The following is a 114,703-nucleotide window of genomic DNA, read 5'->3' as shown; positions in this document are numbered from 1 at the left end:
ACTCTTCTTAAATACTAGTTGTAACAGGTAATATGTTGAATTTTTTCCATTTCTTTATTACTACTACTTCTTTGTTAATATTTATATTATTCATATTACTACTACTAATATCACAATAAGTTATGACCTATTCAATTCTATTACTGTTACTAATACTATTATAAGTGTTAACAATTTTTACTAGATCAGTACTTCTAACGCTTATTATTATTGCTATAATGTTTAATGCCGGCTTTAATACTGTATTATCGATTTCTACTAGCACTAATAGTAGAGTCAGTATGCTTCGTCTCGTTGGGATCTGGCCGGGTTCTAGTTATCCTTTAAAATATTTTTTTAAGTTCATGATACAGAATATTTATTTCTGTTTGGTACTGCAAAGCAATTTGTCTTCCTTAAGATTTTGGGAATCCTCAAGCTTATCAATTTTTTTAATTTTTAAAGTTAGCTATAGCCTTGCTTGCCCTCTAATTGTGCGTTAAGTTCTCGATTATAGCTAGCAGTTTTATTACCGTATTTGTAGGGGTGTTATGTATTCATTATGTACATATTTCTAAAAAATAGATTTATATATATGTATCTAAGCAAATAAATATATATAGTTAAAGTTAGCAAGTAAGCGGTTGTGATTATTAAACAGTATAGAACTTTTTAAACTCCTTAAAGGGGTTGGGTTGAACTTTATTATTTTTTAATATTACTAGCTCTTATATGCTCAATTAATTTAAGTGCAAAACGCTTGGCAAGGTTTTTAATTAATAATTTGTTTATTGAATAGAACATAATAAAAAATTTTAGGGGTTGTTTTTGTAGAAAACTATGATAATAATAGGAGATAAGAGTAGTTAACGTTATTTAAATGCACAAGGGACTTATATAAATGAAAAATTTGGGTGAGTTAGCAACTTTATACAATATTTTTTTGACTGTACGTTGAAAAATATTGCTAGAATTTTACGTACAAGGCGTGATGTAGTATAAAGCTTGAAAAAAATGATGGCGTACCCTAAATAGTAGAGAGTTTTGATGGCCGAATATGACTAGAGCGCAATAAGTCCAAGCTTAAGTTAAAACTCTAGCATCATATCCAATATAATTGTAATAGGATGGGCTGTTGCCAACAATGATGCCAAAATCTTATACGTTAGGGTAATGAGAAACTGGGATATCATTGATAATGATACGTTAAACCAGTTCTTCATATCTTGAATAGATAATAATGGCTGCGCTTTCAGAGGGACTAAAAAAGGGTGCAACTGAGCAATTCAGAGCTGGATCTAATATCCCCCACATGTTTAATAGAGAACGGAACAGTTTTAAAAATGCCAACGTTAATTGTTTGTCCCTCAGTCCGGGGTTCACCGATCTCGGGTGCCCCAACGTTTAGCCCATGGCAGAGCGCGTGCTTATAACGTACAAAAAAAGAAAGTCGCGTCGGTGGTAATCATACCCAAGGCCTTGGATATGACCGTCAATGCTCTCAATCGCTCTACCACGCCGATAAATTTCAATGCAGGTATGATGGATTTACATATTTAACCAGCCAAATGACATATCCGTTTATTGTTTGAGCCTACGTCTATCCGGCAGAAACTTCTTTACGTCAAGCGAGTTCAATAAGCAGCTACGCCTTTGGTAGCGCCGTAGTTTGTTTAAAATTACTGAGTCCTGATTGCCAGGCCGGAAAGGCTTACTAAGCAGTACTAGAGGAGAATTCAGTTGAGCCCGTTATCGTGGCTCGCGCTTCGCTTATTAAATTTTGTTATTTATAATAGGGGTTAGGGCTTAAAGTAAATAGATAGATATACATATATATAATAATGTTTTTTTAACAAGCTTAAATCTTATTAGTACCACTATCACTTTTTTAAAAGTTCAAATTCTCGGAATTTCTGTCCCTATTGGGCTCTCAAAAAAAATACTAAATATAAATAAATAAATTTCAGTAATGTTACGTTATTATTTTCAATTAATAATAAATTAATATTTATTAATGGAGCGAGCGATTCGAGCGTAGGAAAGACATACGAAAACCATTTAAAAGAATAATTTAACTTGTTATATTATTATCTTATTTAGTCAGCAGCTCAAAAGTATTTCGCTGTCCTCAAAATATTATAACAGCAAAGTTACAATTAGATACGAGCCCAGTAATTTTTTTTTAAATAAAGTCGAATTTTAAGTTCTTAAAACATTAGAGGAGGTTTTGATAAAGTGCATTGTACTTTTTTTAAGTAACTACTCAGTCTTCCTCAGTCGGAACGGAAGATGAAGGAAAACTATGTTTTAAGGTTTCCAGCGAATTCAGAACTTCATCTCTTTTTGATAAAAGGTAAGACAAATCAGTTCTATTTTCAATATTGTAAATATCGGGGAGATATTCAATAACTCGGGAATGACAGTTGATGGCTGTTTCTTTATCGCTTGTATAAATATTACTGCTATCAGTACCATATAAATTTTCCACAATGGAAGTATCAGTAGTGTTAGCGGGTGGTATTGCAGTAGTTGCTGAAGATTTGTTATTAGGCGAAAGTGAAAAGTTATTTGAAGAAAAAGGTGGTTCTTGTGAAGAGTCGCTCTTGGTTGTCTCCAAAAAGTAAGACTGCTTTAATAAAGGTTGTTCACTTTGCTTCAGTGAATTGTTCAGTATTGGTGTTCCCGTAAAATGTCTTTCAGATTGTTTCTTTAAAAATAATTCATCCTCCGGAAACGATGCAACATTACAAACTCTTACTCCTTCCAATCTTTCTGCTTCCGGGATACGAGCTGTAGAATCCACCCAAGCCAAGCCAAGTTCTTCTTGTAACCCGAACGGTATAGAATTTTGACTTTTAACCTTAGAGAACTGAACACTAACTTTTTTTTCTTGCTCAAGTCTGGAGATGACCTCTCGTTCCATAGAAAGATCGACAGACTTATAATTATGAATGTTACCTTAAGTTGTAATTTACTATAGGCAATAACATAAATAATTATATATAAGGTTACTCAATAATTAATTAATTATATACGGTATAGAAAAAGAATATATAAGATTCAGAGTATAATGAATTAGCATATTACTTGTTCTTCATTATAAAAAGTAGTGATATTTGTTTCTATTCGGGGCGCAAGAATTATTGGCTGGCATAACTCATTGACGAAAAAGGGGATCTGTAATCAATTTATAATTACAAGAGTAAAATATATATAAAATGTAATACAAACTCACTTAACTTCTTTTAAAATGGTCTGGCTATGATACATGAAATGTTCTATCCTTTAATTAAAAAAGCTGTAATTTCAATACAAATATATGACTAACTGTGCGTAGCTTCGATTAAAAACAAATTAGAGGGAAAGGGCAAAAATAAATTTCTTGAAGAAAAACCCTAACCACCCGTTTCCTAGGCGAAGAGGATCGGGTTCTCCCTCTCTTGTACCTTGCAAGGTTAATTTAGAAGTATTAAGAATAACAGTGTTTCTTTACAAATGGAAACATCCTTTTCTTGCAACTTGTGTCATTCCCCTATAGAATTATATTTAAATGAAATTCAGGATTTCTTTTCTACGTTAACTCAGTTGAAAGAACAAGATTTAGGTTGGCAAGCCTTTTAGAAACTCCAGATGGTCACATTTTACTTATTACTATCATTGTTACTTTTACTTTTACTTTATAAAGCGACTTTAGACCTTCAATGTCCTTCCAATTGTTCTTATTTTGCTTGTCAAGGGACATCTTTATCCCAAGAAGAATCCGACAGAGTTATTTTACTTTTCTTCTAATTGTACTAATACGTTTGAAACATGTTAATTCTTGCTGCCTTTAATTTATTTTTGTAAAGTTAGAGACCTTATATTAAATTTTTTTTTAATACTATAAGCCTGTTGAGGAATTTATTAAATTTTTGAGAGAAAATTCGATGTTAGATAACCTTCTTTGTATAGCTTGCAGTGGTCTTTTTTATATTTTCTTTTATTATATTTCTTTTACTAGTTTTTTTAGGTAACTTTTTTTTGTAGATAAGTTTATAAGTTTAACGTTTTTACACCATTTAAAAAATTTATTAACCAATAAACGATAACTTATATTGTTTGTTGTTTTTTTCTCTTGTAGAGTTTAATATAACTTTAGAATTTAAAACAAGTTGGCATTTCAATTTAAATTTTCTATTACTGTAAAATGATATTTAGATCAAATTATTTGCGAGCTTGAAGCGCGAATTAAGGACACGGAGGAAGAAGTTGAAGCCTTGAAATGTTTTATAAAACCACTTCAGTACAGAGAGGAAGAAGAACTTGAGAAAGATTTACAAAAGGTAGAATTTACCTAGCATTCAACACAGTTTTTATTTTGTGTTTTTGCTTTAGTAACTGTTAAATTTTACAGGGCTAATTGCCTTTTTTAAACCATTTTATAATTAATATTAAAATTTTTATTTGCTAAACACATACGGCTCTTATCTTTTTTTTTCCGCCGTATAAATCTAGAGTTAAGGTTTTAAGAAAAGTATTTCAAATTTAGACTTTTTATTAAGATATACTCGTGGTTTAAAAACTAATATTTTTTTAATGTTTATATGCTATTAAATTTTTTAAGTTACCATCGCTTAACCATTTCTTATAGCTCTTATCTGAAGAAGCTGAGTTACAGCAGGAACTTGAAACTAAAAAACAAGAAGTGTCTCGTCTTGAAAGTGAGCTAAATCGAATTAAAAAATCTTGTGTAGAGCTACAGAGCTCTCTAGAAAAGTTTGTTTGCTTTTAAAGATCCCTATGGCCTATAATATCCTTACGAAAAGCATAAAATAATTAACTACTTTAATGTATTATTATTTAAAGACAGAGTTACGCGGATATTGAAGCCCGTTACGAGCGTGAGGCATCACAGGGAGAAAGCGCACGTCTTGACTTCACCGTCATGTACGCATGCGAACAATTGAATGTGCTAAAAAGAGTGAACGTATATAACGACAACTTTCACATATGGACAAGCGGGCCCTTCGCCACCATTAACCGCCTGCGACTCGGACGCTTGCCAGAGGCCCAGGTCGACTGGCACGAGATCAACGCCGCGTGGGGATACACCCTTTGGTTCCTGAGTGCCATGGCCGATAAAATGGGGTTCGCCTTTGGCGGCTACAAACTCGTGTTTCTGGGGAGTCGCTCCGAGATCCTGCAGCTGGACAGTGGCCAGCGTTGGGGCCTGTAAGCAAGTTGTTCTCTTCGGTACGGGCCAGAAATGGGCACATGACCACCAATGCGAATTTAGATGGGCTCCAGGCGGTTTCAAGGCACTGTGGGCAAGACGTTTTGACCAAGCAGCTCTCTTGTTTTTGCGCTGTCTGCGGCAGTTCGAGCGTTATCTCGCGCATATCGACTACCAAGTAGAACTCCCATATGAGTAAGCTACTGTTCTCGCACTGCAGAGCAACTCTTATCTGTTCCTTACAGAATTTCGGGAGAGATGGTGGGCGGTAAGCGCCTGCGCCTGCAGGCACCTGGAACTGAAGTTGAGTGGACGGCCGCCTGTAGACACACTTTACTAAATCTCAAATGGTGCCTAGCGTGGTTGAGAAAGATAATTCAGGATGACGGAGAATTGCAAGCCCTAAGAATCTTAAACCGATAAAGTTTTTGGATTTTACTAATTGTTTTTTATTACTTTACTATATTAATTGTGAAGGTTTGCTGGTTTGAATCGCAAAGTGGTCACTATTAGAGGTCTATAAAACTCGGCTCGCTCTTATTGGGAGCCGACGGAATAAACCAGTAAAGTGATAGCGAGCCTCCACACACCTCACAGCAAAAATAAAGTTAGTTTGCGTTACTATTAAATAACACAGAAGAACTTCTTTAAGCGTTAAATTAAGGGATCTTTTCGTGTAAGATTTACTTTGTAGAGCGTCAATCTTATTGTGTGTCACAGCATTAGGAAAATCGACAGGCGATAATTATCGTACAGCTCACCAGCGTTGTATTAGCGCAAAGTCTCAGAAGGAGAGACGTAAACATGAAGGCGGTTCCCGCACCGAAGCCGAGAGCCAAATAACCCCCAAAGATTAGCAGATTAAAAAAAGGAGAACTGACGGGTTGGGAATTCTCAAGTAGATGAAATAAGTAACTGGACAGTATAAATCTTGTAGTAAAGAACCTTTGTACTATAAAAAAGTGCCAGGCAAAGAACAAATAGAAAGAAAACACATAGCCAAAACACGTAAAAGAGGAATTGAAGGAAAAACTTGCAGTTATCTCGTGCGACACAGTTATTGATCCACGGGCTGGGAATTATATGGAGATAAAAAAATCATTAGTTAAAACTGGTTCATATAAATTTTGTAGGATCTACGGAGAAACAATAGTTTATAACATTTGAAAATATACTAAAACAGGTGAGCTGTGAACAATATTCGCAGCTGCAGCGGAGTTTATTTTACTGTGGTAAGTCATAACAGTCTTTAGGTTTCTGCTATTTTTGAGGCTCAGGTATAAAGTTTTAATAACGTTTTATTTGGTTTAACAGGAGAGTGCGTGAATATAGAGCCCCTTAAACTTGAGAGCAATATTTAATCGCGAGTGTTAAAAAAAAATTATTGACTTTCCAGCTCTTCGTAAACGCAAATATTGCTATGCAAGCTTTATGTGCTGGGGTATTAAGGTTTTAAAAATAAATTAATGGAAAAAAAAATAAACAGTAAAAATAAAAAGATTGGAAAAGGAAAACAGATAAAAATAAGTTATTAATTTTTTTAAAAAAGGTGTAATTTTAAAATAAAACGTTATTCTAATAGCAGTAACAGGAAGTAAAACTTTAAATTTGATCTAAGTGTTAATTAAGTTAAGTTAAAGAAACAAGTTAAAAAAAATTATTAGACCTCTATGAAGTCGCATAAGTTATAAAATATATAAGTAAAGCATATAAAAACCAATGGTGATCCATTTTTTCGAAGCACTTCCCGCATCTGCGGCAATGATGTACATGAACAGTTTTATAACACTAAGAGAAAAAGTTTGTGTTTGCAAAGTATAGTGTAGAGAGAAGAGCAGTATATACAAAGTACAAGCTCTTAATACAATAATTTAAGGGAACCAAGAATAAGAAAAGATAGTTTAGAATAGCTGTGTAAGTATATGACATACCTGACACTCTTCGCAAAGGCTAGGAATTCCTTTAGTTTCAAAACGAAGTAAATCTGATGTCCTAGAAGAAGCTTTGCCAGTAGCAACTGAGCCTGGTTTAATTTTTGTTTATAAAAGCTGAATAAAGTATAAATTAAAAGGAGTGAAGGCCAAAAATATTGGTTATAAAAAACAAACTATACAGAAACCTGGATCAATAAGTACGCACTGTAAATGGGAAAGTGATGCGCAAAACATAAAAAAAAAGCATGTTGAAAAAAGTATGGTGGAAAAAATAGGTCCGATAAAAAGATAACGGTGTATAAGCCAACATGCAAGAAGCCCACCAGAAAAGATCAAAAATTGTGTTAGTCTTCAAATAATATAAAAGTGTATTATTTCGTTTAAAGCTAAAAACCAAACAAAGTTCAGTACAAAACGAGTAGAATCCCGAAAACGTCAAAGATAGGCCAGCTATTATTTAAATAACGAGGCATAAGCCAAAAGCACCATTTCAACCGAATAAACATAAAAGATTTCTACTGTAAGTAAACAGGTTTCGCTTATATTAAGCAATACATAAATAACAAATCAAGAAAAATGAATTATTTTTAAAAAAATGTGTCCAATTGACGATAGGAATAGAACTTTCAACTAATTAAATAAAATGTACCCGTACGACGTTAGAGAGATTAACTGTAACTTTTCATTTTAGGTACAAAGTGAAATTTAGTTAACCGATGACCAAATATAGTAAACTACCTTATTGTTATTAATTCTACAGTGAATTTATTTTAAGGGCATTGACATTTTACAGTGCTTGATCATTATATATGCAAAAAGGGATATACAAAGTTAATTGAATTTTTTTATTTGTGTACTTGTGTACTTAAAAGGGGCACAGCACACCATACTAAACAGAGACACATAATTTTTAGGTATTAGGTGAAGTTATTAAAATAAGTTGGTATCTATAAGCATTTGGTTATATTATATATAATTTGTAAAAAGAGACAAGAGCAGCTGTGCGACTTAGGATGTCTTTGAGCAGTCTTTATAAGTGGCTTGCGCATCTTGACTTTTACGGAAGAACTTACTACAACTGTTTCCCTTATAATTAAAGCTGCTTCTAAGCTTGTTAGCTTACAATGCATACCCATAAATACCTTATCATTTTACTTGAATTAAATATATATTTAATTTATTTCCCGCTAATTCAATTCTCTTTATTTATATTTTTCTTATTTTTTGGGCGATCTCAATGTAACAATATTTAACAAATACTGTAAAACAAAATCTCATTACTAACTTAAAAACACTAAAAAACGAAAAAAGTCTTTCAAACTTAATATAATTGTGGACACTACTAACGCTGTTTCTTTTCCACTTTGCAACTATTAGACAAAGCTTAAACAGCTAAAAAAGTCAACTTTGGTATAAAATATAATGAGAGGAGTTTCTTCAAGTAGTAATAAGTACATTTTTTTTTATTTATGATTCCTAACTTCTTTGAAGCAAATAGCAATAGTAAAAAAATAACATTAATAATAACCATAATATTTAATAATAATATTGAAAATAAATAACTAGTGAAAATAATAGTATTAGTAAGAATATTAATAACAGAGTTAAAAACGTTGATAAGAACAGTATGCACGATGGCAAAGATAAAAATTCTATACTCACCAAAAGATTTTATAATAGCCTCGTGTATGTACTTAACGGAAATTATTAGAAAGAGGTACCCGGCTTACTTTCAACTAATATAATATTTTAGGGACAAATAACTGGATAAATGGAGTAAGAATTTCCATTGAACAGGACTTTATTATATAAACTTCTCTACTAGACTTGAAAATGCTCAAATACTATACTTATCGGCTCCCATTAGAAAGAAGTAGTTTTTTGTGTTGTCTTCGAGGAATTGAATGTTCAAAATAATTAGGGTTGTCGCCCTGGTGGAATAGTATTAAGAACACCGTTACCCTTAGTTTTAGTTAATTAATCCAAAAGTGAAATAAACACTTTTAATGTTAAAAAAAAATTATTTTATTTACGCAATGCCTCTATAAAAAATTGGCCAAATGAAGAAAAAATTTCGCTGTCAAAAATTCACACCACTAGGTTCTCCACTTCCCGATACAAGAGGCGTTAAAAGCAATAAAAGCCATGCGATTTTCTGATTCTTAATGGTTTTTTCAGTTTGAAGTCAACTTAAAAATTTTTTAAAAAATTGTATACAGGAAATCTCATGAACTCAAGTAAGAAATAAAAAACAACAAACAATTTAAAGTCGAACTTTGCGAATCGAAATACTCTACAAAGATACTAGTTCGTGCCTTTTTCGCTGTTGTTTCACCCACTGAAGAATTGGTAAAGAGAAGAAAAGGGGTGTATCTCCTTGTTGATACGAAGTTTTAATTACAAGCTGATAACTCTACCCTTTAGGTGTAAACAACACTTCGGTTGTGGTAAGAGAAATTTGAATACCAATATTAGAAATTTTTGAGATCATGCCATCTTTAGTTTATAAGCTTAACCTTACGGAGGCGTAAGGGATGTTACCTACGGGAAGGGAAGCTAAAGCAATAAAAAAATTTATATTTGGTTTTAACAATTCCTTTCTATAGAAGTTTTTGTTAAAATAACCTTCTATTACTAATAACATATGGTTTTTACTCACGCATTTAATTATTGCACTATATTAAGGGGGTTGGTTTAACCAAACTTAATAGCGTGACTGGTGGTTTATTTAGCATCTATAATTATTGTCTTAATGTTCATACTAACCTAATCCTCACATTTTAACTATAGAGCCTTAATGGCTTACGTTAGAACAAAACTATCGGATGCTTATTACTTAAAGTTAAAGTCCCCACACCTCTGCTTAAACTGCCTTGGTGTTACTTTGATTCATTTAAAGGTTAAATATTAAAGGAACTTAACGTAAACCTCTAAAAGCTATGGTAAGTTTAATTTATAAAAAAGGGAGATCACTAAAAATCTGTTACTTCACAGCTCCCTTTCTTGAAGTTATCGACTTAAATACCTTGGTAACAATCTAAATTGGATAGTCCACATTAAATACATGTTTGATAAGATTAAAAGACACTAATATGAAACATTAGTGCGCTAACTCTTGGTGATAAAGCTCTTTATTTTTAGGACTTGATACTGTAATAAACAATTTCCTGCCCTTTTAAGGTGATCGTCCGCTTTTTAGTGTGGTGGGAAATCTAACTTTTATAATCTTCTAGAAAATACTATATAAGGTAATTTACTAAAAAATTTTAAAAAAAACAAAGAAATTGATTGGTGGTGTTACTAATTTTGATTGGATCCTTCGAATTGATTACTTCCAAAATCAAGCCCTCCCACTAATTTTATTGCATATTTTATGCACTAATGTATACTTTACTGTCATATATGTTTTATTTTATTTAGATATTATTTTTAAGTGTTTTTAGAAAAAACTATAGACTACTAGCCTTTTCTTTAGAATTCTTTTTAGTACTGATGTTAAGCTTTGAAGACAAAACAGCTATATGAAGAAGGGACGTAATGTAGTAGATTAACCTCTTATAATTGCTGGTATATTACGCCATTTTGACCTTCTAATCTAAAAATGCATCTTTGCAAGTTGTTCGCATTTTTAATCCTTAAGCTTGGTTCCTCAGGAATCCTCTAAACATAATTTCTTATTAATTTCGTATATTCAATGTCATGATTTCATTAAAGTGACACGCAGATGGTAGAGAAATATAGGAATCGTAATGATAAACAGGAAGATGAAAACACTTTCGTAGAAAAACAATATGAGACTTAACAAAAGAATTTTTATGTTGTTGAAAGCTAAAAAAAAAAACCAAATATTTTGAGGAATATAAAATTCATTCAAAATATAGAGGTTTCAGGTAGTGATAAAAATCGGCATGTCACATTTATAAGCAACTGAATTCAGGAAAAAGGTTAATATAAACTGGTTCGTCCAAGAGATAGAGTTGGAAAGGAGTAAGCGCTAATTATATAATTAAAAATTGGCTAAAGCGTAATATGTATTGAAATTTATGGGGTTAAGTTAAATAGCAACCATCACAAACCGCAAAAAGAGTACTGTCGGTGGTAATCAAACCACCGAACCTGACTTAACGCGTCTCTGCTCTTAAAGGCTGAGCTACGATAGCAACACTCAACCTCGGTATTATGGCTTTATGCATTTTCTAATAAATTGTATTAACAAGAAAAATTTACTATAAAAGTTATTTTTAAAAATTTTTATAATTAAAAAGCAAGGAACCTGATAATAGCATTCTTAATTTTGATTAATTTTTTAATTCCCTGTTTTTTGTATAAATATCTTGGAGCCCTTACAATAAAATTAACTCTAACGCTTTATTCTATATTTATTTTTTAAATATTTTCAAAATTTTTTTTTTTAAGTTAGTAAGTTTCCTTCTTAGAATAATTTAATTTTTTTTATTAATTAATATTTCCTGGTGCTCGATAGGGTAGTAAAAGAAAATACCCAATTCAATAGCTCTCAACAAGGTGATAGCGTACACATTAGCTTTAAGCCTGCGTTAAAGCAATCTCATATATATATATAGATATATATATGTATTTAAAAAAAAAAAAAATTCTACCCCTAACCTATATTATATATACTTAGAGCCTATGGTGCGGTCGGCGATAGCTTGTGCAGGTCCAGATTTCGTAATTGACCTCGCCTATCAGTAAATCGATTGGTGTGCTAACTGAGCCGATCGTGGACAGCGAATGCATTGGGTCGAAAAACGTTACTCAGAGGTTTAATCTGGAGATCTTTATGTAGGGGATCGTTGCGAACAAACCACGGCGCGCTCGTCGTAAGGCGTAGCAGCTTATTTTTGTCTCACTTGAAGCGAAGAGACTAGTGCCGGTGTGTCGTAAACCCAGGCAGTAGAACGCGTATGTCATGGGTCGGTCACACCACAAATACAAGCGTCGTTTGTTGGTCAGCGAGAGTTTGCTTCGGGCATAAAGTAAAGGGTAAAGAGTTTGAGCCACCGCCTAGGCCTTCGCCGCGATATAGTTTACGTGCGGTCGCCACGAGGGCTTACTGTCTGTAATGACCACTAAGTACTTCGCCTGAGGACACCAAGGTACCTAATTTTCAAAGGTCAGCGGCGGTAGTGGTAGAGTGCACTTCTTTGTGATAACAAGGGTTTTTGCTCTTTTCCGCATTTAATAGTAGTTTACCAACGACGACACCAGCTGGGAAGCTTCCCTAGGTAGTACTGCAGACATTGGTGCAACAGAGCAGGGGTCTTTGACAGGGGGTCTTTGACGAGGAGTAAATTCGCCCTGTCATCCGCATATAAGGCAACCCGCTTGTGGGGGCCGTCAGGTTGTGGCACGTCGCGTAAATAAAGTGCAAAGGGTAAGGGGGATGAAAGAGATTCATGGTGGGACTCCAGTTGTTAGTGGTCTTAGGGGTGCGCGCGCATCGCCCACCCGGATATCAAAGACGTGGTCCCCAAGGTAAGATTTGATCACGTTGAAAAGGATGGTAGGAAGGGCTATGGCGCGTAATGTGTGAAGCAAGCCCTTGTGCCAAACTCGGTCAAACGCTTTTTCGACACCAAGAATGACGGCTCCCGTTGCCTCCTTTAAAGTTCTCCCTGCCAAGGGAAGGAGTAGTTAAGTTGTGTGGCGTCCTTGGCGAAATCCGAATTGGGAGCTCTGGCAGGGCATGGCTTGCGTTCAACAACAGCTTTCATGCAGCCCAGTATGACCCTCAGCTACCTTTGCCAACGGCTGACAAGAGGCTGATAAGCCTGTAGTTGCTTGGCGTAGATGCTGGTCGTTAGTGTCGAACATCACAATAGTTGCCCTCTTACAGCTGCAATGGAAAGGTGCCGAGAGCCATCGTTGAGTTGATGAGGTAGCATACGCGTTTTACAGCCACCAATGGTAATTGCTTTAACATCACGTTTGATGGTACCGTCGGGGCCAGGTGCCTTGCTCTTGGAAAACCGTTAAGAATCTTTGCGATTTCAGCTGTTCCTCGGCACAAGCAAGGAAGTTTGCTTCACAAAGCACTTCGTCAGCAATTAAATAAGCAAGTAGCACACACTGAGCAGAGCTGGTTAGCAAAAAGTGTCGCTTTGTCAGCGTCATTTTCCGCCTCAAAACTGCCTTCTCGCATAGTAGGTAATGGTAAACGCACTCTGTTTTTGTATTTTTCCTTATGAACTTCCAGGAAGAGACGCGACCGTTACCGTTATTTATCCGATATTTTACTTAACTTTATCTCTCTCAGTCGGTTATGGTGCGCCAACAGCTCTTTCCTAATGGGGCGGTGTAGTTTATTAAGCGCTGATTTATCTTCGGGGGATAGGGATATTACCGTGGTCACTCAAATATGGCGTCGCCGCTCGCGGGTAAGGACCTTTAATCCATCAGGCAAGCGATTAGGGCGGAACTCAACTTCACGTGTTGTCGTGGCGGTGTGATAAGCCATGCTCCAAACGCCCTCGACTTCAGCAACAGCAATGTCAGGTGAGGCAAGCGTATTAAGAAAGGAGGAAAAATGTTGAAAGGTTATATCAAAAGCCTCAGAATTAACTCCAGTCCATAAAAGTTCTGGTATATGTCCTCAGTAACTCCTTTTCGTCGCACAAATCAAGCAGAACTAGCAGATGGTCTGACGAATATTCTTAAAGAGCTTCAATTGCCGTTGAAATATAAATATTTTTCGAAACGGCCATATCTAATATGTCTTGATATTCTGTCTTTGCCATGTGCGTTGAGTACTGTGGTCCTGTGACGCGCAGGCCTCGCTCGTCGGTGTAAGCTTCAAGGATTCGGCCGTGTGGGTTATTCACGAGGCTGTTCCAGGCGGGATGCTTGTAGTTAAGGCCCCCACATACAATAACTGGGGAACTAGTTATAAAAAAGGGCATCAAGATCTGAGGTAATAAGTGGCATGCTGGGGAGACTTGTAAGCTGCACTTACCGGCTGGGGCCCCTGGCTGGTTAAGTGGAGGGAACTTCCAACCGCCTTCATGCTTTGCAGGGCTGGAATATATTACACTTTGTAGAATGTTTTTTGTGACCAAAATAGCTCCGCCTCCACCACCTCCCCCGTCAAGGCGATCCTGGTGGTACGTCGAAAAAAGTTGCAGAGATTTAATGGAACGATGAATTTCACTAATAACACGCAGATTAATTTCTTTCGCCTTGCATCAATTCCTGCTGCATCTATTATTGCTTACGTAGACGCCGTCTGCGTTCCAGAACAGAAGATGGGTATGACGAAGTCCTTGTGGTCAGAATGGTTTAATGGTAGTGCAGTAGGGTATTAATACTTTAGCATTCGTCCACTAACTGTAAGTGGTTGCTAAACCTTTACTAAAAAAAAACGCTAAAATGAGGACCTTATGAATGCGCAAATATTTTTTGGTTTGACCAATCAATGTGTTAGTAAACAGTAGCCGATTACTAATGAAAGGCCAATTATTATAAAAGCCGGAATCAAGTAATTCCTCTATAATTTAGATAATGCTGAATGGTCTCACCTACGAGAGCTGGTTATATAAATAAGAAATAGTATAATTTTGCAATGTCCAACGACCGCGGAGTTCCGCAACCAGTTTTATAATTCGGTTTTGTTGACGTCAAATCATGGACACCGGGATATGCGTTGGTGTGACTTGGCAAACGTAAAATTAAGACTGGAAAAAAAAATACAATTTCTCATTTAAATATTTGTGAAAAGGACGAATAGAGGCTTCTGCAAACATAAAACCTTTTGGGAATAAAAGGAATTAAGCAACTTTGCCAAATGCTTAATTTATAGGTATGTACCTTTTAAACAAGATAAATTCGTTGAGGAAAAGATCCCATTCCATAATCCCTAAGACAAGTTGCCATTTTTAAGGCATTCTTATGTTTATTTAAATATGGTTTTATTGCTTAATTATTAGCATATAAGTAATAACTACTAAAAATAACCAGCAATCGTATTAACTATTTTTTGCGCTTTCATCTTGGTCACGTCCGTACAGCTATACTTCATATATATATATTTATATACAGTTGATTTCAAAAATCTTAAAGATTTAAATACTAGAGTTCAACCCTAATACAATACTTGGGATCTTACACATATTAAAAGTGCTGGAACAACTAAAAGCGAATGAGGCAATAATAAAAACAAAATTTGGTAAACCAGAATAAATCGAGTTCTTCTAACACTATAATAAAAGAATAGTCTAAGTGCCATTTGTTAGTTTTGTTTTAAAGTGACAAGAAAAATATTTCATCGGAAAATATTTTCAATGATTTATTGGGCCGGTCAGTTAAATATCTGACCTAATGAGGAAAATTAGGCTTATTGTAATATATGATTATAAGGGATACTAAGTTAATTTAAAAATGTAAATAAAAGTTTCCTGCTAGCGTAAGACCAGTAAAGAGACGCTAATGTATTATAAACTTTTTTTTATTAAAAAACACTGTGATCTTTTTAACAGTGACTCTTTATATTTTGCTAAAATTACTATTTTTACAGTAATAGGATTTTTATACTGTCTTTAACATAACCTTTACTTTTCATTTAATAACTAATGTGCTTTGTAATACATTAGCTCATAAATTAGCTATAATTAAGTACTTAAAGTTGAAACTCTACAAAAATGAGGAGAAGCCTTACATTATTGTCTCTGGAATAAGGGTATTTTTACCTTAAGGAGAGTGGAAAAGAAAATCAAAAAAGTGGGACAGATAAAAAGCTTATGGTAGGTATATGGTGCGGAGTACGTGCAGTAACACTGGTACATGAAGCCGAGCAGCGCATGAGATCATAGTACCTGCCTAATGTTACCCCGTTTTATCAGAGTTGACGCCAACAAGATTGTAAGTAGCGAATAACGATAAAAAAGCTACTTCATAATTGGAAACCCTTCTAAAAGGTAAAGGCGCTCTACAAAAGAAGTAAACTTTCACGAACCACATGGAACATAAGTAGGCTAAAAGACAGAGGAGAATTGAAACCATTTTAAATTGCCAACTGCAAAAATTCCATTACGAAGGCTACAATTAAACCAGGCCAAAACCCATACATAAACAGTAGTATACAGTATCACTTAATTTCAATAACTCGAGCAAAGTTACAACCTCGCAAATTAGCCTTTTAACTAATATTATAAGTATTCATATTTCTAAGTCAATTAGCGATTTATTTAAAATTATTATTCTCATAGTGGAAAGCACAACTAAACATAGAACTCTAAAAAGGTTCGCGAAAAGAAATATATATCAAGAATTTATTGAGAGAGGGGATAGACACGCCATTGGGAACAGATGAATTCTGCATCTTAAACGCCGTAACCTTTTAAAGAACAGAATATACTCATGTCGACGTTACGCGGATAAAATTTTGCTGAGATAGGCAACCAAGGTCGTGCTTGATCTCTTTAGGGCTAAGTGTTCTTTCTCGTCGTTTCTATATGTTTTTCTTTTTTGTCATTTTTATACTTTTTTTTTAATTTAAAATATATATATTTATTACCATACCCTCCTTCCGTGTTTACAAACCTTTTCTTCCATCCACAAGTAACCTTACCTTTTTATACCCTCGCACCTGAACACAAACAGGAAGCTTGCCCTTTCCTCTGTATCTTCCTTTGAAACAAACAACTTCTTTACTTGGTTCTCCTAGCGGATGTCATAGAGATTAAGGCTCTAACTAACTTTCGTATTTATAGATTTTTGGTGTGAGGAGACTATGTCAACGCTTAGAATTACGTCTTCTATTGACTATTTATAAAGTTACAAAATTAATTTAGTCTTACCTTTTTTTCTTATACTTTATATTAAATAGGATGATAGTCAATTAAAATTTATATTAATACCCTTTGAAATGATAAGCAAAGAAGAGAGTATAGTCATATTGGTTACCCTTTTTTCAAAAAAAAGGTTCTACTTAGTAAAGACTCAACTTTTCGGCAGTTACGAGAATTTTTTTTTATATCGCCAGGATGGGTTTGTAGCAAGCCTCCCTATAGGTTTTGTTACTTTTTCTTATAATAAAGCTTTTCCCTACTTTTGTTCACTAATGTTCCGCTTTCATTCCCAGTTCTTCTGTATTAGTTTAATATTTTATATTATTAATTATAATTGTTTTTTTCATATTTTTACTCATCTTGTATTTTTTGATCTTAAGTTTGCTTTCTTTTTACTATTATTTTTTCTGAATTTTTAAAAGCTAATTTTAATAAGTTTAGCTTTTTATTTTCATGGAACGAAGTATTCTTTGCTTGGTAATAACATTTTATTCTTAAATACAAAAAAAAGTTAAATTTAGATATACTACTAAATTTGGTGATAAGAAATCTACGAACCTCTATATTAAAATACAAAAAAAGCGTTATACGTAATTCTACAGTTTGTTAAAAGGAGTCTCGCTATCTGTATTTTCAAATAATAATCTAAAAAATTTGCTTTACTATAAACTAGGAAAAGCAAGAGAATAAAGGCAAAAGGTAATTTCTTTAAAAGACCAGTGTAGTTGACGTACATATAGTCGTAACCATTCTTATTTCGCCTTTATTGGACGACCGTCTTAGGGGGCTAGAGTCATTTGATAAGGTATCAAATTCTCACTCAGTCTCAACAAACAAGTTGAGTGCCAATAAAAGAAGTGCTAATTGTTTAACTTTATAAAATGATGGTTTTATTGGTCTCTGTAACTGAATTAAGCTGTGTATTCTGAGGAATTATTAGAAGTAAATATTAGATCTTTTACAGTGGGAAACGGAAGGGTCTGGTTTTGATTTTTTTAATGTGCCCACGTGCTTCACATCTAAATTTAGTTGCCCCTGCGCTAGTCGTTTTGAGGGCAACAGCGACCACGAGCAGCGGAGCACAGAGACATACATTGTTTTTGTTCATTGGTGTTACTTAGAAAATATTTTGCGTAATAACGGTTGCGCACTAATTTTTGTCCTTATCTAATTGTTAATTATATTATTAAAAAAGTCTTCTTCTTTTTTAGAGTTTTTTTATTACTAATGAAACTTACCTTTCTATTTACCTTATTGATTTGTGGTCAATATTTGTTCTATCTTATATATTCATAAAGTGATATATTTTTGTGCCCTTTTTATTATTTTATTGTTATTTATTGTTTAATAATATTAATTTTTTTTTATTTTTAATATAATTTTATTGTAGTATAAAATTGTTAAAGTGGTCTTAGTCTTAAATTTTAATGGAAGAAGGAATTGGGCAAAATAGGTTTTTTTTTCTTTTCGTTAAAAAGTTTGCTCTTACTTAGTCTCTGTCCATAGCAGCCTTACTGGTATTGACTATGAAAATTCTCATATTGTTAGTTCTCCCAAACTCATAGACAAAGAGGTTATATTAATAATGAATCCTTTGCTTTTTTTTAGTTACAAAAGCTCTACTAGGAAGTTGAAAAAACAAGTTTAATTTCTTTTCAGAGTAAAGAAGAAAATTTTGAATATGAGAAGGATTTGAATGAAGAAGGTAAGGCTTATCAATTGTTAAGCTATTATTCGTTTAACTTAAATAAATTTTCAAAAAAATTTTAGTTTTAACAAGTGTGAGTAAACTCTAACTCCTCTAATACTTTTTAAATTTGCTACAGCTCTATTATTATATATTTATTTTTCACTCTTTATATGCTGCTCTTCTATTTATTATTTGGTGGTGGTTGAAATATGTTGCTTCTCTATTCGACACACTTATTTTTTTTTATTATTGTTTTTTAATATTTATATCGGCAGAATTAAAAGATGATAATTCTCTTGCCATTGCAGAAAACCTTAACACTGACAACTCTGTTTTAGAGGAGAAAACGTCTTTAAATACTACATATTTGGAAATCAAACATGTAACTATTATTTTATAGTACTGAAGCTGACTCACTATCCGGCTTTATTGATGTTATTCCCGATGAGGATCCGGATTGGATTATTACCGAAGAGGACAATCTAGTTCATGTAACTTGAAAGCTTTAATTTTTTTACTACTATATACTTACTTTTTATAACAAGAATAAACGTTATTACGTCCAAGATGAAGGTAAGACGTGTTTTATATGTCTAGAAAAGGGCCATCTTGGAATCAATTGCCCCAACCCTGAGGTAGTCTGTATTCCTTGTTTCCTATTTGTTATACTTCTATTGTACACTACAAGAAAGCAATTTGTGTCCGTTGCGGATTTTCTGGTCACCGGCACGGTAAATGCATAGAAGAAACGTGCAGTCTGTGCTTTACCCCCGGTCATGGAAATATGGTATTTCGCTCTTTCGGTGTTCATCATTTAGGTGGTAATGGTCTTCCAATAGAACTGTCCCAATAAGCATTTATTTCGAAGAGATCTTCGGTGCGACCGATGCTCGACTTATGGGCACGTGGCTAAGGTTTATTGTCGGCTTGGCATTCTTGTCCTCGCTCCGACTATTCTGATAGTTATGCCCTGATATCTGGAGGCAGTTCCATAGCACCATCCAGTCTGGCGCACTTGTCGAGGGCATGGAGATCAACAGCAACCCCTGGTGTTACATCTGCTCTCGCTTTGGGCATTTCGGCCATGTGCGTGTGCATGCCAATATACGCAACTTCTAAGAACATTTATTACATTTTTTCTTATTAACCGTTAGCAATGCGACTCTTCCAGTCGTCTGGTGGAGGTCTCATTTCCTTTTATCGGCGCTTATTGCCCCTCCGGTACGTATACCTTTTTTTTAGTCATAATAGTTGATCATTACGCTTGCAGGTGACTGGGAGGTTGCCCGAAGCGGTGTTTATCAAATTAACAAAAAGATTATACATCCTACCGAGTTTAAATTAGACAAGCCCATTCGTCCACTTGGCAGACGCGGACAGAGTCCCCATTTTAATGATTTTCGGCACAGTAGAGATAGAATTAAGAACAGAATAAGGGAAAGAGATAGAGAACGTTTTAGAAATAGAGAAAGGGAGCGGGAACGCGCAGTTTTTCGCCCGCGAGATCGAGTTCGAGAACGTCTTCGGAGGGGCGAACCGTCATTAAGGGCCAGAAGCCGACGTAACAGTGGTCGCTTTTCCGTCTTTGCTCCCCCGCGTAGAGAAGCACCCGCACCGAGGCGGCATCGCTCTCCCGTCCGGACGCGTGCCCCGCTTCCGCCGCAATTCTCGTCGAAATTTGTTCCCCGTGGGGACTATGGACCCCCTTATGCACCACGTTCGAAGATGGAGTTCAAGCTACGACCTCCTCATCCCACCTCCGCTGCTCCTTTTGGCGGTATAAAGAAGAGAAGACGCGCTTCTGAAGGTTATGACCCCAAAAAGCGCCGAATTGGGGTGTTTAAAGGGAGTACGTCCAGAGTTCGACCAGAATTTTCTGTTCCTAGCCCTCGGTTCCAGTACCCTCAGCCTCCTCCAACCTCGGAAAGAAGTACTAATAAAGCCAGTAATAATCGCTTATATGTCCCTACGGGAACTGATGCTGGGAGCTTCTCTAGTAACATAAACCAGATGAGTAATGCCAGCGAAGACAGTATTATTTATGGCGGTGATGCAATTTCGTACAGAACGACGTCAAATCAACATAAGAAAGCGACTACTGAAAATTTTTCCGCCCATACTGCGAAGCCTGGAGGTGCTCAATATTCTCATGGTGGGGCTTATTCGACTTCTTTTACCAAGCCTATTACTCAAACCAACCTTTCCGCTCGACCTCGTGCATCTTCGTATGTACCCCCTAAAGGATTCTGCGCTCCTCCTGCAGCTGGTTATCCACGGGTTTCTAGTAACGTATACGTCCCTTTTCGTACCAACACGCCTGCATGCAAACCTAACGAAGACGTTTCTACTCGTCCGCGCGGACCATATTATGATAACGCTTATCAATCTATTAGCCCTTTGGGTGCTGGTCCTTCTCAAAACCGTGGGCCTAACATTTCTTCCATATATGTGCCGCCTAATAATCTTTCGGTGGGCGGTAGTGGCGGTAGTTATGGTGGTGGTAACTACTACGGGGGCACTCTAAGCAATGTAGCCTCTGGTGCTTATGGGCAGGACGCTGGCAGTAATCTAAACACCTCTATTACAAATAGCACTTTTAACTATAGTTATCGACCTGGACCGCCAACTACCTTTGCAAACGGTACCATTAGTAATATATATACTAATACTAACTCAACTAGTTTTGCAGCCAAGTCTATTGGAATTTCTGGGAATCCACTTTCTGTGCCTTATAACACCCCGAATACCACTTTTAGTGGTGGGGTAAATTATAACACCTCCTATAACACAACCAATAACACTTACCAGCAGCCTCCACGGGGTAATCTTCAAGTAGGGACATACCCTAGATAGTAAATTTACATTTTATACTTGTTTTCCTTTTCTTCTAATATAAGTAATATATTCTGAGAACGTCCCACATATAATAAATAGAGAGCGGAAGTATTTTAATAAAGTATATTTAATTGTTATTAACAAAAAAAATAGGCGAAACTATAGCAATTTGTTTTTCATGGGTTTTATAACGCTTTATAAATTCAAAAAATAATTTATTTGCTGATAACTCAATATTGGTAAATTACTTCATTTTTTTTTAGTATATTAAGTTCTACTCTGCCTATTCGTTAACACAAAAGAGATCTTGCAGTGATAAACGGGTGTGTGCTGTTAACTTGTTAGTCTCCTTTCATGCCAAATATGGGAGCCGTCAACGTTATGTTAGTTTTTTTGTGACCCGTTATTTGGTGCAATACGGCATCGTTGCCGGTACGCCGTTTGTTGTTTCGTAATGAGAATTGTTAAATCTCACTACGATGATGAAGCCCCATCGAAAGCTCAGCCGGTAAGCACGTCGGAGTAGTGTTGAAAATGCCCGTGTAGTAGACCGCGATCTTGGTTACGAGCAAACCAACTTAACTTCGGCGTATAAGGTGGGCCACGTGCGAGCAAACGCCGGTGAAAGTAGCCGAGAATAAAGAGCAAACAACTAAGCACCCCTGCTTCCATTTATCCGTAGTAGCGACAAAGCAGCGCCTACTCGCGCGCTTAATACGCAGCCGGTAAATACGGCTAGGGCTTGCAGTTTATGGTGAGGACCTTCACCCTACGCTTGTAGGCTTTCTCTACTTTAAGGAAAACAGCAACCGTTGTTTTGTTGTAATTAGAGGCTTTGGTCGTCTACGACACCTAAAAGAGAGACCGCTGAGTCTTTGCACATCCTTGCCGTAATCTAAATCTGAACCTTAATAAGGTATTACGTCCATCAACGACCGCTTTGGCGCTGGCCTACGAGAGGTATGGGTTGGTATTCACTAAGCAGGTGTCTTTGATAGTAGAGGCGCCATTTCCATTGCATCTATAAGGCCCCAGCACAAATGAATGAAGCTACCGACAGCTGAGGCTTTAGGTCTAACCATATTATTGCCATCATATCCACATGCCCTTCGCCCTGTAGGGCTTTGACTCTTCGCCCTAATTTTTTTGTGGTTGCCAGGTGCGGCCTTTACAATATGACCTCAAGCAGCCCTCGTTTTCCAAGGCCAGTTTAACTTCAGTTTCTCCTTGGCAAAACCGTAATCGCTCGAATGAGAGCCGGCACCCGCGGATAAGTAGGTAATGGGGTGTTGCACAAAATTTAATTTCAACGTTGCAGTGTTGTGGATCACTGAAGTCAAAGCTAGCGACGTAAACAAAGCAGAGTTCTACCAGTTCCGGAAGCGTGTGGAGTGTCATCTTAAGCAACTTGGTACGTATGATTCTAGTGATAAAGGACAGAAATAATGACTTTGATTTCTTCTTCCCTCGTCCAATGCAACCGAGAGCAGTAGGTGTTCGGCAAAGGTTTTCTGAATTCCAATGAGAGTAGAATTACCTTTTAAAACGGCATAAATCTAGCACATCTCTCATTCCCAGCCTCCTTCATTCGCGTTGGGTCTTGTAAAGTTGAGCTATCAGAAAGCCTTAGTCGTAGGTATCGAGAATGTGGTAGTTCGGGTTGGTTGTCAACTGTTTCATGCTGACTGTCTGCAGTTGACATCTGCACAATAAGGATTTAGGTCAAACATGAGGAAGGCTATAAAATGGTAAGCGAAAGTGGTGTGCTAAAAGCTTATAAGCTGCGTTCACGGACATGGGCTCTTATCTACCTAAAATCCCTGCAGAGCTAGCCGTGATATCGGAAGTTTTTTGAAATGCTTCGCTTAGCTGGAATACATTGCCTCCGCCCGCTGGTAGGAGTCGGGACCGGCGGTACCTTAAGAAGTTGCAAAATCTGCAGACGTTGACGCTGAGAACGATTTCGCTGATAGCTTGCACCAATTCTTTTACCTATTACTTTATTACGTACAGCAACTACTGCCATCTATTTCTTACTTAGATTTCTTCTGCGCTCTAAAATAGTACACAGCTGTGGTGACGTGTTTTGACTCTTATAACATAACAAACGAATTATAGGCCCTCCACACTCTAGGTCCTAGTTGACAGATTCGTAGTCAGAATTGTTAAGGTTGTCGTAATATGGTGTTGCTGTTAAATAATAATGATTAGAGTTACAGGAGATCATTGTTGGGGTATTAATTCACACGACAAGTATAATAAACAATCGACCTGACAGCCGAGGTTTCGCAAAGCTCTCTGCTATCACCCTATTTTCGCATTGTACATGGGAGACAGTCCCATCCCTGTAAATAATCCTCTCTTATGCATTGCACTCAAACTGGCTGGTTTGCATGTCGTCTAAAAGTGTCGCACAACTGCGTTACCACTTAGAGCTCTACATGGGGATGTTTACCACACCCTGTGGCCGGCAGTGGGGGATTAAAAAAGCAATTAAAAATAAATTGTGCGTTCAAGACTTGCCTACTAGGAAAGAGTACACTAAGATTTTCTGCTAAAACGACTCCAAACTCCTATTTCTTAAAGTGCCACTAACCCAGCTATAGAGGAGGCATGCGCGAGAAGCACATTCTTCTTTTGTAAGCTTTATTCTACCAAACCATGATAAAAAAACTCGCGGAATTTATAACGTGTCAAGCACAAATAAATACAAATTATTAGAAAGAATTAAGTAATTCCTTTTCGGTTTTACAGAGTAACTGCGTAAATCACTATTAATAAAATAGAAAATACACTTTAAGATTCTATTTTAGTTTTTCTCTTTTGGTTCTTATATGTTACCTTTTTACTAAAGTGTGACAGACCATGAGAGACAACTTCGTGCGTATAGTGGCAAATCTGGGTGACGGTGTTAGTTCTGTCTAAAAGCTTTAATCGCTATAAGCTAGGGATTGTTGTTTTAAAATTTGATAATTGCCTTATATATTAAAAATATGTTTTTTATTATTTAAATTAATATTCCTCCAGACTTATATTTTGTACACTTTGCAGTTGAAAGTTATAGAGAGGCGCTTGTAGTAAGGTAAATAACTTAAGTAAGTCATTTGTGCTGCAGTTAACAGACGTGAATTTCTGTTAATAAAAATTATTAATAATAAATTTTTATAAAGTTAAGCTACTAAGATTTAATTTCCATTATAATAATTTTATACAAGAAATAATATATATAAAGGAGCTAAATACGTAAACAAATTTTATGAACCCCAGGAACAATATTTGCCCAGATGCTGACTTTATTCTTAGAGGTAGTTTGTCAATGTCCATGTTTTTGATCTATTAACTATAATATAAGGTCATAGATTTGAAATAACAAGTCTTGGTTTTTTAAGCGGTACTTCGCACCTTGTGGTGGGGTAAAATTGTTTATTAAGTATTCAAGATTTAAAACTGTAATTTACCTGAAAAAATTAGTTCTTTATCTAAAAATAAACTCTTTAAAAGACAAGTTTTGCGTTAACGCTTTTTTAATATATTTTGTCGTAGACTAAAATTTTTTGCTATTGTTTTAATATTTTGTAAAGACTAAGCTTCGCAAAGCAAATTCCTTAAAACGAAAACTTACAACAGAGAATTAATTTTATTAGTATTATTATATAACTCTTTTCTAAGATCGTTATAATTGGTACTATTATATTATATTATATATATTTAAATTTAACTATTATTTAATTATAAAGCTTCTATTCTAAATTTTTAGAACTTTATAAAATATTTATAAAATTCTTGGTACCAGGAGATTTGTATATAATTAAACTAGTTATTTTTTTACTAAGCGAAACATATGCTTTAAATAGATCTCTCTTTTAATAGACTTTTTTTTTTTACTTTTTATATTTATTAATATATTTAAATAATCATAAACATAGAGATGTAGGTGGAAATTTAAGTTTATGGTCTTTGGAAAGTCGTCGGCTTGTTTCTCGCGCAAGTTTACTCCATGATCATATTATATCCGTAAAGAATTTCAAGAACAATCAAATTTTGACGTAACCTCTAATTTTTTTTATGTGGACTATTTTTTTTTTCCTTTTTTTAAATTATTAATTAAAATTTACATAAATATTTTCTTTTTTTATTTTTCTTTTAATAATTATATTTGGCTATCCTTCTATTTATTATATTAAAAAGTATAAAGCCCTTCAATTCTGCCGATTTTATTTACATTATTTTACTTTTAATCATTTTAATTTTATATTTTTCAAGAGTTAGTGAATTTACTTTTTATAATTAGCTTTAATTTTTTATAATCAATATCATTAAATTCAAAAGTTTTTTTTAATTTAAAATTTAGCTTTTAAAAAGTATGACGTACAGTTAAATTATTAATATTAAATGTCTATATGGAAAAATTAACTAATTTTATAATTTGCTGGTAAATTTGACTTATAAATATATATTTACCTTTGTAAACACTATAGAAACCGGTTATTATTTTAGCTGAATTGTTTATATACCAGTTACAATAAAAAGTTCAACAGTTTTTATTATCTTTCGTTTACTTTGATTCAAACTTTATTGTTTAAAAAATTTTTTTAATTTTTTTTTAAATCGCCTGTTCTGATGGTGTTTTCTACTTTTTTTTGATTTTGTTTAACTTTTATAACTCTTGAGTATTAATTAAACGCAATTTAAATTATTTTATTTTATTAAGAGATGCTAAATTTTTTTTCAGTACTTGGGATTTTATTTTAAATATTTCTTAAAAACTTTACTTCTAACTTTTGAATTTTTTTTTATAAACTACTTTTTCTAGTTTTAGAAAAGTTTTTACTTATTTGGTTTTTTTTATAGTAGAGCTTTCGTAATTTCAATTTTTAAACAGTAGTAATATTTTGTTTCCTTTTTATATTCTGGAAGTGTAGATGTTCACTTCTTTATAGTATCCTATTACTTATGATATTTTATTATATTTATATTGAAATTACTTTTTTTGCTATATAACTACTTTCTTAATATTGACTTTTTTTTAATAATTTAGTTTTAACTATAAAATCTTTTAGTTTTTTTTTCCGTTATCGCTTTTTAATTAAGAAAATAATAAAACTTATAATTTTTTTAGATTTTAATTTGCTTTTTTACTAGTTACTTGTGTTTGTGATTATTAGAAATCTGCTTTTTATAAGAATTTACTTTTTACTTTTAAATTATTTTCTGTCTTTTTTGTTAATATAATTTATATCTTTTTATTACTTAATATAAAATTCTTATTATTTTTGAAGTCAAGGAAGAGATCAAAAAGTAAAGTTAATGGATTTGACTTCAAGCACTTTTGAAATAAATTCACCGCTTTGTACTTTTCAAGCAGGTCCTAATTTTTCAAATTAATTTTTAAAAAAAATCAAAAAAAGATTTTTACAAACTCTTTTGATATTTTCTTTTGCAATTTTATTTTATTTATATTACCTTGTGTATCTATTATTATAAAAATAAAGTAGTGCTGTAGTCGCAACTATTTATTTGTTATAAATTTAATAAGAAAAATTTATACCGCCGCGAGGCCGGTTCTGAATTTTTTTTTTAGTTAGTATTTAGTTAAACTTTTTAAGTTAATTAAAAATTATTACTATTTTCTGAAAGATTTAACTCTGAACTTAAGATTATGTTCTAAATGGATTATTATAATAATAGTAATAATAATAATATAGGATATATAAAATATAGAATTTGAATTTATAGTAATAATAACTAATAAAATACACGTTAAAGTATAATAATAATTATATATATGTAATGCTTACCGCCACTTAATGTCGAGCTTTCGACTGATTCTCAGAAGCTCTACTCTTCATATTTATAAATACGTTAAGTTTTTTTTTGCCGATATCTAGTATTTTTTTCAGTAAGTTTAACATAAACTTCCCGCAGAAAACTAGTAAAATCCGCAAATTTACGTTTATTAGTAAAAACTGAGGGGCATGGTTTTGCTTGTGAATAATTGCAGAAATAGAATATAAAAATTTTTATTTAATGATAAGAAATATATAAAATTCATTATTTTAGAATTATAAATAAAAAATGGATAATTTATAAATATTTTTATAAAAAAAATTACATCCGAAGAAAATTGTGAAGGCACCTTCTCTATTTTTACAGAAAAATCATTTTTGTTTATAATATTTTAAAGCACTTCGTTTGCATACTAAAATTTTTTTTTCATATATTAGTTAAGAACTTCTTTTTTGCTTAACAATTCGTCGTACTTTACAAACTTTTATTGTTTATTATATTTGTTGCAAGCTTATCTAAGCACATCTTACAGAGTAGATAAGACAACTTTGGGTTCTATTCTATTTACTTTCTTAGCAAGAAATGTTTATTGAAATACTTTTATAATGCTTTTTCGTATTATATCTGTTAACTTGCACACTGTTTTGCTTATTTTATATTTTAACACTCATCCTGTTTTCTTTTTGCAACTCTTACTGGTTAGGGACTTTTATTTTATTAGAACTTCCAATTAACTAAATTTGAGAGTTTTTTGTACAAGTAAAAAGTTATATGGAAAACAAATTTCTTGATATATATTTCCTTTGAAAATATGAAAAAGATCGTTTTTTATAAGTAATTAGAAATGGAAGAGAATATTAATTCGTTGGAAAGCTATTCTTTTGCTTTAACTTGGTGAAAAATTAGTTATTAGTTTTTATTACTAAACTTTTATTTTAAGGAAATGCAAAACTAACGCAACTTCTTTTAGAAACGAAGCAAAAATGTACAGTTTTTACACAAGCAAAAAACAATGGCTATTAAAAAAGTCTTTTTTCAATGTACTGTGCTTTTATATTAGTGAAAGTTAGTTGTAAGTATAGAAATCGTGGAACTATTTTTTTAGAAATAACCAAGTTTTATACATCTCTCTTTGGCTATAAAATTCTAATAAAGCGAATATATATATTATAGAAGATGAAAAGTATATTCATTACTTTTCATTCATCTCTATATGCAAATTTATTTATGAAAAAAAAAAAATTAGAATCTTATAAGAAATAACTCTAAAGAGTTTTTGTAGACCAACCTCTTTCAATATTTCAATATCTGTGATATATAATACGTGTACATTTCTTTTTAGGAAGTTATACTTTTTGCGAAATGGATGTAGACAGTGAAAACAACTGGATGATTCTTCCCGCAGAAAACCCACATTCGGTACTAATTATTATATGTAGAAAATAGTTTTTATAATCGGCACCTACAAATATTCTGTTACAAACTGCATAAGAAAAGAATTTCTATGAATAATTTTTGCTTTTATTATTTTTATATGGTTTTTATTAGTTTTATAATATTTGTTATGCTCGTGGTGAACTACTTTTTACTCTACTTACTTGTTGGACATTATCATTAATTTTACTTTCTTATTTATATATTATTATGTTTAATATATTTTTTATAAATTTTTTTTATAATTTGCTTATTCTAATATCCTATAAACTAAATAATTATTATTTTCTACAGCTTCAGTTGTGGGATTTGCAACAACGCGAGCCTCTATGCATTTTAAAAAGTGAAAAAGAAAAATTTGGTCTTAAATTTTTATATATTATTTTTTTATTTTAGGCAACACTTAAAGTTTCCTTTTTTTTTAAAGACAAAAGAAACTGAAATTGTGATATAAAAAATACTTCGAAAGGATTTTTTTTTTAAAGCTTATTTTCCTCCATTTTGCTTTTCTTTTAAAGTTTTACACTCTATTTGTGTACCTCCTAACGCGAATGTATATGTTCACTAAAGAGAAGTTTTATTGTAGTATTAATATCAGCAAAAATACAGATTTTTTAAACGGTTAACTAAAAAAAGTTTATTATAAGGTTGGCAAAAAGGTAGTTAGCTTGTAATTATTTATTTTTGGAGTGTTTCTTTTTAAGGGACTTTATTTGTTGCATATCTCTTGCTTGACTGGTAAGGTTGTTCTGTAGTTTGCATACTCCAACTTTTTCAACTTTATATAGACTGTATTGCTTTTATTTTACTATTAATATATAGTTGACAAGCGAATTTAACTTTCGCATGTTTTTCTTACTTTACTATAGTATGAAACGGTCGTGCTCTCACTATTTTTTCCTATTAATAAAACAAAATAATAATAAAAGTAAAAAATTATAATAATTATTATATTTTATAGAGAAAATTATTAGTAAGCTGAGCTACGACTTTTAAGAACTAATAAAAGTTTTTTAACACTATTTAAAGGATGCGCTGCATTTGCAGGGAGCACTGCGATGTCATGGAGCTCTTTTGATTCTTAGCTAAATATATTGATGTGCTTATAATAATAATAATAATAATAATAATAATAATAATAATAATAATAATAATAATAATAATAATAATAATAATATAATATATTACTGTATAGAAGTTTATATAATAGACACAACGTCATGTTTAAAAAAAAAGTTAATAAAAATATATTTAATTATTTATGACTATATTTATTGGTTGTAATATTTCATTGGTTTATAAAAAGTTTACTGGCTTATTTTTTTGTTGAGGAATATGCATGGCTTGCAGACTGTTGTCTTTGGGAGCTCAACACTTTGCCTTTGCGGGATATGAAGACGGCTCGGTAGTTTTATGGTGCTTGAAAACTCGCAAAATTTTGCATCGAGCTCGTTATTACGATTCTCCCGGTATAACTTTATCATAATAATATTAGTACAAGTTATATTCTATATTTATAGTGATGTCTTTGGATGTAGCAGCCAATGGTATTGGATTTAGCGGAGCCAGTGGGAAGAAAGTTGTCAAATTTGCTTTGAATCAGAATGTATATCACCAATTATTATTATGAATTTTTTGGCAAACTGTTTTTTATTGGAGGTTGTTTATAAGTCTGTAAGCTTTGCATTATGTAAGTTTCAGACTTATTAATTCTGAAACTTTATTTTTTCAGTAGTATTGGGCGCGTGATAAGGCCTGTACGCATTTTTAGGAATTTTGTTTTTACAACTCTTTTAATGCTCTTCTCTATTTCATTGCAGAAACTAAAATTTTTTGTAGCTAATATTCAAAAACTGATTTATTTAATGCTAAACTTCTCTTCTCGAATATTTAGTACCCTTTTTTTTCTTATTATATTCTTTATATATTACTATATTTTATTAGGATTTTTTTTACGAATAAAGTTTTAAGTTATTGGTAAATGCGTCATTATATTATTGTTATGTAAATGCATTTCCCCTTATTCCTTTTTTTTTAGTGAATAAAATTTTAATCGAGTTTTAATGAATTTACGAGCACACGATTTTAAAATAGTGTGGATTCCTTTTTGGTTTAACTAAACTTGTTATTATAGTTATAAATAAGTAGTATTTGGATTTTTATTATTATTTTTTATAATCCAAGTTTGACTCTTTTGACTCACGTGGCGAAGTTCAACTCAAAACTTCTGGGGCGAGTAGCCTTTGCATCCGCCAGGATCAGAAGTACTTTGCGGTGGGCGGCTTCGACGGAAAGTAACTTTTTTATAAATAATATTAAATAATAAAAAGCAAACCATTAAGTGATAATATATAATATTGAGTAGTACAAAACGTAGTTTTAATGAAAAATTATTATTGAGTTAAGGAAACTGCTTTCTAAATACTAATAATAAACTATAAATAACTAATACTTGAAAGAAAAAGTTTGTTATGCATGAAGAGTATATAACTTTCTATAAACATAACACAGATTTATAATATTAATATTAGAAAATAAAAATAACAGTTTTATGCTATAATTTATTTATTAAGGCATGTAACTTTTATATGGTTATTTATATATTTTATGGTAAGTAAAGGTTATTAGTACTTATAAATATATGATAAATAGTAATCTATGCAAAGTAATGGGATAATTATGTATTATAATTATAGTAAGTAAAGTTTTTTATTATCTACTAGATAGCCTCATTATTGTATGGGTAATAAATACGCGAAAATATAAAGTTTAGGAAAAGCTATTACTATTCAAGCTGTTTAATAGATTACTTTGTTATTATAATAAAAATAAGTTTTAGCTTTAGAACACAAAAAAACTTTTGAAATTTTGAAAGAGTTTCTTAACATATTATTTATAAAAATATTTTGTTGTACTCTTCTTAATACGAAAAGGTCTGGTTTTCTAATAAGCGCTTTTAATTTTCTTTATTAATAAAATAAAAATAATTTTTATAGCCCTATACTAAACAACTCAGTTCTCATCGCTTTGACTTTAGTAATACTAATATTCTTTATAATGATCAACTTTTATAAAAGATTTTGTACTAAAATTGGTTGTTGCAATGATAGGCCAAATTTTTTGTTACTTTTCATAATATTACTCACCCCCCATATATTCAAGCTATTAGTTAATTTTTTCATTAAAATTATATCTTTATTCCTTACCAAAATAATTATTTTGTACAGAGTGAGATTGTTTGGGTTCAAAAAAATGAAGCCTTTGTGTGTTCTTTCCCGCCACGAGCGCGCCGTAACTTCCATCGATATTGCCAGGGCCAATCAGAATAGTTCAAATCGACGTGGGCTACTATTTATTCACTCAATAAAAAATTCTTTTTTTAACAACTTTTATGTCGTTTCTGCAACATTTTTGTTTTCAGTCAATTAAACTTCTTTATTTAAAGAAATCCTGTTTTTACTATATTTAACGGATGCAATTCAATGAGGGGCCCTTTTTCTTATATTATAGTGAGGGTTAGTCTTCTATAAGATCTTTCTTAAGGAGGCCAATAGTGTTATGCTTAAATTTTACTATAAAAATAAGGCAGTAGTGAGTTATACTCTAGCGATGTTTTATATTAAGTTCGGGCCAATAGTCATTAATATCGCTTTATATGCGTGCTGATTGGGCATCATGATGAAAACTGCGCTGCCCTTGTTCGCGCCAAAATCGTTTTGTTTTTATGGTAAACCATTGTGTTTCCAATAATGTTTATCTTTTATAATACATAAAGAAAACAATTTTTCTCGTGTATTTTTTAATATAAATTGTAAAATATAGTTATTAACAAATTTTTTTAAAAAAAATTTAACCACAGACCCGGATTTGTAATTTTACTTTTTTTTTTAAATTTTTTAATTAATATTCTTATATATATTAAAGGTTATATATATTATTTATGCTTCATACTATTAATTACTCGCTATTTCTACTTTAGCATGGACTATGGCCTGCGGGTCTCGAGATAAAACGATCAGCGTCTGGAGCGTTTATGCGGACACATAGCCCAAATAAAAATTATTAATAAACTAATGTTATAAATTTTTTTTGTTAGGGCTCAGATTTTCGCCTTTAACCTTTTTTTTAAAAAATCTAATCGTTACTACTTATATTTAAATTAAGAAATACAATCCCTTTTTTTTGCACAAAACAATTTTAAATATATTTTTGAGAACTGTTTGTTTTATTGTTCGATCGAGTGATCAATTTAATATATGTGAATTTTAACCTAGAAGCGATTTAACTAGTTACTAGAGTATTTATGGTAAATATTTATAATTAGAAAGTTAACAAAAATGGCAATCAACGCATACAATTCTTTTCTTCTTAATATGGGATTAAGAAAGTATATTTTACTATTCCTTTTATACATATTTGTAGTGATATCTATAGAGTAACTTCCATAGAATTTTTTTACTCTCACCTTATTTTTTGTTAAAAAGGTATGTAAACCACAGCTTTATATATATTCAATACCTTTTCTTAAAAACAAGAATTTAAAAAAATATTTTTTTTTCTTTCCCTTCTCTTTACGTACTTAGTTTTTCTGACACCTCATATTCTACTCCAATCTTTGTTGAAGTATAAATTGATTTTATAATTTTAAAACTCTCTCTCTATGCCCATGATGTCTACATTATAACTTTTTAACCTTTTAAGGGCCTTCGCCAGATGCAGTATGTTTCTCGTTTTATATATGGAATCAAAAGGATTCTTTTTGAAGTAAACAAATTCAAAAATTACCACCATAGTACAGCCCTGTTTAAGGGGTGTTTACAAACAGTAGCTGGACGAGTTCCAATGTTTTTAGTAAAACTAAAATTCGTAAAGATTTTTTTAAAACTCTCAAACAAACTGACTTCCTAGTAGCACACAGTGCTTAAATTGTAGAATGGAGCGTTAAAAGGCGCGCAAGACCTACTAACTCAATTTAACAGATAACGTGCTAGACCGTAGTGCTTAATAAATTTAATATAAAAAAGATAAGATTACTAAAAAGCCTCTTTCTTCCTTTTGGGAGCAAACATAAATTAACTTCTAACAAAAAACTTTTCTTTTAATTTGTTATACAGTTTGTAATAATATAAGAAATAAGCCTGCGTTAAGCGCATGTTACCAAATTCAACTGAGCACCTATTATTAATCGATTTTATATGTTCGTAGGCAGTACGTTTAAATTTATAAATCCATTAATTTTTACGCTATCTTAAATTAAGGTTTTGTAGTACCACATTATAACAATTTAGTTAGCCCGAGGGTTTTTACACCATATTTCACCGCAGTTGCCAATTGTAAGAATCGTGGTATTAGTAGAGTGAATATAAATAGTAATAATTATGATAATGTAAAATAATATTTCTGTTAATATAAACACATTAAATGTTTTGAGCTGTAAAGTAGCCTTCTCCTTGCTTAGAGGTGATACAATATAAGGGCATCCACTTTTGGCGTGCTGGGAATTAAACAGAATATATGCAGTTAGTCTAATCTTCTTAAAAAGGCTTTATTTTATTATACCATAACAAAATTTTATATTCATCTGGTGCAAATTCAATGATTTATTAAAATTGTTCTAAAGCCTTATTAAAGGTCGCAAGGGTAATTTAGTAAATAAAATAAGTTAAGCTAGTATATTGACTTGTCTAACAAAAATTTTGTACCCAGGTCCATTTCAATTAGTAAACGCCAACAGTCTCATCGTTTTCCTTGTTGCTGTAAAAAATTTTGTAATTTTTTTACTATCTTCAAATATAAACTTTTTTAATATTTTGAAGACGTAGAGGGCTACCTTATTTCTTAAACAGTTACTCTGACTTATTAGCACTTGCTAATAATTGATGATCATATATAAAGTGTAAGAGGGGAGTAACAACTTTTTTTAATGTATTTTTCTGTTTCTCATCTACCTAATATCTAGAAGGAATTTGTAAAGTTATTTTCATACTTTAAATACTAACTATGTCATGTAATTCTACTAATTTACTAGTTTAGTCGGTTAAGTAACATTGCAGAATTAACAACCGCATTATAGGCTCTGAATTTAAAGATAACGGTAAAACTGTTGCGTAATTTCAAACGATGGAGTGTTTTCCTATTGTGATTACCAGTCATGTGAGCTATACATGTTATTTGTACATGTACCGCGGTGGCTATATATTTCAGAAGTTGCTGTCTTCTTTCCTATAAGTTCGATTTTATCAGCTTATATTCCGTTTACTTAGTAACATTTAATTTTGTTATGCTTACTTACCACTAAAAATGTAAGTTTAGGAGACCCTGTTATCGTTAGTTTTATTTTTTCTAAAGGAACTTTTTAGTTACAAAATTATATAAATTACGGAATTGTACGTTTTTGGTTGCTTAATAGTATAGAATAAAAGTTTTTATATAAGTGTTATAAATTTAGAACCTTGTATCTGTATACTATTTTATTCTTTATTACTATTGATTAACTAATTTATGAATCATATAAATTTTTCAAGTTCATTCTGATGCGAGTATTTCAAAGCATTCTTCGAACGAACAAAGTATTTATAAAATTCTGTTGAACTTTACTTTTTTATTTATAAGATTTTATATTTATTAACGATGTAACTGACTAAGATCTCAGTTTTGTTCCGAGCTCGCTACTATAACTTTGTTGGATTGTCTTATAGAACATATGCCACATTCATTCGCAATAAGGTTACAATTATACAACTTTTTTTTACTTCCAAATATTATGCTAATAATCTTTGCAGCCTCACGTAAATATTGGGACCATTGGACACGTTGATCACGGTAAGACCTCCTTGACGGCTGCCATTACGAAGATTTTATCCAAGTCTAACCTTGCCTCTTATAAGAGTTACGGTGATATTGATAAAGCTCCAGAAGAAAGAGTAAGTCCTACATAAAATCTCGTTTAGGTCACCTTTGGGAATTTACTCAACTTCTCATATTAGGCCCGCGGTATTACTATATCTGCAGCTCATATTGAATACGAAACTGAAAAACGACATTACTCACACGTCGATTGTCCCGGTAATTATACAATATTTTTAAGGCAACTTTTACTAGTAGCCAACTTTAATTAAAAAAATGTAATATATCAATAAAAAGTCATCTTGGAATTTTAAATTTTATTATTATGAAGTTTAACTTTATAAAGAAAATATTTTTTTTGTAAGGCCATGCGGATTACATTAAAAATATGATAACTGGCGCTGCGCAAATGGATGGTGCCATTTTAGTTGTTGCTGGTTATTTTAATAGAAATATAATCTTCTAATAAAGTTTTCTTATTACATTTACAAATTAGAGCTTTTTTTAATTGACTGTTATTAAAAGGCACGGATGGCCAGATGCCCCAAACTAAAGAGCATCTTCTCCTGGCTTCACAAGTTGGTATCAGGGATATTGTTGTGTTTATTAACAAAGTGGATATCGTTGAAGATAAAGAGATACTAGAGTTAATAGGTATATTTACATTGTATTTTATATATTCTTTTATTTATATATATTTTTTATAATAGAAATTGAACTTCGAGAGCTGTTAAGCTATTACGAGTTTGATGGTGAAAAAACGCCATTTGTTTTTGGCTCTGCCCTCTGCGCTTTGGAGGATAGAAATCCAGAATTAGGCGAGAATGTATGAAATTGTGTTTTGTGGTTTATTTTTTTATTATCATATATCTTCTGCTTCTGTTTAGGCTATAAAAAAGTTATTGGATGTGGTAGACAACCACATTGTCACTCCCATTCGTGATTTCGAAAAGCCTTTTTATATGTCTATTGAAAGCGTATCTAACTTTTTACATATGTTATTAGAAACTTTTAATATTGAATTATTAATAGTTCTAAAGTAGTAGTACTAGTAGCCTGACCTTGCTTAAAACTATTCCCTTTGTTTTATTGGATTTTGGTTATGTTCCGAATAATTTTGTTCCTTTTGCTATGATAACTTCTTATGATTATACTTATTTACTCTATGTTATAGTTATTGTTAGTTATTGTTTTTTTCTTTATTAAAACTTATAAAGATTGAAGCTATACCTCACTTCTTTCTTTTTTTCAAAAATTCTAGTTACTTTCGAGCACATGGCTTTGTAACTAGCGTAATTTTTTTTATTAATCTGATATTTTTTAGGTTGTAAGCATTGCTGGCAGAGGAACTGTGGCTACCGGAAAGATTGAGCGTGGTACTTTAAAGATGGTGATAACATAATAATAGCTGAGTTTTTGAGAAAAGTTTTGGATTATTGTACGCAAGGGCGAAGAAGTGCAGATACTCGGCTTTGGTCATGATTTCAAGTCGAACGCCGTGGGTTTAGAAATGTTTCACCAAACTTTGAATGAAGCACAAGCGGGTGATAATGTGGGCTGCCTTCTTCGAGGAATTAAAAATGAAGATATCAGAAGGGGGATGGTTTTTATATAGCATGAGCGTATCTTAAAAGAACTAAATTTGGTTCACTATTCATAGATTGTTTGTGCACCGGGCACCATGAAGCAAATCAAAGAATTCGAGGCTGAGACGTATATTATGACTAAAGAGGAAGGCGGACGTCACACTCCCTTTGTCAGCAGATATAGGTTAATTGTCGTGCTATTGTCTTTTGTTATTACTATTGTGTTTATGGACCTCCACTCTTTTTTTTTGAAGCCCCCAACTCTTTGTTAGGACTGCCAACACTCCATGCATTATTAATTTACTGCAGGGTACATTATCTATTCTTTTTAGTGTTTAGTAAAAAATTTAAACTAGGGTTCTTATTTATTAATCAGGAAAGGAAATGGTTATGCCCGGTGACAATTCAACGTTAAAAATTTCTCTTCACCTGCCTTTACCCATGGAGGCGGGAAGCCGTTTCACATTGCGTGAGGGAAATTTGACCGTCGGCACCGGCGTTGTTTCTAAAATTCTTTCTTAATACTTAATATACGGTTGCAGTGGCATTTAGTAGTTAATAAATAATATATTTATATATTTTGGTAGTTATAATTTTATTTCTATAACATACAGCCCAGACAGTGTGGCTTTATGATTTTTTTAACTGTTTTGCTTGTTGAAATCACACCGTTAAATAATTCTCAGTGACGCTTAACTTTAGGTTTTTTGGGATTTTAGGTTCTGCATATTTCATAGTTTTTCTTTTCCCCAACCATAATTCATCCTCCGTCTTTTCGCTTCCGCTGTCTGACTCTACCATTTTTGGCTCAAGTGCTTGTTGAGAATTGCAAAAGTTTAACTGGATTTATATAAAAACGCTGTTAAATTAAATTATAACTTCAATTATATCATGAAGTGCAAGCCTTATTTGAAGTTTTGTTGCATGATGAGCCGCCCGTGCTTCCCTGTTTTATAAAACTCATTTGACTTGAGGGGCAACTTGGTGGGGATTTATTTCTATGGTTAGAAAAAATATTCAGGCTACCTTTTGACCGTCTCTTAAGTGTTTAAAAGTTTAATGCAAAAATTATCGTAATTAAATATTTACGAAAAATGACTTCATATTTCCACGTATCTACCTTAATAACCTTTCTCCCGTTTGAAAATCTGACTGGGATGAATTGGTGATCCCTTGGGCCTTGGAAAATTTCTTTTCAATAAGATTTGGGAGTGCGTTAGTAATCTTCCAATGTCAATAGTAAATAATGTTTTATTTTTTTTAGTAAGAAGTCCGCTTGAGGTTAATTTGCTTGCAAGCCCAGCAGCCACGGACAATCGAACACCCCCTAAAGCTTCCTTGAGTTCGTTTGTTGTTATAAAAGAATTTTTCCAAGTTTTCAATATTAAAAGGCTTCTTTTAAATATGGCCTCCGCTCTATGAGAGACGGGCGACGTCTCATCGCTTTTGTTTGTTTTACTTATTGAACAAGTTCTTTAACGCTAGTAAACTGAAAAATACCTAGAACCAGTGCACCGGAGGCAGGAATATTCTGTCAAAAGATATATTTATTTACATTCTCACTAATAATTATGACTTTGTACCATTGGGAATGCTATTTTCCGTAAATCCCAAGCAAACAGGATGTTGAAGAACTTTGCAAACTTTACATTCTAGCATTATCCCGTCGCACTTTATTAAAGTTTATGTTATCTTGAGTTGTATGCTAATTTCAATCTCAGCGGGGAATGATATTATGTCTATGTGTCTAATAATGCTAAAGGTGTTTTAAATTTGAGCCGAAAAGTTGAGTGTGAGTGTTCTTAGTTTTTACTTAGCAATTAAGGCTTTTTACTTTGGCTGCTTCGTTACATTTTAATATATAATCTTCAAAAGGTAGCTTTTTGACAAGCTCATTGTAGTTTGCCACTTGTATGAGGTCGGGGCGACTTAATCTTACCTTTTATTTCTATAAGAAGAATGGAACTATTCGTGACTTAACAATTAAAGTGAAATTGTTCCCATATGGTATAGTTTACTAAGTTATAATATCCTTATTTTACTTTTAAAGTTTTACTTGTTCACTTATTAATTTATAAACCCTAAAACTTTTATAGAAATATAATTTTTTTAAACGTTATTAATAACGCAACTTTTTAAGAGCAAGTATAATAACTATTGCTATTATATAGTTATCAAAGTTGACTGCGCTGTGTGAGAATATTTACATGACGCGCTGAGCTTCATAGTTTAATTAAAAATTAAATTTCTTTTTTTTAAGGACTTTAAGCAACATAAAGAAATACCGATGTTGTCTTGCATATACAATCCGCAAGTCTTGCGGATTTGTTAAATCTTAAGGGTTCCGGGGAAGAAACATTCTCTGCACTTTTTTTTGGTTTATTCATTACGTTATCGACAAAAGATAGCTCTTCTGTTTCTCGGGTAATGGAAGATATTTCTTTGCTAGATTATCAGTAAAAAGCACTGAAAGTTTTATGAGAAAAAAAAACCAGAGGTGTTTCCAAAAGCCTTTTTGTTCAATCTTTCTAAAGATTCCCTATCCTTTGGGCTATCCGTTTGATAGTCTTATTTATAATAATTAAAAGGGAAAAAGAATAGGAAAGTACAACTTTTATTTGATAGACCTGTTTCATAACGAAGTTTCACCCTTGAAAGAAGATGTAATATTTATTAAAATATTATAAAAATGGGCAAAGAGAGATACCCAAAGTTTGGGGTATAAGTTTCACCAATCTTCAAGGTTGTCGCGTGCTTTTCAAATGCGCTCGTTGTTAACTGGCAATCCTTAAAGTATTTTGGCTGGTAGTCACTAAAATGACAAATTTAATTTTTTTTGTTAAATGATTATTATAAAAAATACACCTCGGTGTGTACTCGTCGTAATAAAATAAGTACATAGACAAGTATCGGTTGACTTTATTAAATATATATAAAAAATTAGTATTATAAAATTTGAGGCAACGTAGAGCTATATTATGAACTGCGATAAGCTATATAAGCTCTACTGAATTACTCGGTAAGGGAGGAAGAGTTTGGCTTAACATTAACAGCGACCTCAGCATTTGTATGGTCGAGGATTTTATCTTTATAGCCGTGAAGGAAAAACAAAGTTACTCTTGAATTAGAAGTAATAGTCGTACTTAACGTTGATATCATTGATTTATTTGGTTAGATAATTTTCTACTGTACTTAAAGGGTGATAAAAAAATTAAAAGTTTTTAAGACACATATATGTTTTCAAATTGTAGCCGTCTATGAAAGTTTGACCTTTATTAAAAGAGCTATTAATTATAAAGTTACTAGTGGTTACTAATTAATACGTTGTACTTAAAAGTTATTTATATTCAGTATAAGTACTTTTTTTTTACGTTATAGGAAAGCTTTTGAAAATTTTTATTTTTTTAATAAATAGTTTTATAACTTAACAATGTGGGAAACTAGAAGAGAGCAAGCTATAGTACTTTCAAGTAACTAATAAACTATAATTATCAAATTAATTTTTTAATTTTTTTTTGTTATTAAATATAAATTCATAGGGAGTTAATAAACATTTTACAAAAGCTTTTATTACAAAATAAAGAAAAATAATTATTATAATTAAATTATAAAAAATATCTTTCTTTTAAAGGTAAAAACACAGTAATTATATTTAAATTCTGTAGATGCCTTTTAGTAAAAAATGAAACATTAAAAGTAACCAATGCATAAACAAACTTACTTCCTCCTTACTGAAATTTTTACTGAAAAAAGGGTTTTCATTATCGTTTTGGCACACGGAAAAATTAGTCATATTGTCATGATCTTCTCGGTTATATTCAAACTTGAAGGTGTAGGACTCCACCATATGCTCTGGAAGTTCTGGATTTTCGACAATCTATTTAAAATTAAGATTATTTTAGGTTATAGGGTTTATATTAATATCATTCGGTTTATTTACTTTCAAAATTTTTTGAAAACGTAAAATTAAATTATTTTTTATTACAAGTGGTATAACAAAACTTCAAGTAGAGTTGAAATCAAAGTAAAAAGTTATATGTAATTGAAAAGATTAATTTTTAAAAATATATATTTTGTAAACTTATCCTTTTCTTGTTATAAGGTTTAAATAAAGCCAACGTGAACAAAAAAGTCAATACGCCGATTTTTAGAATCCTAAGCTATTTATATTTAAGATTTTATGATCTAAAAGAATTAAATATAATGAAAGCGTACATATTGTTTTTCTAAGGCTTCGAAGCAACTGATATATATTAATTTTTTGATTTCAAATATAAATTAATTAGTCTGATAAGGATTTTTTAGAAAAATAGTAAATACCCTTCCTCAATCCTGAAAAAAAATAATTCAATCAATAAATATATATAAAATTGTTAGAAATATAACCAATTCATTAAAGTGTTCGCCTCTTCACTAACTCCCTTCTTTAGCATTTTTAGGTTTAGTCCTGAAGTTCAAAAACGTTTACTTATTTGCTCCGGTTCTTAGTAAAAAGTAAATGTACAGGCAAAGAAATAACCTTCTAAATCCCTATCTTGAAAGGTATTCTCTCTAAAAAATCTCTATAAAATTTTTTTTTTAATAGTTTTTTTCATAACAATAGAGTGCAGGAACTATAATTATAGTTTAATGAATTCGTTTAAAAGATTCATATAAACCTTAAGTAAGCTATGGAGGAAACCTGCGTTTGATAAATATTTAGCATTATCAAACTTTATATATTATTTACACTTGAAAAATTAAAGTTACGGTCGTCCGAACCAGATTTTTAACCAAGTTTAGAGATTGCACTTTGTTTGGGGCAAGGCCTACCTAAAATTGTTGAATCAGTAATAAGAAAGTTATTAAGTGCAATATTATTTAATATTTGCTTTTGCAAAGACCTGGCTTTGTTGTTTTACATCTTGCCTTACAGCGCAGACGGACACCATCACTTTTAAAAAAAAAATTCTTATTAAAAAAAAATAGTAGTAAAGACTTTTAAATAATAATTTTTTTTAAGCGCGCAATTACAAAAAAAGTTGAGGTCACTAAATTAATGAACAAAAAAATTTATGTATTGTATAATTTAAAAATAGTTATAGATAAGCTATAAGCTTATAATTAAAAAAATTTTCGATACATTGTCAACTATACATATTTTTTTTAAGCACAGGCTATCGGGTATAAAGAGATACGTGAACTTTAAAAAAATTTCTTCTGAAGAAATAATAGATTGCCAACAGTTATGACGAACAGCGCAGCCTGATAACTTAAACACTAAAGTTAAGGATGTTATAGATCAATAGCCACCTTTTATTTTAGAAAATACTACTATTAAAAGTGTTTAAAGTTTACTTATTTACTTGCGACAAAAATCCTTGGTATATTTTTAAAAAAACAAATCTTGTGTAATAGTAAAAAGTTTAAAACTGTAGTATTATTGTTCTAAAGGTGTAGAGCGTATACAAACTCTATAGGATCGATATAACATATTCAAACCTATGATCGCAGAGATAAATTATACAGCTAGTATTTCGACTCTCGTGAGACACTTCAAAAAGTGCAGAGCAGAAGAAAAAGCATTTCGTTTTATACCATTACCCCAAGTCGATTAAACTTTGTTAAAAGTTTATACATAGTCTACTTATCAAGATAACAGCTTCTTAGGTTTGGAATTTTATAGGAGCAGTAACTCGTTATTATGCTAACTATTCAGCTTTTAGCCCCACTGGTGCGAAGGATCAATAATAATATTAACATAGGCAGGCAAGCCGTTTAATAAAATTTATTTTTTAAAAGTTACTAGTTAAAGAAATGTAAATTAGTTAAATAATTAAAACGAGGTTGGGAGAAAAAGCAAGTGGACGAAAGATTAGGTTGGATGGGAGAAAAGACTACTTAAGTAAGAGGGCAAAGTGGCATACAAATAACGTATGGTTAATGTTAAACATATATTATAAGGTAAGAGCTGGAGCGTGTATTTTGCGAGTAATATAAATGTTAGTTTTTAAAATTAATATTTACGATTAGTATAGATCACTTCCTACGCAAATTTTAACCCCTTTTAAATTATAATAGGTATAAGCGCTTAGAAGAAAGGCTTCGTGAAATCCCACAGTTAACAGTTTTCTATTAGAATTTAGAAAAATTTACGGGACTAAATAAATTATAAGTAAAATTTATTGGACATAAATACTGTAACGGACACAAAGAAATTGCTGTTGGTAGCTACGCAAGGAAAGATGAGTTATGCTTAAAACATAAGATCGAGTAATAGTTGGTTAATATTTCCTAATAAAAGCAATAAAATGTACGTGTTTGGAACATGAGGAAACATCTAAACTTTATATCTACACAGAAGTTTATAGAAAATCCGGTAATAATCTCACATAAAGTACACTAGGAGCTAGAAATATAAATTAAAGCAAATATGGTATACTCTCCAGCTCTTATTTTTTCAAAAGCGATATGTATATCTCACCTTCACTCGTTCTTCACTGCTAAAAGGTGGGTACAAACTAATTAATAAAAAATCTATTCTTTTCTGCCTCACATTGTACGAGCTACGCGTACAAAGTGCTAATATATGAGAAGAGGAGGGGAAAAAAAGGAAAAAGCTAACTAATACTGTAGAGAAACCATATATAAACCCCAATAAAGTACAAATTTTAATTAAAAAAGGAGAATTTACGCTGGATTTAAAAAAATCATCCTTAATTTTATAAAAATGCGCAAAATAGTGCTTGGCATTAATATATAGGTTATAAGAAGTGGCTGAAGGGTAGCGTTATATTCTAATCAGCAAACTTTCAGAGTATATTTGGATTTTATTAGCAACCCTGCGTCGTCTACAAAAAGTTAAACTTTTTTTTCAATAAAAAAGTAAATAATACGTAACAATAAACTAAAAGTAAAGTTAAGTTTATATTTCAAGTCTATAACATAATAAAAGTTTTTTTTTTAAACTTCGTAGTCAGGAAGATTTCCCTCGCAACAATCTATTGAGAAAGGAAAAGAATTTACTTGGGAGAGTAAAAAATATAAATATTAGTATTACACAAATATTGAAATATAGTCATTCATAAATATAGTTATATAGTACGTACTGGGCCACGTGACGAACGATTTCTAAGCTTTGTGACTTGTTCAAACGAGGATCGCAGGCGGTCGTATAATTATTTAATAGTTCACTATCGACTATATTATCAGGTCCTCCTGTGCATTCTGTAACATTGTCTATACAAAAAATAATATTAAATAGTTATAAGGCTTATAATAATAACAATGCTAATAATAATAATAGTAATAATAGTAATAATAATAGTAATAATAATAATAATAATAATAATAATAATAATAATAATAATAATAATAATAATAATAATAATAATAATAATAATAATAATAATAATAATAATAATAATAATAATAATAATAATAATAATAATAATAATAATAATCATAAGTGCCTCCAGTAAGCTCCAAGTGCACGCCGTTTAGTTCTTGTCCTTCATTTCTGTGTATTTTAAAAGCAGATTGCAGTTCCTTATAAGTTTGGAGTTTTTTTTACTTCACTGAAAATATATTGAGAAGTTACCGATAAAATATTGTCATAATTTCTTTTTTTGATAAAATTCTTACTTATTTCAGTATTTCCGTGCCTGAAATAGAATAAAAATATTAATAATAATTATATTATTTACAATAACTACATCGGGTCGGAAAGCCATACGACCTTGTGGCGGGCTTTTTGCACTGCCCGAATGTGGGCGGGCAACCAATCATATATCTGTATAAAATAATAAATATTTGGATTTCTATGAAGGCAGCGAAATACAACTTTTTAGTAAAAAATATTAATTACTTTTTAAATTACAAAAAGTATTAAGCAAAATACAAAAGAAAAACTTCCAAAAATTTAAAGAAACTATTTTTAATAATGAATTCTATTACAATATAAAAAAGTGCCAAATGTAAAGCGTCAGAAGTTTATAATTTCTTATATATAAGAAACTTTATCGAAACAAACAAAAAATTATAATATCTGTGAAAGAATATAATTGAACTTTTTAATAAAAATTCATGAAAATATCTAAAAGTAAAAAACACCTTCTGTGCGCCGAATCGAGTAATGAGCGTAATTTTTCCGGGAATCTTCTCTGGATCTAAAACTTTTAGAAGGTCTACTAAATCTTGCCCAGATAGGCCAGGCCCCACTTTTATGCCGATCGGATTGGCTATTCCACGGAAGTACTCCACATGAGCTCCTAGTGAAGTAGATTTAAAAGAAAAAAAGTAAGTAAAAAAAATGTAATGCACCCTCTTTGCATGTGGTACGATAGCCGATCCACAAGAAATGAGCGCCTAGCAGAACATGAATTACTCGTGATATCAAGTTTTTTTTATTAAAAAATACTTGTATTATAAAAAATCCAGAAGTATTAAAAAATAATATTGATACTAATATTAATAGAAAAAGCTAATATTGCTTTATATAAGTAAAGTAAAAGTACAAAATGTTTAAATTTAAAAGTATATATAATTCTTTAAGCATTATAAAAATTTATATAACAAATAAATTTAAACAAAAAAGAAAAGAAATCCTCAAAACTTTAATAATCTTACCCAAATTATAAAAAAGACCGCTTTTCTCTACCTTCCTAGTGAGTGCTTCTTCATAGCTTAAATGTAAACCTGAAATAAAAACTTTAAAATTTTTTTTTTAATGGTTTTAAAGTATTTTAAAACTCTATTTTTGTATTAAGCTTTTATAAAATTTTTAAAGAGATAATATTATAATAATAATAATACAGTCAATTCTCTAACTTTTTTATTATTAAACTTTATAACTTTTCTTGAAATTTTCAAAACGTTTAAGTAAATATTATAATAATATTTCTAGAACTTTTAATTTTTTAATTGCTTTTATTATAAATTATTAATAATTCTTTCATAAAGTCTGCAAATTTTTGCTAATTTTTTTAATTAGAAAATATCTACACAATAAGCTTTTGCTTATATAATTAGTATTAAATCATTTTATAGCGAATATTCTTTATAATATTTAAAGGTTACTTAATACTTTAATACAACACAAAATTAATAATAATAAACAAATATTTAATAGAATAATATAATTTATTAAACTTTTAAAATAATTATAACGTGCATAATATATCTAAATAAAGTTGTTGGTAAGGAAACTTTTCTTCTTTGCAAGCATTTTAAACGTTCTACTAATACAAATTAGTAATTTTAGTTTTAAAATATAATATTTATATATACATATATATTTTTTTTAAAATATTATAACAAAAATTATTTTTATATTTAAAAAGTTTATAAGTTGTAACGCTGCTTATTGAAATTATTATAAAATAAATTTTATAGAGTAAATAAAATAAAAAAAATTATTATTATTTAAATATTTCTTACTAAAAATTTATTAATTATTTACGAGTTACTTTACGCATATTTAAAGGTGATATACAATGATAAATTTCTTTACCAAAATAATAAAAATAATGTAAATGGAAACTTTTTGAGTTTTCCAATATTAATAAGTAAATTGTTTATATTATTATTTAATATCTTTAGAATCGTTATCATAAAAAAATTTATATAAATTTTTATTCCAGTTAACTCAGAAACTACGCATTAAAGCTAACATGATTATGATAACTTAATAAATGTATTTAACACTTTTATTTGGTAGAATTTTTATTATAGTATTTATATTTTCTTTAAAAATTTAATATATTTTTTAGAAATTAATCTTATTTACTTTGTAATTATTTACTTTGTAATATTTAATGTTTATTTATATTATTTTATTATATTATAATTATTATTATAAAATTAAAAACTAAATTTATAAAAATGTAAATAGATCAAATGTGTAGATGATAGAATAATGGATTACTATAATAACAATAGTATTCTTATTAAGTATTATAAAAATTAAAATTATTTCACAATATAAAAAAGTTTTTTTATAAGAAAACATAAATTATTTTAAATAATAATTAGAATAAAAAACTTTTCACTAAACTTAAATATAAAATAAAATAATAAAAAACTAATTATATCCTTAATTCTAAAAAATTAAACAGGAAATACTTAAATTAAAATTAATAATTATCAATTTATAGTTCGCACAAATTACTTATGGATTACTAATTTAGTAGCAAACATAATCTGATTAATATTTTATAAAATAATTATAAATTTCAATTTTTTTTTACATCTTCAAGGAGTTAATTTTACTAGTCTTAAGCCTCAAAACTAATATATATTGTAACTATAAATTATATAAAGGAGTATAAGGAATACTATAGAATTTAAAACATTATAATATGGAGCTAACAAAGACTGAAAACACAGTATTCAAAACTCCTGGAAGAACTAGACCCAAAGCGAAAACTTGAAAAAAAAAAAAAAGAATTGTGCGCAAGATCCCATATGAATAGAACATTTAGCCCTCGAGTTTCACTGAGCTATTATTATTATAAACTATAAATGAAAACTTTTATAAATGAAAAATATATCTTTTTTTCATTTTATTATTTATTAAAAAAATTTGCTTTTATTTCAATTTTTACTTTATTTGATGGAGCTTATAGATAGCTGTATACTATTTAATGTAAATTTTTAATTACTAAATTTAAAATTAAAAAAAAAATCCAGTTTTAGAAAAAAAATTGAAACACATTTTTTAAAGTTAAAATAAAATATTACAAATATGAATATATAATTTATAAGTGAAACAAAACTTAACTGGTGTATAATGCAGGAAAAATAAAAAAGTTTTCTAAAATGAAAATGTTTTTTTTTCATATTCAATTTTTTTTGTTATTTATATTAAATTTATTTAGGCAAAGTTGAATGATAAAAATATACATAGGAAAAACTCTGAATTTTATTTTAATAATAAAAACATTAAGGTTTTTTTAGTATAATTACTAATAAATAATATACATTAAATTCATAAAAAAATAAATATATAATATATAATGTTTGGTATAAAATTATTAGTCAAAAAAAATAATTACTTATTTACTTTTTTATTAATTAAAATTTACTGAATTGATAAATAAAAAGGTATATTAAGAATTTTTTTTAAATAAAAAATGAAATAAAAAGTAATTTATTAGATATTTAAAAGGCTTATATACTTTGAAAAATAAAAAAAATAAAACTTTTCTAATAGTTACCTTCGTGAGAGGTGAAAAACTCCACAGGAACAAATTCCTTATAATAAAGAGAAAAAAATAAATAAAAATCCAAAAGTTTAAAAAAAAAGTTGAAAATATGAAATAAAAATAATATATAAAAATAAAGAAGTAAATTTAATACAACAATAAGTTTTCAAAATTTACATTAAATCATAATAAAAATTGTTAATACAAAAATTTTCAATGTAAAATGAAAAATATAAAAGAAAAGTTTTTTATTATTTATAATAAAAAGTTAATATTATATCAAATAAATTCACAGATAATAACATTGTAAAAGCAGTAATAATTTATTTACAAAACTTCAAATGAGTAGAAAAACATAAAAAGTTGTTTTAATTTAGTGTTGCAAATTTTTCATAAAAAAGTAGTTTTTTACAAAAACTTTAGTGAATTCTTTACTTTTCTAATACCTCATAATGAGTGGACATGACTAATTCTGGTGTATAGAAAATATAATAGTCTTAGTAAAAATTAAAGGCAAAAAGCTAAACAGTTACTTGAATAGTTCGCAGACAAAAAGGATCTTATATAGTTTAGAGCTGCAGCAGAATTCCAGTAGCCTCTAAAAAAATTACAAAAGTTTAGAAAAAGAATTATTAGAAAAAGAAAGTTTAATTTTTAACCAAATTATTAATTTTTTATTAATTTTTCTCGGATTATCTTTATGATGATTTTTAAGAACATTCTTATTCAAAGTATATTTATGACTACTATAAATATATTCTACATAAAAAAAAACTTAATCTATTATTCCCCACAAAATTTTCTTTAAAAAAAACCGGAATTATGTAAAAAGAGTCATGACTTGAAAATAATTCCCTCAGTTTAATTTTTTTTTAATGAAATATAGACATATTAAAAGAAATGTATACTTTCTAAATGTAAGAAAACTCGCAATAATGGTAACTTTATAATTATTTAATCAAAAAAATTACAATTTCAACTTATTCCCCATCTAAAAAATATTTGGTATTTAAAATCCACAATATTTTTTTAAATTTTTTTTTAATCTAAATTTTTTCATATATATTTATTTTATAATAAATTTCCTAGTTGCCTTGAACTCAACTAAATTTAAAATTTTATTCTTGAAAAAAAAGTTTATTCATACGTTTATAATGATTCACGTGACTTAATAAGAACACGAATAATATAAATAAAATTAATAATAACATTAGTATAAATTTAATTTAACAAAGCTATGAATAAAAAAAGGCGGTTTTATAACACATAAAAGCCCCCGTGGACGCGAATTTATACAAATTTTCAAAATCTTATAGATTAAAGAAATTTTTTAATGTTTTTTTAAAAATAGAAAAGCACAGTTATATAAAAAAAACACTGAAAAATTAAGAAAGCACACTATAATTATTGAGCGTTACGTAAAGTTTTTAGCTAATATTTAGTCTATAAAATATAATTTCCAACTGAGCTTCTTAAAACTTTTTAGTTCTACTTTCTTTAAATAAACTATTTATCAGATTGTAATTCCTTAACAAATTTCTTTTTAACACTCTTAAAGTTTAGAAAAAAATTATAATCATTTTAAAGTTTTATTTTAGTTCAATTAATTTTGCAAAGTGAAGGAAATGGTTGTCAGCTAAAAAAATCTTATAGCACAACTCTATAACGAAAACTATTACAAAAATTTTAAGTTGGTAAAGTGCATAAATAAAAAAATTTTGAATATCAAGCAGATCTTTATAAATTATGAAGTTTTTAGAAACCTATTTATTATTGATATATTTTTTAAAATGCTTTATGTACGACTAGTAGAAAACGAAATTTTTTATACACGACTTTGATCAATATAGATGGTAAAGTTTTTAATTTCTGTTTAGTTTTAAGAGTTCCTTCATTGGTATAGCCCATAAAATAGAGATTCATAAAAAATGGATTTATAACTAAATCATTTAAAATATTATAAATTTATAAATGTTATAATATAACTCAAAACTTAGCTATAATAATAATAAAAGTCAATGAAATATTAAAAATATTAAGCAAAAATTTTTATAGTTTATAATAGATTAAACATCAATATACAATATTAGCCGATTTGGATCGGGTGCCCGAGCGTTTGGATCTTGTCCGTTTATTAACTCACCCCTTTCAATTATTAGTTCGAAGAGGAAAAAATATAATAGTAAAGGTGATTAATAACTTGTATGTTTCAATAAGTTTTCCATTAACTTTTTCATAAGTTGAACTTCTCGGTTTTGCAAACTTTTCAATATATTTGTTGAGCTAAATTATATAGCGAAATATAATAAGAGAACCTGGCCAGCTATTCTGCCTATACAGATTACAGGTAGTTTAGAGTTGAACGTTATTTTACAACACATTTCATATAGCAACTTAAGCTTTATAAAAATTAAAAAAAAACAACTTTCAAAACTGTTAAAGAGAAGAAAAAAAAACTTTTTTTTCTATTTCACTTTGACTGCAGTGTGAAAAAAGCTCAGCGCACTCCCCAGCTTGTAAAATAAAACTAACAAGTAAAAAAAAAAATCAAGTTCTTTTTCTCTTCTAGAATGGTAGGATTTACTTTTTTCCTTCGGTGGCTTTTGCTAAAAAGTGTTTTAGACGATCAACTTCCTCCTCATAGACGAGTGAAGGTAAGCGGGATATAGAGTTTAATATTGAGTTTACTTCATTAGTATCACTTTAAAAATGATTAGCAGTTTATATAACTTTAAAAAAAATTAAAAATAAATAGTATATATATAAAAAATAGAATATAACGCATATAAGGGTTGATGCGTTAATTTCTTATTTCTCCAAGTTTCTCTATTCCAACTGTTACAGAGATTTATATCAACCCCATTTGTTTTACATACACTTGAACAATAAAAACTTTTTAAACTTTCATATAATAATTTTGTTTTTATGAAGCTGTTGTAAATTCTACAAAAAACCATGAAGAGAAGTAAAAAACTGTAATTTCTCAAAAGTTGAAAGGAAATTAACTTGTTAACATGTAAGCTTACGTGCCGTAAGCGCATATCTACTTGAGATACAGCATTAACAAATAGCTACGGCCAACCGGGCGGACATGGTAACACAGTGTTTGCTCACTAGTGGAATAACTTTGTAAAAGTAATGTGGATAGTCTATGTTAACGGGAAGTTTAAGAAGGTTTTCATATTAACTTAAATATTACGTCATTATTACTTAAGTAATATAAATTCCTCATTCAGTTATGTAGCGAGTAAAAGTGGCAAAGTGCTTGGCTTCCGAACTCCAGCAGTACGCCTACGCCATGAAATTTTTTTTTTCCAACGCTGTTGCGCTGTACTCTGCGAGGGTTCGGGTTATTTAATGTTTACGATCTACCCCAAGCGGCGCAGCGCGAACTCTATTTTGGTTTGCGGCGCCTGCGTCTTTATAGAGCAAATAAGTTATGAACTGAGTACCATTAAATCAATAGTCTCAGTACTTAACTGCTCGACTTGGTATTCATTGGTTTTTGAAAGTGGCCTGTGCACCTCTACTTTTTACTACGAATTTGCCTTAAAAAAAAACTTTGGTTACTTACATATATATTAGAAATACATTTATACATACATACATAGTAGTTTACATTTATATTTCCAGAATTTATATTTATATTTATTTTCTCTACTTTAGCTAGATCTAATGTCAACTGTTCAAAGTTACTTTCCTACGGATTCCAATCCACAAGAGATTTAAACCACTTATACTTATTAACGAAATTTTAAACAAAGAACTCAACTCTATGAAGCTAAATTATCTGAGTATGAAAAAGAAATTTCGGTGAACTGCTTCTACAGCACTCCAAAAGCCTTTAGAAAAGTTAAGTGCCAAAGAACTTGGATCTATTACCTACGCTTCTCTCCAACTTCTTAACGAGTCACAGAATCATAAGAAATATATTGAATAGGATATTAATGTGCCCGACACTATTACAGATGATTGTGTACCTACCAAGCCTTTGCCTAATACTAGTGTAAATAATAATAACAACAACATAGCATAATTAATAGATTAAAGAAAATAGTATAAACATATTTAACGACAGTAATAGTGGTGATATTGGAAGTAGTAGTTACAAAAACCGTAATACTAATATTAACAATAGTCTTCACTACATAATAATACTATAAATACTAGTAATGATAAGGGAAGTGCTAAAATACCTCCTAACACTATAAGTAATATAAGTGTATGGCAATTTTTATCAAATCTAATTAAAGAAAACGATGTTCCCTATTTTCTTGCAAAAGGTGTAGCTCAAGGAATTAGAGTTTGGCCGTCCTCGGAAAAGGAAATTCGATTGTTGGTAAGGTTACTTAAACTTTAAGGGCTAGAACACATCACCTATCGCCTACCCTCCGAAATGAACCTAAAGTTATAATTCGTGTGTCTTGATTGAATTGGACCTTGAAGTTATCAGAAAAGTACTTAAACTTCGAGGATGCTACCCGAGCGAAGTAACTAGATTGTGAAAATATGATAAAAAGCGGCCCCGTTGCCTTCTTTATTTGTTAATCCCTAACCCAGATTCGAAAAGGATTTACGCTACAAGAAATATAGAATATACCACCGTTACTGTAGGACCTTTAGGAAGACGGGAAGAATTGGTCAGTGCTTTCGGTGCCAATTATACAGTCGCACTGATCAATTTGCGCTTCAATGTATAGATGTTTAAAATGTGGCGAGTTTCATGACACCAAGCTTTGCAAAAGGAAAGAGACCCGGCCCCTACATGCGTGGTGAGCAACACATCGCCAATTACCGTGTCTATATATTATTTATCCTAAGAATGCGCCTCTTAGGAAGAGGATATTTAAATACAGTTCTACTAAAGTTGTGGACGAGCTAATTTCACCAAGGCGCTCAACCGCGCAGTACTCTCAGACAAATTTAATATTATTCCTACTTCTAAGAATAATCTGCAAAACTTATGTTAGTCAGGTTATGTCTTCACTGATCAGAAGTTACCAGCGCTCAAATCGCTAAAGCCAGTATTGATCTTTTAATAACCATAATTGCCAGCAATGAATGGCAAATTATTAAAAACCTTAGGTTATATAATCCTGGAATGCCAATGGAGTTCGCCAAAAGAAAGATGAATTATGCGAGTTAATAACGCGTCTAAGTATTAATATACTTTAATCTCGGAAACTCATATTAAGGAGAGAAACGGATTTTTTATACCCAATTATATTGTATACAGGAATGACTGTAAAAATGGTAGTTGAGGGGGCATAGCATTATTTAATAGCAGACGCATCCTCCACTCATTAATTGAATTTGAAACCAAGACCCTTGAAGCTATTGGTATATGGCTACACCTGCAGAACCATGGCTGTATTAAAATTGTTTCAGCTTGTAAATCTCCAGCTATGGCTCTACATCAGATAGATCTAGACAATGCAATTGGGCCAGAACCGACACTGTTGAGAGGTGATCTTAAATGTTAGCATTTACATTGTAATAATAAACTAGTCAATTTAAATGACTTGATCCTCGATGACTGGGTCGCACAAAAATGGAACCATCGTCTTTGGGGCCAGGAGAACCTACACACTTATCGACTTTAAACACAAGAGCATGTGCTTGACATAATGATATTTAAAAATATATCTTTTCATGCTTCACTCTCCGTTCTGCACGAACTTTATTCCGACCACAACCCTATTTTGCTCGAAATGGAGAAGGTTCCCACACATTCAAATTGTTTGCCTAAAAAATTTACCAATGCAACCTCTACGAAATGCTTAGATGATAATCTACCGACTTTTGAATATCCTATTTTAGAAAACTTAAAATTCGACGATTTTGCAACTTGAGGAAGCAATAGTTACCTCACTGTTAGATTCTAAAACCGAGACATGCTTTCCAGCTTCTAATATAACTTTTCCAGATAACATAAAATAACTTCCAAAAAGAAACTAATTGTTGAGGAAAAAATGCATGCTTAACTTATACCACCTCCCCCCCGGTAGAGTAGTACTTAACGGGTGCAGCAATCCTTAAAGAAGCCCTCAAACGTTTTTATAATCACCTATGGAACGTTAAAATAAGATTGTTTAATACATCTGATATTTCCCTCTGGATAATAACGAGACACTTAAAGTCGTCTTCAAATTTATGAAAGACAATATACCGCCTTTAAAAACGAATGGAAAGTCCCTTTTTGCTCTAAAGGAATAAACCGTTTATCTGGCTTATTTGCTTTCCTTAATAAGCTCGACTAAATGGTTCACGATTTTGTCGATAGCACCCTCTTGGAAAATGAAAGCTTCACTGCTATATTGCCCACATCAGAAAAGAAATATCGGAAATCATTGCGTCACTTATTTTTAAAGAGGCCAAAGGGTCCAATCTCTTCACCAACTCTAAATTACCTTACAGCTATGTCTCTTAGATACATCACAAACCTCATTAACTCTCCTTTTACAATTCTTCGTTCCCGGACCACTGGAAACTTGCAGAGGTTATTTTCATCTAAAGTAGCAGAAAATGCCAGTTAGTTGATGAATATCGCACTATCAGTCTTTTGTTGTGCATGAGGAAAGTGGCATAATTGATTATTCTCAAGAGGTTCCAAAGAATTGTTTTTGAAAAGGAATAATTAATGATAACCAATTCGGCTTCAGACAGAAACACTCTAAAGTCAACAGCTTTTGAGGTTTCCTGAGCACGTAACTAAGGCCTTTAATGATAAAAAGTCTACAGTAGCCGTATTTCTTGTGTTGAAAAGGTGTTTGATAAGGTATGCATCACAGCCTGCTGTACAAAATGGTTCAATTAGATTCAATTGGAGGTTTATAGCCAAAATAGGCGAGGTAAAGTCAGTTCCATAAAGACAAACTGCCGGGGTCCACGAGGATCTTTATTGTTACCCTTACTGTTTATAATATATGTATCTCATATACCCAAATTGATCACAGTTTTTATGGCCCAACGTATTAATGACCTCGCCATTATTGCAGTTCTGAGTCAGAATCTTTAGCTACCCGGCGAATTCAAAGTATCTAATCATTCTTGAAGCTTGGTTACAAAAATGGGAAACGAATAAAAACCTATTAAAGAGCAGTGCCTTACTTATCTCTAGGAGGCGAAGAATATCCAACATTCGGGGCCTCACTTCATTTGACCATATTATCCTGTGGAAGATTCATACCGTGTACCCGGGTGTTATAGTAGATAACAAGTTTAACTGGGGGGGGAAAGCTCATGTGGGCTGGAAAGAAAGCGAATGGTGCTAAGACAAGTTTGTATTACCTCTCTGCCGCTCAAGCAGACTCTCACACGTGACAAACTTCTTCTCCACACGGTGTGGTTACGACTGGGCTACTTTGGCGGAGATCCCAGTTGGTATACTAAATACAAGCGGCCAAAGCACAGACTAGTCCAAAGCTCGTAAAATATCTAGAAGCTAAGTCAGTATAAATTGAACGGTCTGATGGGTGACCTGTCTTACTGTTCATAAGGACGCTCCTCTATTTTCTTTTGTTTTTTTCTCTCTTTGTGGTTTAAACCCCTCCCCCCCTCCAACCCTTTAATAAAAAGAGAAGATAGATTAAGCAGTTAAAGGTTTTCTGACCTTTCATGTAGATTGTCATTTTTATAATAAAAAACAGGTAGCGGCAGCACTAATAGAGTATTCTTTACTATTATGAAACTGAGTCTCAACTTTAGGTTAATTATAAGATTACTTTATTTCGGGAAGGTAATCTAAATTCATTTAGTCAAAATAAACCATAACTGCCGAAATTTATACTTCGGTTGCACACTTAGCATCGCACTTTTTATAAGGTATGCCCGGTATATGTATTTTTTATAACTTATATACCACAGTATGGTGGTGTTAGAAATTATGTTTTTAGGTCCTTTTAATGGCAATAACTAAAAAATTATTTTAAATTTGGGGAATATATGAGAAAATAAAAAGTAGAGTCGAATTAATATGCTTTAATAAACGCAATGACTTCTGGAGTGAGGTTCAAGCCTTTGGCCGCACACGCTTTTCTAAACAGTAATTAAAGTATAATACACATCCCCCGTAATAGCACTAATACGTAGGAACACTGGCATTCTAGCGCCATAAAGTGCAGTTCTCTTTACTTCTAGCACACATTATCACTGTACTTTGAATAAAGAGAGAGATTTGGATAAATTGTCATTTATCTTGCCAATATTGCAGCCTTCTTGGCGTCGTAAAACTACTACAATAAACGTGCAGATAATGGGACTACTAGAATTAACAGTCATTAATTCAAAAGCTTCTGTCGTGCTCCGGATTAATATATCTAAGAAGTGCAGAGATTTCAAGTTTGTAGAGTTCCAAAAGAATAATAAGCAGCGTTTTTCAAGTTAGGTCTATTATATTTTGACTTTTATTCCGTAAGGATAGTATAATTAAAGGAGTTTCTTGGGTTTAACTTACATTGCTTTATAAAATGTATTAACTATTCAGTGGAAGAGGAAAGGGTATTTTTGAAGTCCGGCGCCATATTTTTTAAACCTTCTAATGAACTAGCTTCAATTTGAAATAGTCTGATTAGGAGGGGAACTCGAGAACTATGGTCTAATACAATGTTTGAAAAATTGGCGGAGTCTAAGCGTTATGTGTGTGCCCTTATGACCATGGTGTTCACACGCTTCGAAGATAATTTAGCGTTCAATAGACTACAGCGGCGCAACTCACTACACCCGAGTGTGGGAGATAAAGTTAAGTAATATATCAGAAGTTGACGATAACTGTCGAGTCTCTATCTAGAAGTTTATTAGGAAATACAAAAACTAATCGTGTTTACAATACGATACCTACTATGTGAGACGGCAATTTTGTGGCGGAAAAGAAATCTGAAAAGCGACACTATTTGCTGATTACCTCGCTACTCAGTGTATGCCACCTGCTTATTTAGTTGTTGATGAAGTGCTTTGTGAATCAAACTTCCTCGCTTATGCCGAGGGGTGAACCAAACACCATGAATCGTAGAGATTACAAACGCTTTACCGAGAGGAACGACAACTGGCTTCGATTGATCACCAATGTGATGTTAAAGCAATTACTAATGGTGGCGGCAGAACGTCTAAGCTGCCTCATCAACTCTACAAAAGCTCTCGCCACCTCCATTGCGCTGGAAGACGGCAATTGCTGTAGTACTCAACGCACCCGACTAGCATCTACGCCAAGCAAATGCAGGCCTATCAGCCTCTTTTCAGCCGTTTGCGAAGGTAGCTGAGGGTCATACTGCGCTGCATGAAAGCTTTTGTTGACGCAAGCCACGCCCCGCCAGAGGCCCAATACAAATTTCGACGAGAATACCTTACGTCTTAACGACTCCTTCGCCTAACATAGACGACCCCTGCCTTTAATTCAGAAAAGGCCACAGGCACCGTCTTCCTTGATCTCGAATAAGCGTTTGACCGAGTTGACACAAGGCCTTGCTTCACCAATTGCGCGACATAGTCTTGATAAACGTGTGGACGACGAGCACTCCCCCCTATGACCACTAACGATCGGAGGTTCAAAAAGACCTCTTTGGTCACCTCTACTCTGTGCACTTTATGTACGCGACGTGCCCCAGCCCGAGGACCCCAACATGCGAATTGCCTTATTTGCGTATGATACGATGATACGCGATTTACACATCGTCAAAGTTACCTGCCCTCTTGCGTCAGCACCGGCAGTATTACCTTGTGATGCTTGCCAACTGGTGTCGATGTTGGAAAATTACTATTAATGTGGAGTTGAACAAAGCCCTTTTTATCCAAAAGATGCGCACTACACTAATAGCTCTGTTGACCTTGAAAATTAGGTAATACCTTAGTGTACTCAGGCGAAGTATCTTGGGGTCATTATTGACAGTAAGCCCTCTTGGCGTCCGCACGTCAACTATGTCGCGGCGATCTCTTTACCCTTTTACCTTGCGCCCGAAGCAAACTCTCGCGGCACAACAAACGACTCTTGTATTTGTGGTGCTTCTGATCGATCATGACATACGCGTCTACTGCCTGGACCTACAACACCAGCAGTAATCTCTTCGTTTTAAGTGAGGCAAAACAAGCTGCTACGCCTTATGACGGGCGCGCCGTGGTTTTTTCGGAACGATGCCCTACATGAAGGTCTCCGTATTTAAACTCTGGGTCTCGTTGTTCACGCAGTACTATCGCCACCTACGATCGGCTCAATTAGCACACCAAATGATTATTGCCAGGTGGGGTCAACTACGAAACCTGAGAAGGCGCAACGAGCTCTAAATATATAATATAGGTTAGGGGTAAGATTATTTATAATATTTATATAAGATTACTATAACACAAGCGTAAAGCTAATGTTTACGCTCTCACCCTGTTGAAAGCTTGTAAATTCGATGTGTTCTTTTACTACCCGATGGAGTAAAAGATTTTGTGACCTTGTAATGCAAACACTGCTCATGATGCAAAAATATTTCCAGCTGTTTTAGATCTGCTATAAGCTCTTGCTTGAGCTACGGAATGATATATTCCAATCTTTATGTTCAACTTCTACTTAAGGATTTATCCACAGATGTTAAATTATTATACCTAAATGCTAGATTAGAAAAAGTTGCCTGCAGATTTTAGCATATTTAACTTAAAAGTGTGAATAATAAAATAAATAAGGACAGTTGTATTTCACTAAGCGTGTTGCTCTCCTCTATATATATTCTATTTAAAAATGCAGAATTTTTTTGTAGTTAAGAGTACCGTATACAATATTAGGCAAAATATGCTCCTGATTAATTATGTTTCTTTTCCCTTATATAGTGGTTTATACCTACAACCAAAAATACTACATTTAAATGGGCAAGTCACAAATGTGAACATATTGTATATCCACTGGCCGGCACTACCGAAGAGCAATGGCACGTAAACATTAAGAAAAAGGTGGTGCTAAGGAGCAAAAACAAAATTTCTCTTTAGAAGAAAAATGACTCTCTATAAGCCGTAGCAAAATTGAAGCGTAAGAAAAATGAAGTGCTGTGTAAGTACCAAACCTCCCCAATTCATAAACTAAGAGATAAGGTAGGCAATTATATTATAAACTCTACCTTCGTCTTAGAAGTCCGCTATAGGGACGAAGAACATAATAGCGCGAAGACTTAAGATAGTGGAATTTGTAATATTAATTTTCCCAAGTGGATATAATAACAAAAAGAAATAACGTTAATAAAGTATTTATGGCTTTACTTTTGATAGTATCCCTTAAAGAATGGTCTTACTTAAAAGACTCACAATAAAAGCGTAACTTTCTTAATTAAAAAAATTCACAATTTACCGTAGATAAATAGGAAAAATAACCCTACACCAAACATAAGATAATAACTTATCTACTGATAGCAAGGGTACCAAAGGGTCTAACAGCAACTGTTCTGTAATTAGAGGTATGCCATCCTAAACTTTTTGACTAATACGAACATAAACATACGGTTTATAAAATGAGTTGGCCTATAGAATTTTTTCTATAATTTGAAACTTTTTATTAGGTATTATTTATCTCCAAACAAGGGTCTATAAAAGGCCTACATCACAGTTGCTCCAATGGAATTAAATACGTGCATACCCGTTCAAGCCCTTGTTGCACAAAATGTGTATAATACGTTCGTACCAATTATAGGTTTAATAAATAAATCCAGCTGCGTTGTTGTAGTTAATACAAATTAAACTTCAAAATAAATTACGACCACAAAGAAAAAAATAAGGCATGAAAGTGCGTTACAAGCTTAAGTTCATAGCTATTTTATTCAAAACGATTTTTAAGTAAAGTGCTTAATAAATAATATTATATATAGACTACTTCTATAAATCAGTTTATTTGAACCTAGACTGTAATAATCTGTATTGCTTATGGTAGGTATAAACACAAAAAGAAGACCACAATTCAACCAGTGTTATTCGTAATATCACTTTTATGTCATATGTATAAATAATATAAAGATAAAAATAAATACAGATCAAAATAGATTTTATAAAAATTAAAAAATCAGGATAACTTTATAATACGTATTAACAAAAATAATGAATAATCTATTTATGCTTTAAACATATAGCTCATTGCAGATAAAATAAATAAAGCCAAAAAAACTGAAACGGGGTTTTAGGAATTAAGTCAAAGTCACGTGGGCTTTTCGTAATCATGTGTAAAAGTTGCTTTCATGTGTTTTGGTTCATTTAATTATATTTTACCAAATTAAAAATAATTTGGTAAGAGAAAAACCATTTATTGCACATAATTTTTCTGCTGTTTTACTAGGGCTTAAAAATTTCTAATTGACTTCTGGCTTCCTTTCTTGCGGGTGTCTTCCCTTTTATACTTTGTGCTATTTGTGTTTTATTATAACTAATTTTACTTATTTTTATCTGTATAAAAATTAATTTTCTTATATATCTTTCTATTTTTTATTATAATTAAAATTACATACAAGTATTTTTTATCATAATATATATATATTACTTAGTTACTTTCTTGTTACCTTGTTTATTTTTTAACCACTCAAATATATTTAAATTACTAACAATTTTTTTTGCACAACAATACATTCATTATTAGCTACTTTCAAGGTATTGATTCATTATATTAGTTTTTTTATGTGCTTTATACTCTTATTTCAATATACTTATATTGTTTGTAAGCTTATTGTAATTTTTAACAAGAATGGATGATCTTTTAGACTATGAAGATGCGCCTATCGTAGAAGCCGAAGTAGAGGATACTAAAGAAAAGAAAGGAACTGGTATATCTAGTTTTTTTTAAGGATCACTCTTTTTTTTTTTTTAGTTTATAATACTCGTACTTTTCTGTTTCGTAAAGGGTACGTGGGTATTCACACTTCTGGGTTTCAAGATTTTCTTTTAAAACCTGAACTTCAGCGTGCTATAATCGATTGTGGCTTTGAAGGCCCCTCTCAAGGTATAGTGTTTCCATATTTTTATTTCTTTATGTTTGGATTTTGAATTGTTTTTTAAGTATGTTTTTCTGTTATAAAATAATTTAAGTAAATTGATTTATTTAATTTTGTCATTGAATAACTAATATATTACCGTTTACATAATTAATTTTAAAAACTTTTAGTTCAACATGAGTGTATACCTCAAGCAATTCTTGGTACTGACATCCTTTGCCAAGCGAAGTCTGGAATGGGCAAAACTGCTGTGTTCGTTCTCTCTACTTTGCATAATCTACAAACTTCCGAGAATGAAGGTCTTTTTTTATTTTTTTTTACGATTTTTAAATTAAATAAAATTCATAAATATCTAAAAAAAAATTGAAATATAATTATATCTTGATTTTTTTATTTTCCTTAAAATAATTTTACTAAGTTTATTTAATTTTTATTAATTATAACTTTAACTATATATAGTCTGTTATGAGATCTATGTTAAAGTATTGTCTTCGTCTCATTTTTGAGATGTTATTTTTTTTAATTTATCGATTAAAGTTAAATTGTTATAATTTAGTCATTTTAATTTTAATTTTAATTACTTTCTTATTTATCCTGTTACTATTAATGATATATCCATATTTAGTTATTTTTTCGATTCAAATTATTTTTTTTATATTCATATTTTTTTTGCAATTTAAAATAGTAAATATTTCATTTAATTAAAAATCCCGAAGAAACGATTAGTAACTTACTATTTTTTTAAAAATAGTTCAAGTTCTAGTCATGTGCCACACACGGGATCTCGCATGGCAAATTTATCACGAGTACGTCCGTTTTTCAAAGTACATGGAAAACGTGCGCTGCGAAGTTTTCTACGGAGGCGAAAGCATTTTGAAAAATGAAAAGATTCTAAAAGATCCTGCGAAGCGCCCTCAGATCGTCGTTGGGACGCCCGGCAGGATACTCGATTTGGTCTCCCCTGACAATCCGGCCCGAGCCCGCATGAGCCTCAGTAAATTAAAGGTGTTTGTGCTTGACGAGTGTGATAAAATGCTCGATTCGAGTCGAGATATTGGTATTTTCAATTTTTGATTTTAAGTTTCAAATATTATAGTAAATTTTATTTTATAATTTTATAAAGTTTGATTTACTTGGGCTGATCAATATTTTAATTATTTAAATCTAAAAAAATTTATAAATGAAATAATTTTTTTATAGCTTTAATATTTATTTTATTTGGGATTATATTAAAAAAGAAGGTTTAAGGTTTTTATTTTTTTCTTCCTTTTGACTTTTTTTTAAGAAAATTTTAATAAATTTAGAAATTATTTGAAGAATTGTAATTTTTTTTATTTTTTTAATAAATATTATTAAAAATTTTTATTAGTTGTTTAGCGGAATTTTGAAGTATAAATTATAATTTAGATTTTTTTGTTATAAAGTTTTTTTTATTGCACTAAACAACTTTACTTTTTAGATTAGTTGTTTTAGTTTATATAATTTTAAACTAGAAATTAAATTTTAAATATTTTAAATAAATTTTTCACAAAGAAATTTTATTCGAATTTTTTTATTTTTATAAATCTCAATAAATTTAAAATTTAGTTTTATCGAATTATTGCTAGCAGTTGAAAGTTTTGTTTAGTAATAAAATTTTAATTACTTCTATGGTTTTTTATAAAATAATCATAAATTATTTTTTTAAAATAAAAGCAATTTAAAAAAATATTATAACTTTTATAAATAGTCCAATTGTTTTTTATTATAATTTTTATATATAAAAAATTATTAATCTTGTAGAATATATATAATAGTAATGTACTATTATATAAGGACGTTTTACATATAAACAAGCAAACAAAATATTTTTTTATTGTGTTGAAGATTATTAAAAAAATTTATTTTTAAAATAATTTTTAGTTATAATTAATGAAAAATTGTGTTTAGAAAATGTTTGAATAATTAAAAAATTTTGATTCGTTATAATTTATCTATAAATTGTTGGATTGGGGAAGGATTAGTTAGAGTCTATATGATTGGTGTATAGAATAAATCTTTGTTTTGATTAGTGGATTCTTTTTGTTGGTTCTCGAAAATAAACTTTTAATTTCATAGTTAACTTTTTTGTTATTTTTTTTAATGACTTTTTACATAATTTTTGAATTTTGAATTTGATTTATTACTTTTGTAGGATGATTATTATTATTATTACTATTATTATTATTATTATTATTATTATTATGGAGGAATGCGACGGGACGTGCAGGATATATTTAGAGCGACTCCACGTAATAAGCAAGTGCTTATGTTTAGCGCCACTTTGTCGAAGGAAATACGACCCGTTTGCAAGCGCTTCATGCACGAGGTAAAGAAGTCTCGTGACTTTTAAAGACATTATTATTATTATTGTAATATATTATATATAAAAGTTTATAAAAGTTATAAACGAGGCAAAAATATTATAATTATAGTAATAACGAAACTTAAAATAAGTTTTGTAACTAATGAAGTATTGAGAGTTTATAAATAAAAAAATGATATATAAATATTTATTATTTTTTCGTTTTTTCTATTAATTATACTCGTCTTTTTATTATTGTTTTTTTTTTTATAAAAATTAAATAAAGTCTTTAGTTGTGAAAAATTTTAAATAAATTTTTTTTATAGCATTGAAAGTTGTAGTCTTATAGACTTAAGATGTTAATTCTTTCCAGCCAATGGAAATATACGTTGACGACCAGTCGAAGCTGCGGTTGGACGGCCTTCAGCAACATTACCTCAAACTTACGGAAGAAGCGAAGCTAAAGAAACTCGCGGACTTACTTGACTCACTCGAGTTCAATCAGGTCATCATATTCGTCTCGAGTATCGAACGGTGCGCCTTCTTGTGCAGGCACCTCGTCACGTGCAGCTTCCCCGCCATGTGCATGCACAGCCGCATGGAGCAGCGTGAGAGGTTTTTTTTTGTTTATATATAAAATTGTGGAACTTGCACTAAATTACTACTATTATAACTTACAGACTTGCTGCTCTAAAAGGGTTTAAGAACTTCGAACAGCGCATTATGGTGGCTACGAATTTATTGGGAAGAGGGATTGACATTGAAAGAGTGAATATTGTCATTAATTATGATATGCCCGAAGACACCGATACTTACTTACATCGTGTAATTATAAATAACATTTTTAATAATAATGAGAAAAAAAAATAATAATATAATTTTAAAAATAATTATTAAACAAATTCTTTAAATTTTTAATTAAAAGCACAACTTTTTATATAAATTTTTTTATAAAGGAATCAGAATAATCAAAATTGTTTTGTTATTTGAGATTTATAAAATCTAAAAGAAAAAGTTGTGATTTTATTATAAATTATTAACAGTAAATTGAAATTAGTAATTATAAATCATAATTTTATTATAAAAAACGTTTTAATAATGAAAACTATTTAATTCTTTTTTATTAAGTTTTATTAGTTAGTAATATCATATTTATAATAATAATTATAATAACGATTTTTTGTACAGCGAGGACAATACAGCTATAATAACTGAGCGCAATTTTATTGGTTAGGTGGCACGCACCGGCCGCTTTGGGACCAAGGGATTGGCTATTTCTTTTGTTGCTTCGGCGGAGGATTCCGAGATACTCGATAAAGTCCAGCAGCGCTTCGAATTGGAAATCACTAAACTTCCTGACCAGTTGGATCCAACTTTGTATAGTACGTTTTATAATAATGTTGATCTTCATCATAATAATAATATTTTAATTAGTGTAATTGGACTCTTTAATAAAAGAACTTCAAAACTTTTATCAATTTTTTTTAATTTACTCGATGGAATGAGATTCTTCACTCTATTATAGAAGGCATTGAAGCTAATACCAATAAAGAATTTAATTTTTCTATTCTTAATTTGAAGTTTTTATGAAAATTTTTATTTATAAAATAAATTTTAGTCAGCTTAATTTATTATAAACAAGACGTTGTCGTACTTTTACTGATACTGAAAGTAATTTAAAATAAATAAGTCAATAATAATTGGCGGATCAGAAATTATATGTAGAATTTATTTTAGAAAAAAAATTAAAACTTGAAATTTATTATTTTAGTCGGATCATTAAATTTCATCTTTTTTTTTTTTTTTTCTTTTCATATGCTTACCAGCTATTCTAATTTGCTCAAGATTTTATATTATGCTTCACTATAAACAAATTTTTAAATATATAAACAAAAAGAGATTTTATTTTTAAATATATAAACAAAAAGAGATTTTGTTTTAAAAAAGTAAAACTTAATGATTTTATTTAAAATTTGAGCGTAGCTAAATGCTTATAATAAATTGTTTTTCTAAATAAGGTAGTCAATTTTTTGTATAAATTTCGAAAACATTTGGAGAAAGAGGATTTCGGTCTCATATATATAAGTATATTGGTAAACAACACTATTTAGTACTATAGCCACCGATACAGCTGGCTAGGCTGATCGAAATGACCATAATACTAACACCGATGTAACCATACAGTTATCAATAAGTTCGTAGTTTAGACAAACTCAATTATATTTGCGTAACTGCACCAGTAGCTTCGAAAAAGGCATAGCGTTGTTTATAATCACTCTACTAAAACAGCCCTTTTGTTTGCTTTCAGTCGTACTTGCATTAGTTTTACCAAGATTTCTTCCAGGGTTCCTCTAGATCTTTCTAGGCCTCGTAAAAGGATATTACGCTTCGGGAGACAATGCCAATATACATTGCGTTAGCTTCTTTCAGTGAAGCGCAAAGCCATTTAGCTTTTTGCTTTAACCTTTTCAAAACCCATAGGCTAATCACATAGCAACAAATTTCTAGTTAACGAACCCGGAGTCACCAGACACAAGGCAGCTCAGTAACCATAATTTGCGCTACAAGATACAGGGGATCTAGCACTTGCCAAAGAACTTATGCTACAGACGCATTTTTACCATTTTTAATGGTATTTCTTTCGAACCGTGGGTGACACAACCAGCGACTCTCCGGAGGGACACAGACCTCTCAACCTAGAGTTCATATCAGGAAGGTACCATAGTCACGGTTCTTCGGGTTCTTAGTTAATTAGCTAAATATACTACTAATGAGTTCAAGTATAAATAGTATGCTAGTCATGTCTAGATGAAGGTAAAAATTAACCAAACAGAAAGCTTTCTGAAACATCTTTGATAGCCCTCGGAATAGAAGAGGGTGACCCGACTCGAGACGAGATACTCCTGCTTGCATGTATCCTTCCGTCTCCGGATGGAGCCGTATTAGCAACCAGAGATTGTAACCAGCAGGGACTATTGAGTCTAAACGCAATTTTTATAGGACCAATCTTTTTTGGCCTTTTTAGATGTTAGCCTAAGGACAAAAAGCAACCTCGCGCCGCCAAAGAGTTGATTGACTTTGCGAAAGCTCCAGGTCATAGCCAGCGGTCAAATGCCCGAATTAAGAGATGATCCTGCCAATAACAGGTCGGCCTAAACAGGACCTTTAAAGGGTAATTTACACCTACCTCACTGTGATCGAGGCGAAGGACAAGGTTGCTTGCATATGACAAGCTTGTAAAGTATAGTAAAATAAAAGTATTCTGGTAAGTTTATCCGTTCATTATGTATATCGTTTAATAATTTTATTATTACCTTTAGGATTCGCTTCAAACTTATTAATTTTATGGTTGATAAGCCTTTTGACTTCACCTTGTTATTGGAATGCTGCGTTTGATTTAAATGACTATAACGCTCAAGAAAAAAGAAAAGTTCAGGGGGAGTTCTTTTTGTTAAAAAAAAAAAAAGCGATCGAGAATTTAGCTGCGTTTTGTATTTGTCGTTATTAAAAAATTAAATTTTTAAATAAATGGGGCTTATATATTTTTTAAAGCCTTTTTGTGTTGCAGTCGAAAGAAGGTAATTGCCGTGTAAATCTTTCCTGGTTGGCTGGTAATACTTGATATATAGCGTTTTGCTTTTATAAATGTTTGTAACAATTACGCACTGTTAGAGGTATTTCCAAAAGCGTTACAACCTTAAGAATTCTTTAATTTCTAATATTTGAGTTCTCAGAACGGCCACCTTTTACGATTCTTAAGCGGAAATCATCTTTTAGATTTTTGTATTACCTCATTTTTAAACATTCTTATCGGAAATATTCGATTTAATTTTATAAAGACGCATCTGTAGGGCTTGTGTTTATTTATAAGGAAAAGTTTATTAAAGTAGTGCAGCGGTGGTTTAGTAAAATAAAATTTGTAACCTTTAATGTGTCCTACGATTATAATAGTTTATAAGGAAAGTCAACTGCACTTTAACTGATAGTTTCTAATTGTGTATGGTTTTTCTAAATCATATTTTTATTGTCCTCAGAAAAGCATGTACAATAAAAATTATAATTTTTAGAAATTATATGACCACACCTTTTAAGTTTCACTTGTTTACTATGAGACCTACTTAGCCTGAAATTTTTTTTAATATCAAATCTAAGAATGTTTCTAGGCTACCAATTTTAAAAGTAAAGTAGACTTCCTGAATGCGCCTCGTTTTACAAAAAGCAAAACAAAAGCTTCTTAAAGTTAAAATATGTGAGTTTTCTCACAGGTATCAGTTTATCTCACCACAAATATAATTAAGTTATTATGTAGAAAAAACTATTTCAAATATCGTTTTGAGCAAGCTACATCCTTTGGAAAAGTGTTATTACCAATATAAAGTGTACTACCGATATCTCAATTAAGCTTTCTTTTTTTATATTTATTATATATTAAAGTAATTTAACTACAGTACAAATATCTCTTGAGTACGAAAAGGCCCAAAATTAGTTTTCTTTGAAACAATAACCATTAAAACATATATACTCTTTTTATCATTTTTAAAAAAAGACTTTATTATATTGATTATGGACACCATAAACTCTATTTAAACTCTTAAGTTAATTTAAACCTTATATTATAAAAATTCTCGATTTATTTTTAGGAGGGTCATCCCCTTAGAAGTATTATTACTACAAATTCTTTTATATTTTATTAGATAATAGTATAAAGCACTTTTTTTGCGGTACAAGTAGCTTTTGAGCACGTAAAGGCCCTTATTTAATTATAATTTAAAGTTGTCGTGTGATATAGATTGTAAAAAAAATTAATTATTAGAAGAGTTGTTAAATTTAATTGGTTCTTGAGTACTTGAATGCTTAAACTTCTCATTAATGCTTACTGGTAAATTCTTTTTTACTTTTAATTTACGAGAAATCTTTTGAGTTTATTATAAAATTCTTAATAGCAGTTTACGCTTAATAAATTAAATTTGATTTTGAATTTGCGTTTTAAAAATACCTTTTATTATAATATTTTTCTATAAATATGTATAATAAATATTTATACTTATCTAATATATTTATTTGTTTATATAAAAATACTTATTTTTTTTAATTTACTAATCGGATCCAAATATGTATTCATGGACTTATCGTTCTTTTATTATTTTTAGATTCATACTAATAAATAATATTAGTATCGATACATTATAAGTTATTATGAATTCTAAGAAGATAATAAAAGCTTTACATTAATATAGGTAATAATAACAAATATTATTAAAGTTTTCAAAATTTCTTACAGAATAAATATATGAATTCACGATAGGTAATAATAATTATTAAAATATTAATATAATAAAAATTAGATATAATAAACAGTATTGATAATAAAGGATAATGATATTACTACGTACACATTACAAATATTTTAAAAAAAAATTTTAAGAATTTTTATAAAAAAATTGATTGTTACTATAAACGTATTAAAAGTTTAAGATTTTAAAGAACATAAGTAATAACAATAATATTAACATGTATACAATACAAATATGATATAAAAAATTTTAATAAATCTTAAGGAAATAATTAAAATAAGAAAAAGTAATATATACACATTTAAGTTTATGATTAAAAATAAAAAATAAATATTTTAATAATGAATAGTAATATTAATTATAATAAAAATATTAATATACGTACAACGCAAACATGTTAAAATTTTCTAAGTTTTTTTAAAAATAAATAATTATAAAAACAAAATTTACTATAAACATTTAAAATTTTTAAGATTTTAAATAAAAAATTTAAATATTAATAATAAAGAACAATAATAGCAATAAAAATTGCAAATATAATAAGATTATTAAAGATTTTTTTAAAATTAAGCAATTATACCAATAAAAATTACTACCATGTTTAAAAAAGTTTTAAAATTTTAAAGAAACTAAACAGTAATAAATATAATAAAGTATAACTTTAGTATTATAAAGAAAAAACATGTTAATATGTTGATCTCACAGACCTGATGACTTCAGGAATTAAGATATTCTAAACAAATGAGAGTAATATGTTATTTACTTTTGGAGTTAAAGTAAAAAAATTATATAATGTATTTATCTGTTAAAAGTTTTATATATTTTTAATATTAATTTTATGTTTTTAATTGCTCACTAGCCGCGTGAGTAGCAGAATTCTCAGTCTGACAATCACTGACAACCACAACAACAGCAAGAAAAAAAAAAAGGAAAAAGCGCGACACTTACACCCCTCAACTATATAAATAATCTGCTATTTAACTATTTTCATTAATTAAAATAAAATAAAATTTTTTATTTTATTTTATGAAGTTTATTATAAGTGTTTCAACTTTTTTTTGAGTTAAGAGGAAATCGAATGATAAGAAAACGCATCGCATCCTCGAATTTCCTAAAAATAAAAAGTAAAACTTAACAGAAGTTAAAAAATTAAACACAGCTATGATGAATTATTTGCTTATAGATTTATTTTTATAAATATTCCCTAAAATATTAATAAAAACACAAATAAAAATATAATATACTCTGAAAATTTTAAAAATGTTATAATATTTAAAAGTTATTTATGTGTTTTATAAAAAATTATAAAATCCATAAACTAGTGAACTTCCAATGAGAAAATTTCTTAATAGTAATTCACCAATCATAAATAATTATAATATAACAATTATATACATAAACGAGGATCACGAGTCGAGAGAATTGTGAAAAAAATTGAAAAAAAATAATGAAAATAGATAACCAATCAGTTTATGAAAAATATTTTATATAAACTTTAAAGCAAAAATTGTTACGATACAAAATAAAAAGAAGTTAAATAACTATTATTAAATGATAATAAAATTATAATAATAAGAGATTTATATAAAAAAGTGAAAAGATAATTTTCTGATCTGGAGAGTGATAGTAAATAATAATAATATGAAACAATTAAAGTTTAGAAAATTATAAAATTAGTTACCAATCAGAAAAGCAATAAAAAAGTTTCCAGATTTTACTGAACAAATAACACAAAAGAATAAAATAATTAAGAAAGACGGCCAACTATAATAAAACGTTGTATGAAAAATTTTTATTAAGAATTAATAAAGTTTTCATTAATAAATTCAATTATTAATTACTGCATATTAAGTAGTAAAAAAATAAAAAAATACATTAAATATCCTTTTATATATTATAAACCTAATATTAGAAAAACATACCAATCTTAAAAGTCTAAAAAATTCATGAATTGTAATGATTAAAAACAAAAAATTATGTTATATACACCAATTAAGAATCGTATAAGAGTACAAAATAATAAAATTAGTAAGAAATATACTTATAAAAAATAAAAATAATAATACACCAATTAAAGGAGTGTTAAAAAATTCATAAATAATAGTGAATAAGAGGAAAAAAAAAATTATATTGTATACATTAATAATTAATCGAATAAGAGTCCACATAGTAAAAAATATTATTAATATACTTTTAAAAAATAATAAAATTTGATACACAGACATTAAAGTGTTAAAAAGGATCATAAATAGTGAATTACAAGAAAAATTTTATTAGATGCACCAATCATTAATCCTATAAAAGTAACAAATAGTATAAATTTTTGATCAATACACTTTTAAAAAGTAAAACAATAAAATCTAATACATCAATCAATAAAATGTTAAAAAAATTCATAGATAAATAACAAGAAGAAATTATACGCCAATTATTGATCGTATAAGCATTGTAAGTAGTAACAAATTTATAATAAAACTTTTAATAAAAATACCTTCAAAGATTATAAAATTTAATACACCAACCATATGAGAGTTAAAAATCATGAGTAATCATTTCAATGTTTTAAAAAAAAATTCATAAATAAAAACGACACCAAAAATTATTATAGTAAATGCGCCAATTATTAATTGTATAGGAATATAAATAGTAAAAAACTATAATAAAACTTTTAAAAAATATACCTTTAAATATTATAAGTTTTGATACACCAATCAAATGTGTTAAAAATTACATAAATAATAACGATATAAAAAAAATTATTAAATGCATTAATTATTAGTAATATAAGCATATTAAATAGTAATAAAATTTATGTAAATATTATTAAATATTTCCATGAAAGTAAATTGATTGTATTAACACACCAATCATTGTGTTAAAATTTTTTAATTATAATGAATAGCAAATGAAAATTCTAATAAACACACCCATTATCTATTATATATATGAATGGAAAGTAAAATAATTATAATAAGACTAATAGTAAATTTGAAACCAATCATATAAGCGTTTATAAAAATTTCAATAATTATAATGAATATCAACAAAATAATTATATTGAATACACCAATAAAATATAAATATAAAATAAATCCTAATAAAAGTAAATAGCAAAACTTTTTTATATGAATACTTTCACCAATCAGATATACAAGATATTCAAAACATTATTTTAATTGGTGAAACCGAATAAATATAAAAACAGATAAACATTTTTACCGAATCCAAGTATTTAACATAAACATCTTGAAACAGCGCATCTGTTTCTGGTTCTTCTGAAGCCTATAATAATAATAATAATAATAATAATAATAATAATAATAATAATAATAATAATAATAATAATAATAATAATAAGTAGAATAACGGATTATATTAGTACTAATAATAAATAATAAACTAAAAAATAAAAAAAAAAAAGAATTTTTATAAATAAAATAGAAATAGTAACAAGAAAAAAAAAATATAAAAGTAAATAACAAAAATATATAAATAATTAATCTTATAAATAATAATAAAAAAGAATAATAAGTGATAATAAGCACGAATAGTAACAATAAAGTATAAGAAAATAAGTAATAATTATATCATAAAAAATAATGAAAATAAGTTATTTTAAGCATAGATAATAATGAATGTTGATCCAAAGATAAAAAAAAAGTTAATAAGAAAGTAGATAAATAATTAAAGTAGTAAAAAATGTACTAAAATAATAAAAAAATAATGAAATATTTTATAAAAATAACGAATAAAAGAAAAATTTTGGGTATATTTAGAAAATTTAAAGTAGCAAAGAAGTAACCAATCAATTAATTTAATAATATGCACAAAATATTATGAAAATTTTATTAAAGAGTTCAAACTTTCGCTTCCTCTACGGCAGTTTCAACTTCTTTCTTTATAGTATTCTGCAATTCATTAAAATACGTTTCAGTAATAATGCCTAATAATAAGTGGTTAAATATTTTTTACTGCATAAAGTATAGGCCACGTGGTCATAACAGTTATAAAATTTCAAAATAATTATTTTTTCAGTAGATATAAAAAAAGTACTCCCTCATTACTTTATTAAAAAGTAAACATTTTATGTAGATCTATTAAAAATAATTTATAAAAAGAAAGTTCGCCTTTTTTTTTATTTGGTATTAGAAAAAAATTCATTATTTTTTTTGTTACCGACACCAAGAAGTTTTTCTTTCAAACTCAAAATGGGATCCTTCGAGATCCGCATTTGCTGGACCTCATCACGTGTCCTGTAGGTGGTCCCGGGGTCGGACATGCTGTGCCCTAAAAATTTAGTTAGAGAAAAGATCGCGAGGAAATCATGGGACACACAGGTAACTTCGCGTCATAAAACCCGTTGTAACATATGCTTTCCCATGTGTTTTATGTGTATCTTCTACGACCCTAATACAGGTGATAAATCCACAAATGGGCTGCCCACCTCCGAAGCGGTAAGTAACCGTTTCCATTAAAATAGGACCCTTCCCACTTCGGCAAAAATTCGCACAAAACTGAGAGGCCTCACGGACAGCAAGAACGTCCATTCCTACCAATAAAAAAAAATTATTCGATCTTCTAAAAAAATATTGAGAAGAAAGAATTCCGCTCAAGGTATAACAAAACGCTACCAAAGTAGTGTCGTCAGGGCGAAAAAAAAAGGACAAACAATTACTATAATAATTTTTTTTCTAAATTAAAAAAAGTGGGACACCAAAGCTTTGTTGGGAGGCGTTGTCACGAGTCTAACGCTAAGTGACACTCGTGGCATCACTCTGAAGCGCATGCTGTATTGCCCACATGAAGCCTGTTAAGACTCACTCTTTACTGGCCGGCTACAGCAAAGGAAAAATTTTGTACCATATTTTTCATATAAAAAACTAAAGCTAAACAGTTTTATATTTAATATTAAGCCTCTAAAAATCCTACAGACATTATTACTTTACTACCAAACCAAGTGAGATCAAAAAAGGTATAACCACTAATAAATAGAAATCAAAGAAACATAAAAAGCTCCTTAAATGTAAAAAAAAACTTCTAAAAAAATTCATTATAAAAAAGTATATAAAACTATTAATACTGCTACAGAAAAAAGTAAATAGCAACTAATAATGTAGCCAGCTAAATAATAAAGCAATTATATTGGTAAAATAAAAACAATCGGTAACAAATAATATTCAGACCATCCACTTGCAGGCCAGGAATGTAGTCCCCCCGTTTATAATAAGCGAAACTTGCAGAGGAGCGTTCCTGCGAGGTCCCCATTCCTATCAAGTTCTTATAGTTAATAGTGGTAATAGTAATGATAAGAAAAAAAAACCGTATTTATTATTTTCACAAACAAATATAACAGGAAGGTTCCATAGTTTAGCCATATTGAAGGACTCAAAAACTTGTCCTGAATGATAAAAACACATAGTAAAAGTTTAGTATAAAAAAAATATCAAAAATAATCTTTATATGATTACTATTAGAGAAAAGTTGGTAATGAAACAAATAAATAAAAAATAAATGGGAATTTAATAATAATGGTAATACAGTAATAGTAATAGTAATAAATAATGATGTTGCCTTGATTAGCAGCGCCATCTCCGTAAAGATCAAAACAAACACCGTCGTCGCCTTTATATTTATGAGCAAAAGCAATTCCAGTGCCAATAGGAACCTAAAGAGTTTAATAATTAATAATAATAATAATAATAATAATAATAATAATAATAATAATAATAATAATAATAATAATAATAATAATAATAATTCATGTGCCTGAGCTCCAACAATTCCGTTTCCGCCATAAAAATTCCGGGTGTACATATGCATGGAGCCGCCTTTTCCCTTAGAAACTCCATTCTTGCGTCCTTAAAAATATTATTTAAACTTTTCTTCATTATTTTATTATTGTTATTATTACTATTTATATAATTTTTATTATGACAAGTTTTATCATTATATAGTGATGTATAAGTAAAATATAAAAAAAAGTTAGTCTACACTATACTCATAAATGAAATAATAATGAAAGTAATAGCCATAAGTAGAAAAAGTAACAATTTTAGTACTATAAATATAAGTTTAATTTTATTATATTATTTTAAATAATAATAAATAATTAATAAAAATATTTTTTTAAGCTAAAAGTTTCACAGCAAAGATTGCTTAAGAAACTAAAAGACGCTGTTTTATTAGTAACTTAAAAAATCTTAATTAAAAATAATTAGTTAATTTATTCAGATCTAAAAAATTAACTTTTTTATGTTTAAAAAATAATATTAATAGGTAGTTTATTATTTATTTTAAAAAAAATTGTATGTAACAATTTAATAATAATAAGAAACGGGTTCAACCGAGTAACTCTGAAATAATATCCTTAATGCTCTCGCCACGTGTATAGACAAAGGCGTGGCAACGGTAAGAAGTAATAACAGAATCTTGCGGTTTCAAAATAGCTTCTATTCCGGTAGCAACAGCTTCCTAAGTAGAAAAAAAGATTAAATTTGAGTACGAAATAGGCCGTCTTCTTTCATACTTGGTTTTTTATATATTATTAGGTAACTATAAAAATAAATTCATTATTAATATTGATAAAGTTCTCATTAAACTATATGAATAAAAGGAAATAAATTCTAGAAAATAGACACCCAACAAAAATATTTGAATCTATAAGTAAGCAACGACTGAATGCCTCCTTAAAGCTTGTATTTATATTTTACCACCAAAAGAACGCCTATTGAAACGTGTAGTGAGAAAGCACGTGACTACAACTTCCCACATGTACGGTAAGAAGAAAAAAAAATTTTATGACCACAAAAATTTTCATTATATTATTATAATAAATATAAATATTAACAATAATAACATTTATACTATTTATAATAATAATTGATACTTGTCCAGTGTAAAGGTGACAGAAGCCTCTAATAAAACGAGCTCTATACAAATCTGCGCAAACAGTTTCCATTCGTCGAATGTACTAATAAATCAATAAAATTTTTGAAAAGTGTTACGAGTTTTAATAAAAAAATTTTCTTTTTCTATTCATTAAAATATAAAACTTATTATGATTTTAAAATTTAACAGCACGGTTAATGAAAATAGTAACTTTATATATAAAAATGATTAGTAAATACGAATAAAAAAAAATCATTAACATTTATTTATAAACAAAAAATGTTAATAAAAACTTAATAAAATGATTTTCATTGGAAAACAAATTTCAAAAAAATTAATGTAAGTTAAAGGGTAATATTATAAACATTATATAAAAAAATAATAATAAAAGTCTATAATATTTTTATAAAGCCGAAAAAAAAGTACATAATTCTTATGAAACCGAGAAAAATATAATAATAATATATTTATAATTTTATATAAATCAAACGCTTTACTAGTGGCCAGAATTAATAAAGTTTGATAAATATATTATGTGAAAAAAATTTAAAATTAGAAAATTTTAAAAAGTTTGTAAAGGTCATTTTATTGGGCAAAAAAAGTGATGCAAATGTAATGAAATTATTTATACAATTTTTATGAAGATTCAGTTTTCAATATATAAAAGAAAAAGCAAATAATAGACGATTGACCAATAACTGCCTTCTATTTAATAGTCGATCTCACTATATGTGTTAAAAAACCGAATAATATATTATTATTACTAAATTAAAAAAAATAATTATTTATAATTTTTTATTTTAGAGTTTTAAAATAATGATCAGCTTATTTAGTATGCTGTGAAGAGTTTGTTACAAGATTATTATAATAATAAGTATTAACGCGTTATACTTATTAAAATAACGTCCTTTTATTCGTCATTTTTCGCGGTGTTATCATATAATAAAAATTAATTATACTAAAATTATTATTAAAAAAGTTTGTAAAGTAATTATTTGCGCTTCTATTGGTAAACTAAAGCTCTGCTTAATTTATTGGGTTCTTCTATATATTAACTTTTTTAATTATAGTTTTTAGTAAAAAGTAAACTAGACTAAAAAAATTAAAAAAGTAATTTTCCATATATAAAAAGAAAAATTTCAAAGTTTTACTTTAATAAATATATGTTTTAATTACAGAGTTTAAGAAAAAAATTATAACAGGAATTAAGTAGTAACTTTAAAAGAAAAGGGATTAAAAAAGTTTAATTGAAGTATATGTAAACGTATATATATTACTAAAATAGAAGTCATAACCGAATTAAAAAATTTTTTTAACTGTTTTTTAGTATATTTTATTATTAAAAGTTAAAAATTAAAAAAATTAATAGTTTATAAATAGTTTTATTTATTTTAAAATTTAAGTTAAAATTAATAATTTTGAGTCATTAACAATTAAGCATAAAAAAAAATAAAAATAAATTAATTTCTTAAATTATTAATATAGTTTTGATAAATAATTTTACTGAATCTAAATATTTATGAAGACTTGAATATTTTATATAACTTCTATAAGTAAAATTTGAAAATAATAATAAAATCGATTTTACTTGCCATCATTTGCTTTAAGTAAAGTAACAAATCATTTTTTTTAGCATAAACAGAAGTGGAGGGACCTTTTTCTAGTTTATGAAGCTCGCAAGGCTAAAGTATGAGTGATAAAAAGTAAAAAAGTAAAAAATTACTAGCTTTATGCAATATAGCGAACCGCCACTTCAAGATTATACAACTTCTTTTTGGAAGAAGAAAAGCTTATATTCCTTAAGGGGGTATACAAGTTTATAATTTTTTTCTAAAGTAAAAATTTTTTATTACTGTTATAATATTAAAGTAAAAGGTAAACTACTATTTCTGCTGACTATCAGTAAGAAGAATAATATTTTTGATAGGCTTTAAAACTTAGTTGTAAAGTAAAAAAAAGAAAAATATGCAACGAAAAGTTAAATAGAATACATTTATCACATAGTAATTATATAAAAGTTCTTAAATATTAATAAAAATGTTATAACTTTCATAGCTGGTTCTTATATTAATAGGCAAAATCTTTTGGGCTCAACTACTTGAAGGAAGATGAGGAAGAAGATTAGCCAATTGGTTTTCAGCAAAAGTTATTACCAATTTATAAAAAGAAATGCTTAGTTCTGAGGGGCCCTCGCCTAATATGTTTTTTAGACTTTTTTTCTTTTTGTCATTATTTACTAAACTGACACTATCAAGGGAAGAGTACGCAGTGCACAGCTCAGTTTCGTCGCAAATATTTTTGAAATCAATTTATTAATTGGTTTTCACCAAAAATTTTTACTAATCCAATAAAAAATTGCTTGGTATCTGAGGGCTTCGCTGAATATGTTTTCCAGACTTTTTTTCTTATTGATATTATCTACTAAACTGCGGTACCGATCTAAAAGTACGCAGTACAAAGCTCAATTTTGTCGCAAATATGTTTTATAATTAAAAGATACCAGCTAGTTTTCAGCAAGACTTTATACTAAGTTATAAATAAAAGGCTTGGTTTCCGATGGGTCTTCGCTGAAAACTTTTCTATTTTTTTTTGGTAATTACGTTTTTATTAAACTACGCCTATTGAGAGGAGAGTACGCGGTGCAAAGTTTAATTTCATCCTAAATATTTGTTGTAACTGATATAGAAACTTTTTTTTTGCAGTTAAGTATTCTGCTTATTTTAGGTATAACCTCTAAGGTTTTTTACTTCTAGCTGCCTCTATTTTAATTTTAGAAAGTATTTGAAAGGCCTCCGACTTTTTGCTTCTAATTTTTAAGTTTACATGGAATTAGGGCATTCTAACTAAAGTATGTTTGCCTTCAAGTGAAGTCTCGTAGTCTCTCTTTATAACACCTTTTCCCGTCTAAGAATACTGATCTCTTAAATAATTACGTTTTTAATAATTGCTTTCAATTTTCAAATAAACTTCTTTGTGAATTGATAATTGAATAAAAAAAGTGTAATAAGTTTTATTCACAAACTGAAAAAAAATCAGGAAGGCTGATATCAAGAATTCTTAACTTCCCCTCTTTTTTGATGAGAAGGCCCAACTTTTTAGGGTTAATAAAAGTTATTTTTTACAAATTAATTATTTCTCTTGCTTAATAAATTTAAAGTTTAGTTATCACATTTTTAGTTATTATTTCTTAAGCAGGTATAATAGTTTTTTTTTCCTATATTTTTTGCCTGAACCGAGTAAAACCTCTCGTTTTGTCCTCAGCAAAACGATGAAAAAATATATAATAACTACTCTGTCGCCTGTCCCTAAATTTATAAAAATATATTATTAACAAATCTTCTAAAAACCCCGTATAGACATGCGCCACAAAGACTTAAAAACTGAATAATAACAAAAGTTGCAGCTGCGGTTTACGTAAAAGTTTATTTATGAGCAATATCAGTATACAAATTTAAACTATTTACTAACTTAACTGCCCCCTGCTTGGAAAAAATGTTATATATCTGTTATATATATATATATATATGTATATAATTTACTCAAGAAAATCTCCTATAATTAAGAATTTTAATTAAAAATAAATTATAACAAACTTTTATTACCTTCAACAGATATTTTTTTTTACAAAATTCATAATAGTCCTTACGTCATTATTATTTTCAGTCTGTGTATTCTTAAGCTTTAAGTAAATAAAAAATAACTATATACGAGCCAAGATTTTTTCTCAGAACCTGGAAGCACGGCAGTAAATTCGCTTTCTTTTATTATCCTTTTTTTTAATTTTATTAATACAAGCAAATACTGTTAAAGGATAATACTTAAATGACTTAGCAAGAGTTTGTATCGTTTATGCACCCAAAGAACAATACGTAATAACTAATAAACTAAATTTGGTAATAAGACAACACTAACTACAGAATTTTCGTCACCACAAAATATATCTTCCAGTTAAGCTTTTTATATAATGAAATTATCTATTAAAATTATAACGTCATCTCACGAGTATAAACGTATATGAAGCTTCTGAGAACTAAAATTTATTGTAATTGTAGAGTTTAAACATGGCGAAGAAAGCTCAATCACTGTTCCTTTGGATATTTTTCTGGTCCGCTCTTGTTTCTGTGTTTTCGTTGGATGCGAAAATAACCGAACCTTTTTCTGCTCCAATTACAGATGCCAAAGAATGTTTACAGGGAAATGCACAAGATGTAGCAGCTTGCAGAGTAGCTGCTGAGGTTAACGCAAAAGTTAAAATACCAGATGAAGTTGAAGAAGTGAAGGATGGTTTGTCCAAAAAAGCAAGAAGTGTATTAAGTAGATTGTAAAAATAGTTCAAAAAAACTCGCTTATAAAAAAATTTAAAAGCGAAGTTCAAACTATTAATAAAAATGATTTAAGTAATATAAATTTTCCTTTCTTTTTGTTAACTAAACCTATTTTTTTTAAATATGGCATTAGTAGTTAGTTACTCTGAAAGAATTTTACTTTCGAAAACACTAACTTTTTGATACATAAATTTTAAGTAAATTAAGATTTGCTTATGCAGTCCTGGGTGTCTAAGGTCACGTTGCGACAGGCAACACTAGTATAAATCACCAGGGATTTCTCCAATAAGCCCTCAGACTAGTTATGTTATCCAAAACTCTAAGCTTCGATGCTAGTACTTGATCTGTTTAGTTAAATTTAATTAGTCAAGTTTGAGAAAGTTGCAACAGCCTATTTATTTAATGTGCAGCTGCCTGTATTTATATTATTTATATATATATAACGAAACAGAGTGTTTATGATATTATTACATTTTTATGAATAATTTTTTAACTTTTGTCTGTCTGTCTGCCCGGATACTCTCTCAATGTTCTTTAAAAACTCATTTATTTTTTAATTTTTCTTCACAAATTAAATTCTAAAAAGCTTGAAAAAAAGAGACAGAATCCCACAAAACTAATACTAGTTTTAAAAAATTATGTATACTAATTGTAAACCATTCTGTGGTTTTCTATAGAAATTTGTTTTTGGCGGAAATTTTTATTTTGTACTTTTTATTATGTGACTGCGTTATTAAGAAAGTTTATGGGCGAGACCCAGAAATTAACAACTAGCGCCTACAAACATAAAAGGTAATGTAAATGGAGAAATCATTTCTATGGTCACCGACGAAGCCCAGAATAATGTTTTCTTCACCACCACTATAATCATTCTCTAACCCATTTTAAATATTTGTTGCCTATTCCTCAAAACTGGGGTCCTCCGACTTCAATACACGTCCTGAAGACGTGGGATTCAAAACACAAATCGAGGGTAGTGAGGTGGGTTGCATATAGGTTTATTATCGATATCGCGGAGCTGAATTCTGACTTTCATTTTTCTGGCTTTTAACTTGGTTACATTTTATACAACTACTCCTAATGGCTATTCTTTCCGCTCACTAAACAGCTTAAAATTTTAGATTAGTTTCATTATGTAGCTTTTATTATGCCCTAACGAATATACATATAATTTTTGCTGGGTTATTATCTTGCTCTTAGAAAAATAAAGATGTTTTCCTTGTCTACATCTATATATGAGTGTCTGTAATAATTAAAAGTTAAATAATATTAAATGTAAGCATCTATAGATTACCATGCATGCCCTCTCTCAGCACATGCACATAAATCCTGGTTTTATACAACACACTATTTTTATGCATTATATCTGCTAAAAAAGACTATATATATGATACCACATTTAACAAGAACTTTTTATAAAAGGGCCATTGGGCCCAGCCCTTTTTGCCTCTAGGACCAAGCAGTCAAGTTTGATCTCGGTTAAAAGAAGTGCATCTTCTTTAACAAACTTAAGTCCGAGAAATTTTTCCGATAGTTATGGTAAATATGAATTTACAGAAGAGTAAATTAAACAACAATACATCGTTATGAATAAATACATAGACTTTGCAGATAGGTGATTAAAACTAAAAAGATGCTTTTGAAAGTAAATTTTCGTAGACTTTCAAAGCAAAAAGACCTGACTCGCCGCAATGTTTGTTTGATGTCTAATTTTAGTTTTAGAATCCCACTCTTAGCCGAGTGACGGATATACGGGGCTAATATGCCCCTGCTATTTTCCTCGATCCTTTGATACAGTAATGGTACGCCTTTAGGAGGTATGAAGGCGACCATTTTTCTTGATCTACCAAGCAAATGTAAAAATTAAAAGTAAAGGTATGAATTATGTTCCCTCTGGGGACTTCATTATTATATAGCCTCAATTCATATAGATAATATATAACTTTCAGAGATATTAGATATTAAACTAGTAGCTCAGTCTTGGGGTTCACATCAATTTTATATAGAAGGACAGTACTAGTTCCCTATGCAGTTGTCAACCGTTTCCCTTTTTTTAGCACAAAAGTTTATAGAGTTACTTACCTAAATTAAGAATAAAAATATACGATAATATTAAGAAACTACGAATATTATAAAACATCCGCTTAACTACTAGATCTTACCTAAAATTACTATGAATTCACAATGAGAAATTTCTGGGTCTATTTTTAGCACCGTTTATTATTACCATTTAGAACCTTTGTGATAAAATTTTATTAAAAATAAAAGATATTCTGTTGAAAGGATGATTGAAGTAACTTGTTTTACCAGGTAAATGGTATGTAAAACTTTATTAATTACGTAATAAGATTACCAACTTTTCGTTTCTATATATGGTACATGTTCATACTCCTGTAGTTTGCCCAGTAGGTAGGTAGAGGGCGTAAGGAGGTTAAAAAAAATACCTAAAAAAGTAATAACACAGGTTTCTTCATTCTATAATTTTTCTCAAACAGTTAATGATGAGAAAATAAACTAGAAATATTTAAAAAAAAAAAGCTTATTAAAAACTTTACCGCTATAAAAGTGATGAACCCACCAACTAATTACGGTACAAGTGTAGTATAAATTACATTATTCTATATTGTTAGTAAACATTTCAACAATTTATTATCTTTAATTTATTAAGAAATTCAAGCTTGTTTCGAAGATAATATAACTGCAAATGATTCTAATTATATAAAGCTTGAAGAGGAATGTAACAGGTTAACCGAAAGAAGTTATTCACCAAATCCTTTGTTTACTTATAAAAAACCCCTGATTTTTTACATACGTACGCTTCGATATAATAAAATTTTTGTAGGTTAAAAAAAGAATTAAACACTGCATACATGAAAGTATCAGATATACAGCAAGGTTAATATTTTTTAAAAACAGATTTTTAGAACCTAATTTTTTTTATATTAGGTCTTATAAACTATACTGAAAAATATAGAGTAACTGATCCTCTTTTAATTCATAAGAGAAAGTCTTTCTTAAACAAATGTTCATTAATATAAAAAAAATTATGAAATAAAATAAAGAACTAGTTAAAGAATTTTCTCCCTCTTAGTGTTTAATGCTTGTCTACTCTACATGTGCAGGTGACTATTGTTTCAAGTAGGTAATAATGTATAAGTTAACTTGATTTTTATATAATTATCAATATAAAAATTACAGTAATTATTTTGTATCCTTCTTTATAATAAGAAAGTTAAAGCTTATAAATATAATGTGTGGTAGCTATAAATTAATGATATACAGTACTTTTCACACACTTAGCGCAGCTTTGGGAGTTTAGAGTAAAAGTTGCGACCGCTTAGTTTACCAAAGACGCCCTAAACCGCAAATGTTAATCTTTATTTATTATACATAACAACTAAGCAATTTTAGAAAGATTTAGAATTATTGTAAGCTGTCAAAGAAATAGATATACCAACCCTTTGCAGGTGAAAAGCATTGAAACCACAAGCTACTAGTAAAATTTAAAAGATTTTTATGTAAAATTATTTGTATAGTAAAAGTCTCTAATGAATGGAAAGACGAGCTAAGTATTTGCATTAACAAAATAATTAAATAAAGAGATGCATAAACGCTAGTTTTATTATTTATTAATTCAAGTCAGTGAAAACTCTATACAAGACATGACAGTTTATACAATGGTAAAAAGATTTCTATATTCAGGTTAAGACATGTTAGTTTCTTCCAGCTGAATCACTTCTCTACGGCAATCATTAAATAAACATGTAAGCAAGTACTATCATAAAGTTATTTCTGATTAGTGCCGTATTTCTTTTATTCAAAGAAAACTTTTTAACCTTTTAATAAACCAGTACTAAATTATAGATAAACAATGAGATGCACTGATGAAAAAGTATAATTGGGTAAAGAAGTCGACGGTGGAATTAATAATAATTGATATGACTCGTGACGAGCTTGAGGAAAAACTTAAAAAAAAACTTAAAAACTGTGGTATTGTTAGGAATATTTGACACATTTGTCAATCTAATTTTTTTTTTAAACGGTGGATTCTGTTATTTTATTATGTAAAATTTTAAATTTAATATTAGCTAAATAATAAATTTATTATGTTTGTTAAAAACAAAAATGCTTTATTAAGGAATTTTTAAAAAACTTTTCCAGTTCGGTTGAATTTGGTACGCCTGGTGACGTCGAAACCATCAACATTGTTTACTTTTTAAGGGTCGGGGTTTTTTTATCTGTGCTTTGTTTTAGTTAATTATGCTACCGCGTATTTGTAATACCTGCCGATCTTACATAACTGGTTTTAATTTTTAATCTTTTATTTTTCATAAAATTTTTGTTTTTTTTTAATCTCTTATGGATTTTTACAAACCTGAAAATTTTATTTTGTTAGTTTATATACAATACTAATTATGTTACAGCAGGATAGTATTAATTTTCGACTTTCTTTTAAATAACACATGTATAAACAATTTTTTTTATAAAAAAAATTTTTATTTTTCTTTATAGCAACAAATCATTTTTATTTTTAATTACGTGTGAATTAAATATATATATATATATATATATATATATATCTTTATAATAATATTTTTCATATTCTGTCGTTAATTTCTTTTTTTCTTGCAAATTTTACTAAAAGCGAGTGGAAATGAAGTTAAAGGATTAATAAAGTCTCCGCTGTCCGTCCCAGGGATTAGCGGACGTTACGCTCAAGCTCTTTACTCTGCTGGTTACAAAAAAAAGAATCTCGAGATTCTTGAAAAAGATTTTGAAGAAATAAACCTTTTAATGGCAGAAGTCCCTCAAATTAAAATTATTATTAGTATAAAGCACTATTCTTATTGCAGCTTATAAACTAAATTACCAAATTTATGAAATATATTTACTAAGTTAACTATTATACTTTATAAAAATATTAATTTATGACTTTTACAAAATTAGGGTAACTAAATAATATTTTCTGCTTTATATAGTTTCAACTAATTAAAAAAATTTATAACACATGAAATCCTCAATATTTTAGTGTGTTATTTATAAGTTTATATATTTTAGATGATAAAAGTTTTAAAAAAGATGATAAAACTATTATACTTCGAAAAATTTTAGAAAAAGGAAAATTCGACAAGTTGATTTGCAATCTTTTCGGTATTCTTAACGATTTCCTTTTTTTTTAAATTAAAATTAGCCTTAAATTTTTTAAAATTTTTATTTAGATTTACTTAGACAATTGCTTTGTGTTAGAAGTAAAAATAATATTTATAATATTAAATTAATTTTTTATAATAATTAGATTAATTCTTGAAACAATAAATTTAATTTTTTCTTTATTTTTTAATTTAAATCATTTGGAATTTCTTTTTTAATTCGTGATGGTTTTTATTTTTTTTGTTTTTATTTAATTTTTATTTACAAATTAAATTTATTAAACTTTTACTCTTTTATAATTCTAGACATTTTTACTTTTACTCTTCTAGACATTTTTTTATTCTAAAGCACAATTTTTAAAATTTTATAATTTACAAAATTTTCTTTTATAGCGTAAATCTTTTGCAAAGTAAAAAAATTCGCTAAGAATTTTCGTATTTATGTTACTTTTTACAAATGTATTATAGATTTTTGTAAGTAAATAATAACCTTAAATTTAAAGTAAATCTTGTAGATTTATTGCGTAATTTTATGTAATTCTTTTTAATTTCTTAAAATACACTAAATTATATTAAATTCGCTATAAAATTATTTTTTTTTTATTTTTTTATTTTTATACTTGCTATATTTATACAAATTGAAATTAATTATTATTTTAATTTTTAAGCATTTTAATTTATTTTATACTTTTATAACAATTTATAATAATTTTTTAGTTATATATTTTGAATTTATTTTTAATTTTTATATTAATATTTCTTAATTATTATAATAAATTTATTTGATTTTAATAATAATTTTATAAAAGTAGTAAAAGTAAAGTTTTTGGTGGGTTAAATTAAAGTTTTTAACTTCCTACTTCTCTAATGTAACATTTACTTAAAAAATTATAAAAAAAGTCAACTGTGTGAAAAATCTATATTCGACTTTTTGAAGTGATAATTTTAAGTATTTGTTATAGTAGTTGCGCAGAAAACTTTTCTATGTCGCTTTTTCTTTTTTAAAATTTACGAATTTATTTCTTTATTCTTATTTTTTTAAATAAGGTTATTCAAAAGTTTTTCCCGTCCTTTATATTATTTTAATTTCTTTTTCATTTTTAAGTTTTTAAGATTTAAGAATTCTATTTCCAAGATTTTTTTTCTATAAAAAATTTATAAAATATTTTATAGTTTATGAATTTAGTGTTTAAGCTTAATTTTTAAGAAAAGTTTGTGAAAAAGTTTTTCCGTCCAATATACTTTTTTTTTTTTAATTTATTTTACTTTTTAAAATTTTAAAGTTAACGAAATTTATTCTTATGATTGTATATAAGAAAAAGTTTATATAAAAGTTTTTCCATGAATTAATTTTTTATAACTTTATTAATTTTTCTTTTTAAAGTTTTTAAAATTTATGAATTTTATTTTTATATTTATTTTTTTAAGTCAATATTAATTTTTTTTATGAATTATTATGTTTTTCGTTATTAAACTTCTTAAAGTTTTTAAAATTTATGAGCTTTATTTTATGATTACCTTTATAAGATAAGTTTATTTAAAAGGTTTTTCCATTAATTATTTTATATATTTTTAAAGTTTACGAGATTATTTTAATAATCATTATTTAAGAAAAGTTTATATAAAAGTTTTCACCATTAATAATTTATTATATAATTTTTTATAATAATTATTCTTTTTAAGTTTTTAAAGTTTACGAATATAATTTTTTTTTAAATATATATTTTAATTGAGATATTTTTTCATGAAATTTTAATTTTAGTTTTGTCTGAAATTTTTTTTAATATAATTTTTTGGTAACTTTGTTAGTAAAATTTCTCTATAATTTTTTAATCTAAAATATATTATTAATGAAAATTAAAAAAAAGTAAAAAAATATTTTTTGTTTTAAAATAATAGAACTATTTTGTACTTAATGTTTTTTGTAAATTTACAATTTTTTTTTGCAACCAAAATAAAATATTTTAATATATAAATAAATTTTTGTTTGTTTATAAAAAAAAAAAGTTACTTTGTGAGATCATTGGTCAGTTTATTAGTTTTTTAGTTTTAACGAGTTTCCATTGGTTAAACATCGATATGATAATATAACTTGGTTTTTCTCGTAATGCAATTGGCTAATGTTCTTTTTTTTTGTAAAAGTCGGCGGAATACATATTGAAGTCTTATAACTCTATTTGCTTATTTATGAGAGGCTACTGCCTAATATCTAATTGTGAGAAGTTTACTATAATTGTGAATATTGTATTAAAATTTAATTGGCTACTTGGCCCTTTTTTATCAAGCGATTTTTATGGGACGTCATTGGTTTAATTATGCCTTCCGATCTTTTTAGTGCATATTTATATAAATTGCAATTGGCTACTTCGCTATTTATTGTGGAATTAATTATTTTTTTAATCTTTCAGTTTTTATTAGCACATATATTTGTGTAATGTAATGGGCACATTATATTTCTCCCCGGATTTTTTAGTATATTTCCATGAAATGCAATTGGCTACTTCACCTTTTTTTATGCAACTGGCTATTTCTTTATCCTTCAATTTTTATTGGTACATATTAATATGCAATGTAATGGGCTAAACTATATTCTTTTCTGGATTAATTAGTACATTTATATAAAACGTAATTGGCTACTTCAACTTTTTCTTAAGAAGTTTGTTATGTTATCTTTTATTTTCCATTATTACATATTCATATGTAACGTGATTGGAGTTTTTTGTACATATTTATTTGAAATTCGGTTGGTTAAGTTTTTAATCTTTTAATTTTTATTAGTAAGTTATATTCTTTTCGGTATTTTTAGTACATAATTACTCAACTGCAATCGGCTAAACTATATAATAAAGAATAATTATAGTAAATATCTTTTAAAAAATTAAGAAAAAACGATGCACAAACGAAAAATTTTCATTAATATTTTCAGAACTTTTGGTTGAAAATAATCGGCTAAGCGAATTAGAATCGATTATGAAAAGCTTTTCACGAATCATGAGTGCTCATCGTAAGGAAGTTATGTGCACTGTCACTACTGCATCGGTTTTTTATATATATAAATTAGTTCACTTTTTACAAAAGTTTATTATTCTGGTTATGTTTTAATAAATATGAGTTGCAGGTTAGTACCTTTTTAGGAAAAAACTTTATATTTTACTTTAAATGTTTATAAATATTGTTTAACAATTATAGTATTATTTTTATATATAAATATATTATATGTTGTGATATTAAAAAATTGATAAGCATGCACGTCAATTTTTATTAAAAGGAAAAATTTTAAGCATTTTTCATTATCCAAATGAATTATAAAATCACGTGTGATTCTGTTGTTACAAGTTGAAAGTATATAAAAACTTTCTACTTATTTATTTCAATTAATAATATTAATAAAACTTTTTTAATATTAGAAAATTTTTTCTATTGGGATCCACTTTTTTAAATATTAAGGCCCTATTTTAAATAATAAGGCAATTACTAAATTTAACTTTGCTTTATTGTAAGGGCCAATTAAAATATTTATAAATCTGTACGGACTTCTAATTCTTCCGTTACTGTTTTTGAATTTTTCGAGTTATAGTGAATAATTTTTGACAAAAATATTTTTATAACAAATTTATTTTAATTATTATATAGAAAATATATATCGTTCTTTTGGTCTGGTTTTTGTTATAATACGTTACATTGAATGTTATTTTTTTAGGTAATAATTATTATAATAAATATTCTAGTAGACATGAAAAATTGTATATGATATATAAATATATTATATATATTAATTAATAATTTCATTTGTCAATGGTAAAAGTAAATCATGGAACTTATAATTTTTTTTAATATTTTATAAAATTTTCATTAATAAAATTTCTTGTTATTTTTTTTCTTTTTGCTTTAATCCGCTTTTAAATGAATATTAATTATTTATGTTAAAATCTAATTTATTATTTTTTTGTTTTTGTAAAACTGTTACTATACTAAATATAATAAAAATATTTATATTAATTATAATAATAATAAACTTTTTATTTTTTATACGTAAAAAGCCACTAAATGAAAAGGATAAAAAAAAGTTAACAGAAAATTTAAAAAAAAACTTAAAATCAGGAGAAAAGTTAATTTTACAGACAGTAGTAAGTTTTTATATGTTATTATTATTATTATTATCAGCATCATCATCATCATCAGATTAACAGCGATATTATTGGAGGCCTTATAGTAGAAATGTCTGATAAACGATTGGACATGTCCATCGCTACTCGAATAAAAGAGATTGCGAATTCTCTTCGCACTTTAATTTAATAAAAAAATATATTTTTACCTTTTTTATATATTAATATTAATTCGTTATTTAATCATTTCAACTCCAAAGTAAATTAATTGAAGCATTAATAACGAAATAATTACCAATTATTAGAATCTTTTGAAAAATTAAGCGAAAATTATAAGGTTTTTAATATAGAATTGAAAATAGATTTTGTACTTCAGAAAATGGTTGCGCTTTACTTCACTTTTACAGAATATTTTTTATATATATATGTATATTTGTTTTAGTTTCAGAGCCTCATTTTAAAGTTTTAGTGAATATTTATAAATGCGTGGTTTGCGGATCTCTATTAATTTTAATTATTTCATTAACTTGTGAGTAAAACTTGTTTTAAATTTACTTAAAAAGATAATATTATTTTGGATTTTAATTTGTAAAATTTTATGAAGGCAATAAAAATTGTAAAAAAAGAATGTTTTAATAGAGTTAAAGGAAATTTACGATTGTAAAAACAAATAAGTTAGCGCTAGTTTGGCTGTAAAAGCATTAATCTTAGGGTTACAAATTTAGCAAGTAAAAATAAAGAATAACAAAAATTTATAAATTTTTTTAATTCATAAACAATAAAAAATTTAAATATAAGAGAATTTATTAATTTATTTATAATTTTTTTATCGTGAAATATTTAAAGATAGTAGCGAAAAATATTTTAATAACAAGAAACAAAATTTTTGGGCTTGAAAGAACTGAAAATTTTTTTACTAGCGCTTTAAGCGGATTTACAATTTTATAAAAACGATGCACTTAACTTACTAAGCAAATTTTCCTAAGTGACTTAAGTAGAACTATTTTATTAATAGTGTTTTCATTATGTCGGCCATAAACTTTTTTTTAATTTAAAATACTGTAAAATTTGTTTTTATGTTTAAGTTGTACTTAAATTTACAAACTAATGCATTTTTTTATTCTTATCTATCTCGTTAAGGAGTTTAAAAATGTATTCACTCGTTTATTACAATTATGCTATTCGTTAACACCAATTTTATAAATTGGTTATCCCTAAAAGGAGCTCCCCCCTCTGGTGAGGAGCTCAAAGTCGGGAAGGCTGAGTGGCAGTGGTGCTGGCCGGTCTCCAGAAAGCCTGGTCTTGTATTCAAGGTCTCTCAGTGGTGGTTTTTAACAGTTTTCTGCGCACTAGACCAAATGTAACAGGTTAAATACGTAAAACCACCATACTGAGGTTGAGAGTTGTCGGCGTTGCTCAGTGGTTAAAAGCATTACGCGCAAGATCGTGGATTCGATTCTCACCCGCGTCTCTCTTTTTCGGGCTTAGATGGTCGCTTGTTTAAGCTCGCCCTCAAATTCTAATAAAACGGCGGGAGTCCGTGCCCGATATTTTCCGCTTTTTCAGTCCTTCGGGACAATTATGTTAGCTCTATAAAGAGCGTACACTAGTGGACGCTCGAGTCCTCACCCCTGCAGAAGTGGGGACTTCAGATTCTGCGGCTTAACATTTTAAGAAACCCGACCGTAGTATGCCAGTGCTAAAAAAATAAAAATTGGTTATCCTTTTTAGTCTGTTTACAATTGGAGAGGAAGAGGAATAGAGGGCTGCATGCGCATACATAAATATGGCCCATGCATGCTCGGCTATCTTTTCTCTTGTTCCCGTTTTCTGTTAGGTCGGGTGATCCTCCTAGAAAGCCCAGTGTTATCGAATAAATATCTACGGTGATTTTAGTTCTTCGACTTCATAATTACAATAGTTAAAGTCTGTAATATATCTAATTGATATGTTATATAACGTATTGTTTTATATTTTTATTTTTGAGGGCTTCCGGCTTGTAAAATTTCATGAATAAAGTATATACTTTTTAAGTTTTACTTTATAACTTATTTTAAAACAGTAGAGAATAAATTACTAAAATAACAGTGAATTGCTATATTATTAGTAAAAAATATAAGAAAGTATAGTAACAAGCAATTTAATAAAGTAATTATCATAATTAAACGTAAAAAGTTGTTTTATATGAACACTGGAACGCCTGAAAAAGGTAGGAGGGCGGTGAAGAAACGAAGCAATTGGACGAGTTGTGGATTATTAATAAATTTTAAAAAATAAGGAAAAAAGACCAAGTTGTTATAAATCTTCCTGTTTTTGGAATGCTAGTATGTTAAATTATTTAGTGTTTGCGAGACGTAAATCTTACGTTCTGTCAGGATAACTGCAAGATAAGACACCATTAATTTAAAATATATATAAAAAATCCAGAAAAGATAGAAAATTTTAGTTTCATTCCAAATTATCTCAATATTTATTTTGCATTTATTATTTATTAATTAAAGTAAAAAAAAACAAAAGGATTAATATGAGTTAGTTACAACAAATAAAATAAACTTAAGGGAAGGTGATTGGACATTTTTTTGCTCTGTTATAATAGTTTCCAGTTCGTTATACATTAATTTAGGTAATTTGTAAATAGAAGCAATTTTAAAGTAACTTCCACGCTTGAAAAATTAAAAGAAAATAATTTAGCCTAAAGAGACAAGTTAACTTTTTTTCTTTTAATGTGTACATAGTAAACAATTTTCTAATTTCAATAATAAAAATTCCGGTTTTCTTATTTTTTTGATTTTTGATGCACAAAGTATTATATTTTACGTTTAACTTATTAAAGTATTTACATGGCAATGCTACTCTACATCTATAAAGCTGACAAAAAAGAAGGGCAAAGAAGACACCCTTGAAGTAATTAAGGGTAAAACTTGAAATTTTTTAAGTAAAAGGATTATAGAGCTGATGAAATTTTATATAAAAATAGAATGACACAAAATCTTATTCTCTCTTCATTGTGTATTGCAAAGATATCTAGACGAGCTTTAAAGTTAAAAAAATTAAAAAGTCACTAATTAATAATATTGAGCTACGATATACAAATCGTCTGTGTACTAATAACCTTAAAAATGATATTAACTTGAAGAAAAACCAAAATTTTAATTATTTTCTCCATAGCTAGACAAGTAAAAATATTTTATAAAATAAAGAAAACTAAAAAACTACTAAAAACGCTTTTCTACTTTCCCTCGAGGTTTATAGAAGTTTGTTATGATTAAAAGCTGCAAAATTTTTTTTAATTCTAAATTTGCACTTTCGCTTTGTTGGCGTTTTTTTTTTGTTCTTACGGCCTAATTAATGTCTTTTAGATTTTTTCTTCTTCTTTTATTTTTTATTTATATTTTCTCTTATACATATATAATTTTTTAATTTTTAGTACGCTCTTCAATTTAAAAAGTTATAATGGCAAAAACACCGCAGATGCGAGCAGCTTCTAATAAGTACTCATCTAAAATTAACAAAAAGGGGGGATTTAGTACAGCAACTAAGTCCAAAAAAAGAAGGCCCTGGGTATTAACTTTTTTTTTTAATTTTTCGTTTGTAACTTTTTTAATTCAGGTGACGTATAAAACTTTGGTAGTCTGTTTACTTACCATTGTTTTACTCGGAAGCGCCTTACCAACAATATATAAACTTTTTGTGGTACGTTTTTTTAGATAAAAAGGTTCAAAAGAAAAAATTTTTTATTTTATTACTTTATTGACTTTTTAAATTTGATAAATTACTAAATTTATAGAAATTTCAGTGATAGGGGTTTAAATTAGTCTTGGTTCCTTTGGGCATCCTTAAAGTTTCTTTTATTTCAAAAGCTTTTTAAATATTTTACTTGCAACAGACTTATTAAATAAATTTTTTAAAGTTAAGCTTTTTTTTTAATAATAAAGAACATTTGATATTGACTTTCTGGAGAAGTTTTTTTTTGCCTTGACTTCACTGTTTTGCAGCACATTTATCTTTATTTTCGACTTTTAATACTGCTTTATAGAAATAAAAGAAATTTAGATTGTAGATTCCAATTATATCAGAAGATGAAAAGTATTACTCTTCTATGGCATCAAATATTATTGGAAACGGAAATAAAGTAGAAATAAAAGGATGTTTTAAAGATTCAATCGGGCTTGCACGCGTATGTGGATCATAATCTAAAAGCGTTAGCTTAATTATAAAAAATAAATTAGTTCTGCAATTATTTTAAATTTTTTTTTTTAAAAAGCTGCACTGCTCCTAAAGCACGCAAGCATTGTTCAAATAATTTTTCATTGCAGTAATATATATATATATAAAATTTAGTAAATATAAATTAGCCGAATTGTTGAAGTAAATTTCAAGAGCCAATTACGTAAGCTGTTAAGCTTTTAACTCATTTTAATTAATAGCTGGAACGAAATTAATGCTGAAATCCAAATTTTTTTTAAGTTGTACAACTTGCTTAGCATGCGAGCATTCTCTGCGATTAATTAACTCTGCAATAAAGTATAACGCCAAATTTAATATAATAATTAATTGCAGTAGTAATTTTCAAGGACCAACTTTCTAAGCTTCTAAGTTTTAGCTCAATTACAATAGCTTTTTCAAGATTAATACTTGAATGTATTTTTTTTTAAGCTGTACTGCTTGTTTAGCCTGCGAGCACTCTCTGTGCAATTTATTAAATCTGCAATAAGCTATAACACTTATTTTTGCTTACTAAATTGCGGTAGTATAAATTTTTAAAAACCAACTTTGTAAGCTGTTAAGCTTTTAACTCTATAATAGTTAAAAGCCTGAACGAGATTAAGCTTAAATCTTATTTTTGTCTTAATCTGTACTGCTCGCTTAGCTTGCAAAAATTTTCTTTGCAATTAATTAACCAGTGCATAGAGTATAACTTTGAGCTTTTATAATAATTTGCGAACAAAATAAATTTAAGTAAAATTTTAGGATCAGTTTTGCAAGCCTCCAAACTTGTAGTAAACAAATTTTTTTAAAAAAGATAAAATTATTTAATTTTTAAGCAATTGCTAGTAAAGCATTGTATATATAAAGTTTCTTTTTAGACCACGGACAATCCTAGACAAAAATTTTTTAAATTATAATTTCTTAAAGCTTTTACATCGATCGTTTTTAAATTGGGAAGTAACTTGAACAATTAGTTTTACACGAGAAATAGCACTCTTTTAAAATCTTACTTTGGATTTAAAATTTATAAAGTAAAAAAACTATTAAACGGTATAATAAATAAGATTGCGCTCTCCTCCTTTACTTCCCTACACTTGCCTTCTCTTTAGAAGTAACGTAACACTTTTACATAGTGATTGTAGGTAATAAAACAATAAAAAGAAATTTTTGCTTTTAGTAAAATAGTCTGCAAAAATTTCGATCCTGTTAAGCATTTTGAAGATTATAAATTAAAAAATTTAAAAAGTAAAGCCTAATAAAAAAGTTTATAGCGCTTAAGCGACCTTTTACAACTTAACGCTAAGCATTTGCTAAAAAGTATCGAGTATAATATTATTTTTTTATTACTCTTTAAAACTTCTAAGTTTGAATTTTTAATACTTAGCAAATATATAAGGAAGCGTTTAGCTTCCTGCAATGGTTAATAATTAATCAATATTGAGTAAGACTTTAATGCTATACAAAAGATGGGGAAAGTGGGTGTAAACTAATTTAAATTAATTCTAATTTTTCATTGTTCATAAATTATTTAGATAAAAAACAATTATCTTTACTGACTGAGTCAACAAGAAGTTGTATATAAAAGTAGTGAAGTTTATGTATATATGTTGAAGTAATAAAAATTATCAAATTGAAAACTGAATATTGAAAGCATTAATTCCACATTTTGGAATCCAGAGTCTATGTTAAACCTTATTAAAGGTGTACGACTATATAGAAAATACTATAACCTTTTTTTTAACTTATTCATAAGAAATCTATCATCGATTAAATTTTAAAACCTTTGCTAAAATTATATAATTAATGTACTTTATTTATTAGTTAGCTCAAAAATGAAAATTACTTTGAAACTTTCCAAAGCGTTTAAGCGTTTGTTCATATTAAGCTCTTTTTGAACTTTTAAATTTTTTAATTTAAGACTACAGTTAAGTTTTAAGTGAGAATTTATAATTCCCAACTTCGAGATGAATTTCAATTATGTTTTATTTACATTTTTAATAGTTTAAAGTGAGCTTTTTTAAAATTTAATTTTTTTAATTCGTTATGACTGAGGTTAATTATTTAATAAAAAATTATTTACTTTAAAAATTAAAAATGGAAAGCAACTGTATTATTCTAGTTTGTAATAGTACATATAAAGCTCCTAAAAAATTTTTTTAACTTTATTATAAAAATGGAGTTAATTTTTAAGCGAGATTTTGTTTATTATAATTCTAAATTAAATTTAATTGTGTACTTCCAGTATTTATTGATTTACATTAAACTTCACCTAAACTTTTCTTTCTTAAATTTATTATAAGAGTGGAGTAAATTTATAAACGATTTAATAATTTAAAATTTTATTTAAATATCATTTTTGTGTTATTCTAGTTTTAATAATTTATATTAAGCTCTTCCTAAACTTTCATTGTTTAGAATTTATTTTATTGTGAAGTTAATTTTAAAACGGGAATTTAAAAATTTTAAAATTTGACTTTAATGTCAATTCCGTAAAGTTCTCGTTTAAAAATGTAAATGAAATGGAAACTTCTACATTTAACTATAAAGTATTATAACTTATACTAGTGGGAGACCTTCTTTAACTATAATAAATTAAATTAAATACTTAATCAATTTCCTTTATAATAAAATTCTAAATAGAATTAGCCCGTGGAGCACACAACTCGAGCAGTGAAAAAAAAATTTCATTTTATTTAAGTAATCTGCTGAATTTTTATAAGTTTTGTGTAATGTAGAAAATTTATTAAATAAGATCCTGACTTATAATATTTTTTGCGTTTCTTTAAATTTTTTTTAAAAAACTTGTAGAAATAATTTTTTTTTTAAATATAGAATTTTAAAAAGCGAGTAAGTATTATTTAAAATTAAAAAAAATAATATAAATTTGTTAAATATAAACACAAAAGTAGTGCTCAAAAGTATTTAAAAACATAAAGTTTTACCAAAAAAGACACAAATTGAAAATCAGTTGTCTTTAAAGTTTCTGCCAACTTCCCTAATCGCGCGGATCTATAAAAAAAAGTGATCTGCTTTTAATATTTTAATATAATTTAATTATTTTAATTAAATTTATATATAGATATAAGCAACCGTGAAGAATTTTGAGTCACTTTATTTTCATTATATAAAATAGAAGCAGCAAAAGTTTTTGTTGGCCTTAAATAATATTAAAATTATTAAATAAAAAAAAATTTTAAAATTAAATAATAACAATTATTAAAACTTGAAAAAAAAATTTGAAAACTAATTTATAACCTGCCTACCAAATTTTCTATCAACATCATTAATTCCTTTTCATCTTTAGCGGGAAATAAAACTTTTCCTTAATATAATTGAATACCACAATGATTTTTTAAGTAAATTTCCAAAAAAAAATTATCTTTTAATTTTTTTTTCCTACCGAATTCTAAAATATAATCTTGAGCGCAGAAAAACAATACCGATAAACAATTCAGCAAGAACGCATCCTAAAGACCACGTGTCAATTTTCATATCAAAAGGAATGCGGTAGACGACCTTTTTTGTTAACAAATTTAAAAATTTGGATTAAAAAAAAATTTTTTAAAAAAAATTTAAATAACTAAATTAATTTACTTCTGGAGCTCTATAAGGAAGACTTTGAATTTCCACATTTCCGAATTGCGAGTGAAGATTTTCACTATTATAAGGAACAGCGTTGCTAAAATCTATAAGCTTTATGCTTTCTGATTTATCTACAAAAGAAATTATTATATAAAATTTAAATCATAAAGTATGTATTTGCTAAACTTCAAACTTTTGAAAAAAAATTTCATATATATCATTTTGATTTAATCTTATTATTAACGAAAAATTTTCTTTAAATTTTTAATGACGAAGAAACAAAAAAAAAATAACCAGAAGTATATAGAATATTTGCAGGCTTAATATCGCCGTGAATAATTCCGCAGCGATTCAATAATAATAGAGAAGATAAAAGTTGCACAGCAACTCGTTGGATGAACTAATTAAAAAATAGAAAAATTATAAATGTGATCAATTTATAAATAAAGTGATTCCATAAATTATTATAGAAGTTGAGTAAGATTTAAAAATAAAAAAGTAATTTTTATATTTTATGATTTTTAAAAAACAACAAAAATACTGATTAGAAAATTAAAATTAATTTAACTATAAAATAAGAAGAAAAGTAAGGCTGCGATCAAGTAATAAATAAGTATATTTTATAAATAATAATTGTAGTTGAATAACATTCCAGAATAAAAATTTAAACTGTATATTTTATGATTTTGAATACCAAATAAAATATTGAAAATTTTAAATTATTATATTAATAAAATTGGAAAAAATTAAGACTGCGACCAAATAATTTAAGTAGATTATATAAAAATTTATGAAGTTGATGAGAATTAAAAATTAAAAAAATTAAAAATTTAATTTATTTATTTCATGTTTTTAGGTAAACAACAAAAATATTTATGAGAAATCTAAAAATATTTTAAATAATTTAACTTTTTGAGAAGAAAATAATCATTGAAGTTGACTAAAATATTTAAAATAAAATTAAATTGAAAATAAGTTAAAATATTTATTATATAAAAACTAGATCTTTTTATTATTATTATTTTAGTTTTTTAAGAAAAAAATTATTGCAATAGTTAAAAATTATCTTGATAAATAAAATTTTCTTTTTTACACCACTTTAACTCGTGATTAAGTTTTAACTTTTAAAGATGTTTAATCAAATTTGTTTTAAAATTGTTTATTAACGAACAAACGTATCGATAATTTTAAAAAAAAAAAATAAAAATAATAAAAAATTACAACAGTGTTAACTCACACGCAACTAAAATTTTTAAAAGCGATAAGTTATTTTACAAATTTAGTTGAAATTTGCTACATTGCATTTAATTAGCTTAACTTCACTAAAAAATTTTAAATTATACAACAATTTTAGTTTATATACAACTTTTTTAGCTTCTTTAAAGATTAATTTAAACAAGTTTAAAATATTTTTCTCAAAAAGTCTAATAATTGGGTAAATTTTTATAATTCTGAAATATACACAAAAAAAAACACTTAGCAAATTAGTATGTTTACAGTTAAATTTTGCTATAAAGATTATTTTTTTTATCACACAATTTAGTCTACAATTAAAAGAAAGGAAAAGTTTTATTACTAATGAAAGTGCAGTAATAAAGATTTACACTGATACAATTTTTAATACCTTTTTTTTTTAATTTGTACAACTCTATATACAAAGTCTACTCAATTAAAAAAGAAATATTTAAAAAGATCTTTCTGATAATTTTTTATTTATATACGTCTATAATGTTTTCATATCGTTTATATTTTATAAGTGAAGAATTTAATAAAATTAATTATATAATTATTTTAATAAAGTAAAATAAAACTTTAATAAAATTTACTTTAAGTAGAAACTGAAAATTTAATTAAAATTATTTATACATCTTTTTCAACAATTTTAATATTAGATACATTTATACGACTTTTCTTGTAAATAAACAAAAAAAGCATTAATTTTAAAGCGAGCAGACAATTAAGATTATTTTATAATAATTTATACAACCTTTTTATTAAATGCAAAAAAAGTTGCCTTAAAATTTACTGCAAGTTAATAATCATATATCAATTTATAAACAGTTATAAACTTTTTTTTTAAAGTAAAATAATAGAACTGCTTTAAGTTTACTGCAAGCAAGCATCATAAGTTCACGTTAAAATCCTTTTATACAAAATTGTTTTTTTATAAAAAGAATAAAATTTGCATTGATTGTACTAAATGTATACCTTAAAAATTAAATTCTAATGTCTTAAAAAAAAATTTGTTTAATTAATAACAAAACTTGCATTTTTCTGCTGTAAAGAGGAATTTAGAGTATACTTTATAATCAGTATAACCTTTTTTGTTAAAAAATAAGACTTGCTGCAAGCAAACATAAGTTTACGTTAAAATCATTTTATCCAAATTTATTTATATAATTATAAGAAAACTTGCATTAATTTACTGTAAGCGGACACTTAACTATTATAATTAATTTATTTATACAAACTTTTTTTTTCTTAATTAAAATCAACAAATTTAAAGTATTATACTTCAAGCAGATGATGAAGTTTACAAATCAGTCCGACAATAATTTTAATTAAAATTAAAAACAACACTTACTGCAAGCCATTTTTTTTTAATAAAAGAAAACTTGTATAAATTTTACTGCAAGCACAAATATAAAAATTATATCAAAACTATTTATACAATTTTTTTTTATAATTAAATGCAACAAATTAGCAATTTTTTACTGGAATCAGATATTGAAGTTTACTTTAAAATCAGTCTATAACATATTTTAATAAAATAAAATAAAAACATGCTTTAATTCTATTGCAAGCAGACATGTGAATTTTGATTGAGATGGGAAAAGGTGAGAGTAACTCAAATACTAAACACACGTGTCCGTTTTGTGTGCTAAACGTGCCAAAGTACTCTACTATGCCACAACTTCTATGGCAATCTTCGGATTTCAAGCTCTCCAAAATCTCAATTTCCTAATTAACATACATATTATTATAAAGAATTATTAACTTGTGCCGAATTTTAAATAAATTTTATAAATTACTGAATGCCTAAAAAAAATTTTCTAAAATAAACTTTATTATTACTTTCTACTTTTTTTTTTAAGTTAAATTTTTTTTTTTAAAAAGATTTAATACAGATTAAATAATTATCAACAAATATATAAATAATTTTTGTGTGAAAAGTTTCGAAGTAGTTATTTCCTTTAATGAAATCGAGACAACTTTAAATTTTGCTATAAATTATAAAGTTAGAATAGACGTGAAAAGTAATAAGTCGAATTACTAAATGAAGCTATAAAGATTCAATAATAATTAAATTAATATAAAATTATTTTGTTATAACTTTTAAAGATAAAATATATAAAAAGTTAATATACCGCTATTTAATATTTGTAAAACTTTATAATAAAAAAATTTTAATTCTTTATAGATTTTTTTTGGGTATATACTATAAAGATTCACTAATAACATCTGCAGTATATATAAAATAAATAAAAATACGTTATAAGCAAGATCAGAAAATTGCAGATGATAAATTTTAATTCCAACTTTCTGGTAATCAGGATGAAAAGTGTCCACCCCCAAAAAAAGTTTACAAAAGGTTCCTTTTAAAAATTTAAATTATATAGAAAACTTAAAAATGTAAAGAGAAACAGTAAAATAAATTTTTATTTTTTTTAAATCCTTAATACCTCCGCTTATCTGTCGCAGCACTTTATATCGGCCGCCACATAACTCTATTTTAAAGAAATTAACTAAGAAGAAATTCTTAATCAACAATTTTATATTGCAAATATTGTATGAGATATTCATAATATACAATTTTCATAGATCTACCCGTTTTACTTCCTACAAAACTGCAATCTTCTAAATTAGTTTCTTTGGTATGCTGTGGAGCTTTAAGAAATAGGGCGCTAGTGGAAAGAAGGTATCGCGAATTAAAATTTTCCGAAAAGCTACTTTGATAACTATTTGTTAAAAAATTAGTTTCATTCTTAATTTTATTATTGCATTTAATAATATTTCTTGAACTGTTATTTAAGTCGCCGTGAAAAAAACTTGACGCATCTTTGAAATCCACAGTTTCTTTCTTAACGATACTATTTTCAGAAGTATTTTGTAAACTACTTATTACATTTTCTGTACCAACTAAACCTAAACTTTCCTCTTGCTTCACCCTTTTAAGTTTTAAATGAAATCTTTCAGTGTCATTACAAAAAACACTTTGCTCCTGTTGGTTTTTTTTTAAACAACGTTTATAACAAGCGGTAAGTCCTCTGGTCAACTGCAGCAAAGGAGGAGCCAAGCAAAAGTCTTTTTTATCATCTTCCATTTTCTACAAACTACAAAACAATTCTCGCTAGGAGCCTTAACCTTGAATATTTTGGGAAACTTCAGTCAAGGTCTACAATATTGTTTGAAAGTGTGAAGGTGCACAGGAGCCAGTTATAGTTAAATTTTTTTTTTTAAATTACTATTCTACTAAAATATATAATGAAGATTTTTCTTTTTTTAAAAATAGTAAATATTTTTTTCATGACCAGTTTAAAATTGTTAAAGGAAAACATATAATAGTTTAGAAGAGCGGAAGTATTCAGGAGCCTGCTACAACCAAAACTTACTACTTGACCTTTTTTACATAAATTATTTAAAAATGTTTGTAATGGAAAAAAAGCGAATTATACAGAAGCCTGTTAAAATAAAAACTTAATAAATTAAAAATACTTCACTAGAACATAAAATAAATAAGTTACTTTTTTTAAAAAGTTGATATTGGCTACATAATTTAAAAAGGTATTGATGTGAAATTTTATTATTTAATATAAGAATGAGCTATACAGGAGGCTGTTACAATCAGAACTTTCAAGTTAAAGCTTTTAAAAAATTTGTAAAAATTTTTTTACAGGGTTTAATTAAATTGGTAACTATGGAATTCTTACCTTACATCATTCTTAAATTATAGCTTGAAGTAAAAAAAATTAGAATAAAGCTTTTTAGTTAAAATTTACACAAGCAACATAATAAATTTTTCACTATTAAAAAAAATTCTTGAAGTTCTTAATTATGCAACAACTAGAATATATTAATAAAAATTAAATTTTCTTGGCTTCTTACTATCTTTATTTTTTAGTTTATCGAAAAAATTGGAATATTAAAGTCGAGAAACTTTATTTCTTTTTACGTTTAATATTACTCTTTTTTCTAATAAAAACGGCTGCTTTGCTTGACCTATGAATATATTTTTTTTAGTTTGTGTAAAAAGACTATGAAAAGTACGTAAAAGCATTACTATTTCTTATTAGTTATTATTATTAGTATTAGCATTAGTAGTGTTCATGCGTGTTATCCGTGTTATAAGCCTCTCTTTTTGTGATACTCTCAGTAATTATGTATTGTTAAAATCAAAATTAATGCTTTATCGAAGTGATGATCACATAGCTTAGAGTTACGCTCAATTTTTTTCATTAAACTGTTAAAGCAAAGTATTGATTTTTACTAACCTACTCAATCATCGCTTCTATGTTTCTTTATATACATAAAGCACTTAAAAAAAATGGATCGAATTTTAAGCTTAAAAAAAGGTCGAGTAGAGAATAATATTAGTAACTGTTTCCTCTTGGGAAACCTATACTAATAAGAATTGCACACTTTTTATAAATTTAGATGTATGTTTGGTTAACGTGGTTCTTAGTGCAATTAAGCTTTTTTTATAAAAACATATTTAAGCAAAATAACGTTTGTACATATTGTTTTTTTAAACATTTTGGATATACAGATTTTGAATTCGTTACAGATATACCATAAATTGAGGTCATAATAAAGCAATAATTCTCGTTTAACAGTTAGTAAAATGATAAGTAAATTCTGTGACATTACGTTAAAAGCGCTGAGCCTGTAACTAATATAAGTAGAAGACTGGAGAACATAGCCTGGCAATTGGAATAAAAATTATTTGTATATATATAAAAAAAGTAAACATATATTTCCCTTTCTGCAAAAAGTTTTCATGTTCCAACTATTTATCTTTTTTCTAATAAAGAATGAATATAAGCTTCTTAGCGAGCTCCCTTTAGTTTATTATTTTTAAAAATTTCTATGAATTCAGTAAATACTAAAAATAGTCATATAACCCATATCAAACATCCTAAAGATTAAGTTTAAAGGGAGCCTTTATCCTCAAAGTAAACCGTTAAGTAGGATTTTTGAATATATTGAGGTAATACAATATAAAGAGAAACTAGTCAACTATAATAAGAACTTAGAAATGATAGAGAAAACTGTCAGGCTGGACTTGGCCTTAAGAAAAAAGGAAACCTTTCATTAAAGTAATTAGTCAAGGTAGGAACGGAACTAAAAAGCTAAGGAAAGACAAAAGCTAAGAAAATAAAAAAAAAATTAAATTTCATAGAGCAAGCACTTTATAAATTTGAAATTATCAAAAACGAGCTGGTAGTATGGAAGATCTACAAAAAATAGTTTGCACCATCGCACCCGCAAGGCCGGCAGCAGCCATAAATGAAAAGCATATTGACTAAGTTAAATTAATTAATTCGCCTCTTTGTAAGCATATGTGATATAGGTGGTTGCTGCATTGTTCTGAGAGACATACCCTTTTTCTGTTTAAATTTAATTCCTGTCATAGCTGAACAACTCTGCTTACAAAAATAGGAATTTAAAAAAAATTGACAACAATTTAATAGCTATATAACTCAAAGCTGAATTTTTTTAAAAACTATCCAACTTGAAAATGATTTCAATGAATGTCTGAACACCAGAATGGTATCAGAAACAATTGAACTAGCTTTACTTCCCCATCATAAAAGGATCTTCATAATCAGGGAGATAATCATTAAAGTTCTTGGCTGACAATCTTAAAATTTTATTATTAGAATATAATTATGTGTTTAAATAAGCCACAAGAAAAATTCTTCCAATAAGTGTAACATGTTAGTCTTTTTCTTCTAAGTGACTATCCCAAAAAGTCAGCTTCTTTTTTAAGGCAGCCATTAATATTTCTTAATATTAAAATTTCGTTTAGATGGTTAGATGTGTCCTCCATGCACGCAAGCTTAGCCACCTAATATTTAACTAACAAAGGCTTTATTAAGTCAAATTTTCGTTCTCGCAGTAACTAAATCACTTCTTTCCTTGGTATTAAACAGGTGAGCAAAAACTCTTCCCTTCATAAACATCTCAATTCTGCATGAAGGGAGGACTTGATGTGGTTCTACTCTCACAGCGTCTCGTGAACAGTCATGAGTTCGTCAATGATCTTCATTGCTTCAATTACTACAGTATTCTATTCAGAAATAAGCTTCTTTGAAGCTAAACGCTCTCAGTTAATAAAACTTCTTTGTAAGAGACATCTTTCTTTCTGCAGCTATTCTTGAGCGAAGCTAACAGCACAGTTTGTACGCATACTAACGCATTTTCTCCAGTTTAAGATCTGCGCTTTTAAATAGTTATTAAAAGTAAATAAATACCTTTGAACAAGTGGGCCTCCCGCGTAAATGAAGCAACAAAAAAAAACCTCGTCTTGAGCCTTCATCTCCACTTAACCTCCAAAGCAAAGAACCGCAAATAATCTCGATTTCTTTATACCCTTTAGAGTTGCTTTTCAATATTACTGGTCATCAACAAATCTTTTTTAAGCAAAGGTGCCGAAAAAGCGGTGTAACCTCTAACTTTAGTAGTTTGATCATCTAAAATTACTTGTGTGTCAACTATTTGCAAGGCTTCACTATTCATTAATTTGATACGAATTTTATTCGAAGAGCAACTAAATAAGATATGTTTAAAGTAGCGATTTATCATTAGCAGTCACCGTTTTAATTAACTTTTTGTGTTTCATTTGAATATCAGTAAAATTTGTATGCTTCCAAAGCAAATGACTAGTCAATTTAGAAGGTTTCATTGTTATTATTTGAAAGAATTTCGTAACATATTAAGCATAGGAGCCGTGACGATAGTTCACGGCCAGAAGCTACAAAAGGGTGCCTTTTATATATATATACTAGTAAAGTCTCTCTACATAGTACTTTACCGTAATGCTATCCTATGTGAGAAGAGAGTACTAATAAGCTAGTCACAACTAACTACACTAATACCCAGCTCCAAAGAACCCGATCTAACTAATTCAGTTAGAAAGTTTCTCGCTATGATACTAAAGCAACTCTAGAACAGGACTAAAAAAGAAATGGACATTACAATAAGTTTCAAACTAGTGTATCAGTACCGAGAATAAATACCAATATTGTTATTTCCGTATTACTCTGTAGGTTAGCATTTTAATTTAAATTCAAGTACGACTTTTGCTTACGGCTGCACCCATGAAGTAGTACTAAGTCTAACTTATCTTTACACCCCACAAAGTCAAAGGATCTACCTACATATCGTCTAAAAAGAAAGCGGTACAGTGGCAGTAACATATTATCACAAAAGCAGCAAAGAGCCATTATAGGTTTTTTTTTGTCACGCCATAGCGAGGCCCAAGGGGGTCGAAGACTGCTTAATCCCTATTCCACCGAAGCATGGGTGGTCGAGGCTGGGGGCGAGTGCCCACCAGTGCACGCTCTTCATGGAGCTTTAATGACTGTCCCGAGGACTGAAAAAGCGGCAACACCGGGCCCGGGCTCCCGCCATTGGGCCCAGTCTGTTGGAAAACCCACCCGCCGGGGGAGTCCACCTTTAGGTACAAGACCTAAGGCCACCCGGAGACACTGGTCAGCACCACTGCCAGCCAGTTTTCTCCGATCACCAGAGGTTATGTAGACTTATGATATTAATTGCAGCAGACGATCGACAACTGCCACTATCACCCTAATTATAAGTAGAATTGTACCCATTAAAGAGAAACCCGGAAGGTATTACCTGTACCGATCAGAGGGAATATAACACTTCCCTAAGGTCTGTTACTGACCAAGGTTTTACCACTTTTAAGAGCAATCATTTCTGATCGTGCGTGAAGCAACTGTATAACTCTACTGAGTACACAAGAAGCTTAATAACTTTAAAACTAAACGAAGCAACCATATTTAACCACAGCCTCTGTTTAAGCATCCCTTTGACGTGAAGATAAAGATATTATTAAAACGTAAATGTATATTTTCAACTAGAGTCAAGGGGAGAAAGTCGTCTTAGAGAGTTGCTAACCATCATTAAATCGTTAGGTTACTAGACTTTAAGTGTAATCGAGTCTAGGATGGAAATCCATCCTGGCGGATAAAGGCTAGGTGGGGTAGATAGTTGCCTGCCCATTCCTGTTACGACTTAAAGGTCGCCAGAATTCTATGAAGATTATAAAGCGCACCAAATTACCATTGAAAAAATAAAAGAATAATAAAAGTATAAAATAGGTTATTAAGTACAATTTATTATAAAGACAATAATAATAGAGAAAGAAACTTAAAAAACAAGAAGGTTAAAAACTAGAACCAAGATCATATTAAAGAGACGCAAGCCGCGCATCACTATAAAGAACGTAGCTAGAATCAAGAAGCTCTTCCCAGGGCCCACGGATATTAGGTATTCGAGGTAATATGTGCTTACTTGTAACAACTCCTGCATTTTGATGGAAACTACCTTGAAGCAGAACTGCCAGTATTATATATAGGGGGCTGACCGCGCTATATGTATATATATATACTAGTAACTAACACTATTCTATTAAGTACCTATACTATATACCTCGCTATGTACTATAGTAGCAAGCACTATTGGAAAGAGCCTAAACTCAGTCAAAATAGTTGAACCAAGCACAAGCTGGTACCTAGTAACAGGCACTCACCGACTCGATCGTTACAAGAAATCGTAACAACCAGCTAGCTAACTACATACATTCGTTTAGTAGTATATAGCGCGAGCACCGGCGTCTCATGGACTTGAGATAGCGTTAATGCGATTACTCATAGCATGCGCCTTTCTAAACAAAAGCCTTTGCACGCGGTTAGTGGCTTACGAGCAGGAGCACGCATGCTACTTAGCTGGTTCTTTTAATGTGCTAGTCAGTTACACACAATAGATATCCCCAGCCATTCCATTGCTTTCCACAAAGGATTGTCACGGGAATGCAACTCTAGTATACACCCACGACTGTACATAAGTTACTTTGTCAGACAGGTCCTTGGGCCAGCTATAATATGGTAAACTCGTAGCTTCGTTGCTAGTACCTAACGTGTTAGATTAGACTGGAGATAGTAGTAAGAGTCCTACCGAGCCTAGGAATATAACACTAGTCTAGTGAACCTCTTCACTGCGCGGTTTTTGCCAATATTAAGAGCATACCTTTCGGTACGTAACAATAAGCCTACGTCTCTCCACATTAGTATACATACCTCGACTCGCATCCATCAAGCAGGGTAACCATATTCACGACAATTGTTTGGTAGGTAATCTCTTAAGGTGCAAGTACTATTGTCTTGTCTTAGCTTAAGCGACCCAATCATAGTAGAGTGATTACTAAACACCACAATCTTTTATCTAATGTAGACATGTATACTAAGCCAGTCTGTGGATGGCGCCCCATAGTCTCAATTCTCTGCCAAACAAGCACCGAGAGACACCAAGAATAGCACACGCAGCAATCGTGTATACATAGGACCGATCTTTTTCGGCCGCTTATACGATAACCATTATTTATACCGCGGATTGGCGATACTTTATTCTGTTAAAGTATGTACGCAACTAAACGATAGCACAAGTAAATAGCTAACAATCGTGTACCAACAAACATACATTTCTCTATTCAGTTCGCTATAGCTCTCTATTGATTGAATAGCATAACACTTACCTTCTGAAGTTACAGTCGAGTTGCGGAACTCATTAGGTTTGAGATGAATTCATACACTCAATTGACTAATTTATCCAAAAGCAAGTTAACTAGCTCACTCTGTATATACGGGTTTTGAGCTCCTTAAATATATATAGTAAAAAGTACTTTTTTGAAAAAGTCAATTTTTCGTTAATTTTAATTTACTTTATTTTTTACAGTATTATAATTATACTTAAATTTATATGATTTAAATTATTATTTTTATTCATTCATTTTATTATTTAATTTATATACTATTGACGAGAGCCGAAACTAAGCCAAGTTCCTTGCTCCAAGAACTAGCTGATATAGAGTATAAGCACTATCTACACATGTGATCAAAATAGTATGATCTTATTAAACCTGATTAGATAGGGAATGTCAGTACTCAACGCTAAGCTAAAATTAAGCTAAATAGTTTGTATGTTACCTATTTGTATATGCTTTAGTGTTAGCTATAAACTCATTTAATATGACTATCAGGGTTTAGTCTCTTGTATGAATGCATGAGAGAACGATAACGCACGTCATACAAATAAAGGTAAAATGTAACATGTTAAAGACTTCATCAATTTCTGATTTTCCAAATTTCAAAAATTATGTTTTTAAATACGACTATAAGAACTTAGAGCGTTTCTAAGAAAAGTTCAACGTAAATCTCACGATAGAGCTTCATTCAGTAAGGCAGTATAATCACGATTATATGGTTGGTAAATAGTTTTAAATTAGTACAATATTGTGTAGTAGTCATTGTTGTTACGATATAATCTATACCCAGCCATAGAGCTTACTGGATTGTAAAGTCTCATAATAGTAGATGGTGACATGATCCGTTGCAGATATTGTTGCATTCATGTTTCATTACACTTTAGTATAGTACCAATCCAGCTTGGTTTCTATCGCAACCCGAGGAAGACCTCTAATAATAACCTAAGGTTGGCGCTAATTTTTATAGATAAGGTAAATCTTTTTTTGAAATTTTTACGATAAGGGACCTAGATACGTAGCAGTAATCTTAACGTCCATTTTAATTCAACTAAGGAAGCTAAGATGAAATACAACGACCTAACTAACGGAAAAGCTCAGAATGCTAACCTTAATAGCATCAACCTCTCCAGTTGCCAATGTATTTGCTATCATGCCACAAAGGACTTACCTCCTGCAGTCGCAGCAAAGTTTAGGTTTCTTTCGCAAGCCCCGCGTTAGAAGGGGAGATCAAAATATGTTTAAGTTAGATCCTTGCACAGGACGTGAAAACAACAACGAAACTAGTTTCCTGTCTATTATAAAGTCATTTTAAAGTATTTTTAAACTATTTATTAACCCTAAGTTATTAAGCTTAGATATAATTGAAGCCTCTTAATTTTAAAGGCACTAGTCAACTGCCAAAAACCTGCTTATCATTAACCTAACTTATCTTTAAAGAGGTCAAAGCTTAGGATGGAGTTACCTTTATAAAAATAACTAACTAACAGTCTAGACATGTTAGTTAGTTAAATGTTATACCATAGTATAACGGAAAAAAAAAGTAAGGGTAAAGATTTCCTCTTTTCTATTTACTGGTGATCCCAGGAATGACCGGCAGTAGCCTCTGGGACGACTTGAGCGTTGCAAGTCGCCTGGTACTTCGTTTCACCAGGTCAGCTAGCTGAATAAAGAGGGAATCTTTATCTACTTTTTTTTTCGTTCTACTTTGGTAGAATGATGTAATTATCATTTCTAGAGTGGTAGTTATTTTGTTCTACTAAAGTAGAACTGGCTTAAGTAGTTTAGTGGTAAAACTTTACTCCTTCACCGTAACGTCAGTGGTTCGATTCCATTCTTAACCTAGCTATCTAGGGGACAAGAGCTTGGCTCTGCGTTGGTCAGCAAGCTGTAATGGCAACCTTTCTCGGTTTCTACTTTAGGAGAATAATTGCTCAGACCTTGTAACTAAGTGCTTTATAATTATACCTTGAGTAGCTAATTTACTTTGTAGCTAAGGTAATAAGACAAATGGTTAGCTTAAGTTAATAATCAGCTTATACTAATAGACTAAAGTTGATACAATCATTAGCTTTAGATAATGTCACTGAAGCTCAAAGTAATAACTTTTATATAATTTTATAATTTAAATATTTTAATAATTTTATAATTTTTATATTTTGAAAATTAAAAATGAAATGAAATTAATCAAAACATCTAGGTACTGGTACTCAATAAAAATGAAAATGAGTGAAAAAATCGACTTTGTCAAAACGGCGCCTATACTATAAATATTTAAGACCTCGATTGAGACTTTATAAGAGAGCGAACTGATTAACTTGTTCTGAAGCAACACAATCGATTGTGTGCCAAACTTCATCTCGAAGTTGTGATGCTTCTCGACTTGGCTGCCACTTCAGAAGGTAAGTCTTATGCGATTCATTCAATAGATAGCTATAGCGAACTAAATAGACTGGCATTGTGAATGGTAACATTAGTTGTTAGCAATATACTTCACGCTATCGTCAACTTCTGTACATTCTTTAACATAATAAAACTATCGCCAATCCGCGGTATAATTAAAGGTTATCGTATAATCGACCGAAAAAGATCGGTCCTATGCATACACGGTTGCTGTGTATGTTATCCCTTGGGTCTCATGGTACCTGTTCGGCAGAGATTTAAGACGATTGGGAGCCATCCACAGATGGATTGACATTCATGTGTACATGAGATAAGCTCTTGTAATGTTTAGGAACCACCTATTCGGGTCGTGTCCTTTGAGCTTAGATGAAAAAATAGTAAGTGAACCTCACAGGAATACTCACCAACCGACACCTATGATTATGGTGCCCTGCTTGAGTGACGCCAGCCGAGGTATGTATGCTACTGTGGAGAGACGCAGGCTTATTGTTACGTACCGAAAGGTATGCTCTTATATATAGTAAAAACTGCACAGCAAACAGGCCCGTTTAGACAGGTTCTATCTTGCCTGGAGCCGAAGGACTATTACTGTTTTCTCGAGCCTGTTTACAGATACTACCATCGACGGTACGAGTTTACCATATTATAGCTGGCCCAAGGACCTGTCTGACAAAGTAACTTATGTACAGTCGTGGGTGTATACTAGAGTTGCATTCCCGTGACAATCCTTTGTGGAAAGCAATGGAATGGCTGGGGATATCTATTGTGCGTAACTGACTAGCACATTAAGAGAACCAACTAAGTAGCATGCGTGCTCCTGCTTGTAAGCCACTAACCGCGTGCAAAGGCTTTTGTTTAGAAAGGCGCATGCTATGAGTAATCGCATTAACGCTATCTCAAGTCCATGAGACGCCGGTGCTCGCGCTGTATACTACTAAACGAATGTATGTAGTTAGCTAGCTGGTTGTTACGATTTCTTGTAACGATCGAGTCGGTGAGTGCCTGTTACTAGGTACCAGCTTGTGCTTGGTTCAACTATTTTGACTGAGTTTAGGCTCTTTCCAATAGTGCTTGCTACTATAGTACATAGCGAGGTGTATAGTATAGGTACTTAATAGAATAGTGTTAGTTACTAGTATGTATATACCTAAGCGCGGCGAGCCCCTTCTCTGTCACGAGCACTTGTACGATTAGTAGCCTAATGGGCACAAAGCAATCTCTTTCTACTAGTTATGTAATAATTCTGCGAAAGTACTGAGAATAGCCAAAGGTCGAAGCACGGAAAAAGCATAATGCTACCATCCATAGCTCCAAGTTGTTACGATATTATTTACGAGGAACGCCAACCATGAGTCATTACTTTGAGCATCACTGTTTCAGCTTTTTAATTAATATGATTTTTTCTTCATGACTTGTGTTTGTTGCACAAAAAAAGCTTATCTTAGTGCATAACGAAAAGAAAGTGTGCCATTATTTTTATTAATATTCTTTGACCACTTTTTAGCTAGGCTGAAAGCACTTTAATGGAATGCAAACAATAAAGTTAAGCACCACTTGATATAGGCTTATGTATGCACGAACCCACCAGGATACTATTAACTTAGCCACTCTTCAGTCAATTAGAATGGATCTACCTTATTACTTAGATAACCTAAATGCGTACATACAGCTAATAAGTTAACAACGGTTTAATGACCAGTTCACAAGCATAAGGCCTCGAAAGAATCTACAGCCAAATTTTGTGGAAGCAAGGCGGGTCGTGGACAACGATTACTTAACCTGCATAACTCAAAAGGTAAGATAGAACTTTCCATAGGTCTATTGACAGCTAAAGTTTTTAACGCCAATAAGTGCCGTTCTTCCGAACCATGCGTAAATTACTACCTAGGTCTCTTCGTGGTTTATGAATACCCTTATTTCTAAAAGTTAGTTCACGATTATCGTATCCGGCAACTAGTCTGTGGTCTGTGGAAGAATTCCAGTGACAGATAGCCTACTTTGATTGTTCAACGCAAAACCAAAGAAGCATTGGTTTCTAACTAAAAAAAACAAGAGCCCTACGCTTTGTTAGACAACCCCCCCGGTGGGGACTCTAAGCCGATCAACGTACATGGGAACTCAAAAGGCGAGTTCAGCATTGGAGGCTACCGCTTAGATGTAGGCTGAATTTTACTATATGTAAGAGAGTAATCCTTACCACCAATTAAAAAATAAAGAGCATAACAGAGATCATTATTCAGAATAACCCAATAAGAAAATTAATGAAAACGAGTAATAGAGTAAACGATTAGCAAAAGGTTATTAGAAAGAGCACACTATTATTTAGAAAAGGATTTCTAAGTTAAACTGTGAACATATAACTACAAGGCTACGTTATCGAGGCTTCAGTCCTTTGGTGTTGGCGCAATCTAACTTTATTAAAAATTTTTCTTGCTTTCTCTTTCAGTGCTATATTAGTGACGCTACAGCTAATTACTAAGAACTTCGCGTACTAGAGCTAGAAATAAAATATGACAAAAGATGGAAATCTGTTAAAAATAGCTCTATGTGGATATAGGCAAATAGAAAACTAAAGGATTCATAACCTTCATGGACTTTAGTAAACTTCGAGATAACTGTATAGATCTTTCAACCAATTTGTTACTGCTCGGAAAGAAGCACTAGATCACTAGATAGCACGAAGGAGATTCCACAAGAAGCTCGTTAGTTTAGTGTTTCATAGATAATAGTATGTAAGTTTTATTTTCGCAAAAATAGTTTATTTTTAGGGAAAGAAACCTGGTATATAGCAAGGGGAAGCTACTTTAAGGGCTTACTAGCGATAGAGACCGTCTCATGTAATAAAAATATTTATATTTTTCTTCAAGGAGGAATTGAACCTCCAATCAATTTGTTATGAACAAAAGTTTGGTAAAAGAGTCTAGAATATAACTAGGATAAAACACAAGTTAGTTTAAGGTTATCAGCTTCTTCCTTGCTTGTATTCCTTGTTAGATGATCTGGCTTTCGACCACCCCTTTGTTGAAGTACTTTTCGCTTGAAGTTAGTACTCGTTTTAACCTTCCTACTGGTATGTAAGAAAATTAGAAGGTATGAACTAAATAGCTTAGTTTGTTGGATTGGTAACTTGTTACTTACAAAGATATTACTTTAGTAGAAATAAATAACTAACTAAACTCTAGAAATGTTAACCCAGAGTAGTACGAAAAATTACCCTAGTTAGGGAGGAAAAAATAATTAAAATAGTTATGCTTCCCCTCTTTTTGCATTGCCTTGTAGATTCCGAAGTCTCAAGATATTTCTTATGATAAAGTTAAAGTAGTAGTACTTGGCATACTTTTAGAAGTATCACCAACTTTCTTATGAAAGGTTTTGCAGTCTAATATATTTTTCTTTTATCTATCTTGTAGGCTAAAAATTAACCAAATAAATAATGTTTTTCAAATTTCCGCAACACAATATAAAATAAATAAAATGTTTAAACGATACCAATTGCAGCAGCGACTATTAAGCTTGCAAAAAAAGTAAGCGTTTACTTAAAAATTTACTATGATGGGTACGTCAAGTAATGCTTGGGAGACATATTTTATTAGTAAAAGTTATTTTATAATTTGATGCATTCTTGTTTTATAGTGACAGAGGTTTAGCTATACAATTTAAATAATATTTCAGAGTAGTAAAGCGCCATGCTAAATTAGTGTCTTTGCATAGCTTTCTTCTTGTTTGCCTTTTCGAGAGCTTAATATATCTAATCTCTTATAAAAAATTTACTTTTAGCTCGAGTCTTCTTTAATTTAAAAATAAAAACTACCTACAATAAAAATATATAGCTAGAAAATAAAAGTCTTTAATGCTTTATTGACAGATAATAATTACATTCAGACGGGGCCGCCGCTATAAATGCCACCACCTTTATTGTAAAGTACACTTACATCTTCGGCTTTCTGTTGATTATACTTCTTTGTTCTTACAATAGTATTTAGCTTTATGACTTATTAGAGTAGATTCGTTAGGCATAAGTAAAAAAATCTCGCTAAAAATTAATTCTGCAGTCTTTCTCTAAAGAATCTTGGACAACAGTATATTACATTATATCTTTAGAAAATTATTCAGACCTCTTTGCCCTTCAGTTCAGGGCGGACTTTGTTAGAACTAGTAAAGGTAAACTATCTATTCATTGAGGTGGAGACTCCAACTCACTTAGAAGTTAAAAATATTCTATCTCTCATTTAAGTAAGATTAAATTAGGGACCTTAAAAGAAACTATAAAAGTCAAAAGACTCAACTTTTGCAAATAAATCACACTTATAACAGGTATAAGTATTAATGAGTAAGAAAATAGAAAATACTAAAAGATTAAAACACTTTACTAAAAAGCTAACTGGGTTGAGGTTGTACGTTTAAAAATAA

At 29.2% G+C, this 114,703-nt stretch overlaps 9 protein-coding genes and 5 long non-coding RNA genes across 23 annotated transcripts; 8 read left to right on the top strand and 6 right to left on the bottom strand.

Annotated features, from left to right (window-relative positions):
- Positions 1 to 3,416: 3,416 nt before the first annotated feature.
- Positions 3,417 to 5,740, top strand: LOC135146291 (beclin-1-like). Of its 5 annotated transcripts, XM_064078448.1 has the most exons (10): positions 3,417 to 3,583; positions 3,665 to 3,747; positions 3,867 to 3,939; positions 4,177 to 4,301; positions 4,610 to 4,734; positions 4,825 to 4,905; positions 4,978 to 5,190; positions 5,255 to 5,386; positions 5,437 to 5,615; positions 5,669 to 5,740. In XM_064078448.1, the coding sequence occupies exons 1-9, from the start codon at positions 3,475 to 3,477 to the stop codon at positions 5,612 to 5,614; spliced, it is 1,119 nt and encodes a 372-aa protein (XP_063934518.1). In that variant the 5' UTR covers positions 3,417 to 3,474; the 3' UTR covers position 5,615; positions 5,669 to 5,740. The 5 variants fall into 5 exon arrangements, with proteins under 5 accessions (XP_063934518.1, XP_063934516.1, XP_063934519.1 ...); XM_064078446.1 differs by having other exon boundaries at positions 4,825 to 5,190; XM_064078449.1 differs by lacking the exon at positions 3,867 to 3,939 and having other exon boundaries at positions 3,511 to 3,612; positions 3,674 to 3,747; positions 4,825 to 5,190.
- On the bottom strand, positions 5,687 to 7,621 carry LOC135146292 (uncharacterized). 2 transcript variants are annotated; one of them, XR_010283781.1, is made up of 7 exons: positions 7,537 to 7,621; positions 7,123 to 7,474; positions 6,909 to 6,979; positions 6,137 to 6,263; positions 5,953 to 6,084; positions 5,835 to 5,894; positions 5,687 to 5,781 (listed from the first exon to the last, which is right to left on the bottom strand). It is a non-coding gene; the product is annotated as an uncharacterized LOC135146292 (long non-coding RNA). The 2 variants fall into 2 exon arrangements; XR_010283780.1 differs by lacking the exon at positions 5,687 to 5,781 and having other exon boundaries at positions 5,818 to 5,894.
- Positions 7,622 to 18,321: 10,700 nt separating this feature from the next.
- Positions 18,322 to 21,526, top strand: LOC135146316 (uncharacterized). 3 transcript variants are annotated; one of them, XM_064078478.1, is made up of 12 exons: positions 18,322 to 18,381; positions 18,435 to 18,501; positions 18,555 to 18,633; positions 18,894 to 18,966; positions 19,019 to 19,109; positions 19,164 to 19,253; positions 19,307 to 19,405; positions 19,458 to 19,532; positions 19,582 to 19,704; positions 19,773 to 19,839; positions 19,889 to 21,259; positions 21,308 to 21,526. In XM_064078478.1, exons 1-12 carry the CDS (start codon positions 18,356 to 18,358, stop codon positions 21,469 to 21,471), a joined length of 2,325 nt encoding a protein of 774 aa, XP_063934548.1. In that variant the 5' UTR covers positions 18,322 to 18,355; the 3' UTR covers positions 21,472 to 21,526. The 3 variants fall into 3 exon arrangements, with proteins under 3 accessions (XP_063934548.1, XP_063934547.1, XP_063934546.1); XM_064078477.1 differs by having other exon boundaries at positions 19,606 to 19,704; positions 19,889 to 21,526; XM_064078476.1 differs by having other exon boundaries at positions 19,889 to 21,526.
- Positions 21,527 to 24,462: 2,936 nt separating this feature from the next.
- Positions 24,463 to 32,721, top strand: LOC135146301 (guanine nucleotide-binding protein subunit beta-like protein 1). Its single transcript, XM_064078460.1, has 12 exons — positions 24,463 to 24,535; positions 24,686 to 24,758; positions 24,806 to 24,866; positions 25,380 to 25,499; positions 26,733 to 26,818; positions 28,583 to 28,659; positions 28,969 to 29,035; positions 30,006 to 30,143; positions 30,195 to 30,280; positions 30,859 to 30,968; positions 31,902 to 32,014; positions 32,654 to 32,721. The coding sequence occupies exons 2-12, from the start codon at positions 24,710 to 24,712 to the stop codon at positions 32,719 to 32,721; spliced, it is 975 nt and encodes a 324-aa protein (XP_063934530.1). The 5' UTR covers positions 24,463 to 24,535; positions 24,686 to 24,709.
- A 2,205-nt stretch (positions 32,722 to 34,926) lies between these two features.
- LOC135146290 (elongation factor Tu-like) lies at positions 34,927 to 37,642 on the top strand. Its single transcript, XM_064078445.1, has 14 exons — positions 34,927 to 34,976; positions 35,199 to 35,243; positions 35,320 to 35,400; positions 35,457 to 35,597; positions 35,661 to 35,739; positions 35,886 to 35,957; positions 36,046 to 36,174; positions 36,231 to 36,346; positions 36,408 to 36,497; positions 36,845 to 36,910; positions 36,968 to 37,123; positions 37,181 to 37,290; positions 37,361 to 37,416; positions 37,483 to 37,642. The coding sequence occupies exons 2-14, from the start codon at positions 35,208 to 35,210 to the stop codon at positions 37,626 to 37,628; spliced, it is 1,278 nt and encodes a 425-aa protein (XP_063934515.1). The 5' UTR covers positions 34,927 to 34,976; positions 35,199 to 35,207; the 3' UTR covers positions 37,629 to 37,642.
- Positions 37,643 to 37,749: 107 nt separating this feature from the next.
- On the top strand, positions 37,750 to 39,062 carry LOC135146325 (uncharacterized). Its single transcript, XR_010283788.1, has 4 exons — positions 37,750 to 38,317; positions 38,371 to 38,771; positions 38,828 to 38,898; positions 38,982 to 39,062. It is a non-coding gene; the product is annotated as an uncharacterized LOC135146325 (long non-coding RNA).
- A 308-nt stretch (positions 39,063 to 39,370) lies between these two features.
- Positions 39,371 to 41,079, bottom strand: LOC135146300 (HORMA domain-containing protein 1-like). Its single transcript, XM_064078459.1, has 7 exons — positions 40,828 to 41,079; positions 40,123 to 40,192; positions 39,972 to 40,023; positions 39,814 to 39,918; positions 39,734 to 39,756; positions 39,599 to 39,673; positions 39,371 to 39,546 (listed from the first exon to the last, which is right to left on the bottom strand). Exons 1-7 carry the CDS (start codon positions 40,951 to 40,953, stop codon positions 39,371 to 39,373), a joined length of 627 nt encoding a protein of 208 aa, XP_063934529.1. The 5' UTR covers positions 40,954 to 41,079.
- Positions 41,080 to 41,372: 293 nt separating this feature from the next.
- Positions 41,373 to 41,665, bottom strand: LOC135146326 (uncharacterized). Its single transcript, XR_010283789.1, has 3 exons — positions 41,626 to 41,665; positions 41,493 to 41,553; positions 41,373 to 41,438 (listed from the first exon to the last, which is right to left on the bottom strand). It is a non-coding gene; the product is annotated as an uncharacterized LOC135146326 (long non-coding RNA).
- A 68-nt stretch (positions 41,666 to 41,733) lies between these two features.
- Positions 41,734 to 42,056, bottom strand: LOC135146327 (uncharacterized). The gene is made up of 3 exons (XR_010283790.1): positions 41,990 to 42,056; positions 41,856 to 41,918; positions 41,734 to 41,787 (listed from the first exon to the last, which is right to left on the bottom strand). It is a non-coding gene; the product is annotated as an uncharacterized LOC135146327 (long non-coding RNA).
- Positions 42,057 to 44,019: 1,963 nt separating this feature from the next.
- LOC135146333 (uncharacterized) lies at positions 44,020 to 51,171 on the bottom strand. Its single transcript, XM_064078498.1, has 16 exons — positions 51,071 to 51,171; positions 50,874 to 50,990; positions 50,747 to 50,816; positions 50,490 to 50,572; positions 50,372 to 50,434; positions 48,823 to 48,887; positions 48,736 to 48,761; positions 48,302 to 48,338; positions 45,714 to 45,782; positions 45,408 to 45,452; positions 45,198 to 45,355; positions 44,801 to 44,877; positions 44,686 to 44,749; positions 44,558 to 44,633; positions 44,195 to 44,324; positions 44,020 to 44,086 (listed from the first exon to the last, which is right to left on the bottom strand). Exons 7-16 carry the CDS (start codon positions 48,751 to 48,753, stop codon positions 44,062 to 44,064), a joined length of 699 nt encoding a protein of 232 aa, XP_063934568.1. The 5' UTR covers positions 48,754 to 48,761; positions 48,823 to 48,887; positions 50,372 to 50,434; positions 50,490 to 50,572; positions 50,747 to 50,816; positions 50,874 to 50,990; positions 51,071 to 51,171; the 3' UTR covers positions 44,020 to 44,061.
- Positions 51,172 to 60,600: 9,429 nt separating this feature from the next.
- LOC135146293 (uncharacterized) lies at positions 60,601 to 65,022 on the top strand. Of its 2 annotated transcripts, none has more exons than XM_064078452.1 (10): positions 60,601 to 60,621; positions 60,980 to 61,059; positions 61,137 to 61,235; positions 61,398 to 61,526; positions 61,979 to 62,284; positions 63,456 to 63,574; positions 63,924 to 64,165; positions 64,231 to 64,375; positions 64,785 to 64,932; positions 64,985 to 65,022. In XM_064078452.1, exons 2-10 carry the CDS (start codon positions 60,981 to 60,983, stop codon positions 64,987 to 64,989), a joined length of 1,272 nt encoding a protein of 423 aa, XP_063934522.1. In that variant the 5' UTR covers positions 60,601 to 60,621; position 60,980; the 3' UTR covers positions 64,990 to 65,022. The 2 variants fall into 2 exon arrangements, with proteins under 2 accessions (XP_063934522.1, XP_063934521.1); XM_064078451.1 differs by lacking the exon at positions 60,601 to 60,621 and adding an exon at positions 60,623 to 60,642.
- A 4,853-nt stretch (positions 65,023 to 69,875) lies between these two features.
- On the bottom strand, positions 69,876 to 75,809 carry LOC135146287 (uncharacterized). The gene is made up of 11 exons (XM_064078442.1): positions 75,731 to 75,809; positions 75,189 to 75,315; positions 74,611 to 74,702; positions 74,416 to 74,509; positions 74,165 to 74,242; positions 74,028 to 74,111; positions 73,289 to 73,393; positions 73,021 to 73,131; positions 72,708 to 72,787; positions 72,064 to 72,126; positions 69,876 to 69,955 (listed from the first exon to the last, which is right to left on the bottom strand). Exons 1-11 carry the CDS (start codon positions 75,800 to 75,802, stop codon positions 69,908 to 69,910), a joined length of 954 nt encoding a protein of 317 aa, XP_063934512.1. The 5' UTR covers positions 75,803 to 75,809; the 3' UTR covers positions 69,876 to 69,907.
- Positions 75,810 to 84,279: 8,470 nt separating this feature from the next.
- On the top strand, positions 84,280 to 89,503 carry LOC135146299 (ATP synthase subunit O, mitochondrial-like). Its single transcript, XM_064078458.1, has 6 exons — positions 84,280 to 84,360; positions 84,703 to 84,885; positions 85,116 to 85,208; positions 88,134 to 88,246; positions 89,248 to 89,334; positions 89,390 to 89,503. The coding sequence occupies exons 1-6, from the start codon at positions 84,318 to 84,320 to the stop codon at positions 89,501 to 89,503; spliced, it is 633 nt and encodes a 210-aa protein (XP_063934528.1). The 5' UTR covers positions 84,280 to 84,317.
- A 3,159-nt stretch (positions 89,504 to 92,662) lies between these two features.
- On the top strand, positions 92,663 to 93,197 carry LOC135146282 (uncharacterized). 2 transcript variants are annotated; one of them, XR_010283774.1, is made up of 3 exons: positions 92,663 to 92,874; positions 92,923 to 93,006; positions 93,110 to 93,197. It is a non-coding gene; the product is annotated as an uncharacterized LOC135146282 (long non-coding RNA). The 2 variants fall into 2 exon arrangements; XR_010283773.1 differs by having other exon boundaries at positions 93,101 to 93,171.
- The last annotated feature ends 21,506 nt before the right edge of the window (positions 93,198 to 114,703 follow it).

The sequence above is a fragment of the Zophobas morio genome, unplaced genomic scaffold (assembly GCF_036711695.1).
Source record: "Zophobas morio isolate AGI-343-1 ecotype UQ-CSIRO unplaced genomic scaffold, CSIRO_AGI_Zmor_V1 ptg000222l, whole genome shotgun sequence".
Lineage (NCBI taxonomy): Eukaryota > Metazoa > Arthropoda > Insecta > Coleoptera > Tenebrionidae > Zophobas > Zophobas morio.
The sequence above is the reverse complement of the archived record's forward strand: the minus strand, read 5'-3'. Positions and strand labels throughout refer to the sequence as shown.

Coding starts and splice junctions, on each gene's coding strand:
- LOC135146291 (XM_064078446.1), top strand. CDS start 3,475: ATGGAAACATCCTTTTCTTGCAACTTGTGTCATTCCCCTATAGAATTA. Junction 3,584..3,664: donor GTTGAAAGAACAAGATTTAG/GTTGGCAAGCCT, acceptor TACTTTATAAAG/CGACTTTAGACCTTCAATGT. Junction 4,735..4,824: donor CTACAGAGCTCTCTAGAAAA/GTTTGTTTGCTT, acceptor TATTATTTAAAG/ACAGAGTTACGCGGATATTG.
- LOC135146316 (XM_064078476.1), top strand. CDS start 18,356: ATGGAAGAAGGAATTGGGCAAAATAG. Junction 18,967..19,018: donor TCTGTTTTAGAGGAGAAAAC/GTCTTTAAATAC, acceptor ATTATTTTATAG/TACTGAAGCTGACTCACTAT. Junction 19,110..19,163: donor AAGAGGACAATCTAGTTCAT/GTAACTTGAAAG, acceptor TTTTATAACAAG/AATAAACGTTATTACGTCCA.
- LOC135146301 (XM_064078460.1), top strand. CDS start 24,710: ATGAACCCCAGGAACAATATTTGCCCAGATGCTGACTTTATTCTTAGA. Junction 24,867..25,379: donor ACTTCGCACCTTGTGGTGGG/GTAAAATTGTTT, acceptor TCATAAACATAG/AGATGTAGGTGGAAATTTAA. Junction 26,819..28,582: donor GCTTTGTACTTTTCAAGCAG/GTCCTAATTTTT, acceptor ATTTCTTTTTAG/GAAGTTATACTTTTTGCGAA.
- LOC135146290 (XM_064078445.1), top strand. CDS start 35,208: ATGCGAGTATTTCAAAGCATTCTTCGAACGAACAAA. Junction 35,244..35,319: donor GCATTCTTCGAACGAACAAA/GTATTTATAAAA, acceptor TAACTGACTAAG/ATCTCAGTTTTGTTCCGAGC. Junction 37,124..37,180: donor AAGATATCAGAAGGGGGATG/GTTTTTATATAG, acceptor CACTATTCATAG/ATTGTTTGTGCACCGGGCAC.
- LOC135146300 (XM_064078459.1), bottom strand. CDS start 40,953: ATGGTGGAGTCCTACACCTTCAAGTTTGAATATAACCGAGAAGATCAT. Junction 40,024..40,122: donor AACTCTTCCTCCCTTACCGA/GTAATTCAGTAG, acceptor TATTTAATAAAG/TCAACCGATACTTGTCTATG. Junction 39,919..39,971: donor TACGACGAGTACACACCGAG/GTGTATTTTTTA, acceptor TTGTCATTTTAG/TGACTACCAGCCAAAATACT.
- LOC135146333 (XM_064078498.1), bottom strand. Junction 45,783..48,301: donor GTTTTTCACCTCTCACGAAG/GTAACTATTAGA, acceptor TTTTTATTTCAG/GTTTACATTTAAGCTATGAA. Junction 44,634..44,685: donor ATTATGACAATATTTTATCG/GTAACTTCTCAA, acceptor CAAACTTATAAG/GAACTGCAATCTGCTTTTAA.
- LOC135146293 (XM_064078452.1), top strand. CDS start 60,981: ATGGATGATCTTTTAGACTATGAAGATGCGCCTATCGTAGAAGCCGAA. Junction 61,527..61,978: donor ACAAACTTCCGAGAATGAAG/GTCTTTTTTTAT, acceptor TTTTAAAAATAG/TTCAAGTTCTAGTCATGTGC. Junction 63,575..63,923: donor GCAAGCGCTTCATGCACGAG/GTAAAGAAGTCT, acceptor AATTCTTTCCAG/CCAATGGAAATATACGTTGA.
- LOC135146287 (XM_064078442.1), bottom strand. CDS start 75,802: ATGGAAACTGTTTGCGCAGATTTGTATAGAGCTCGTTTTATTAGAGGC. Junction 74,112..74,164: donor TTGTGAAAATAATAAATACG/GTTTTTTTTTCT, acceptor AGAACTTGATAG/GAATGGGGACCTCGCAGGAA. Junction 73,394..74,027: donor TCCTGGCCTGCAAGTGGATG/GTCTGAATATTA, acceptor TTTTATTGGTAG/GAATGGACGTTCTTGCTGTC.
- LOC135146299 (XM_064078458.1), top strand. CDS start 84,318: ATGCTACCGCGTATTTGTAATACCTGCCGATCTTACATAACTG. Junction 84,361..84,702: donor CTGCCGATCTTACATAACTG/GTTTTAATTTTT, acceptor TTTTACTAAAAG/CGAGTGGAAATGAAGTTAAA. Junction 89,335..89,389: donor AGTTAATTTTACAGACAGTA/GTAAGTTTTTAT, acceptor CATCATCATCAG/ATTAACAGCGATATTATTGG.